This window comes from Ixodes scapularis, unplaced genomic scaffold (genome assembly GCF_016920785.2).
Source record: "Ixodes scapularis isolate PalLabHiFi unplaced genomic scaffold, ASM1692078v2 PGA_scaffold4__175_contigs__length_147842914, whole genome shotgun sequence".
Lineage (NCBI taxonomy): Eukaryota > Metazoa > Arthropoda > Arachnida > Ixodida > Ixodidae > Ixodes > Ixodes scapularis.
Genome location: NW_024609879.1, coordinates 139384544 through 139528722, shown reverse-complemented (window position 1 = coordinate 139528722; position 144179 = coordinate 139384544). Strand labels below are relative to the sequence as shown.

Here is a 144179-nt window from a genome sequence, read left to right as displayed (position 1 = left end):
ATTTCGTCGTAACCTGCGCAAAACTTACGAAAATTTCGTTTCGTGGATACGAATTCGTTCTCAAGTTTTGTCTTACGCATATTTTTGGGGTAAGATCGTTTTGTGAACCCTCTGCACTCCCGAAAGTCGAAGGAAAGGTAATACAGACGCAGACGACCTTGCGAGCAGACGACGTTGCAAAGGAGCAGGCGACGCTCAGATAGGGGGTCGCGATCAGCCAATCAGGGCTCGGCGTACTGACGTCACCGCTACCCCCTGCGCAAGGAGCAGACGAACTTGCCCTCCGCATACGCTGCACTTCGGCTAGGTGGCGCAAGCCGTCCAACCATGGTCTTTCGGCAGCTCCTCCTCACTCTTTTACGGTGGGGACCTCATTCGCCCATCTGCCAGGATTCCCGAAGAAACGAGGATTCTACGTCTGTACCGATGATTAGACAGCGTCGCGCTAAGCAAACATGCGGCAAACATTGTTCCCAGGCGCGTCAAACACACCTTGTTGGCAGCCTGTGTGACCAGTTGGTGGGAGGGGTGTAAATGTTCCCTGGATAGATGGCGTAAGCTACCGCACGGTACAAAGAATGAAGCCAGTACCATCCATCCATCCACCCATCATGGGCTCCACTTTAGCAGAGCGAGCGCTTTAGACGAGGCAGATAATTCTGTAACTCATGTCTGCAGCCATAGCCTTCTACATACTGACAAAGCCTGGCGGATCGCCACGAGAAGCGGCCGCCGAAATGGAAAAGGTGGAGCGGCCGACAACGGATGATAGGAGAGCCACGTGACTGGCACCCCGCTGCGGCGAGATTCCGAAACACTTTTCCCGACCGAAAGGGTGTGTTTCGGGTCCTCGCTGCTGCAAAAGCTGTGCGCTGACGTCCAGAATTCCCGAGAAATGGCTCTTTGATGCTTCGTGCTCCCAGATCCTCGCGCTCCAAATCTGCGACCGGATACTCTATGGCTCCGTCGTCGAACTGCCAGGTTTTGTAAGTATAGAGGAGGCTATGGTCTTTAGTGCAGCTAATGTACCTATTTTCTCCTCACTGTTAGAGTACGGTTCTTTTGCTCGTCTTTTTTTTTTTTTTTCGTTAATGGACGGGGCCATCTAATTAAGGCAACAACAAAAAAAAAAAAAAAAAAAAAAGCGGGGCGTTACGAAGAAAATATGAACATAATGAATGCACATTAATACGTTCACCCGTAAGAAAAAAAAAAGACTGATTTCTGATAAATGCTCCACGTTAACGACACGAAGAAGTCTATTCTGAGAGCTATATTTACCAGCGAAACAAAAATCATTTCATGGGCGGATTCACATTTTCAATGACGTGCTTTCGATACCAGGGACGACCTTAAAAGCAAGACTCGCGTCGCCACATCCGACTTTAGTCAAATTTCCCGAAGCCTTCGCTACACGGACGAGGCCTTCTCTGCGTATTTCTTTTTCCCTCGAGGTCAGTCCAAATTCGGAGCCCGATCATATATGGGATCATATATCCTTTCATCGAACGGGGTCTTCGTGGGTCTCGCGATGGTTCCTAAAAATACGAGCCAAGGTTGTCGCTCGCGTCGTCAAAAAGCCTCGGGCAACGGGGTTTCGGCTTGCGATGGGCTGCAGCGGGCGTTAAAGAGATATTTCAGGCAACCCAACACCGTAAGCATATCACGTGATCGCGGGCCACTGCGTTCTCCGCGGCGAGGTCACGTGACAGATACTCGCCGTTTGATTGGCTGGGATGGCTCGTAGCGCTCTATGCGGTCCATCGCAAAGATAAAATATAATGCAGACATAAAATATAAAAAAAAGGGCCAAAGAAATTTTACGGGGAAGACTAGCAATCGCTCGTTCGTGCTATAACTGTGCCGCGCTCTGTACGTCGAACGACACTGCATGCGGTCGTGCACTTCTAATTAATTATTAATATTATTATTATTAAAACAGCTTCAACTGCCAGTATATAGATATTCCTTCCCTTAAACCGCGAGTCTGCCTGCACGTCATACAAATAAGACGGTGTTCGCGGTAGACGCGATGAATCCAGCACGCTGCGAAATTATCACGTGATTTTGCGCCCCCCACGAGTCGCTGTTATTCCGGAGGTCACGTGATATTCAGAGGCAGTGGCCTAACCAGGGGGAGGCTTAAGCGCGATCCAAACCAACGCTTCTTTTTGCGCCTGTAGGTCGTGCGGCTGCGGATGTGACGTATTTTCGTGACGCCGCGCCACTTCTTCGCTCCTTCCGGGCGCGCACAAAAAAGTTGGATAATTTCAACTTCTTTCTCAACGCGCACAAAAACGCGCGGTGACGTAGTAGGGCGCTCCTGTCTCCCGGCCAATCGGTGGAGGGCAAGCAAGTTCCGGCTCCGCGTTTCTCGCCGTCTGGCTGCCCTCTCCTCCCCCCCTTTTATTCTCTTCCAACATGACAACGCGATCTCTCTCTCTCTTTCTCTCGCCGTCTGGCCGGCCAGTCTGTCGCATTTGCACTTTGCTTGTGCGCTCGCCCGAAGTTTTGCCCGTCCAAACCAAAGCGCACGGTTCTGACTCAGAAAGCGCGCCTGGAAACAGCTAAAACGCCACGAAATGCGTCACATCCGCAGCCGCACGACCTACAGGCGCAAAAAGAAGCGTTGGTTTGGATCGCGCTTTATGGGGCCTCAACCTCCCCCTCCCTCCCTCCCTCCCTCCCTCCCTCCCTACCTCCCCCCCCCCCCAGAGCCGTATATCTGCCCCCCCCCCCCCCCCCCCCCCGAAAAAAATATCCTGGATCAGATGTCATTGGACTAGCTTGGATAGCCGTGGAGCACGTCAACCTGCAGACAAGTTTTAACATTTTCCTTCCTGTGTAGAAAGAAAAAAAGTGAAAGTCGTTTACCACTCCCTGTAACGCCGAATTGGAGCGCAGCTCTTGAGGAGGAGGAGGGGAGGGTACTGAGGGCCACGTGTTCTCGGGGGGGGGGTCACGTGACCCCCCCCCCCCGAGGGCACGTGACCTTGGTGGGGTCACGTGGGGGCAAACACGTGCCCCCTCAGAGGTCACGTGACCTCGGGAGGGGGTCACGTGACTCCCCAGGTCACGTGACCCCCCGGGTCACGTGACCAAAATTTTTCCGCTAGATTTAGCGGGGAAATTTTTTCCGCTAGATTTAGCGGGGAAATTTTTTCCGCTAGATTTAGCGGGGAAATTTTTCCGCTATATTTAGCGGGGAAATTTTTTCCGCTAGATTTAGCGGGGAAATTTTTTCCGCTAGATTTAGCGGGGAATTTTTTCCGCTAGATTTAGCGGGAAAATTTTTCCGCTAGGTTTAGTGGGGAAATTTACCCATAATGCACCGCGCGGTTACGCCGACGGAAATTTACCCATAATGCACCGTGACTTCGGGGGTCACGTGACCTTGGGGAAGAGACCGCATGACCTCGGGGGTCACGTGACCTTAGAGGGGTCACGTGACCCCTCCTCCTTCTCCTTAGGAGGTCACGTGACCTGGGGGTCACCTTGGGGTCATGTGACCTTGAGATGACCTTGCGAGGGGTCGCGTGACCTCAGGGGGTCATGTGACATTGGGGGTCACGTGACCTGGAGGGGTCACGTGACCTTGGGGAGGAGACCACGTGACCTCGGGGGTCACGTGACCTCAGATGGGACACGTGACCTCAGAGGGGTCACGTGACCTTGGGGTTCACGTGACCTTCAAAGGGTCACGTGGGGTCATCTTGGGGTCACGTGACCTTGAGGACCTTGGGAGGGGTCACGTGACCTGGAGGGGTCACGTGACCCCAAGATGACCCCACGTGACCCCCAAGGTCACGTGACCTTCAGGGGGTCACGTGACCTTGGGAGGGGTCACGTCACCTTGGGATGACCTTGGTTACGCCGACGGCGACGCTGACGCCGCTCAAGCCGGAAACGGGCCCCTAAGAGCTGCGCTCAAAAAAAATCTGTATTTTAGAGTCTATAGCTTTTAGGCGCTCGCTTCTGCGTTTCGCGGCGTAACCGCCCCGTTAAATTTAGAGGGAAATTGAATTGGTGCTGAGGTCACGTGACGTCAGTTTTCCCGCTGAAGGTAGTGGGGAAAATGACGTCGCATGGCTTCGTGACACATCCCCCATGAACTAATTCAGCGGGAGGAGGAGAGGAGGGGGAAAGGAGGAGGAGATAAGCAGGGGAGAGGGGGAGCTGGGTAGAGGAGGAGGGTAGGGTGTGGAGAAGGAGAACATACTCTCCCCTTTGTACGACCTCCTTCTCCTCGTGAAGAGCTGCGCTCTAATTTCGCATTACAGAGATTTGTAAACGCCTTACCTTTTTTAGAGGCCCGTTCCCAGCTTGAGCGGCGTCGGCGTCGCCGTCGGCGTCGGCGTAACCAAGGTCATCCCAAGGTCACTTGACCCCCAAGGTCATCCCAAGGTCACGTGACTCCCCAAGGTCACCCCAAGGTCACGTGACCCCTTCCCCAGGGTCACGTGACACCCTAAGTCACGTGGCTCCCCAAGTCACGTGACCCCGATGACGTCATCAGTGACGTCACTGATAATGTCACCGGCATCCGCATCGTCATCATCACTGATGACGTCACCGGCATCCGCATCGTGATTGTCATCATCACTGATGACGCCATCAGTGACGTCACTGATGACGTCATCGGCATCCGCATCGTCATCATCGCTGATGACGTCATCAGTGACGTCACTGATGACGTCAGCGGCATCCGCATCGTCACCATCACTGATGACGTCAAAGGCATCCGCATCGTCATTGTCATCATCACTGATGACGTCATCGGCATCGTCATCGTCACGTGACCCCCACCCAAGGTCACTTGACCCCCCCCCCCCCCCCCCAGTACCCTTCCCTCCTCCTACTCAAGAGCTGCGCTCTAATTCGGCGTTACAGGGAGTTGTAAACGGTTTTCACTTTTTTAAGGTACATTTATAAGATTTGAGTATAGTAAACGCATCTTTTTCAATGCTCCTTTTTGTATTTTCACGCCCGAATAGCGTTCAGGAACACCCCGCGTGTGTATATATGCAGACGGCGTCCAGTAGATATCAATCGATCCCGCAACGAAATAAACATTTCGCGTCCCCGAGTTCCCGTAAAGTTGGAAGTCGGCCGCGGAGGATTTTCGCCTTCAGCGCTGCACTCCCGCTTTCCGCATGGATTGGCCGCCGCCGAAGGCGAAAGCTGCGGGGAATACGAAGCACGCGCCGGTGCACGGGACCGACGATGCACGAATTACCTGCGGAGACACGCCTCACGTATGCTGCAAGCGTGTTTGCTTCACGCGTATACGTGCGTGCTTCCAACACGTGTGCAGACAGTTTTGGCACGACCAATGGGACAGAAAGAAAAACGCGCCTCTGAGACATTGTGAGCAGCGCATACTGTCTTTTGCATAAGCTATTATGTACTAGCGTGCGCGCGGCTTTAAAGGTTCGACGGGAAAACAATAAGACAATATTTACCCTCCTTCGCTCGGCTTATGGCACCAACTAGAGACCTTTCCAGCGGCAGTCTCGAACGAAGCGATTTCCAGCGTGCGTGGGGTTTCTTGTCAGTGGGCTGTGGCTGCCTGCGTCAGCGGAACTCCGGAGGCTGGTAACGGCTAAATTGCCGTGTTTTTTTCTTTGTGCGTGCGCGTGCGTGCGTGCGTGCGTATGTGTGTGTGTGTGTGGGGGGGGGGGGGGGTGTTTGTGTGTGTGTTCTAAGGGGAATAGTTTCTTTCGAGGTTTTTATGAAAGCATTGTCCTATTTTTGGAAACGAAACCGAACAAATGAAAGCTATTTTTGGCGAGTCCGTGCGCGACAAACAAATGCAAATTATTTTTTTTTTCATTTTATGTTGATCTTTTTACGCCACTGTACACACAGCCGCGTCAATCTACAAAGGTCTTAATGGACGAAAATATTTTACCAGATAGGATAGCCGAACTGCTTGGGTATTCCCCGCCCACAACGTAAAATTCAACGAGTCTCATCAATCGAACAACATATACTCCACGTAACCCACGGTGCCGCGTTATCCGAACAGGATTTGAGAAAAGTTTCAAGTAACACAGCATATCCAATATACAGTGTCGGCGATAGTCACTTCGCAACGATCGGACGGGATCAGGCTTATTTTAGGACACGTTTTGAAGACAGCCGCCTTCTTGCACAGCACCAAAGCAAATTAACACTGCAAATTAACATCACATGTCTTTTCTTTTCAATAGAATCAGTTGCTAGCTCAGCGCTTGTCCTGTGTTTCTGTGTTTCTCCTGTCTGTCTGTCCTTGTCCCAGTCGCGCTGTAAGTAATTATGAGCAAATTAACACACACCCCGGACCCTATCAGCCATTTTTCGCGGACCGGGAACATAGCCGGGACGGCTTTTCGGAGATTATCTCAACAACGGAAATAATCATCGAAGAGCGTCGAACGGCCCGCGTCGCGGGCTGCTTGACGTTCGTTTTCTTCGTTCGTTTCCTGCGAAGGCCGAGCAGGCTACGAGCCCGGGTATTCCCTGGTTCTCAAAGTGGAAGATAACACAAATATAGTTAGCACCCTGAGCATGCAGATGATAAAAAAAAAAAGAAACTTTCAACAAAAACCGGCGAACTCCGAATGCAATGCCTGCAGGTGGGGAGTCCACGCTGACCGGGTTTCCACAGCTCAGGCGGGTGGCAGAAATTTCTGGCTGATAGGGGTCGCTCGAGTCGCAAAATGGCGGCGGCCGAGAGCTCTTTTTTGCGAAGGTCAACTTGGTTATCTACACCTTGCTTAGTTCTCTATACATTCGCAAATTAACTTTTTTAACCCATATTTTGTTTTATTAGCCGAATTCTACGAGAAAACAGTCGTGAAGAACCGTCACGAAGGATTGTGACGTCACGACGTGTTGATGTCACACCGTGATGTCACGTGCCACTCTGACATCACACGAAGTCAGAGTTGCGTGGCGTCAACGCGTCGCGTGCGCTAAATCCGTTTCCGTCTTCGGCGACTGCAGCAGGGTGAAGCCCTCTACAATAAAGTGCGCATCGATCGATCCATTCAGGCTGGCAGCTAAGGCCAAGAGTCAAGGCACAGTCCACTATATATATATATATAGGATGACGAAACGAAAATGTTATTGGCGAAATTCTATAGACAGCCCGTGTACGCTGATTTCGATATTTATTTTTTTTCCCCGTTCGATAATGATAAAAAAAAAAAATGCGCGAGCTCGCTCGCTCTGTCGAAATCGGAACTCGCGTGTGTTTCAAATGCGTTCACATTTATTGCCCCGGCGCATGCAGCCGTCTTTCCTTTGAATGGTCGTGGCAGAGCTGGGCACGATACTTGAAGAGAGTATCTTCGATGCCGATTCCCTCAAAAATTGTATTTCCGATAGCGAACCGAAACTGATTTCAGACACAGGTACCAATACCGTATCGTCGATGATATGCTGAGCTACGCTACGAAATTTGTCCCTGGTTTCGGGAATATTCAGTGTGCTCGATATAGGGAACTGTTTTTGAAAGAAATCCGGCCACGCGGATTTCCTTTGGCTCCACTGTCGGCGCAGCTGGTTTCGTCAGAACTTTCGCACTGAACTCAAGCCACGGCGACGCTTAAACGATCACTTCCATCAGCAGCGTAGCAATTTCTTTTTTAAACTAATGTTCTTTCTGCGAACCGACCTCATGTAACTTTTTGATGCTTTTAGTTTGTTACTGCAGTGTTAACTGGGTTCCTTCTGCCTCTGCTGAAAGGTGCAAGCTCCGTGCGTTGATAAGAAAGATGAACTGTCATTTCCCCAGCACTGTGTTTAACAGACGTCTGAAGTTGAACACTCTGCGTTAAAAGCTAGAAGGAAAACAACAAAAATAAAAGGGCTCAAAGTTTTTATTAGGCGAAACATATCTTCATCATTTCTTTTATTTAGATGCTACCTTTACGTAGGATGCTGAACCGAAATTGGGAGCTCACAAAACAAGACGTTGCAAAACCCAAAAGCATCACTCATAACGCGATATCTCTAACGGTTGCCCGTATTTTTTGGAAAAGAAGTGGGCGATTGAACACGGCCGCCGAGACATGTGACGTCATAATTCGCATTCGCTCTGGCCGCTTTCCCTCATTCTGAACTGTTCGGAGAGAATCTTTACGTCACATTCCTCGCTTGATCCCGCCCTTTTCCAAAGATATGGCCATGCGTTTAAGATATCGATGAATGAGTGACGCTTTGGAGTTCGTAGCGTCCCGTTCAACGCTTCTGCGGCCTTATTTGGCGAAATCCAAATTTCTGTTCAGGGGTACTACAACGAAGTTTCAAAGCTTTTTTTTTTTTTTGTCTATATGTGTTCAAAGGAGTAGTATCACATCGGACGCACCAATATCTTGTTAGAAAATACACGAAAAGGAATTTTATGACAAATAATAAAATTAGCAAAGGACACCTAGTGGATGTCGCTAATGCCTCGTTTGTAATGCCCGTCTAGCAACCTTGACAGGTAGTGACGGTCGAATCGTGTCGCCACAGTGCGGCCGAAATTGGAAACATGCGAAAGCGGGGATACCGCCGTGCGTCGTCTGCTACGGGCGCACGTTCAGAAGCACGGATCTCGACGACGCAAGCCCGTTTCCGGCTGAGCTTGACCCTCGTTATTAAATGTTTGCTGTTTTTGTGTCCGTTTCTTCTTACTAAAGGTTGTGTTGTATCGTTTCACAGGCGTAGAAATTCAGCAAAGCGATTATTACTAAGTCGGAAGCTTCAATAATCTTAATCTGTTCGTTTGTATACAATCGCTGGTCCCACGTATTTTTGTTATCTCGCACAAACCATAGCTTCCATAAATCATTAAATGTTGAGTGGATCTGTGGTTTGATATGAAAATTAACCCGTCTAATCGGTTTTTTCTAATAGACTAATCAATAGATAAATCCGTTATTTGATTTTTCGCCGGTCATATTGCCTAAAAGACGCTAAAACTACACATTTTTTTTACTGGATTTACTAGGTCATATATGGCATATTGTATTCCCAATCTAAACTTCAAGTTGTGAGTCCTACAGAAATATGAACACGGGAAGCCTTTTAAAGCGAAGTAATTTTTTAGTTATTATTTAAACAGCATAATCACCCTCGGTGGCATGACAAGCACGTTTAAGTGGTTTACTGTGCAAGCCTGTGTCATGAAACATAGAGTTATTACAATGTACGCTAGAGGTTCAAGTGGCGCTAGTGTGCTGATGTAAATTGAAGCAGACAGCAACTAGTCGAAAATTGACTTCCGGTAATGCATTTCTATAGGCTCCTTGCACTGACGTCACATCGCATACTTTTGAACACCATGTAAAAGGAGGAGAGGGAAGCTGCCTTTGTAAGAATTTTGAGTGACAGGTTAATCTTCTATAATCTTCTGGGGGGGGAGAACAGCGACGCCTGTGCTAATCCGGGAGGCACAAAGGAGGGTCCTGATAAGAGGGGAGCTCCTTCTTCCCCTTTTCTCTGGAGGGCATCGGAAATGACGTCATGTGCAAGCCACGTATGGGAAAAAGTGAGTGCGTTTTCTCCCTTCGCTCGATCATTAGAGCAAATATCCCGAATAATTCGTACGTACTAAGTGGCTTGGAACATTTCTCAGTCAGGCTGACGAAATAAGTGGTCAGTTACGGCGTTTTTCTTTCAAATTCATCGCATTAAAAACGGTGCTGAAACGGCTTCGTACGTGTATTTATGTGCACTGTCGGACACTGTTAGCGCGAACACGATGTAGGAGCTTTTCAGTATGAGGGATGTACGTGCAAAACGAACGAAGAACATCTGGAAATTAAGGGAGACGGCAAGAACTACGCATTAACACTGGATCAGTAACTACATGTGCATGTACGATCAAAATAAATTGAAGGCCACGTAATCTATTCCGATTTTAAATAAGTACTGCTTTATTCTTTCTGCTCTGAGCGAGGATGTTAGTTCTACGTTCAAAAGATCACCCGCAAGCTCGAAATCTTTGAGATTAAGTGCCCGATAAAACCTGCCCGGCCCAGAGAGAACAAACCGAAGAGACACCTTTCATAGCCCACGGACTTTATTCTCTACGTTTTGAATGTTTTTATCCGCTCATGCACGACGGGGTCATTTCCATGTAGTGACAGGACTGGCATATTAGCAATATACAAGCGTCACCCGAATGCTGGCAAGCCTGGAACACACTCTATATTCCTTTCGATTGTAATTTTGCTTGGAATCGTCGCTCGTTTTTACACACCTGCTGCGGAACACTCGTTTGGAACTCAAATGTAGCGAAGTTAAACATCGTTCACTGAGGAAGAAACATGCGCTAACTAAAGCAATTACATTTTTAAGGTGTTGATCAAGGTACATACTATTCGGTACGACCCAAGTGTTCCGTGTGTTATTTTCCGGCGAAGAGACAAAATGCACGCACGTTTTCCCATGGGAATGCACAGGAGCACCGGAAAAGTAGACTGGTTGCTGTCTGCTTCAATTTGCGTCACGGACATAGACACTAGCGCCAGTTGAACCTCTAGCGTACATTATAATAACTATGTCATAAAAGAAATAAAGACGTCAAAAATATTAAAGCAAGCATTTTTTACTCCTTGTTGACTTTCTAAAGCACAAGATTCCAATTAACCGGCAAAAAAAAAAAAAAAAAAACTTAATTAAAGCATCACCGAAATAATCTCCAGGTTAATCGGTGAACTGCCCAGTCCCGATATACGTTAGGTGAGGGCGGACGGGGATCGGAAAGTCTCGTGAAGGTCGGTAGCCTTCATCAGTGGTTGTTGTTGTAGGCGTTGAAGTGAAATTAGGGGGGAGTAAAAGAGTATCACTGCGGCCGATGCTGTCTGTGTCGTGGTGCGCGTCGTTTGTTGGGGTTGCAGAGCCTACTGTGTTTGAGTAGAAGATTATTTAGCCAGAAATTTATAATATTAGCCTCTTGACATCCGCGGCCCTCACCAAGAAAATTGAAGCGGGTGAAACCACACTACCGAGAAAAGAATTTAATAAAAGGATACATCTTTGTACCCTTTTATTTTTTGGCACAAGTTTGCCACATTAAACGTTTATTTCTTCCTGTTTATTTCCTGTTTTCGGTCACCACCCGTGAAATTTTGGTGAAGGTGCGGGGTAGTACAGTAGCCGCAGCCAGGATTCGAACCCTGGCCTTCTGCGTGGAAGGCAAGCGCGATAACCGTTGGGGCACGCGCGCGCTGCCTACTTGGCCAGCTGCGCGCGCGGCAATATAAGGCTCTGGTGCTGTCAACAGGACTGTGTTTCTGGTGTTGAGTGCTTGATGGTGTTTGTGTTTATTTACATTGCTTATTTAAGGGATGTGTATGTACCAAAAAGACACTATTTCCTAACGAAATTCTAAATTATATTAAAAGTTGAGTTTTTTTAAACGTTATTCTGCGGTTCCGTCAAAAGGAATTCAACAAAATTTATGTAAGAAGGAATTCAAAAGAATGTATGTAAGAAGGAATTCTAAAAAAATTAAGTGGCCAATTTTAACTAGGAGTTAAATAAGTTGTCAAAACAAAGTCTAAAAAACATAAAGTTTAAAAAGAAATTCAATACGACTCCAGAAAATTTTCGACAAAAATTCAAAAGAATTTAACTACAGATTTTTGTAAGGGAAGCCGTATTACAAACGATAGAGCTTTCCACTCTCGTCGACGAGTGAACTGTGAACTGCGGCTCGCAATTCTGCTGTCCTTTTTTTTTCGGTTTGTGCTGCATCGGGACGATGCACTTTTAAAGGGGGGGGATAATGCCGCGCGCTGTGCCGGGAAATCAACGCTCGGTCACGGAGCTCTAGAACGTTCTCGTTTATTCTTGTTCCGGACGTAACTTCCATCCTTTATTCCTGCTTTCTTGTTCTAAAAAGTGCGTGTTCATTCTCGCCCCGAGTGCGCTACGCTCGAACCTTCTCCGCCGAATCTTCGAGATAGTGACTCACTCTTGATAAAAGGCCGCCCGCGACCTTGTCGAGTCAGTTTTCGCCCCAGCGTTCGACTCTGCTGCTACGCCGACTTCGACGCCCGCGACGCTCCGTTATTCTTTTGTACCCTTTTATTTTTGGCACAAGTTCGCCACATTAAACGTTTATTCCTGTTTATTCATTGTTCCTTTGGTCACCACCCGTGACAATATTCAACCCATTTTTGAACAGGACGGGTGTATTTCGAATTTCGTTGAAGTATCCCTTTAAAGGTCTTAAGTAACGGCATTTGCTCAAACCGCCGGTTCGAAAGAGTTATGCAGTGCGGCCGTGGTATATAAGCGAAGCAAATGAGAAAAAAAAAGCCTTTCTACAGGAGCAGACGAACACGTCGCCGTGTTGTATTTGATGAAAGGAGCTTTTATCAGCGGATACACGATAAAAAAGGGGTCAACGAATCCTTTTTTTTTTTCCAGTGCGGTTCCGCTTGAACGAGCGCCGCTGGCCCGAAGTATGACTCTTCAAAATCTGCGGCACACCCTTTATTTATTTATTTATTTATTTTTGTAATTAATATTGTGAAGATACACGATATATGAAAAAAGCATGTTCGACACCGATACAACGATACTTTCACTTCTGGCAAGCGATACGTAATACCGATACACAAAATGTAACGAAAGATAGTATCGAAGATACATGTACCTTCGACACTGCCCATGTTGTCTGGGTCTTGGCTGATATACTAAACTGGTTTTGTGATGCCGCGGCGTGGTTCCCGCCGTGTTCCTTGGTTCTGTTCGTTCGCTCGTTACGTTCACTTTCCCTCTTACAAGCGGGAAAGAGTTTTCTGGCACGCTTCCAATTCCCATGACGCGCCGCGAGAGGAGGGGATCGAGCGGCCGTGGCGGTGGCACAACGTAAGGTTAAACCGAGGCGCAGCGACGGTGCCGTTTGCGCGAAACCGCCGAAACCCGGGAAGAAAAACGGGCTCTTGGAAGACAACAGTATGCGGGCCGTATGCGGCCATCGAGGAAAGCTGTATACAGTGGCTACATCGGAAACCGCCGATGCGCACGAGAACAGACTGCAGGTTCTTCGAGCACAACAGAGTGCGGATCATTGCGAGGTTGGAATTCGCATCCTACGCCGAGTGGGAACCCCAGCACTAAGTGCTAACGCATTACGTCGAGAATCAGCGAGCGACAACAGCGACTTCGGTATCATTTCTTTTTGGTTCAGTTGTCCCGCGTAAGTTTCCGAGCGCGCACGCGTAATCGAAGCACGACGGAAGGCAACTAGTACAAGGTGGAGGCGGGGCATCTAAGGTATAGACGCCTCGCCGGTCGCATCTTATCGGCGACTATGGGTGTTGACTCGAACACACTCGGCGGAGTAGATAACAACGGTTAAAAAAGCGCTTATCTAAATCGCCTTTTGCTAAAAAAAAAAAAGAGACCACTGTCATATCTGTGTCTGACATCGTATATAGTTTATGCGAGTGGAACGACGAAAACTTCCAGCCATATCCTGGCTTTCTTTATCGCGGATCCCAGTCTGAGCCCGAATGTTGCATGTGAGAGACAACACACTCTTCCTGAGGGGATAGGAGACGGAAATGTGCGACCAAAATAAACACGGGCTGTATAGGTGCCCTTCCGGAATTCCTGGGCAAGTATACGGCAGGCTGCAACTTATAAGTACCACGCGCAAGAAGGAGCGATGGAGGGTCAACATCTTGACAAATACTCGAGGGTCCGCGGAAACCGCAGGACGCATTAAAAAAAAACCAGAGGAAACGTCAACGACGGAGCGTCGTAAACAGGGGTGTCGCGAACTTTTGTCGAACCGGAATTTTAAGTCGAACTTTCAACCTTTTAACCAGATTCCACCGTTTCGACTTTGTGGACAGTGTGGCCAGACCTTGATACAAGCGCTTCTAGGTTTGGAGAATTCGTTTTTTATGCAAAAGGGTTATTTTAATTTTATAAACAGTCGAAATTAAAAGAAACTAATTCTAATCACTGAAAAAGTTAATAACTTAATTTTTTGTACTGTATTAACTGAAATAACCAATCAGTGCTGCCTTTAATTCATCCCTTAGCCATCACCATCCAATCCGAAGCCAACTGGCCAGCCTGTCGCGCATGCGCATAGCAGTCTAACCCGAGTCGAAACTTTGTCGAACTTTTCACAAGAAGTTCGAAAAAGTCGAAGCTGGTCGAACTCGAACCTCGACCGGTTCGCGACACCCCTAATCGTAAAGAGCGATGCAAAGTCAAGAAGTGTTGCAGGGAGCATGAGGACGTTGCGAGGACAAAAAGTTGCGAGGACAAAAAGAGTACTGCGCCCAACAATAGTGAGGGGTAACCTCCCCTATTGAAAATTCTCATTTGTATGAGAAATTTTTGTGTCCAATAAACACATATGGATCATACAAGATATATAAGAACACATAAGAACCGTATAAGAGCAATATAAGAACTATATAAGAACTATATAAGACATTCGAAACATACAAGCACCATATAAGAAACTAGTGGGAAGTTTCTTATAAGTTTCTTATGGGATTCTTATATATCTTATTTAATTCTTATATAGTTCTCATTTAATTCTTATATGGTACTTATATGTTCTTATATGTTGTTATATATCAAGTATGATTCATATATGTTTATTGGACACAAGAAATTTCTCACACAAATGATTTTTTTTACTAGGGTCGAGAGGGAACCCTTCATCGTGGCTGCTGAATTCGCTGACGATGACCAAGATGGCCTGTACGCTGATCGTGATGAAAATTCGTATCGTGTACGTGCCTATCGTCTTCCACTTTGACAAGTGTTGGATTTTTATCGCCCATGTACCAAAACGAATCCCATTTTGTTCGAACCTGGTTTTGGAAAACCAGGTTCGAACCTGGTTTTCCAAAACGGAAAACGGAAAAACAAACGAACGGAAAAAAACAAAGAAGTATTCTCAGCGTTTCAAAATTTAAAAAACAGTAAAAGCTTTGATATATACGACCTTCATATAAAACCAAAAAAACATGTATGGCGGGCGATTTTACCCTATTTAACGCACATATTCAATTTAGCACTTAAGTATGGTACCTTTTAAAAAAAAATGCAGATAGCAAAGGTGACTGTAATATACGTGTAAACCGGTGATAAGAATGACTTAGGAAAATATCGACCTATTTCGGTTTTACCCATATTTTCCGAGGGATTAGAAAAAAATCATACATCAAACGCTTAATAATCTTTGTGAGAAATTTTCGATCATTACGCCCTGTCAATATGGATTTATGAAAGGTCGCTCGACTGAGATTGCACTTTTAAAACAAAAAGAACTACTTTTAGGCAACATCTAAGCGAAGCTGGTAACACTCGGCATATTCATTGATTTCACAAAAGCCTTCGACCGCATAAATCATAAAACGTTACTTACGAAACTGTTGCTTTATGGTGTTCGTGGGGTCGCTTTACAAGTGATTAGAAGTTACCTTCAAAACCGCCATCAGGGTGTTGACATAAATAAAAAAAAAAACGATCAAATTTCAGACCACTAACCGCCGGTGTACCACAGGGCAGTATTTTGGGGCCACTCCTCTTCAACTTGTATATTAATGACCTAGTAGATATTGATGGTAATGTGAACTGCATTATTTATGCGGACGATACGAGTTTTTTTTTGTTCGATGTTAACATAGATAAAATTATTAGCAATGCAAACCATTACCTTTATCAATTAGATGCTCGGGCATTATCATATTCCCTGCAAGTAAACGTAAGTAAAACGAAAGGCCGTGGTATTTAGTCTTCGAAATACAAATTGCAGTCCTAGGTCTGTACTTTTGCTTGGTACAGGCACTGTTGATATAGTTGAGAGTGCGACAGTCCTGGGGGTAATCTTTAATCAGTACATGACTTGGAACGATATGGTGCAATACGCATGTAAAAAGCTATCGAAGGCTGTGGGTATAATATACAGATATCGCCACATGATTTCTAGTTGGGCCATGATACTCGTTTACAGCTCTATGAAGTGGTGGGACTTACAAGTGGTGATTTCGAGCAGCTCTTGTAGCAGAGAAAAACGGGTTTTGGAGCAGAGATTCCCTTTTTTGGAGGAGACAATTTTGAGCTTTCATTTCGGAAATTTTAGTACAATCTCTTGGAAAGTTAACCTGTAGAGAAGACTGCAGTTGTTGCAGCGTTGGAAGACTAAAGTGTTATGCCCACAGAAGACCTGGCCCTTTACAAATATTTATTTATTTATTGAACAAGCATACGCCGGCAATTTCGGAGATGTCTCAACTAACCTATTAGGAGTACCGATGGCGTCTTCAATCTGTGTTTGATATAAAAAGATGTTTTTGGCTGCACGGTGACGTAATTGTTGCGAGTTCGACATCAGATGAACACTTTTGTGCTGAATGTGTCTCACACTGCCCTCGCTCGTATTCAATCTGCTCCTGTTCATAGAACAGCCAATCGGATCACATAACTACTCTAACCAATCACGAGTAGCACTAGCTATTCATTGCAATCAATGTGAGCACTGTACGCGGGAAAAACCAATAACTCTTCATTAGGCATGTGCAAAAAATGAATTCTGGGGTCGAAGCAAATTCAAAGTAAATAGTGGTCTTGGCCGAATATTTTTGAATAGTATATGTAAGAGTTTTTGCGCCTTTCTCCGCATATTTCACTACTGTTACTCCATGCTTAAACAAAAATTCAGCTGGACTCACGAACGTCCTTCCTAACTGCCCACTCGTGGGCTCTGTTAAATTGAATCTAGCTATGTTTATACACGAACTCATCTCTGTTACGTCACGGCGCGGTGGTGGCGCGTCGGTCGCACTTCCGGTCTGGGGCTGTGGGCAGAAGTCCCCATGCGAGACGTGTATTCCTGCGTTGTTTTGAAAGGAACCTTACAAAAACCTGCCTTCTCGTCAAAACGCCGCGACTGGGGCTGTACTAAAAGAGTCGAGAAAGGTTTGAAGGCCAGTTTTCATGTACTCGGTTCGTCCGAGAAGGTGGATATGTGCCGTGAAAAGGGAAAACCAGACGCCGTCGACCACGATTGCTTGGGCGGGAAGCACTTTGGATTGAATTCACGGATACTTCTGGTCATCAAATGTATTTGTTTTGTTCTAACATGAACGGCGGAAAACCGCGAGGTTGTACGGACCACCCGCGGACTACATTCAATGCGTCTTCAAGTTCAAACGGCCGCTTGACTGTTTAAATTGCCGTCTGCTCTTTCAAACGTTTCTGCTTGTCGTCTGTTCTTTTAGACGACACCGGCCTGTAGACCAAACGTGGGCCCGGTACTTGCGATAAGAAGTAAGTGCAGGCCTCAAAAGACTCAAATTTGAAGGTTTGTAAGCAGGCTCGATGTAAACAGTAGATACAAGGATGCATTGATAATTGTTACCAGTGGCCACCACTGACTTGTTATGCCTGATTCACTTGGTCCGATTCTGCTTGAGATTTTCAGCATCGACGTCGACCATCTCAGCTACGGTTCACGCTTTTGCAGCCCGACCGACGTCCGGACTGAAAACTGTGAGCGAAATCTCATCATGCGACTCAGGCTTTAGCGTGCATTCTGCGGCGTCCACGCGGAATGAATCGCCGCATGTCACATTATTCACGCGAAGTTTTGCGATGTAACGAGCCTCGGTAATTTCGCTGACGCCACTGAAGTAGTCAGACCTTGCCAGGAAGACGTAGAATCAACAATGCGAACGCGAAAAAGGGCAGGGGGACTCACACGGACGCCGACAACATCGCATTTCAATGGTTTGTTTATGGGCGACGGCGAGCTTCTTGCCCACACCCCCATCGCGCATGCGCGGCACCGGTGGCGTCCAGTAGGGGCGCTCCGGTTTGTTTGTAAACATGAGTTGGTGTATAGACTAGCCTCAGAACGTCCAGTACCTACACTGAGATAGCAAGTAAATGACAGATTTGACATAAAATTAAACTCTATAAAAGATCGCGGCCATACCTAATTGAGGAGATTTACGAATCTTCTTTCTATATGAACATATTTTCTTCAACTGTAAAATAAAAAACAAAACAAAAAAACACACAAATCATGAAACAGGTTTTTAGAACATCGCTGCCTAACATATACCCTCGTATAATAGCCACAGTTAAATTTTGAAGATTTTACTGCAACGTAATATCATCAATAACAATTTTTTTTTTTTTTTTTGTATACACCAGGCGCGCGAGTATGCACATTACTAGTTGGAAGATGTGTTTTTCACTCAAGCGCGCGGCTGCGCTGTGGCGAAGCGAGTCGCCAGATCGCTGTGTCCGCTCCGCGGGTATTGCTTCCCCGCAGTGCACCAGTACTTGAGGAGAAGCGCACTCAAGGGGGCTAACCCACCGCGATCAACACTTCGAAACGCATGAATATCGCAGTCCATTTAAAAGCGAATATTAAATAACATATTTGAAACTACTATTAAAAAAATAGAATATTCACGCAGCCCTATTCTTCGCACATAGTACTTAGGATAAAAAAAAACAAAAAAACTACACTTTCTTAATTTTCAGTGGCATCGCCAACAATGTCACGTCACTTTCAGTTTCCTTTTCGGGAACAGCTCCCTTTCGGCGCAGACATGGCGCGAATTTCGCACAAATACAGCCTTTGGAGTAGCATGTAGCAGGTTATTCGTTCTGGTGCAAATTGGCGCTATTGGCGCATCAGTTCCACCACTGTTCTATGTTTTACGCTCAATATAACTATTGCTTTTTGGTATGGAGAAATACGACCTTAACTAATATATATCAAATGCATATTCTTCAGAAGAGAGTGATTCGTATGATATGTCATACTAGCTATGACAGTCCATGTGAAACCATTGTTTAAAAAATTTAATACTGTGCAAATCACCTGTCACTATAGTTACAAATTAGCCCTTGCCTATAAAACGTCGTTTTGTACCAACAGTTTACTTTGATCGATCTCAAATCTTCAGTTCAAGGAGACGCTCTACAACACTCGTTCTGAAGATGCGTGGCCAGTACCGCACTCCAGGAGCAATTACGGCGATCAAATGCTGAGATATTCACTACCGCGCCTTTTAAATTGTTGCAGTGAATTTAATATAAACATTTTAAGTGGAACTCGAAAGGGTGTACTTTCTGTTTTTGTTAATGATTTTCTTAAATACGTTCCGGAACAGTTAAAGCACGAATCGATTGCACGATTTAGCTCACTTATTTTCTTTTTATTGGTATGGAGATTGTGAATTTGTAGGAATGTGTGTACGTGTATATATTGTTTTTTTTCCTCTGCTGCTGTAAAGGGGGGGGGGGGGGGGGGGGGGCAGAGGCTCATCAAGCAACACTGAGTTGCTTTTTTCTCTGCCTCCCCCCTTCAAACGGAAAGAAATAAAGACTTTTGACTTGACTTGACTACCGCGCCTTTTAAATTGTTGCAGTGAATTTAATATAAACATTTTAAGTGGAACTCGAAAGGGTGTACTTTCTGTTTTTGTTAATGATTTTCTTAAATACGTTCCGGAACAGTTAAAGCACGAATCGATTGCACGATTTAGCTCACTTATTTTCTTTTTATTGGTATGGAGATTGTGAATTTGTAGGAATGTGTGTACGTGTATATATTGTTTTTTTTCCTCTGCTGCTGTAAAGGGGGGGGGGGGGGGGGGGCAGAGGCTCATCAAGCAACACTGAGTTGCTTTTTTCTCTGCCTCCCCCCTTCAAACGGAAAGAAATAAAGACTTTTGACTTGACTTGACTTTATTATGTGCTACATTGTCAATAGGCGCGTTAAGTCCGCGCTCCTGTACTCCTACTCCGACGCTCCGAGTTTCATACTCCGAGCGCAGCAACTAAACGACGCAAGGCGTACAGGAGTGCGACACACCGAGGCTGCCTTCCAAACCTACTCGAATGGATCCGAGTTAAGGCCCGTTCACACTCTTGCGACCGAGTACGACTGAGAGAGACGAGATCTCTTACAACTTCTTAAATGTTTCTAGAATGAGGGAACACACTGACATTGTGGCGCCATCTATGCGGTGACCCTAGAACTGCATTTCACAAAAGCGAAGGTTTTGCGGGATTTCCGAGGTCAAATGTGCGTAATACCCATAGAAAGGCTCGCTTATAACATTGACAAAAGTTTTTCGAGCCAAAAAGGAAAGGATATTGCGCGAGAAATAAAAAAAAAAATATGCCGGACCGCCGAGTTTACACTGCTTCCCAATAGATGGCGCCAGTGTGTTCTCTGGTTTAAGAAGTTTTAAGGAACCCAGGTTTAAGAGGTCGCAAGCAGTCGCAAGAGTGTGAACGGGCCTTTACCCTGGCGGATTATGTCACGTGACAACAAAAATAGAGAAACTCTGGACGCGGGTAGGTTTTCGATAACTACCTTCACCCCAGAGTTAGATCGAGTAAGTTTTGGAACACGGCCAGAAACTATCGACGAGCTCCTCAAGCTCTTTCTGACCACATGGTTATGACTGAACCCGGCTTCTCCTGGATGCGGGTGAAAGAGGTCGAAATCATTTCGAAGATAATTAATTAGGACAGTGTGGAGCGGCACAGTCTAAAGCAAAAGAGACGGCGACGTTACGAAGTTTCTACGAGCGTTTTAATATTCCTGAAAGGTTTGACTCATTTCCTGCACATTTGTGGAAAGTTACCTTGGCCGATATATTTATTGACTGTGCATGCCGTTCCGATTTAAATTAAAGACAACATTCTTGAACCCGCTTGTCGACGCAGGAAACCCTCAAATTTGTCAGAGATTCCGTGGTTCCGTCTCGACGGAAGCTACGCCAACACCGGCCCAAACGCCGTTGGATAGCACGTCAAGTTGGGAAATCTATCATGCAGCTGAGGATGCGTATAAACTAGCTATCAAGGACGCTAAACTAACATTTTTTAATGTGACCTTACCCTCCATGTTACTGACCAGTCCTAAACAGTTCTGGCGTATTATGAATAGAAACAAAACGAACGATATATTGCTCACTAATAATGGTGTTGTTATTCCAAATGACCAGTGTGCCTCCATCTTAAATGACATTTTTGTAAAAGCGTTTTGTGTAGATGATGATTGCTCCCACCCTGTGTACCCTAATTATAACTTTTTGCCCATGGATCCTCTTGTGATTGACTATGACGGAATTTTAAATTTGATTGATAACTTAAAAACATCTTCGTCTTTTGGAGTAGACAATGTCACCTCCACACTCCTTAAGAATACTAAAAATTATATCGCAATTTACCTTTTTAAGATTTTTGAGCAATCTCTTGCATCTGGTGTATTGCCTGAAGAGTGGAAAATAGGGAAGGTGATTCCACTCCATAAACAGGGCGATAAACAGAGTCCTCTTAACTATCGCCCCATTTCCTTAATCAGCACACCTTGTAAAAATTTAGAGCACATAATTTTCACTCATTTGGTTAACTACTTGGACTCTAATTCCTTCTTTTCTCCATCCCAACATGGTTTTCGTAAATCCCTTACATGTGAGACCCAACTACTGACCTTCACTAATGATGTACTTCCCATACTTGACCGTGGATCCCAGATTGACTGTGTTTTTTTTAGATTTCTGCAAAGCTTTCGACAAAGTTCCTCATAAACGTTTACTCTTTAAACTCAGTCAACTCAATCTCAATTTTATCGTGCTGTCTTGGATTACATGTTTTTTAGCTAATCGTTCTCAGTTCGTTCATGCTAACAATGTAAATTCTTCTATCAAACCTGTAAAGGCCCGTCCACACTTGCGACGGTCGCTGGAGCGACCAGCGACTAGCGACTGTTTTTTAGTCGCGGAGCGACCAAAACAGGTCGGTAGCGACCGATTTTGGGCAGTCGCTCCCTGACCGATTTCTCAAGTCGCAAAACCGAGTCGGTGGACGGCGGAGCCAACCAGAGAGTCTCGTCGTCTCGTCGGAAGTGATGTGTGCGTTTGGTTACATCCGGCACTGCTACCCGCGGGAAATAGCGACGCGCGCACGGCGACGGTCACTGGCATGAAGTTCTGCGCGGAAGCTCTTAGTAATGCTGTCAAAGACTATTTGTTTCTTTACAATAAGCGGCACCCCGACCACAAGGATCGGGGCAAAACGCTGCAGGCCTAAAACGAGATCGGCGACATTTTCGGCGTGGCAGGTACGTACAATAGGGTGTTTTCGTAGACCGCGTTTCCCCCTCCGCTAAGCCCTCCGCTACGAAGCAGTCGCTACTGCGCCGGCGCGCCGATGGCCTTGACTGTAGAGTTCTGGCTTGCGTAGATGGTTGCGGAAAGCCGTTGGGGGACAGCGGAAACGATCTACGAAAACTCCCTAATATCACGGTTTCCGAAGCACCATTACGTTTTCTTGTTATTTCCTGCCGGCACCTTTGATCAGAAAAACCTTTCAGCCGGCTCGAAAAGGTGTTGATTAGAGTTCCTGTATAGGCTCCCTACGGCTCCCGTAGGTAGCATATACAGGAACTCTAGTGTTGATTAGTTGGCAGCGAGCCTGGCGACTCGTCGGTCGCTTAATCAGGTGTGAACTCTGGTGGTCGCCAGTCGCTTGTCGCTAGTCGCTCCAGCGACTGTCCCAAGTCGCAAGTGTGAACGGGCCTTTACTTCTGGTGTACCGCAAGGGTCTGTTTTGGGGCCCCTGTTGTTTTTAATTTACGTAAATGACTTACCACTGTGTGTATCATCATCGATTAGCCTCTTTGCTGATGATTGTGTAATTTATCGAGAAGTCACTAATACTACTGACATCGAACTTCTTCAAAAAGACTTACAAGCTGTGGCTGATTGGTGTGATTTGTGGCAAATGTCCCTCAATACTAACAAATGTAAAGCGATGACTATCTCCCGTCGAATTACTAAATCTCCTACTTACTCAATCGTTGAAATTCCTCTTGAAACTGTACCATGCTATAAGTACCTTGGGGTGCACATCACTTCTAACATGTCATGGAAAACTCATACTGACCACATTATCGCCAACGCTAACTCCATGCTTGGTTACCTGAAGAGAAACTTTAGGTTAGCCCCAGTGTCCCTAAAACTACTAATGTATAAAACCCTTGTCCGTTCCAAACTAGACTATGCAGCAGCAATTTGGGATCCTGGTCTCTCAACTCTCGTGACTGATCTTGAAGCCCTACAGAATCGCGGTGCCCGTTTTATATTTACTAACTATCATCGCACATCTAGTGTCTCAACTATGAAAACTAATTTATCACTTCCTGCTCTTTCATTACGCCGAAAAATATCTCGTTTGTGTCTTTTTTTATAAAATTTATCATTCCAATACTCCGCTAAAAAACAAACTAATGTTAAATCCTGTTTTCCTCTCGCCGCGCGTAGATCATCAATTTAAAGTCGGAATTCCTCATTGCGTTACCTCAGCCTATTATAACTCTTTTATTCCAAGGACATCTTCAGAGTGGAATCGCCTTCCCGCGCAATTAGTAAACATACCATCCTTTGACTTGTTTAAAAGTGCGTTGACTACTTACCTATGTTAATATCTCTCTTTGTTTGTTTGCCTTGTTTTATACATTTCTTAATTTGTTTACATTTTTTTTTACATTTTTCGTGCTTGGCTTTTAGTGTTTGTATATTGTTTGTGTTCCAAATTTGTCTTGTACCACTCCCTTCTGTAATGCCCCAGGGCCTTGAGGGTACTTAAATAAATAAATAAATAATTTTGTTTTTATGGTATGCAAGAGCAAGCCTTTTCCTGAACACTTAACTGATATGTTTCGGCTTTCTAATCAAAGTATCATGATTCGCTGGGCTAAGCAGCAGCGTTCCGACTGTCTTCTCATCTCAACTTTCTGTCGCTGAGCTGTCGGCACGCTACCGTCCGATAGATGAATTCGTTTTCAGGCGAGATGCGTGACCAAACCTTTCCCGCAACGCTAAGTGATGTTTCGGCTTTCCAATCTAAGTACCTTTATTCGCTGCGGCTGGGCTAAGCATTCTAAGCAGGGCAGCATTCTGTCTTTTCATCACAACTTTTTTGTCGCCAAGCTGTCGGCACGCTCGTTCGATAGATCAGTTCGTTTTCAGGCAAGACGCACGAACAAGCCCTTCCCTCAGCGCTCACTGACGTTTCGGCTTTCAAATCGAAGTACCTTCATTCGCTGGGCTAAGCATTTAAAAGGGGCAGAGCGGTCCGAATGTCTCCTCATCTCGACAACTTTACTGTCGCTGCATGCGCTATCGGCACGCTCGTTCGATAGACGCACGAACAAACCTTTTCCTCAACACTCAGTGATGTTTCGGCTTTCAATTCGAAGTATCTTTATCCGCTGCAGGCTAAGCATTATAAAAGAGGCAGAGCGGTCCAAATGTCTCCTCATCTCGAAAACTTTTCTGTAGCTGTGCTATCGGCACGCTACCGTTTGATAGATAAATTTATTTTTCAGGCAGGATGCACGAACAAACCTTTTTCGAAACGCTAATTGTTGTCTTGGCTTTAAGATCAAATCGGTTTTACCTGCTGGATTAAGCACTAATCAACTGAAAAGGGGCAGCGGTCCGGCTACGTCAAATTTCGTCTCGACGGTCTCAACAGCAACGCAGCCATCTTGTTTGTTTACGTGACGTCACAGAGCACGAAGAAGCCACTCGCGCTCGAATGTCAGTCTCCGGTGGCACTCCTGTCCGCTTAGGGAAAGGTGCGAGCGTATACGTAGCTTAGTGCTAGAACAGGTGGCTTCGTTTTGCGTCTCATTCGCATGTGCAACCATAGCCCGGCAGATCGCCACGAGAAGCGTGGGATCTGCCGGGCTTCTAGGGAGAAGCGTGTTTCGGCGTCTCGCCGCAGCGGGGCGCCAATCACGGGGCTCTGCTCCCATCCGTTGTCTGCCGCTCCACCTTTTCCATTTCGGCGACCGCTTCTTGTGGCGATCTGCAAAGCTTTGTCAGTATATAGGAGGCTATAACTGCACATGCAAGAGCTGTGCGCTGAAGTCCAGGTTTCCCGAAAAACGGCTCTTTGATGCTGTGCTACCAGATCCTCGCGCTCGAAATCTGCGATCGGGCGCTCTATGGCTCCGTCGTCGAACTGCCATGCTTTGTGAGTATAGACGAGGCTATGGTGCAACTACAGCTGTGACAGAGTTTGAGTACCGCAGAAGCTACGCTAGCCTTGACGACAAAGAACGCAATAGTTGACGCGTTGACGTCGCATTGGCGTTCAATCCTGCTGGATTTTGCGAGACAGCTTTGGACTAGTAATATGTCTAGTATCTTGCATTGCTATTAAGTTTCTTGAGCGATACACTTTTCTGACCCAAGAATATATTGACTTCCAACTGGATGGAGCTCAAATCGCACCCTGGACTGGTGCACCGCTGAGAAAATTTGCATAGACTCGGCATTGATCCCTGGACGTCTTCCAAGACGGACGCCCTTCCGAATGAGCTGACCGGGAGCGAGCCGCCAGTAGAGTAAACACTAACAGTCTTAACTGTTTACTAGGGTTGTGCGGGTGGCTCTAGGCGCGAGCGCAACTCGCGTCTAGAGGGCGCGAGTTGTGCTTCATCTCAGGTTGAAGGTAATTTAGCTTGGAACGTTTTGCTATATCAATATAACATCTAACCTTTCGGGCTATGCGTTTTGCCTGGTCAAGGTTGCATGGTCAAAGGTCATGAATAATGTGTTACCACCGTGAGGAAGCGAGGCAGTCTTTTACAGCAAAAACAGGAAGTTGTGTGACCCACGAACAACATGATATTATACTGGTTACATGACTAGAACTGATATGGTCACAAGAGACGACTGTGTCTGTCGACCCCCTCTTGTGACTTTCCTAAACGTGACTTCTCTGTCTGGCCGTTGCAGCACGACTGGTGTTTTTAAAATGCACTAACGCGTATGGTGGTACACGAATCTAATACAACAAACTTGACAGAAGAAGTAGTTTCTCGTATTACATCTCTCGCTGTGAATCTGAGCGAAAGATAAGTGTTATTCCTTGCGAACACACCGAAATCTTACTCGGAATGTTAGCCAATTGCGACCAATCTTATGCCACCAGAGACACAGATAGAAGTCAACAGTATAATTAGTGAAACACATAGTGAAATGGCTGCATCGCTCAACGAACTGAACCGCAATGCAAGACAATCAGCCTTATGGCTCGAAAGATGTCCCAAACGCAGCAGGACACTTACTGTAGGTATGCACACCAGTCTAAAAACCATGTTTCGATCAGAGTGACTCTCAAAATCCAGATTTCCTCACGGCGTGCAAAATGGCGAGTCTCCGACCATCCATCACGTGGACTCTTGCACCCGCTGAGTCTCGACAAGCAATGCAAATAACTTACGTTATACTGAAATAACATCCACTGCAAACCCTGCACTCCTGTCTGGCGCATGACTAGGAGTACACGAGTACACTTCCAATGGAAAACCACGTCATCCGTCACTGTCAGCAAGGAAAAAGCTAGCAGAGATAAAACCGAGATGACGCAGACTGCAAGTCAGTTATTGCCGCATTAACATGATTCTCGACTAACGGAATCAGCTGGCGCACTCGATGGAGAACAACATCGCGGCCAAGGGAACTGCGGGCGCAGATGGGCCAAGTTCGCTCAAGTGCGCGAGAGAAATTGAAGATGTGTTGCCGACAACTGTATCGATTGCAAAGCCGGGGAAATCCAGACATCACGTCTCGAAAATCCATACATGTACAAATAAAGTGCATATGAGGAGGAGGGAGAGAGGAGGTACGACGAAAGGGATGCAGCTGGACAAGAGGCTACTTACGTTTTTCTTTCTTCTTGTCCAAGATCAATGCAGCCTCCAGTGACAGGACATCCCGGCGCAATGTCGCTGGTCGCCGATGCACGACAATGACTTACGCATGTGTGCAGTTGTTCTTTGCACGTCGCTGGGAGCGGAGCACAGCACGGGGGAAAAGGAGAACCGTGATTTGGCAGTCATATTGAATGCTCCAGGCTCCCAAGTGGGCAATACCGGAGGATGAGCGGAAGCTGGCGGGGCATCACTGGTCTCAAATGGATCTCTTTCGGAAGCTGTAGAGCTGTGGCTCGCCCTGGTGGCGACTTTGGCGGAGCTTTCAATAGTGCGCGTTCTAGGTCACAGAGGGCGCCACTATACACACAAACTTTTAGTGGATGGATAAGTTTGACGGAATTGGGCGGCGACTTGCGTCACCCAAGTTCTGAATAATAACTTTTTTTTTTATAATAACCTTTTTTTTTTTTTTTTTTATTGACATGGTTGGACATATCAAGTCAATCTTTTCCTGATGATATTTTAATGCACAGTTCTTTAATTGTTAACTACAAGCAGGACAGAATTTCAACGGACTGCTTTTCAAATTATGATCCTTCCTCGTTAGCCTTGGTAGGGTGAAAATACTTTTTATGGAAAGGGTCTAAACTGTTTCCGATAAATGCCTACAAATTGCTTAAAGGGCCCATGAAATGAATTTTGGGCTGGAGTAAATGAATTTATATTGGGATTTTACTAATTGCACATCGTTTAGTGGGCCAAAGAAATAAAGGTAGAAAGTCAACAGCCTGACTTTCGGTACAAAATTTTTGAAAAGACAGAGGACTATTTCGTACCTCCTTCCCTTCGTAAGCTCTTTTTTTTACTGCGATACATCCGCGGACCCCGAGCGCGTCACCGGGCTCAAACACACGGCACCGGACCTCACTTATTCCTATCACCCCTAAGCTGACATTGTGGTGGAAGCTACGCGCTTCCCGGACCAATCAGCCGCCTCCCTCTCATCACCTGACCTCATTCTCTGCGCGTCAAGAGATCGTGATCACGTGGCAAAAGTGTGGCTGGCCCAACGAGCAAGTAGCTTCCACCGCACTGCCAGCTTCGGGGTGAACGGGGTGGGAAAAGCAATTCTCGTCTGAATTTTGAGCAACGGGATGATCTTCTTGGGGGACAATGGCTGTGTCCGGCTACACAAACGAGATTCCGAGCAAGAGGGACTTGCCCCTTTCCGTCTTCTTGAACTGTTTGGTAGAATGCGCAATTTATAAGTTGAGAAAAGCTAAACTGGAAAAGTTGGAAAAGCGTTTTATGACTCCTTTAACTGCACTTAAAATTCGACAGGGGCAACTCCACCAAGGGCATTCTTCATGATCAAGTGGCACACTAAGAAACACAACTTCACGAGGCTTCTGAAAGCAACCTTTTAATGTGGTAATAGTTCCCCTCCCCTTCCAAGGTGGAATGATGAATGACACAGTTTGTTTCTTTATTAATCAACCAGCTCAAGGGTACCCAGCCTATAGAGACATGTGCATGTATTTACAAGACGGGGAGCAAAAAAAAAAAAAAAAAAGAGTGACCTATGAAACATTCACAAGGTTATGAAATGCGGCGTTCCGAGCGTCGTTGGCAATGAACAACGAACTGCGCCGTTATCCGTGACTGGGAAATGTGTAAAAGAGGAAAAGAAATGTAGGTAAACACTGCGCTTCCGTCGCTGACGCCGGCAATAAATGGCATGGGTCCTTGCAAAACCATTCTCGCTTAGACACAGCCTTGGGGAAACCGTGCTCTGTAAGTCCCCGTCGCTAAAACATGAGCTGCAAATGCAAGAAAGCGAGATAACGATCACTTCAAAACGTGAATATGCACATACACAAAAGCAATCTGTACACAAACAAATGAACAAGCTTTTTAAAGGGACACCAAATGCAATATTCCAATATTGCTTTTCTAAAAGTGGTGTTTTCCTCACACGCACAGTTAGCTAATGCCACGAGTAACCAATAGGTACGACACATTTCAAATCCTCGAAGGCATTGCAGACAATTCCGCTTGCACCTAACAGCGTCTACGATATCTTTGGGAGAGGTTCAATCTCTGGCAAACGGATTTTGATTGTGTCATCACAATGTCATTTGCAGCAGCGACTACACCTCATGCAACCAAATATGCATGATGCAATGCCACAATGAAAGCAGAATCCAAGCACGCTGGAATCGAGAAAGGTATCTTCCTCAAAATCATGAAAACAGATACATGACAACTTGAAATTGATTCCATAGAGCTACTGTTCCGCACATTACACCAAGTGCACCTCAGAATGCAAAAAGGCAGAATCAAATTCATCTTTTGAAACCAATCTGTACAACAAGAGAGAGAGAAAGAGAGAGAGAATAAATGAAGATTGCAGAGTTCGGCAGCCTTAAAGCTGTAAAACTCTAAATCTGGCTTGACAGTATGTAACTTGCTTGCACTTCTTTGAACTCAAAACAAGAACCTATGCAACAGAACCTACACAGAAATGTCAACAAGGCAGGCTGAGTAGTACACATGTTACAAGACTGCATAACCATCATATGGATTTCGACTGACGCTTCTGTTATAATGTTTGCTTGCTATGCTGCCATGAAAGTTCACATGAACACAAGGTTAAGAACAATAGAAGGTAATAAGCGCAGTCACCACCTCAACTCAAAGAATGAACTGAATAGTCGGACGGAATAGAGTAGAGATAATGCTATTACCGTAGTGAACGTGTTGCATTTTTATGGCCTCTCCCATGAGCCCATAAAGAAGCTTGAAGATAGGAACCACAAAACCCAAAGAATATTTCGACTGACTTTTGAGCTGTTAAAGACACCGAGGAACAACCATGGTAAAAAAAATGTTTTGAATAGGTTATAGTTTACAGGTTGTGCATGCAACAGTTTTGTAAGAGCTCCAGTATTTTTTTTCACGTGTTACCAAGTTACTTATAGAAAAGAATAAATATTGATGCTGGTAGTCAACACTCATGTCATGTTCATGTTCATGGTGCCAAGAAAAGGTGTAAAACAAGATGTGTTTAAACACGAGCTTCAGGTTCAATCACAAATAAACATGCTTCCAATATCAATGCGCCAAGAAACTGAGGGAGAAAAGCATACAAGAGTGAGCAGGGACGTCAAAATGCCGAGCTCTGCTTGAAATGATTAATGGGTAGACCTAAAGCTTGCTGCCTTTGTCTCCAATAAACTCGCTGAACACATTAGAATGCGTTCAACGTTCGAACCAGAACTCGACGTCCTCTCGTCTCCTCCTCTTCCTCCATTTTTCGGTGCATTGGGAACACTTCAGGATCAACAAATCATTTTACGATCATAAAAGCCCAAGCACAGAAAAAAAGTCAGCGATCCACAAGAAATCGATAGAAGACACACTCTACCAAGAAATGGGGACAGAAGCGAGATATAAACTGCGACGCGACATTTATGCTTGGAAACACTGTTGCCAGACCCGATACATCTACGGTTTTGTCCCCGTAAGTCTGGTCAGTCTTCTTGTCCAAATGCGATGCAGCCAGAGAGCGTAAAATTTATAGCTGTGCAAAGAGATTCCAGCGTACGTACGCTGAGGGTTTCGGTTTTCACAGCCACGAGTTGTCACTTGTAACTTTCAGTCCAGTCACAGGAGGCCACACAGCTTTGTGGCTCGCCAATTTAGAATAGACCCCTTCTGAAATTCAGTGCGGTCACTTCGGTCGCTAAAACCATCCGAGTAGCAGGCCTACAAACCCTTGGAAGTTGCGGGTTCAGTCATGGAGGGCTTTACTTCGGTGAGCACTCTGTGCAAACCATTAATTTCTTCGTCCCCATCGAAATTGAAATGAGCCAAAAAATAATTGACAGCAGAGAACGCATTCCCATTAACTGCTGTTGTACGAACAGTGACGGCACCTGACTAAATGTTAAATTTCTACCACCATTAGTGTGACAAAAATGGGCCAATATTTGAGCCACCAGATGGCTCCAAAGAATACAAACCAGGGACGAACGGACGACAAGGAAGAGACGTACATCTCTCAACCCGGAGGTCGAGACGAGTGTTTCTCTCTTTCTCGTTGTCCATTCCGTCTCCAGTTTAAATTACACGTATGGTAACCTTAACCAGCTCCCCTGTCTATTAACCTCGCCTTCGACCGCCAGGCGGCACTGAATTTCGAAGAGGGCCCGTCGCGACGAAACGTGTGGCACCCTTTCGCGCCCCTACCCTCGGTTTTTGAGGGGCCCCCTCTCACCGCACCTTTTTCTGCTGGCGCAGGCGGTAGAGGTCGTGGGCGGGCGGCACTAGCCCCCCCTCCTCTCCCTCGCTGTCCTCAGCCGGGGCACCACCCGGAGCCGGTGCGGCGGCGTCCGCCCGGTGCTTCCGCTTGACTCCGCCCCCCTGGTTGGCCCCGCCCTGCTGCGACGCCGCCGTGCCGTGTTCGAACAGCTTCAGGTGGTCCTTAGAGACGCCGTTTTCACTGGGCCGGGGCGCTGCAAGGACGTCTGGTGAATATGTGCCACCCGTGTTGCCGGTAACCATGAAGTAGGTGAGACTAGAGCCACTAAGTGAGCTACACTTTGTGTGTCGGCGCTCTGTTCCCCGATGTTGTTGTGGGCACCGCCATCTTGGTACTCAGAACGGAGCAGATGCAACTGACAAACGTCACAATTTAAAAGTTCAACTTCCTCGGCGTTAGAATCGGTGTTAGGAAGCTCGTGTAACATTGCTTTGCTCCGTCGCGAACTGTTTGAACATTTGTGAAGGACAGAAAAGTGCTTCCCATTATATCAGATAGAGATATATAAAAGCGTCAAAAATGACAGGGACAAAGAAGGGTGGCAACAACACAAGGCACACTCGCACCTGAAGTTTATTTAAAAAAACACATGTAACATAAGCCGGAGTAAAAAGCTTATTCGTCACAACAATCGACGAGACCCCTTGATAACATCAAACTCTTTCCCTGAGATGGCAAGGGAGGGTTCACTGACGCATTCATTTCCTTTTGCCCCAATCTCAAAAGTCTCGTGAACTTCTTGGCACACTTTTTCTTTATATTTCGCTAGAATCTTAACGTCATGCAGAACTGGTGAACATGGGCAATGACTACAATGGATGACGATATTACCAGAAGGGCTTGCTTTCATGGCAGCCGTATTTTCACATGCACAGTCATTGACACACCTACCCATTTGACCAATGAACACGGAACCACAAGTCAGCGGTAACATGCGGCAGCCGTGAAAGCGAGCCCTTCTGGGAATCTCGCCGTCCCTTGTAGTCATTGCACATGTTCACCAGTTCTGCATGACGTTAAGATCCTAGCGAAATATAAAGAGAAAGTGTGCCGTGAAGCTCACGAGGCTTTTGAGATTAGGGCAAAAGGAAATGGGTGCGTCAGCAAACCCTCCCTCGCCTTTTCAAGGAAAGAGTTTGATCTTATCAAGGGGTTTTGTAGACTCTTGTGACAAATAAGCATTTCGACTCTGGCTTATATTATGTGTTTTTCATAAATAAACTTCAGTTGCAAGTGTGCCTTATGTTGTTTCCAGTCTCTGTCGTTTTTGGCACTTCCATGTATCTGAATATGAGCCAACTGCGCCACATAAAGCTTCATATAAGTAGCAACCGTAAATTTAGGCGCCAAGATGGGTAAGAGTTGTCACTCCAAAGCGCAGCTGATTTAGCGGCTCTAGGTGAGACTGAGCGCGGGGAGGCAAGGGGGCACTTGCGAAGAAAGCGGAATGCATCGTTCAGTCTGCATAACGAATCGCGCAACAGTGGAAGATCGCCTCACGACGAACTGCAGCAGACGCCCGAGCCATTGCAGTGATGCGACAACGGATGGAGGACGGACAAATACAGCCAAACCCTTTTAGCTGGGGGGCGGCTCACGCCTCTAAGCCGAGGCTTTCATTTTAAACAATTCACTCCGATTAAATTTAGAATCAATCAAGAACAATAAAAAAAATTATATCACAACGTCGTGGCAATTGTGGTTCTTTGGTGGGCACTGCTCGAGACTCCCACGCGCTGCATTCCTAGAACACCGATAAAGGCAAGTCTTCGAAGCTGTGACGTAGCTCTGCAATAACGCGCCCGCTTCGCGCGTGGCGTGCGCCTGGGACCGAATCTTTGGAGAATCGTGGCAATGGGCGACCTTTTTCGAGCGTTCGATGACGTCGACGACGGAGGCCCTGCTGCAAGGAGGATGGGCATTGTTTCCAGCGGTGGGAGAGCCCATAAAATGCCATTGCCGTAAAAGGTGGTACTTGTTACTGGCAGAGAGTTGGCTCCTGTGGACACCCCTTTCCGACTGAAATTTCCAGAAACTCTCCTCTACAACTATCGCACTCTGTCGCATTGGCGAATTGGGTGCCGACCCATGGCGTTGAATCTGGGCAGGGTCTGGGCATTCCACGACGCATGGTTTACCGCAGTGACAAATTCGGAGGGGCTCGTCTTTGAGTCGCCACCTACGTTTGTCTGGGAGGTTGAGATTCCTGAAGAGGTCCATGAGCTCGTCAACTCCCACGAAGGGGCCCTGCAAAGACCGGGTCGTTTTGTAATGCCGCAGCAGTCGCGAGAGGATTGGGCCCTGCCTAACTGCTAATGTGTCTGGCAGACCAGCCAATGCTGCAACAACATATTTTACAGACTGCTCACGTGTGACCGGTCAAACAAACATAATAGACAGTTTAAAAAATTGTATTAACCATTCATAAAGTAAGTTATTTTATTAAATAAATTTCATTAAAAGAAAAAAAAAAAATATATATATATAGGATTATAATAACTCCAAGTTGCATCTAATTACTTTTTATCTATTGAATTTAGGACATAACCTAAAGCCTTAGAATAAAGTTGATTTAATGCAGAAAAACAACACCACCAAGTTGATAGAATTCACCGCAATTCGCTGGCGAGAATCTTGTCACAATCTTCGTAAAACAATGGCACTTAATAAAAAAAAGAGCTGACAAAGAGCTGCAAAAATGAAAAGTTTTTTAGGCAAGTTAGTGATTTTGAAATTTGGTCCTCACCGACTGAAAGTCTCTACTGGCAACACTGAAAGAGCGACACCAGTGGCAGGCATAAGTATGACGTTTGTTAAGCAGAATTAGTCCCCGAGTGATTGTACAAGAAGACTAATGGACTGAAAAAAAATGCTGTGGGAGCTCACTCAACAGCACAAAAAAAATGTGGGACAAAAACATCCTTTTTTTTTTTTTAGACCGCCTACTTGGCCCGCAAGTCTGCCTACCGGTGGTGTCACTGCACTAGAAAGATAGAGGAAATTTAATTTTAATTTTGGCATAACATACAGGTTGTCCCAAAAAAAAGAAATTTACAAGGTTCTTTTTCACCGCAAATGAGCCACGCATCGCCAAACGCTCATTCTCCACCCAAATGTGTAGCACTGGCAGTTTGATTCAGGTGTCAAAGTTTCAGAACTTACTATTATCTTACTCAAAAGTTATACATGATTTTCCGAAATTTTTAATGGGAATATGGTGGCCGATTGAGCTTTCGAATGCATGGAGCTCAATAGTGCCAGTTACCAAAAACAAGCAAAAACGGACCCCATTTTTCCGTGGAAATTTTCGGAAAATCACTTATAACTTTTGCACGAGATAATGGTTAGTCCTGAAACTTTGGTATCTGGTTCGAACTGCTAGCGCTACGTTTGGGCGGCGAACGAGCGTTTGGCAATGCATAGTGTATTTTGGCGAGTAAAAAAAAAAAAACCTCATTAGACATTTTCGCATTGGCCATTCTGAAGGTATAGATAAAAAATAGCAAGCCAAGAAAAATAAAGTCCGGGTGTTTAGGAAATCTACCGTAAAATACCGGGCAAGCGCCCTCTCAAACTTCGGAGATAATCGCAAAAAAATGGGGGATGGGCGCTTGTCCGGTCATCAATTTTACATATAAATGTGCTGTGCGTATTTTCTCAGATCTTACAAATTTGGGAATAGGCGCTTAATGTGGAATGGGCGGATGCGCGGTATTCTAAGGTAGGTAGCTTGGGTGTCTCAAACAACTGCCGGAGTGCTCCTTTTAGGTGCAGGTCGAAGTGCAAAGCATCCTCACCATGAAGCACATTGGAGGAGGCAGGCGCATCATCAGCTCCGAAGCGGCGGGGGGAGGAGGAAATACTCCTCCGGCAACCAGGTGCGCTCCCGTTGCTGCAACACCGAGCAGAAGAGCTCAGCGTTTGCCCGTCGCCAACGCACTCGCATTTCTTCCCGGCACTCAGTTGCGGATTAATAAAAGCTCTAACGTAAAGATCCTCGCATTGCGTTTACTTCCGGCCCGAGCCCGTGACCTTTCTCGGTGCCCCGACACAAATAGCAAGTGGTGAAATGCGGCGCGTGTCCTTGCCACACTGCTCGTCGTTGAGGGAACTGAAAGCACTGCAAACACTAATGGACAAGTCGCGCATTTTACGAGAGCTGTGTTCTGAAAACGCCAGTCCCTCGACCGACAGCCGAGAGATCCCTTCCAGCGTCCGCTACGTTGCATTAAGGCAGCCGAGTAGTCTACGGACCTTCTAACCAGTAACGCACATACTACGGAGATTTGGGGCTCACAGTTACGCATCGCTGCGCTGGGTAGCTCAGATAGTATAAAGAGCTGCTCAAACTAGAGAACTGTTCTACTTAAATGCAGAGGCAGTCAAGGGTATTTGGGAACTTGGGGGGAACCTACAAGGGTGCTCCATAAGCCTCCGTAGCAGTAGGAACTCGGTTTGAAAACTCCCGACGTCCACATTTGTTTCTCTTTATGTGCGAGCAGAGCCAAAGCTGCAGGCGCAGGCGCGGCGCCCCAAACGACGCTCCTGCCGCCTGGGCGCACACGTTCGGCAACGGATGCTCGAAAACCCGGAGCTTGACCTTGTGGCTTCTGGCATGCTCGCACTTAAAGTGAAACGGAGTGTGGACGTAACCTACTGGAATTTAGGTAAACAGAGACGGCAAGATACTGTTCGCAACTTTAGCCTGCCGCTCACCCTCTCGCAGACGAACGAAGAAGTGGAGGAGCGGGGAAAACGACGGAGACGGTGGCGGGGATAGTAGTCCTTGGTGCCACCGTTAGTGCATGGTTCGGGTGGGCATGTTCGTGCTTCGCACAGTTTCAACCGAAAAAGTGAGTACCGTAAAATCCCGAGAGATGCCCCACCCCCTTAAGGGGGGACACTACCCAAAAATGTAAACTTTTGAACCACTTATCTGTAATAAATTATATTTACAGGGCTTGTTTCTGTTGATGTTGAGAACATTTCTGCCAAATTTTGTTAACCTGGGTGAAGTACAAAAAAAACTGCAAACGTTCAAAGATGAAAGTGGGCGTGCCTGCGTAGGAAAACTATCGTTTTGAAATTACTTATAAATTTGTCGTTTTCATGTGTTATATTGCATTAGGACAGTTCAGAGCAGATAACTATGGAGCTATATTTCTATGTTATACCATCTTTCATGACAAAAAAGCCTTATAAACACAAATACAGTTTTTTAGATTTCCATCCTTTGTCCAAAATTTTTGCTTTTGAGCATAAAAAATGACAAAAATAAAAAATACAAGCTCATAGTTATCTTCCCCTTAAAATTTCACCCCAGAAAAACTTATAAAAATGAATCCAAGTTATGTAATAGCAAAACGATAGTTTTCCTAAAGTGAAATTTACGCCAGAAAGTGGAATGGAGAAAAATGCGTTCAAATTGCTCCAACCTCTACCTTTTCTTTAGCATCGCTGAACAGAAAATAATTTATAAAAAATTAACTATACAGTACAATCCAATGAAACTTTCTGGGAATACCCTCTAGATGTTGGTGAATGTAAATATGACATTTTTCAAAATGAATGTTTTTCAGCAGAAATTGTTTTTTTTTGGGTAGTGTCCCCCCTTAAAGGCCGACGACCAGACCCGAGATTCTGCAATGCAGAAGACCCTCCTCCCCATGGAAGAGGAGGAAAGAGGCAACGGTGGACAGGGTAGAAATGGGGAGAGGAGGAAGCAAGGGAAAAGTGGAAAGCGCGAACTGGTCGTCGGTCTTTAAGATAGCCCACCCCTGTTTTTGGCTTGATTTGCTACATTTTTTTAAGCACCGAAAGATAGCCCACTTTTAGTAATAATAGTGTTGAGATCAATGGTGGCCTCGGCGTAAATGCGGCTAGTTCACTATGGCAGGATATACCTTAAAAACCCGCATATAACACGAGGTCTTTTCTCAAATTTTGTCATGTAAAATTTGCGGCTCGTATTATATGTGGGTCCCAACAATTTTCAGCTTCGATGAGGCGCGATCTAACACTGTTTGGTGTAGTTTCGGTTTCGAAGCAATATGGAGCTCTAAACAGCTATCATCATCATTAAAATCGTACTGTTCGAGGCGCCATCATCCGTCCACAGTGAGCTCGGCAATGGCGTCGGCGCAGAAACGATAATCAACCGCCTTCAAAAGAAAAGTCCTTTTTGTTGCAAAAGACATCGGCAACAGGGCAGCCGGACGACAATTCGCCGTAATTGAGGGCAGTATCCGCGGATGGAGACGACAAAGGAAAGCTCTGTTTGCGTGCAACGGAACGAGAAGAAGCTTTAGGAGCCCGAAGAATGGTGTGTTCGCCGACGTCGAGGCAAGTCTCAGCGACTGGAAAAGAGCAGCGTGAACGGCACCTCGCCGTAAACATCGAGCTGCTGCCTGAAAACTTTGGCAAGCCAACATTGAGTTGCTTGCTTTATGCACCATGCCGGGTTTTCACTGCATCGGCACACGCTGGTCCGCTGGTCCAAAGCCACAGGCGGCTTTGGCTGGTCGCTCGCCCATTGAATAAGTGCGGGATTTCAAATGGGCTCGACGGCACTGGAGGCGTTGGACAAGGAGTCTGATGGACGTGATGACAGTGATTAAGGTTCAATTATGACGCAAATAAACATTCTTAAAACTTCCTGGGTCATACTTTACGCAGAATATTTTCGTTGTCCTTATATTGTTTCGCATTATATGCGGGTTTTTACGGTAAGCGAATGTTGCTGACTGGGAAGTACTAGTCTTCGTTGCCGCTTGCCACCATAAGCTTGTAATGGACACGACCTAAAAATAGCTATTTTTTAAAACTTTTCTTGATTGTACACCGAAAGTTAGCCCACTCCATATTTTCAGCCAATTTGCTCTTGATGTCAGGTGGGCTATGTCTCGGGATTTTACGGTACATTAAAATAGCAATTCTTGCATTCCACTTTGCACCTTCTAAAAGTCGACGTGGTCGTTTTTTTGACGCATGTCGACGTCTCCGTCGCCCGTGATGTGCCCCTGCCCCGACCACTTCCACGTTCGTGGCCAAATAAATTAATTTTTAGTGCACTGATTGGCATAGGCGAGCGGGCAATCCTGGGGAATCTGTCCCTGCCCTTTGCACCGTCTTGGAACTGCCGCCCCGTTGTCTATGGAGCGCTGGAGTTACGAATACAAAGCGCTCTCGTGGACCGCCGCGGCAGACGCGGCCGCTTGCGAGTTGCGCGGGTAGAATCGACACTCACGGCAGATCTGCTTGGGCTTGAACGGTATCATCTGCCCCGTGTCAGGACGCGGGTACACAAACACCTTCTGGTCGGTGGCATTCTCCTGCGTCGTTTCCCGCTTCAAGGTCGGGGCAGATGTCACCTGCTGCCTCGTCAGTTCCTGGGCAAGAGGTAATCGAGCGGTCATTGCAGTCTTGCCCAATCCCGTGCCAACTGCTCAAAAGTGTGCCCATACTTTGTTTTGTTTTTTTAAAAAAAAGATGCCGCAATTGCTGCCGTCGCAACGCCGATTCTCAACAAAATGCGTCGGCATTTAGGTTTCCTCGATTGCCGCCAGCGGTTTGCATGCTGTTGCATTGGTTTCACACAAACGGCGCATCGAGTTTTGTTCGCGGAGAACGGCTGTTACCAGGTATCCAGACTCTCTCAACCTACGATGCAATGTGCACCTCGTTGCGCCGTTTTGTTGCATATTAAATAAATGCGTTACCCAGATCATGTGAAAGGTAAAGTGGAGCACGGTGAGAACCGTGCCGTGGCCTCACAAAACCGGTACGGTACAGTCCAGACCAGAGACAGTTGTATGCACCGGGGCAGTAAATGCTTAAGCATTTAAAGACCAATGCTGGGTGCTTCGTTATATCAAATTAGAAATTATCAGGTTTTCGTACGACTTTATAAACGCTCCTTATCTAACAGAATGTGGAAAGTGTTGCGAATTTAAGTTCAAACCACGTCTACTACGGCACCTTCACGTTTTCATTGCTCGTCAGAGGCGGCTGCGGCAGAGCCAAAAGCGAGACCGAGTCCTAGGGACTCGCACGCACGTCCAAAAAGACTCCTGACCCCAATTCCCCCTCCTCTCCTCCCCCTCCCCTCCCCCCCAACGACTCTCTAACAGTTAAAGACATGCCCAAGTGGATACGTCCACTTGCTTTGTGGTTGCTGCAAAATGTTTTTGGGATCCTATAACAGTACAGGCTGCCCCCAAAAAATATTCACAGTGTTCTTTTATATGCTAAAATAAATTATCCGTTGTCAAACGCTCAGTCTCTGTCCAGATGAAGCGCTAGCAGTCTGGACCAAGCACCAAAGTTTCGCAACCCTTATCTTATTCAAAAGTTACGAGCGATTTTTGGAAATGTCTAATGGGAAAATGGTGGCCGACAAAGCCCTAAAATACATGGGGCTGAATGCCACAAACTACCGACAACAGGTCCCATTTTTTCCATTGAGATTTTCAGAAAATCACTGAGAACTGTGGATAAGTAAGTTCCAGAACTGACAGTTCCAGAACAGTCAGTTCTGGAATTTTAGCAATTGTTGCGGATCATTAGTGCAACATTTGGACGACGCATAGTCTTTTTTTTTTCAGTAAAAAAAAATTCCGTAAATATTTTTCGGGGACACGCCGTACATCTTGCCACCATTCATCCGTCCTAAAACTCGGAAATTCCTACCCAATGAAGAAACTCGCCCTGCTTAACTCTTTCCTGACCGCACCCGTAGGCCATTGACCATCGGTGACCGATGGTTTCCAAGTGTTGTCAAGAAACTAAATTTAGTGTGCGGAGAATTATGTTCCACAATCTCGTGGATAGCCAAAGAACTCTAGTTTCGGTTTCAACGTGGGTTTAAGCTTTATCACGAACTGGTAGGCTGTCAAAAATAGTCGTGGGAACAGTGGTTGCACTTGTCTAACATGGCTAACTGCGTGCACCAGTCTTCGTAACAAAGATGGCATTCTTTACAAAATTCAACTGCATTGTGGCATATTTTTTAGACCGCAAGAGCTCTGGGGACACTTCAAATGATGTTAGAGGCATTGCTTAACAGATGGTTGTCGGTAAGCATCACTGTAATTTCCAAGGTTGTCCACGCGTCTGCTTAACTTTCTGACGGTTCTGGCGGCTTCCTATTACCGTCGCGAAAATGTCCCTCAAGAACTCGACTGGGCAGGGAGTGGGAAGAGTGGTGTGCCGTTACCCGATATCCGAGGGACTTGAGCTCCTGGGAGCTGCAGGGGTAGAGGTCCATGAACCGGTACCGGTCCACCAGTAGTGCCGTCTCCTTGCCCTCGAATTCCTTCAGCTGCGCAAGCGGGTATACCGAGAAAGGTGGAGGAAGGAAGGAGAGGGTGAAGGAGGAGAAAAAGAGAGAGAAGAGGAGGGATCGACATGGGACACGTTGGCTGCAAGCAACTCCAAAGACGAAACACGAGCCGCCGAACCCTCGAAAAAGTTTCAAAGCAATGGTGCCCAGAGTGCGTCGTGTAACCCGTCTGTGTACCGTTTTTGTGCTTTTTTTTATCCCGAACTCACATAGGACTAAGGTTTCATAAGAGAGACACGTAAAACAAAAGTGTGACGTACAATTTCCCCGCTAAATTTAGGGGGGAAACCTGAACCGGTGTTGAATTACACACTGGCTCAATTTCCCCCCTAAACTAGGTGAAATTAACAATAACGTGTTACATCTGAAAACATAACAAGCACAAAATATTTTGCCTCACTGTGCACCTCAGCTAGATCAAAGAAATCAGGCACCCTCAGATATTTTTATTTTCTCGGTGTTGTGCCCTGGGGTGCCGTCCGTCACCGTCCGCAACTGTATGTGACGTTTGACCTTTACATCGAAGTATTAACTGGAACCCACGGATGTTCCCACCCACACTCTTTAATGTAACAACGGGCACCGCATAGACCATTTACGAAATCGCCACACACCAAGGAGCGTGATGGGAATGTAGTTATGTGCACTGCATGCACTTGCCTCGTCTCCATGAGAGATTCAAAGGAAACGAGTGAAACAAGGCAATGACAAGTGCATGTGCAAACTGCCATATCCTTTGAATTTTTACTTTGATAAGTACTGCTGCAGATTCCGGTACGTGCAGCATGTGTAACGACTCTCGCAGCCTGCTCCCCGATGCTTGGAAATTTGGCAAATGATTCACTGCTTCACTCCAATCTATTAGAGATCCCCCCCATGAACAACGCCACCCGTAACCCCTCAGGTAATACCCAAACACATCAAGGTGTCGCGTCCACCCTCGTTAAATTGGAACGTACCGGCAAGGCAGTGTTGAGACTCCTCAACCGTTGTGCAACAGAGGTCGAACAGCTTCAACATTGCAGCATCAACCAGAATGACTAAAATACTGCCAAAATTTAATGCCAGTCTAATTGGACTGATGCAAAGCTTCGTGCCAAATGTTTCATAAGTACAAGTGAGTGACTGACTGATTGCCTGGTTGATTAGCATGTTTTTTTCTAGGGCTGTATGGACATATCTGGTTGCTCTGATGTAGCAATCCATCTTCTTATACTGAATATGACTATAATGCCATTTTATTCTGAAGTTTGCACTTTTCGAGGAAAAAAAACTGCTTGCTGCACTCTGCTTGCTGCGCTTTTTTTCTCGCTCTGCAAAACATGCATGGGTTGTCATGTGCTCTAAACGAAGCTGAGGGGCATTACCTTCCCGGGGTGATCGAGAATCATCTGCAACAAAAAAGAAAAGGAGGGGGAGGGGGAAGAGGGAGAGGGCAGGGATAAAACTAAAGGATAGCCAATCAGGGGGCTTCCATCATGCAACACTGGAACTGCAGCAGCGCTTTACAATGTTTTTCAAACCGGTGTCACTCAACACCGTTAATAAAGCACCTCCTTCCAACCATGCAGAAGGGCAGCAGGTAGGCAAGCAAAGCGTTTGGGGTCAGTTAGGAGAAATCTTGTCACGCTGGGATCTTGTGATTTGTAGCCAAGTCTGTATAACCTCGCACAAAGCACACACTTTGTTACGGTTACACTATTAACCTCTCTCGAAGCTGCCCGATACAATTTATTGCATTATTGGTTTGTCACCCAAAAGCCAATCGAATTCATCTAGCACTGCACCAGTTAGCAACAAACCTAAGTCCGTTGCAACATTACAACTGGTTTAGACATTTTCGTCCCAAGTCTGACCGACTGTGTTACAACTGCTCACAACTGCTTGCAGTGAGGTAATATTATACCTGTTGGGTAGCTCGGGCCCAGTCCTGAACTAGACCCAAGATTTTGTGGTATTTGCAATATGAAATCTACATACTAATCTCGTTTATAAGCTTATCGCATCGACAAAATTAGTTCAAGCACATAGCGAAAAAAATGAAAGATGTTTATAATTTTCTGTAACGCCAAATTAGAGTGCAGCTCTTGAGAAGGAGGAGAGGGTATGCACCTCTTCCTTCCCCGCTAAATTTAGCGGGAAAATGTTTCCCGTAAATTTAGATGGAAGTTTCTACCCCCGTGACGTCGCACGTGAAGTCACGGCGGTAAATTTAGCGTAAATATTTTTTGGACAAATTTAGTGGAAAAATATCCCCACTAAATTTAGCGAGAACATTGGCAATGTTAGATGCGTGTGACGTCACACGTCACGTGACATCACACGTGACATCCTACGTCACGTGTTTCCTATAATGACCGTCACGTGTGACGTCACGAGGGTAACGTCACACGATTACCCTCGTGAGGGTAACGCTTATAACCCTGACGAGGGTAACACTTGCGACGTCATTATGGGAAATGTCCCATAATGCAACGTGTGGTGACGTCACCGACGACGCTCAAGCCCGAAACGGGCGCCCAAAAGCTGCGCTCTAAAAATTATGTGTGAAGAACAAAAATGTCTGAACCAGCTTTAAAAGTTTGCAAGAGATCCCCATCAAGAGCAGGCCCCTGACAGTGCTGCGTCAAAACATGTTAGCAGAGCAAGCAAAAAAGAAAGCGAAGGTCACAGAGCACAGCAAGCAGTATGTCCACGATAGAAAGTGAAGCAGTCAAACTTAGGAGGAGTGCATTAAAATATTTTTTATTTCACACCAAAACCTCAACAGGGTCCTCTCTGAATGTACATCCACTTCAAGTTTAGTTGTTTACAGTTCTTCCTACAATAATTTCGAAAAATCCCTACTACACTCTGTTCTGTCCAGTTAAGACTAGAACAATCTAGAGTCGCAACACTTTCTATCCCTGGCTTGGCACGCAACTGCACTTGTCATGTGCACCTAGTCCAGAACCCTGGCCCCACAGCCACGGCGTCAGAAGTTAACTGCCGTTTCTTCGCTCCACGCACTATGCCTTAGTATTAGAACCAACCAATCATGTGCAAGTTTTAGTACACAGAAATGAAGCCAGATCCGCGCTCAACAAATTACGAGTTCAGAGTTGACCAATGACATCGAAAATTCAATGGTTGTAAACACACCTTGCACTAAGTAACTCAAGGTGTGCTTCCCATGTGATCCCATACCTACTCCTTGCAAGATTGCACATAAATTATACATACCGTTAGATTACATCGTTGCAGTCAAAAACTGTATGATGAATGTGAATGTGAATTACTTGGACAAAATTCCCTACTTTTGTTGTAAGAATTCAGGCCGTGTTACAAAGCAAATGAGCACATGCATAGGGGGGACATGAAGGAAGTTAGTAATCCATACCTGGCGTCTAAAAAGCGTACAGGCACCAACACCACAAACGAAAAAAAATGTATTTATTCAACTTCATCATTTTGATTACAGTGTGTTCGTTATAGAAGCCAGGTACATCCATATTCAATATATTTGCAAGACCGGCTTTGGCAGGTGATTATAAAAATTTGTTTCCTGGAACAGCAGTCATGAATTGGCTCACGGTGCCAAAAATGCTCGCTCTAAAAACAAACGGCTTTCAAGCAAAAAAACTAAAAATTAGCCGAAAAAAAAAAAAAAAATTAAAATGAGAATGAATTTACATTTAGTGTAACTGAAGATTATTAAGCGAGCCTTATAAACTAATAAATAAAAGCAGCAAAGCAAAAACAAAAAATATCTACTAGCTACATAACCAAAAAGGGGTTAAAAGGTAGGGTTAATTTTAAAGAGCTCGCGCCAGAAACTAATCATAGCGTTGAAACTACTACGAGCAAATAAAAAAGGACACACAGAAAAAAAGCGCAAACCACCACCGGCCAATTGGAGCCACCCAACCACCACAGCATTGGAAAACAAATCTCAAGAAACGGAGCAAGCGCAGGACAGCAAGCATGCAAAGCTTCAAACCAATAAAAAAAAACAAAAAAACCCAGCAACATTGATTGCAGCAGCAAAGCAACGAAAAAAAAAAAAACTAGGAAGGACTGTCTAAAGTGCACTCTTCCCACAAGCTACTAGTACAAACTCTATTTTGTTTTTTTGCCGTTTCCTTGACGCAAGCTCACCTTCTCGATGGTGGCCGCCCTCCGCTTCTCGACCTTGAGGATGCTCGAGAGGTCGCCGATGTTGGACTCAAACTCCAGGAACCTGTTCCAGATTTCGCTGCGGCGACAGACGATGGTTGCAACGTTGCACGAAACGGGGAAGACTGGAAGTTTGCAACGCTCTACCGGTCATTTTGCAACACCCACAAACATACTCCACCTCACAAATGTCTGCGGTAAAGACAAAGGCGCAGGAGCTTCTCTTGAACTCTCAACCCTTCACCGACTATAGCTCAGCAGAATGTTCTTATTTGTACAAAAGCTTGTGCGTGGGAGGCACTCTTTGAAGCCGCGTAGTCGTGCCCATGCCTAAGTCTGCAAAGCAGATGTTTGTGAGATGGAGTACAGGCTCCCAAAGTTAAGACCTTTTAGAGGACAAAAGATTGATGACTTGCAGAGGCTCTCAGACCCCAGAAACATTATTTATTGTCTTGAAACAATGAGAAACGCACGATTCTCGTCTTCTCTGCTGGTGCCGACACGGCCGATAACCAATACCGATGTTTGCCGTCAACGTCCTACTTTGGCCGAAAAACCGAAGCGGGTCATTACTTATGGCCAAACGAATGCTATGAAATGCGATACTCTCGGAACATTCAGTGGCTCTAGTTATTATTAGACCGTGTTTTAGCAAAAATTTCGGCAAGCATACATAAGGCGTCGGTGTTTCTTGGCAGGGTCATAACACAAAAATAAGGAAGTCATATACAATGTATCCTTGAAACGTGAAGTTCACAGACAATCAATATACACTGAGTTTTATTATTAATATTATGTTGTTTTGAAAGTTTTACTAATTATGAGATTAACTTTGCAATATTTTACAACTCCCATATCCTAAACAAACAATTGTTAATTCTTTTTTTTCTTCTTCGTCTTGATTTAGGTGGTTTCTTTTTTAAAATGGTTAACGTCCGAAAGAAAACGTAGATCCATCATAATCCAATCCAATCCGGCGGTGAGCGCTCCACACAAGGGTAAAGACGGGAACAGAACACAGCAAATCCCGGGTGCCAACATCGGCAGTTCAGAGAGAAAGAATGAGAAAGAAGGCGATGGAATAGGGGAGAAAGATGAAGCAGACGAAAGGTTAAGTGTGCTCGTATTGCTGCGATGAGCTGAAGTTGTTTGAGCGCTCGTCAACCTTATTTATTTCTATACCATGCACGATTCCGGTGTCTTCCAGCAGAATAAGCTAAAAAAGAACAAGGTACAACAGAGCTTAGAGGCGATGTTTTGCTTCTTTGAGCATATTAAGGCATTGCCAGCGATTTGGGCAGGTCGAGACTACCATCTGGTACTGCCGATGTCCGCACCCACGTCCCACCGTTCCCAAGCAATCCCAATGGAGGGGACCTTTTCATCTAGATTATTATATTAACTCGACGGTGGCCCACCCCCACACTGCACTCTCTACAATCGCTCTCACTTTCTCTTTTTGCTACAGAGCATAGCCAGTCTTCGCTCAATCCGGGCATTCAGTGAAAATTCGCTTTCAGTGAAAATCAAAGCGGGAGAAGAAAGAAAGAAAGCAATGTAACAAATGACATTGCAGATATTTTTTTTTTTCAAACATTGCCACCTTGATGGGTGTTTGTTTGAGTTCAAAACTCGGCTCCTGTTCAAAGAACAAACGCTTCGTTTCACAGCAAAATTCGAGGAAAGCCGTGGCCCTACGCGAGAGTTAAATCTGGCAATCTATCTCGGATTTTGTTTTTCGCGTGGCGCAAACCTTGCCAGGACAGGTCCCCCTTGACCGTCAGCACCGACGGCACCAGATACTGGGCCCCAAAAAAATGTGCTTATAAAAACAAAAGGAGAATGGAAGTAATTAGCTTCCGACAGGAAGACCGAAAGCATTTGGGGTGCCCACACTCACACTGACTTCTCCGGAGGCAGGGAGCCTGAGGTCAGGACTCGCTCAAACAGGACCCTGGTGTTGTTGTCCTCTGCGTGGAACAAGCTCAAGCTTTACATTCCCAAATCTTCAAGGGGGAGTGCAATGATATTATTTAAAATGTCCATCACTTTACGTTAGCTCACCAGCCCTAGCGGGACTTAAGTATACTCGCGCGCAACGCCACAGACCAAGAAACTCCTTTGTTGCGGTGTATTTTCAGGGATAAAAGCGAGCGTTTTCCCTCAATCCCTCCTTCGCAAAACTCGATGACGTGGCAGTCCCCCGAGTGACAATTCTTGAATGCGGCTCATAGATTGGACTCGAGCAATGCGTGAGAGCTCGATTTGGGCGCGCCACAATCGATAGCTCGAAAAGCGTTCGGGTAGTCACCCGTGTTCGATCATTGCAACGACGAGAATGGCCGAACCCTAACAATGCGTGGGACTTGGCGCTCGCAACGCACTTAGAAACCCCGGAGCGCGGCCAGCAATAAACGTTGGGAGGCTCACAATCAGCTCCAGACCACGTGGTCACTCGTTCCGGCTGCAAGTTGAGGGCGAACGCCGTTTGTTTTTCTTTAACTCTATCCGTGACTACCACTGCGCGGAAAAAAAAACTCATGCCCATTTCATGGGTTGTAAACGTTGCGGTTTCGGTATGGTGCCTGGAACGCGTCTCCGACTGGTGTGTTTACCGCGGCCAAAAAAGTGGTCCCTTGATTTCCGCCTGATGACGTCATACAAGTGTCATGCTGTCGCCGGTCGCGACCCTGGTGGCGTCCCAACAGTTATGGTGCATGTAGCAGATGCCTGTTCTGCTGCAGGTCGCTTTCCACTGTGACAGTTCACGGAAGCTCGTGCAGCCGGAAGTTGGGACGCCTAACGGGACGCCGTGACGACAGCGACACTCGCGTTCGCTCGTGCTTTTTGCCAGCATTTCTACGGCCAACCGCCAGGATCGCGACAGGCAACAGCATGACACTCGCGTCATTTGTTGCCACATCGGGACCACTTTTGATGTATGGGCGGGATAGGACGCTAAACACACCAGTCGAAGACGCGCTCCAGGCACCATAGTTTCGGGTATTTGCACGAAATACGTAACTCGTTGCACCGCCTCTTTACAGCTGGTTCGCACACTTGAGACTGCTTATGACTGTCTCCTAAACAACCACGTATCGTAGATGGTACGTACATTTGATCTCGCAAATGCCGCCGAGCCTTCGGTGAAATGCAGTTTCAGGGCCACCGTGTAGACGGACGGCACTGGCGTGCCAGCGCCTTCCCTCATTGTAAAAGATTGCATGGACTTGGTCGTAAGCAGACACAAGTGTGCGAGCGGGCTTCTACAGCAAGAGCTGACCGAGCGTTTTGGCGACGCATAGATATACTGCACGTCGACAAGAGCTTGGAATCCCACCAGTGCGTAATGCAGCCAGCTGAGGTGACAAGACGGCAAGGTTTCGTCACCCAAGTCGGGTCAATAAGCAGTCGAAACTGGCGGCAACAGGTCTGTTTTTGCAGCTTCACAACCCAACGTTTAGTTAGTTACCGAGTTCAAAATGAAAGTCGCTTACAACCCCCTGTAACACCGAATTAGAGCGCAGCTCTTGAGGAGGAGGAGGGATGTGTACTGAGGGGAACGTGTATCCCTCCTCTCTCCTCCTCACCTCCTCATCCTGCCTGCTGCTCCTCCCTCTGAGCGATGTCGGCGTAACTGCGAGGTCACGTGATGTCACCGGGGTCCCGTGACCTCACAGGAGTCACGTGACGTCACCGGGGTCACGTGACCTCACAGGAGTCACGTGATGTCACTGGGGTCACGTGACCTCACGGGGGGTCACGTGACTTCACGGTTACGCCAACGGCGACGCCACTCAAGCCGGAAACAAGCACCCCAGAGTTGCGCTCTAAAACGATTTCTTGACGAAAAAAGACCCCCAAACTCGTGCTCAATCGGCAAGGAGATGAGTTACAGTCAAACACTGACACACTACTCGTGCAAATCCTCCACCACCAGGGTGAGTTTCGGGAAGTGGGTAGGGGCCAGCCATACAACATGCAGTGTTTGCACAAACCAATGCACATTGTACAACGAAATAGATACTAAGTCGGCAGCTACGGCCAATTTCAAGCGGTATAACCGGCTACCGTTGTTCTGAACACATTTTTCACATTAATGAGTTTGTTCGGCAAGGCCGGAGGGAAGGTAAATCAACTCTCACCGTTGAGGTGCGACAGGTAGTCGACGTATGCCAAGATGTAGTCCGAGTTGTCGCCATACTTCTTCAGACCCAGTTCAAAAATCTTGAAGGCCACAGTTTTCTCCTGGAAACGCAGGGAGTCGTCATTGAAACAGTCAATCAATCTGCTTCGGAGCAGTCAACTATGGTTGGCCGACAATTTCAGCCAAGTCTCGGCGATCGGGAAAATCTATGGTCCTGGGCGTCCTTATGCGGTAGCATTACCAGAGCTCTTATTTAGACTCTAACGCTTACTAATGCTTTGGGAAACAACAACTATCCTCAATTACGCGCACGAGCAAATTCGGTCTAATAAGCTCTGGTACAACCCGGAGCTGCCATATATGGTGTTCCTTTGACTGTACAATATTTTCATTTCGGTCGCCTTGCCAATCCAGCAGGAAAAGCAGATGACACAATTGCCGCCCTACGCAAGGAACTTTGTAACATTTCAACCCAAATCCAAGATGTCGCCTAGCATGCTGCCAAAAATGTGAATAAAAAAAATACAAAGGGTGAATTTTTTTGGTTTTTTATTTGCAGTTACAGACAGAGTTGCAGTATCGGAAGGATCTGCGGTAGCAGATGGATTTGAGGCAGCAGAGGGATTTGCAGTAGCAGATGGAGTTGCAGTATCAGACAGATTTGCGTTAGCAAACAGATTTGCAGTAGAAGACGGATTTGGGGTAGCAGACGGATTTGCTTTAGCAAACAGACTGCGGCAGCAGACAAGTTAGGCAGCAGTGGTATGTACTACCTTGCTGCAGTAGTACTCCATGAGCGCCGCTGCCACGTACACCTGGTGGCTGGTGCGGGCGTCCTCCCTGCCCTTCTTGAAGACGATCCGGGCCGCCTTGATACCTTCCGCTCGCCGTGCAAACTTCATGTACTGGATGTAGGCCTGCAACCAAGACGGAGAGATTGCGCGCAATGAGAAGATACCGAAATGCCAGCTACGGCCGGTTTGCCGCCGCAGGCGGCCATCTCGCCCGGCGACAAACTTAACTTCGAGAGTGATTTCGAGGTCACAAGAGATACTATACTTGTTTTCACATCGAGAACCGCAGTAAAGAAAGTCTGGCTCCTCACAGGGCACTACTAATTTCACCCTTTATGTAGAGAATTAAGGTATATGTAGGTGCATTTTAGATTAGATATATATCACTTGATCAAGATGTACATGCTGCCCAGTCTAAAGGGCTCAGCTGTATGTGGGAGCGTGCACATTCCTTATTAGGAGACATCACATCATCGGATAGCCTGCTTCGTGCTTTTGGACCACAAACCGTATTCAAAATGTATAAAGCAGTTACCTCCAACATTCTGTTTTGAAAAATTGCTAATTTCGTCAAGCACATACTTTGTACTGTTGTTGGTATCAAAACATGTTTAAAATCCTCACCTGCTGAAGTTGCAGAATGAAGCGTCACCACACCCGCGACACATTTATGGTAGATTCACCGAGTTACTGACAAAGAAACCCCTACAGTTTAACAGTAGTATTTTGAACCACACTCTCCATTAAACGTCTGTGGGAAAGCCCACGACTGAGGTCATCTAGTACTGTGGCCTGCAATGCCCACAAAAAAATGAAAAAAAAAAAAAAAAAATAATAATTTAAAAATATAAAGCAGGTCCACAAATCAGAAGAAATTTATGTTTATTAGTATATTTTTAAGCAAACATGACAAGTATCTGAATGAATCTGCTACACTGTTTCTGTCTTGTGCTCTATCAACGCATGTTTCCGAGAAAACAAGTTTGCATCTCTGACTGTCAAAAGAGACCAGGAAAGGAGGCCTCAATTAAACTGTTAAAAAAAATTCTCTGCCTTAATTGTTGATTGATACGTGCCTCATTTTTATCTAGAATAGAGACAACTGTGAGAAAAGTTTGCTTAGCAACCATCTTCAGAATACTCTTTAATCCCTTAAATATTTTCGGTTTCTTAGCATTTCTAACCTCAACTGCTTAATTGTTGTCCTCAGAATCAATTTTACCTTCACACCCAAATTTCTAGCAACAAACAGAATGGGAGACAACTCTTAAAAACATCTGTGCAGCCATCTGTTGGCAGAGCCACAAACTAAGTCAAAACGGCTGAATGTGTGAACCAAGGAAAGCGGGCGAGCTATACTCGTCCTGGATGGTTTCGGGACGAACCCCTGTCGACGAGCTAGGCCCATCCAAAACAGCTAAGAAGTTAAGAAAAAGAAAAGAAAGCAAGAAGACTATCTAGAAACTATGATTCCCATTCCAAATACTCACACTGTGATAGAACTCTTTCAAAACTTTGAGCATCAAAGCCTCATGAGCCCAAAAGCAAGCCAGAATTATTGGCAAAGGCACTTTTTTCGAGGACAGCAAGAATACCTCAACGAAAAAAAAAGCTCCAAGATGAATAAGTTGAAATGGATGCAGATTGCAGATATCTTACCCAAGGCATTTATTTTGTTTATTTCTAGCAATTCAGACTCGATGGATAAATTTTGCGATGCACGGCAAGGCAGCGCCTTCTCTAACTCGGCTTACCAAAGTGGGGTCGATGTCGGGGATCTCGATGAACTTGTTGTAGATCTGGTGCACCTTGTCGTGCTTCATCCGGCTCTGAAAGGAAAGAATACATTCAGCCTAAGCTTCTCGTAGTGCCTTCAATGTCTGACAAAGTGCGGCGTGCAATTGCACAATCACTCAAAACAAAAGCACCGAGCAACCCCATGTAAAAGGTTAATGTGGCAGCTGTCATATCATGATCAGAATCTCATTAGTGATCCAACAAGGTGACTCATCAAACCCAAAGTCCTGCTGCCAATCTTATCAGCAATCAATGACCGATCGGAATCTTCATTCCCCATTCCTAGCAATACTTCTCCACCTCCTTCCATAGGCCGTAAACCATCGGCTACAGGCCCAGGTCTACAAGCTCTAGGATCGGATATCTTACCTAGGCTGCCCATTACGGTACAGTCCACACCACACCCAAATAGACCGCAAATGTGAAGCTTAGTGCAGAGAACAAACTGAAGGATAAAAAATGTAGCAGAGATACAATGGAAGGCAAACAACATAAATAAATATGCACTACATAGTCCGTTCGGGAAAGAGGGACAAACTCCTCCCGCAAAGTACTTCGCTCTTTTCACATTAGCGGAGCAAGGAAATGTCGCTGCAGTCAAACAGAATGGCATCGCCCAGAGAGTCCTTAGCGGAACGGTCTGTAGAAGCAAACCCTTCGAGCGTACGAGAGTAAAGCTCCCGACAAAACCCACCTCTTCGAAGTCGGCGTAGGCGAAGTAGAGCAGGGTGTTCTTGCGGAGTAGCGTGGTGGTTGCACGCTCGTAGACCGCCGCGGCCTCGTCCGAGAACAGCTTCCCCGCGTTGAGGTCCCCCTTGTCCGTGAGCAGCTTGCTCGACTGCTCGAGGAACAGCGCTGCCTCGTACCACACGTCCGGGTGGTGCCCCAGGCAGAGCAGGCACTGCTCGTACGCAAACATCACTGCAGCCAAGAGGGGAGTGGCAGTGTCAGCGAGCAGATACGACGGCGGGTGATTGCAAAAATATTTTGATCCCACATATAAGGTCAGAAATGCACAGGATGCATCTCCCACCCAATTTAGCTCACAGCGCACATAAGACGTCAAAGGCAGGTCGTGCGACGTCACGACTTCGCATAACATGACTGTGTCGCGTGACATAAGGGTGTTATGCGACACTACGGTATTACAATGAAACCATGCGAAGCCGTCACTGATATGTACATAAGGTGATAAGGTGACAGGACCACGTACTAACTCTGGTGGGCCACGTGACACCTATAGCAGTCGCACGATTGTGTAACTATAGTTCACATGATCACCTAACTCGTAGTGATTATGTGATCATGTGACCTATAGTGAATACATGATATTGTGACATCGCATAAACCCTGCAAACATTGGGGCAACAATCTTTTTTTTTTTTTTTTTTTGCCGGCAGCGCAGGAATATAGCAGTTGCCTTGTAACAACACTAATGCAGGGCCACTCTGTTGTACAGGGAAACAGCATCGAACTGAGGGGTTCGGGGTTAAATTCTTAAGAAGGTACAAAGAGATTCTTGTAGAGACGCGATGGCCCTGTTATCATGTTTTTGTAACAGCTCTTGGTGATGCTCTCAACTTAGGAAACCGGCCCATTAAAAGCGCTGTTTCAAAACTGGAAGCACTTAGTAACTGAAGATGTTTTATGCAACATCACTATTTTTTAAATGAATCTATGACTGCCGTGAATTTGTGCGAATGAAGACGACGGTCTACATGAGCATGTTGGCACGTAATCACGAGAGACACAGGGAAGAAGAGCTTGTGTGCAGGCTTTTCATTCGCATTGACATTTAGTGGCAGCGCTGTTGGCGCGTCCAATCCACTCACCTCGTTTCGTGATGAGGGCGTGGTCTTCTGTGCGAAGCGGGTTCCCCTTCTCCCAGGAGATGTACTTCTTCCACAGCTCCACCTGCATACAAACAAGAGTTCTGCACTGACACTTTGGAGGAACCAAAATGCAAAAAGGAACGTTTGAGAAAAGACGCAAGGTGATACAAATCCGTCGGCGTAGTTGGCCACAATGCAATTCAATCTTTGATACCCAGATTTCGCACGAGGGAAAGCAAAACGGAATGAAGGCAAACCAAATGACCAATTGCTAATCTTTACGGTCTGTTGTTGTAATAGTATGTGGGCGGTGACAAAGCTATCCACTAGCTTTAAATGCACTTTTCCTCAAGTAGTTGATAGCACCGTCCAACTGATCCCGAAGTATTTAGGGCTCTCGTCCGGAAACAGAACTACAGAAACTACAAAATGCCATTAATTTTTTTTTTTTTTTTACAGCAACAGGGTTTTTTATTATCTCCGCCGATCTACAAAAGGTCTGCGAAACATCAGTGGTTCAGAACCACTGGATTAGAGTAAACCTAGCAAAAGTATTTATGAACACATCTTGTTTGTCAGTAGTTCTTTCTCTTTGCATTTAAAGGGCCAGCTCTCAGCGTGTTCACGTCTTTGGCATGCAGCCTCAATAGCGACGTCAATCAGATGACGACACAATGTCCCCGGGCGTGGTCGGCATTTTAAAAGGTTCACCACTACACCATCGGCACGACGATCCTCACACGACACCGTGACATCACAACAACAGATGTCACCTGATGTAAGGTTACACGACCGCAAGCTTTTCTGATGGTCATGTGACCTCACTCTAAATGCATAGTACCCAATAAGTGGTACGCATTCAGAGTGCCTCAGGGATAACATTTTCTCCTAGAGCTTAAAGTAACTTAAAGTGTGGGATTTCGTTTGGACGTTCCAGTGGTCACGGGGGCACCCACCTGTTTGGCCTCCTCGGGCGTGCCCTGAGGCGGCACCGAGGGCGAGTTCTTGTTGAGGCCGCGCGTTACGGCCTCATACTCCTTTGCCACCCGGCGAGCGTTCATGTACTCCCGGCTCCGGTCCGAGATCATCTTCTCCGCAATCAGCAGGTTGATGCCCTACGAGAACGAAAGGCATCCAGTCTCGGTCTCCTCCTAACCAACAGACAGCGCCACGCAGGCGACCGTACAAAATGTTTTTGTCTTATTTTAATGCAAATTGACTGTTTAAAATAAAATATTGCTATTATGTTCCTCGAAGAAAAAAAGCTCGAGGTACACCTAAGCACTTCTTATGAGTTGTGAATGCGAAAGTATGCAAGCCACTTGTCCGCTACCTTATTTCGTCTGCTGCATACTTCTTGTCGCCGGTCAGCATGCGCACTGACCTTGGACGCTCCATGTTAGAGGCGCGCTGACGGACACGCACCACCATGGGGTGAGCGGTCGTTGAAACTGACACGCAGTGGCCAATGGGATCCTCATTGACACGCACCAGCCAATGGAACCGAAGCTGTTGTCTAGGCTTGGCTTTTCGTGTGGTTTCATAGCCTGGAGCTGGCTTCACTTGGAGAAAATATTTAAGGTGCCGTTAGGCGCAGCTCGCTCCATGAGACAGTTAAAGGGATACTACAACGAAATTTCAGCCCTCATTTTTTGGTCTATATGTGTTCAAAGGAGCAGTATCACATAAGACATACCAATATCTTGTTAAAAAAGTCACGAAAAGGAATTTTAAAATGATTAGCAAAGAGCACCTGGTGGATGTCGCTAACGCCTCGCTTGTAATGCCCGTCTAGCAACATTGACAGCTAGTGACGGAGGTTGTCTCGCCTCCGGCCACGACGAGAGAAGGGGGGAAGGAGCAACTCCCCTCTTCCCGAGAATGCCTTTTGTGTGTCGCAGAAGTCGCTATTGTCTCCCTACAAGATTACAGAAGATTAACCCGTCACTCAAAATTCATACAAAAGCAGCCGCTTCGGTGGCTGAAACGACTAGGCCATCCTCTCGACGTCAGCCTCGCCGTAGCTTTGCTCGTCCCGAGACGACCTACGTCACGATTGCGTCGGATGTCACGTGGTCTCCGCTAAACCTTCTCCGAGCACTTGCCAGAGTGGGCCGTTTTTAACGAAAAATACAGCCACCAGGCTCAAGATACAAACGTGCGATTGTCATTTACGGATATTGTGGATCATATTCAACCTATTTTTGAACACGACGGGAATATCTCAAATTTCGTTGAAGTATCCCTTTAAGGCTTTTGCTTTAAAAATGAGTAGGCAAAGGGTTAATTGCATGGAGATTCCAAACGTTACTATTATTGCTCTTTTCTTGGCATGTTGTGCGTTATAGCTTGACAAAAATGTCAAATCTTTTGATGTAGGAGACGTAATGCAGCAATTGTTACTTGAAAACGCCATCCGACAGCACCCCGATGCCAAGGTGCAGAAAGAGAGGCATGTCACGATCTTTAATTCTATTTTTAATAGGGAAATTGACCCCCGACAAGTGTAGTTTCCGACTTCTCAGGATGCTTAGAGACTGTAGATTGCGTTATCATCACAAATAGACGATCTCGCCCCTGTAAGGAGTACTCCGGCATTTTCTTCATGGTCCCTAATTTCCCTCGAAATCGACAATGGACACAAACAACCACAGATGAACTAGAACCCCCCAAAATTAGGCCTGCTCGATTTGCAAGCCCGCATGCCAGTGACGTCACAGCACTGGACAGTGCGGGTACTATAGGCAACAATACGGAAAGGAATAGACTTGCTCGTCTTTTTTTTACGCACCGTGTTATGGTCCCGACGAGGGCTAGAACGTAAAGTTTAGGTCCCAAACTACATACTGTTTGACAGGTTGAGGTTTAACGAAAGGTCTGGGAGCCGTGAAACTGGAGCGAAGAAAGCTGTTCCCTTTCATTTTGTTGCCGATAGCATATTTGAACGCCGGTTTTGGCATCACCTGCATTCGCCGACTGAACAACTATCCCGAATTTCCCAATAATGAACGGCGCACCGGAAAAGGCCAAGGTGGGGGTTCAAGAAATATAGTGACTTAGCTTAGTAGAATAGCCAGAGTCCTGCGCAGCTGTTTTAAAGGCTCCAGACTCGCCTGTTCGTAGTTGATGTACTCCTTCCAGAGCTGCTCGATGTTCATCATGGGGTTGACAATGCCACGCTGGTACACCTTGCGGACCGCCGTGATGCGCTGGTTCTCCGCGTACGAACCCACCGCCTCCCTGTTTGTTCCGCAAACATGGCACAAGATCACTGCTTGTAGGGTTACTGGACATACTGCTACTACAAGTAATGGCAAACTGCAACGACTGGAATTCAACATTACTAGATCCATTCGGCTATGAAACTGTCCAATGGAGAACACTCACACGCTCTTGAGGAAGTTGATGTAGTCGTTCCAGACAGGAAACGAGAGGATGTCCATGCCCATCTTGTCCAGGGCAAAGTCGTACGCCTGGGCCATCTTTTCCCTGAAACGGAACGAAGAGCCAGTGAGACAGATTGGAGCACGTAGTTGAAACAAGGTAGAACTCAATTCCCTTCTACCACTATGCATGCAATATCTCGTTTTTCAAAGTAGTCACTGCATTGGTACCCAAAGCACATCTTGAGAACATGTAGAGAAAAGTGGCACCAAACCTATGAAGCAACCAAGTTGTCTGTTTCTTGCGCAGAAGTTGTGGTGACGTCAGAAAGATGCCTAGCTCTGATCGGCTCTGATTGAAGAATAGTGGGTAGACCTCATAGCAAGCTGCCTTGAGGTCTACCCACCATCCTTCATCCAGAACCTATCAAAGCTCGGCATTCTGACTTCACCACAACTCTTGCTGCTCCTGCGCTCCACATATACTCAAACACATTTAAATGACCCGTACGTCCCTACAAGTACACCTGACCTGAATTAAAATAGACTTCAAAATGGCACTATGAAGTACAGATTGTACCGTCAAGTATGTAACAATCTTCATTGTCTAAACAAACTTAAAAGTTGCTGCCTCCTCGATTTGACCTTGTCCGGTCAAAATGGGCGCTTGACATACGATTGGCAGAGTTCCCAGGTGTGGAACACGTTAGGAGGGTGCAGTTGAACGAAGCAGGCATTTCTGCGGCATTTTATGGCAAGTTAATAAAGCTTTTAAGGTGATTAGCTAAGTAATTAGCTCATTTTTCCTCTTTTCTAGTGGACATCGTGGCTACCAACTTGGGCCCAGGGCTAGAAACATCCCAATGCACGTTTCCTTCTTATGAAAATTCTGGACCGACAGGTTGAGAGCTTGGGGGAAGCCCCTGCTCCCACCTCTTTCCACTTCAGTACAGCAAACGCTAAAGAGGAGGCAACCTCCTCTCCAGCATTCACTCTGCTAAAGTGGAAAGAGGCTAGAGCAACTTCCCCTGTACTCCTGACCTGTCACCGACTATAGTAGCACGATTAAGAATGAAGAAGCCCAGCCTCCAGCATGAGCTTTGCGTTTTCGCTAAACGCTTCGGCATGCATGCAGCCACATCCCGGAAAAAGCGTGTGTCAGAGGCGGAGCTTCTCAACCTGGCCGTGTTCCAAAACTTAATCTACCTCACTCTAGGGTGACGGTTCTGTAACTTGACAATCAAGAGCCTTCCCACGTCCAGCGTCGCTCCATCCGTCTTGTCACGCAAGATGATCCGCCGGAGTAACTCGGATCCATTCGAGCGAGATTTGGAGCACAGCCCCCATCACCGACTACAGTCGCAATTACACCTTAGTATGCAGCAAAACTTAGTCCTAGTAGACTTGGAATGCAGTACCACTATAACTTAGGGTCTAGTACACTTTTGCTGTTCTAATTACAACTAGGCACAAAGCGCAACTTATTTGTATACAAGCCTTAGTTGGTGGCGCAACTTAGCTGTGCTTTCAGCCTAGCGCACAGCCCGAGTTAGGGCAACTCGTGGCCAGTATACCAGACTTGCCTGAAGGTGGGGAGGGCACCCTTGGTCTCCTTCACGTATGTCAGGTAGCAGCGCCAGAGGTCGATGTTGAGCACCTTCATCAGGCATCTCTGGAACAGCTGACGAAGCAAGCGGGCACGGCCCGTCAGCCACGCTCCGCCAAAACTTGCTCGCAGCAAGCAATAGCTACGGGCTATCCGAACGGAAGTTTTCGACAGTCACGCCATCTGCTGTGCCGGAAGTGGAGGTTTTCCTCCGGTCCGCTTTTGCACATTTTCTTTTTTTATTGGCAGGGGGTAAAACTTTGCTCTGCTTGCATCCTTGGACAGAGGCTCGGAGGGTGCGTCCAGATGGCCAATTGCGCACTCCGCCGGCCAACATTGAGACCTTTGCCGTTGTCAGTCCCCGATCCAGGGGTGGATCCAATGGGGGGGCGACGGGGGCTTCCGCTCCTCCCCCCAAACAAGTCGACCCCCCCCTTCTCGGAGGGCAATTTGACATGGGCGGACCCCCAGTGCACACGGAAGAATGGGAGAATAGTATCCTTACAAATTTTCCGCACCCCCCCCCCCCCCCAAAACGGAGTTCTCAATCCGCCCCTGCCCCGACCCCCCAAAAAGGGCAAGGGAAAAAGATGACGGCTAGAAAATAGAAGGAAATCCGTGCCGTTTGCGTTCTTGATGTCCAAATCAAGGATGGAGGCGCATGCTCCAACTTTCAGACTTTTTTAGAAGTGCACGCTTTCCTTGCGGCGACGACGTTCGCTGTATCCCGTTTGAACGACCCTTTGGAGATTGCAGACAGAAAAAGCTGCCCGTGCATTTTAAAGAAATTCCCGTATTTTCGAGGTTTGTATTTTTTTCAAACTCAAAAACGGTTTGAAGGACTTTTTTTTTATCGATTTGGTGATTTTGGAAATTACTATTTGATATTGCCGCGCGCCAAGTAGGCACGCGGCCGTGGCCCAACGGTTATCGCGCTTGCCTCCCCTGCGAAGGGCCAGGGTTCGATTCCGGCCGCGGCTTCACATTTTTGTTGACACTGTAATGTTATGTTCTGGTGAATTCGAGAATCGCCTTGCTGATTCGAGGTTAGAATGTTCTACGCGCCGAACCTTCTACGCCGAATGCACCAGAAGCCCACGCGTGTACACAAGCGGCTCCGCGTGGCAAGCCGGAGTCAGTTTTTCCCCAGCGTTCGACTCAGCTCCTTCGCCGACTTCGACGCCCGCGACGCTCTGCTGTTATCTTTCTTTCTCCTTTTATTTTTGGGCACAAGTTCGCCCCCATTAAACGTTCAGATTACTCAGTCATTCGCTGCCTCATCACTTGTCATTCGTGGCAATATCAAACGAGAAAAAAAAAATAGCATTTCAGTGAGTGCCGCATACCGGATGAGCACAAAATAAAGCTGTAGATAGAAATTTATTGCGAAGCTCGGGTTTTTGTTTTAATAAAGACATGTTTAATAATGATCTTATTTGAGGACAGCTCCGATTTGGGGGTTTTCTGTTTACCCCGATTCTGACAAACCAGACTTGGGGGCTACTTTTCGGGATTCATCGCTATGTACAGAGAAAGAGGGACCCTAGCTGTGAAACATTACAGATTGTGCAGCTTTAACAGTCAGAATTGAGAGGGAGACCCCTTCAGAATATGCTAAGGGCAAAACTGGCATGATCTCAATGGGAAACCAACCGTTCTTAATGGAAAACCGTTACAAGCTGATTGCCTGCTGCTTTGCTGCACAGTTGAGCAGCGATCATAATAGTAAAGCAAATCTGTCATAAGATTATCTCCATGTAACACTCTCCCTTTCCCAGCTATTCAAAGAAATTACCTCTTTACCGGACGTGATCAAACAAAATGTATCAGCTGAGAAAAATCTTGTGCCATTCTTATATTTCCGTCAGACGTGAACCCTAAATATGGGCATAAACAGGCACTAAAGTGGACTTTGAGATAAAATTTTTATAAGGGTGACCACCTTCCTGCTAGCGAAATGTGGGACATTTTAACGAAGAAAGAGGAGGAGGGGGGGGGGGGGGTAAGAGAAGGGCAATATTATCACAAATGCAACTAAAAAAAATAAGAGACACACATTTAAAGGAAATTCCTCGACACGCACACCACGAAACGTTGATCTGCTAACATATTTAGAATCCTCTGCTGTTCACATATTATACACCTGCATATTGTATTGCAGCGGTTAAGCTTAAACAATTTTCACTCCCAGCGTTAGATTTCTTTTTAATTTTAATGAAAAATATGTTATTAAATATCTAAGTTTAAAACATTAAAACTGACTGCAGCAGAACTCAGTTGCATCAAAAGGAAATATATCTTTTTTGGCTTATTGTTTCCTGTCAACACTTACTTTTACCAACATGCTCCTACACAAATTCTGAGCCTTAGATTGCTTCTCTTTTTTTTTTTCCCCCACTGAGTTGCAGGCTTTTTGTCTTGTGTGGCTGTCTTCACTAAAAAAAAAAAAAAAAAAAAAAAAAAACACTTCACAGCAACTTTTTCACATTGACACAGCACAATTTGAAAATAATTACAATAATTTATATTTCAACTTTTGGTGAGCAATTTTTTTTGCAACTTTTTTACACCAAAGGAAGAGGCACAAACGGCGCATGCGTGTCGGATTTTCTGCAAGAACAATTGCTCCCCACATTGCAATTCCCATGATCAGCCACCGTGCTTTCCCGTGCCCGGTTGTTTGACAGCGCCATGAGTAGCATAGTGAATTTTACGACTGTGAAATGTGGGATATTTTAAAGGTTTTGGTATCTCTTACAGGACACAGCTCACGAGCCCTCAATGCGGGACTGTCCCGAGTCGCGGGACAGGTGGTCACCCTACTTTTTATGGCGCAAACTCGACCTGCCTAAAACAAAAATTGCTATCATGCGTGACACCATTTCCTATAATGACAAAACATAGCGGTGTGCCAGCTTTTCTCAAATAGAGCAGGGAAAGGAGGCGTGTTGCAATGATTGGATGAGTTTTTTACAATGGAGAAGGCCATGCATGATTGCAATTTCTGGTTTTCTGGGATGTTTAGAGCAAAGAGGCGTGTTGCAACATTTAGTCACATTGACAACGTGGAAATCCAACAGCACTCAAGGGCAAAGTCTAAGAAACATGAAAAGTAATTCAGCGCGGCCTGTGATGTCTTGTGCGATTCCTTTTCTTAGTCTGTATTCTTGAGCACCGCTAGATTATCATCATCGTTAGGGTACCAATCTGCTTTTCTGCCGCTTGAGCCACATAACCAAACTAATCAATACATAAATATTAACCCCTTAGCTGGGGAGTGCATCTATAGACACACTGCAATTTTGACAGTTGTTGGCCTTGGGGAGTGCGTCTTTAAACGCTCTCACTTTTTATCGCATGGGAGGAAGCACCATCTATCCCCAAACATAGAAAATAATTTTGCTTTAGAAACCAACGCGTGTCGCATACAAAAAAGTTTGATGAGATACGTGTTGTACCAAAAGATATTAGCAAAACGGGGATCGAAAAAAGTGCCAGTTTTGCCAATATTTTTTGGTCATCGAAATTTCCAGTTGAGCGTTAAACTCGGGGAAAAAAATTCCTGTCCTACTGAACAGGGAAAAGAGCAAGTCGCTTCACCGATCCAGTGTCACAGTTCAACTCGTTTACGGAGAGGTGCTAGTTGCAACACCAAAACCATATAAGTAAACGGGGTAAAAGAGAATGAAGATGCTATGAATGGCATGGCCAGCCACATGTATTACTGACATTTCGGAGAGTGCCAATCACACCTAAAGATCTTAAGAACGGATTAGCAGCATATGACTGTTCTGTCTAAACGTAACACAGACAGACGTACACTCTGCTGGCAGATATTGTGGGTTAAAATCGGAAAGCCCCGAAGGATCAGACTATTACTCTGGTTATTGGATTTGTTAAAACTGCAAGTTGGGTTAGTTGGTTTTGATTCGTACTGAGGTTTTACGCCCAGAAACACTGGAATGCTTAGTCCTCTGTTGCTCCAAATGTAAAAAAACACCTTCTCATCTGGGAATGATTGTTGCCATTCAGGGCAGCAACATTTTGCAGTTTCGCATTAAAGATGCTGATTTTTCTCGAGCATCTGGTAGCAACCTGACCCCTTAATCAAATGCCACAAAAATTCTGCACTTGAGCTAAAGCTCTGGTCCACAAGTTTTTCAAGGCAAAAGTGTAACCTCCAGCAATAGCAGACATTAACCTCCCCTAGAGCACTGCAGCGAGTTTGCACAGCTGAATGTCATTTCCCACCATCGATGGTAATTGGTTTTCGATTATTAGTAAGGTGGCAACACCAAGAGGACATGGACCAGAAACACGGACAAGAGGTCAAAAACTGCTATTTCCAGAAGCATGTATGTGCCTCAAACTGAAGCACCGTAAGCACATCTGCAAAACATTGATAAATTTCTTTCATGTTTGTAGGATAAGCATGCGGCAGAGGGGTAGTGTTAAAAACACGTCATCTCGAGACCAAATGTGCTGAAACTCGAATGTTGAAGAGTTCGATAACTGCCTTATCCTCCATCCCATAGAAGACAAAGAAACAAGCACCTACCTTTTCAACTCTCTCGAAGTTCCTCGATTTCATCTGCAGTTAAATGGGGAACAAGGGATTTGGAAGTTACACGCCAGAAAGAAAAAAAAAAAAGCATTTCAGGCAGCGCGAGAGTTGGCATTGGAATATTGGGACGTGAAAGAAGCACGACTTCCTTCCAGCTTTCAGCTGAGAGGCATCAAATGCCACCGCTACCTTACGGACCATGGAGGAACCTCATTTAGGTCACGATAAGCGAAGCCAAGAGTCGTCATCCTGTTGCCCCTTCAAGACACGCTGCACAAAGTGGCCATCAAGTGGACATGTTCACGCACATAATGGAGCTTCGCCAAACCCGTGAAATGTCAATACGAACGGCGCAGAGGAATGAGAAGTAGCCTCAATTGCGAAACTGATGTGACAACCAATTTGGCTATAACACCCTAAGGGAGTCAGTTACCCAGAGTCGAGCTATGGTTAGGCCTGGAACGGGAACGAGTTAAGTTCTAAAGCGGAGCGCAAGTTTGTCTGCTTTTTTTGCAGGTGTTGTGGTGACGTCAGAATGCAGAGCTCTGATTGGCTCTGATGGAAGGATAGTGGGTAGACCTCAAAGCAAGCTGCCTCTAGGTCTACCCACTATCCCTCATTCAGAGCCAATCAGAGCTAGGCGTTCTGACATCACCACGAAACCTGCAAAACAGACGAACTTGCACTCCGCAGTGGAGTGCTAGAATCCGGCCCGATTGAGGTTTGAATCAGATTTCAATTCTGCCATTGAGACAGAATTTCCCAGTCAAATCTGGATCTGACATTCCAGTTCAGGTTCTAGACAAAATAGATTGAGCTCCCATGCACTGAATGCGTATTGCTTTTACAGTAAATTAGCACCAGCATCCAATAACTTGACTTTTTGTTCTTTGGAATCTTACCCTGCAGCAAAAGCTGAACTACTACAAAGTAAAGCTTTCCTTCGTTTACTTGCCTACCTTGTTATTCCAAGCTTTGATTGAACCAATGACAATAACAATCTCCAGAAAAAGCATTTATATATATGGCACATTTTAATGCTCTGATTGTCTCTACATCTGATTATAGACTCATTCTGTATATGGAGCCAACTTTGAGATTATTGCCAATTTGCTTTAATATATTTCAGGTGCAACTCACACAACTCATTATAGTAGAGAAACTTGTTAAAGAACAAGGAAGACTCGGATCGCAGAGTGTTTGTAGCCAAGCCTAGCACGAATCCCAGGAATCAATCTAATTCCGAGCTACATCAAAAACACAGCTAGCAAGACTATGGCTCGGCCCATCAAGACAGTCTTTAGCAGACTTGCAACATCATTACTTTTGAAACAAGTACAAGATGTTTCGATTGCGAGGAAATGTTTAGCAGACAGAAATTTGCCACCTGCCCATAAAATGGTCACTAGAATATGCAACAATTTTTTTTTTCTGCCAAAAGTTTGCATAAAAAATGTGTGCTCGATTCGTCATTGCCTGAAGACACAGATGGTACCGAGGATAAGCAACATGTCCACCATTTAAAATGGGGCAAAGCTTCAACTGGAAGCTTGCATACTACAGCAGAAAGCTCTATTGGGGTCCCCATCCCAGGAAAGCTTGATGCATGTGCATTAGTTTTTTGTGTTGCCAAGAGAAGTGCAACTTGAAAGTGCTCAAAGGTTTCGACTTCAAGATGAGCATGTCTCCAGCCCATGACCTTGACTGCCCCAACAGAAATGCAGCACACCTTCTACGTGCCACCAGTTTGCGCTCCACTTAGGCCAACAAATGCCGAGAAGAGCCGACACTGTGCCAACAAGGTGCAAGTAGCAAGCGGGAGACTCTGACCATGGGTATAGGGTGTTACCAACTGAAGGGACATTGCCAATGTGAAACCAAAAATGCGGGACTTTCAAATATGCTTTAACAAAGATGCACCAAACTCGAAGCTCCCCACCAACGTAACTAGAACCACTCAGTTGGGAAAGTGCAGAGCAGCCATAGAGACTGCTCTGAAAAAGTGGCCCCGATCTGTCCTCAAGCACCAAGCTAATGGGGAACACAACGCCGCACTTTCTCCCGCAGCGGCCACTCGAGGAACTGCACGTTACTTCTATTTTGGCTTTAATTTGGCATTTTCGCGCCGAAACAGATACAGCGGAAGAGGTTACAGGGGTGCCACCCCCATCTCCCCAGCAGACGCGCCGCGACCTACTACCGCAGTTAAAATGCACCTAGATCGGGACGCGCTACCTGAAAGCCCCGCTGAGGCATGGTTGTATAAAAACAATATTAATTGTTCCGCAAAACCCTGCAAACTAAAGATTATAAAAACATCACGCGCCCCTCTTTTTGTACTAAACGCCAATAAATTTCATACAAAGAGTTTTTTCCGTTTGTTTTGACACAAAAATATGCTATGTAAAAGCTCAAGGTGACCACAGTACAGACAAATGATAAAGAGTGGCGCTGTTGTCGTATTTAGCTCGGTCTTGGTGGACGCCAGCGGCCCAGGTTTCGACGGCGAGTTTCCCAACCGAGTGTTTTAGTAACGTTGCTCCCCGCCAACGATAGACCTAGAGGTGAATCATGGTTATCAGAAAGTTTCCAACTGAAAACGCACCCTCATTTTAGACAAGCATAAAAATAATAATTGGAGATCAATCACATCTCAATTACCATAATTGGCAGGTGCACCTCCACCTAGGAGGCTCGCAAGAACAGGCGATGTATAAACCCTGCTTCAACGCAATGTGCTTTTCCCCAGAAGCCTTTTGTTGGCAAACCCAGAAGTAGCATTAGTAGGCAACCCCCCTCTCGCCCCCAACACCTGTACTATACTCCACTTCACCTTACGCTCAGCCACAGCGGATGCTCCCAAACTAAAACAGCCAATACCAAGAGAAAAAAAAAAAAAGTTTTTTGGGGTTTACACGGCGCAAGGTCGGTCTGCCTTTGTGATGCGGCGACACCGGTTTAGGCTGTGGACAAGAAATTGAGCCAGTGCGGTACCACCACCAGCCTGGAGGTCCTAACGTGCGTAGCGCAGTAGTGAGGCACGACCGCATGCTGGTACGACGCTCGTACAAATCGAAATGGGCAGGTGTTAGACGGATCGAGCCCAGGATCCCCGGGTTTTGCAGCGCAAGCTTTCGCTCCACGTGCTCAGAGCTACGGTGCACCAACACGCTCGGCCACCGATCCCCTCCACGACCGATCCAGCTCGCTGAACTAGCTTGCAACCAACCATTCGGCACATCGAGCACCTCCTCTCAAAGGTCACGGGAAACCGACGCGGCCTCAGATCGGCTCAGACGGTTCTTGGCATCCGCCGGACGCAAGGTGAAGCGTAGTGTACACGTTTGCAAGTCTGGTCTCTGGGCGCTGCCGTATCGCTCAGTTGGAACATGCTTGGACACGGCCATAATCCAATTAGCCTTAGCAAGGCTTCGTAATCGGATTATGACGCGTCCAAGCGCACCCCAACCGATCAAGATGGCGGTGCCCTGAAGCCGGACTTGCAAAGGTGTATAGTTTGATCGAGTTTGTTGGACAAGTTGTGCTCACCAGGTGCGTGACATGCAGCAATAAAGACCAGTGAAAACCAGCTAAGCCTATCCTGCCAAACTTACCTCCGTGCGACACTAGACCGGATAGCTAGGGCCGCAGCGATCCTAAACAAACCTCGCGGCGTTAACGATGGCATCGGGTTTTGCCCCCGCCTAGCTCCATGGACCGTAAAGAAGCGGGGCTCGCAGGTTTAATAGAACTCTAGAAAAAAACATGGCAGACTGATGATCCGGAGCGACGACGGAGAAGGCACGGCATCCATTTGTGAAAGTGCTACACCAAGTTTTACCTCACGATGGCCTGCAGAGGGCGCTACGAGTTATCAGAGCCAGTCCAATGCAGTGCGAGTATCCAGTGACCCAAGGACAGGTGCAGTATCGAAAGGACTGGATGGCTCATGGCACCCTCCGTGGTATATCGTAGTGTGAAACAGCGCATAGACATGAAACATTGGAACATTTTATTGTTTCCCCACTAAAAGGCTCCTTGAACCAGACCAGTTGTTGAGTTCTTAGATTGAGATTAAATTGACAATTGTGTTCACTTGATCACAATTTGTTCTTAATACCATCATATTGCCGTACGTCATGCACATTGCCCAACGTTAAAGCCTGGCCAAGCCGTCCCCACGAAAAGCCAAATTAGTTCTTGAAGCACTGTTGCTTGCAAGTATATGTGCAGCGAAACATAGTGAGCACTAATGAACACAGTTTATTAATGAGGCCACGCAAAAGCTAGTAAGGATGTTTTGCCCTCCTCTAGCAATCTTTGCAAGTGGTTGTGGGAGACAGATAAACCGCTCATTGATGCAAGTTTATACTTGCCATCTTGTAAAACTACAAATGGCCTACCTTTAAAGTAGTGTTTAAAAACAATGGATGCCGCACCTTCCCGCATTGGCCGAAACCACCTCCTCAAACACCCAAGCAATGCCAACTCCAACGCAAAAGCACTAAAAGTGGACACAGAGAAGACACAGTAGCCGTTTGGTCAACAAAATCTTACGCAAAAACCGTTTTCAAAGGTGGACTTTGTTTATTGCACTACAGCAAAGGGCTCTTTTACGAAGCAACTTAAAACTTGAGCATGCACAACATTTAAGATGAGACGTCTTTGAGGGCTAATTTTATTTCGGCTCCGTGTCTTAACTCATGCAGAGGAAAGAAAGAAGACAGGACAAGGTGTTTCACATGTAGTGTGTAGTGTTAAATGTCATTGTGCTGTAATATATTGTGTACTTATTTCAATGTAATGTGTAATCCATGATTACAGTAGTGTACAAAAAGGCAAACTAGGTGATCTCAGTGCAATGCTTAGACATGTGTCTAATGTTATGTGGAGAAGTCAGAAGCCTTTCCACTTAGTGAAGAGAACAAAAGCAGAAAAGAGTATATGTTGTGTATTGACTGCATGTATGAACCTTAATCTGTATGTTCAATAATACTTGCAAAGTTATAGATTAATGTTTTGTAAACTACTTCCTGTTCACAAGCACACTTTTCAATTGGAGGGTCAGGCATGATTACCCAGAAAGTGACTGCAACTTCTGGGAAGCTGTTAAAAAAAAAAAAAAATGGAAGAGCCATCTGCGCATGGCTTCTCAAACTTTGAAAGACAGAGTACTATTTTTTGTTTGGACTTCCTCTCCAACAAGTTAAGCGATAATCTTACGCCAGGACCCTCCAACCGACCCGTCACGATGGCAGGATATCATTTCATTTGTTCAGCATTCCAAAGCACGCACACACATACATTCAGCATGGCACGCGGCCCACTCGCACACACTTAACCATAACCAGTGAAATAGTGCCCAATATTTAATTGCAGCCACTGACAAGGTGAGGATGGCGGGGAGGAACTTGTGAAGTCCCACCTCCAACGCAAGCTACCTCCTCCAATGCTCCGGCATCTCGCGCACCTTGAGCGTCTGCACGTAGCCAAAGCATGGTGGAAGGCATGGAGCAGACGCTAAAGGCCAGGCGTTTGAAGCACACGCCCTGCCGTTCTCATTGTCCCAGTTACCATGGCTTGTTTCCAACTGGAAGGTTTCTTATAATTTGCCAAAATCTTAACTAAAAAAAAAAAAAAATGCACTAGTCGGTTTTGAAAGAAACCCTACAAGCTTGAAAAATAAAAAATCTAGTCTTGGCAGAATTCATTTTTTACTGCACAAGACAAAAAAAAACGCTATTTGCCCTGTAACCTCATTGCTGCAATAGAAACACGCTCGACTGTCAAAACAGTCACTTTTTCTCAATTGACACCACACTTCTCCAGTCACTCCAAGTGTACAGACAGTTCCTCACAACAGTCACTCTCATTCAGCCCCACAATTGGTGCCCCTCGCTAAACGTAACAAATTGTCACATTCAACAATTTCTGCACACGATAGAAGGCTACCAAGCACGTAGAGTGTGCACCTTGGTATGTCACCGATGTGACTTAGAGGGCCACTGAAAAGAAAAAAAGAAATTTTATTTTAAACAGACTGGTTGGGACACGTGTAAAAAAATTTATTTTAAGCGAACTTTTTAAAGCAATAATGACAGCGCGAGACGCAGTTTAGTCGGTGGTAGCCTCCTTTCAACTTGTTTTCTCTCTCGGCATTTCTGGCGCATGGAGGAGAGGTGGATCGGCTTGGATATCACGTTGAGGTGGAGAGAGTGCATGACCGTGTCGTTGAGGAAGAAGGAGTGTATGACCGTTCCGTGACATCACGGACGTGTCCCAACCCGACTGTTTAGAAAAAGCTTCTTTTTTTTCTTTTTTGTGTCCCTTTAAGACACCCAGATCTAACAGGTATCCTCAAATAGTGATATCAATGGACCAGCTAAACCTTAAACAAAGTTTAAGACACCACAATGCCAAAAAAAGAAAAGGAAAGCATTATGAAAAATTATAAATCAAATTTATGGAACCAATGAATCAAGACTCATTAAATCAGCACTACAAAAAAATTCTGAAAAACTTGTTCTATCCAGAATGGCAGCTTTAGAATTCTCTGCCGAGAATCTTCTCGACTCTGGAAGCCAGCAAACTGACACCAGTGTGAAAAACATTAACCTAGCAATCCCCTGAACACAGAAGGTACTGCCGCCTCTTCTAAACGTGCGACCACAGCGAGGTTATAAAAGATAGGGTCCATGGCGATTAACCATAATTTATGCCACGAGGAAAGAGTGCAACGGGGCACGCACATTCACCAACCGATCATATTCACTCGCAACATCCTCCCAGCCTCCATTAGTCACTATCCCAGTGCAGTAAAAATTAAATCCTGCAACAGTCGATAGAGGCTCAAACAGAATGCGCCACTCCCAGAGCTAGCGTGCACAGAATATTAGGACCTTTCCCGCATGAGGTACGCAGGCACGGTTCATTTTAGCTCAAAAGAGATGGAACAAGTAACCAATCGAGAAAAAAAAAATCAGCAGTAGTGCTGCCCCAAAAGACTAGGGCAAGCAATGCAAAGTAAAGTTACCATGCACTGCTCTTTAATGCGTCGGCACACCAATAAGCGTCGTGGACGTTCCGCACATTTAACTGCTCTCAGGGTACAAGGGGTTCGACGATTGTCCTGGTGGTGGCACACCAATATTGCTTTGCATCTCCACCGACCGTCACGCATCGTTCCAAGGATGATTCCGCACGAAACTTGGCAAATCAACTAAGGCTATGTCAACTCTGGAACTAATGTCAACCCGTAGTGGGGAGAAAAGGGCAAGCTTAGCATGCAAACCTTTCCAAAACATTTCTGGTGCTGTCACTAAGAGGCATTGATTCCATCATATGGTTGTTTCCTTCGTTGCTCTTTTTCGGTAAACGCTTTCAATGCTCATCCTGAGCACTTCTTTTCGCTTGTCCTAAAGATATTTTGCACGACGTGGTCCTTTTCTTCAGGCATGAACCTACAGGCCCACATTGCACCTCTAACACTATAATGGTTTACTGCTCCGAAAACAAATCACCCTGGCAGTACTAGAAACGCTGCACTTCAGCTTTCATGACGGCAGTATTTCTATTATTACGGTTAGCTGCTCCAAATCGAAAGGGACCGCTACCAGTTTGGAATAGTTACCTGCTACAGGGGAGTGGTCTGTCTGCATTGCACTCCACCCCGATCAAAGCTGACCATTCTTTTTAACACATTTCTGATTCCCCAAAACAATTTCCATTTCTCGCACACTTCCAACCTCCCTTTCGCTCACACTCGCACACACAGGCAAACACCAGTCGTCCATTTCACACACACGCACAAAAAAAAAAGTGCTTGGAAAGTTTGTGTGGTGTGGTTGATGTGTTATGTGTGTGTCTTGGAACGCGATTCATTCAGACGCCACTCAGTAAATGAGACCACAAAGGAATCAAAGACACCGTGCACATGGCTTCCAGGCAAAAAAAAAAACAGTCTCCCACCCCACGGCCTTCAAGGAGAGGGCACGACCGAAAGGGGCAGGTAAATAAGGGGCTCAGAGGAATTTATTTGTCTTCGATGAAGACAGGAAAAAAGCCTAACCGGGGGAAAACTTTGAAACTACCCTGTCTAGACGGGGGCACACGATCAACCACAAGCTTTCAGTTCGCATGCCAGTGCCACGCATCGACGTTGAGGAGGCCGCTACAGCATTGTTTGAATTAAGCTCCGTTTTAGCCCCAAAAAGAATAAAAAAAACAAAAAAATTTACTTTTACATATTGTTTTGCAGTTGAGTGATTTTTCCAGTTTGAGTAATACACACCAGCCCTACCCTGATGTGTATTCCAGTTAACAGAGCTTGAGCAAGTTTCTGGGTTGCTCCCTCACAAAGGTTGCTCAGAGACGAAAGGGCTCTTCGCCTGCCATTCAAAGTAGCCTTAAGTTCCAATCGACCGAATTGCTAGAAGACAACGAAGCAATCAAATTTTTCCTCCGTTGATGAAAAAAAATTACCCCGAATAGTACACTTGACGACTAGCTCGTAGAGAGATGAACTCACAAACTTCCCAAGCTAGCTTCAACATCACGTCACAATCGACGCAAGGAAACCGTAATCACACTTGCAACTATGCACATCCGCAGCTCCAGCGGACGCAAACAGAAAGCTTGCAGTCGGTCGCGGCCAAGGAAACGCAAGTCATGCCTCTGGTTGTGGAGAGGAGATAAGGGTAAAAAGAGAGAAAGAGAGAAATGTGACTGATACAAAACCTCGTGCTCAATGTATATCTTCCAGTAGCGGCCTGCGTTGGGAAACTGGGTGACAATCTTCTCGTACAGGGGTCGGGCGTCCTCCATCTTTTTGTTCTGCAGGCGACCGGGAGAAAAAAACGGGGGGGGAAAAAAGAGACGTCAGAGTTTGGTCGCCGTTTGCGGAAACAGTCAGAGGGTCAGAGGGACCATGTCACAGCACCGACTTCAACTGCACATTGCGTAGTCGAGAAAAATGTATCGTGGTCCGTTTCATGCTTTCAGAGGAACACCAAACACAAGCTTGTCCCCGTCTGCAGATTGTTGCGACTCTACCACTAGCACGGCGGCGAAGGCAAAGACGTCCAGTCGACAAGAACTCGTGTCCACAGGTTGAAACACCGTAATGTCAGTGGCCCCTTTTAATATAAAAGACGACACGAAGCAGCGAAAGCCTGAAGTGCAACTCGAGTCTGGAAGGGGAGTTGCACTACCTCTCTCGCCTCCTCAACTAGACAAATTCGAACCTGCCCCAGGTGGCGGTTCCGAGGCACTCGGAGCCGCCGAGTTGGAGGATGCAGAAGAGGTAGCACAACTCCCTTTCAGAATGCCAGCCATAGTTTGAGCTTTCACCGGTTCATGACGAGGACCTGCACGTGCATAGAAGTCTCAGTAAAAAAGGTCCATTTGTCTGCTGTGCTGCCAAATCTACGACCAGCTACCATAATGGACTCTCTTCAAAAGACTGTGCCATCGTCTGTATGCCATTGCTTGATCGTGTACTCCGAACATGTATTGGACACGAGAGCTGCGTCGGTGCTCGGCGATCCAGTCACGCGTTTTGTGCCGAAGAAATGGCGACAATCAATGCTGCTCAATGGACTTTTGAAACGGGTCTATTGGGGCAATCTGCAGTTCCCCGTGTGTCTTACGCGACAAATCTTGCTGCTTCGAGACACTCCCAATGCATTACTCTGGCACCAAAAAAGTTGCCACCGGGGTCCGCAAGCCACGCAAGCACGTTCCATTAAAAATTGCGTCGAGCACTACGCTTCAACTGTGCTCGAATTGTGTCGAGCACAGTACGGCGAAGGAAGAGTGCTTCGTCAGCTCTGGAGCATTGGTGTGAGGAAGGGGGGGGGGGGGGGGTGCGGACCGCCTTCCGACATTATGAATACACACATTCTGTTCACAGGATGCTCGCACGAATGTGCATGTGCAACAGCATCTGCCAATCACCACTCCGAGGCTCGAGTTTGCTTCTGTAAAAAAGGTAGCATTCCTTTGCCCCCATGATTAAACCGACTTTCTAGTAGACAAGACTAAAGCATGAACATGCCTAGCCAATTAAACTCCTAAACAAAACTGACTCTAAACTTTTTTCTTTTTTTTTTTTCAGTTGATTTGGTAGTTTTTAGCTCAATACAACCGTCTTTCTGTGTGCACAAAAAATCAGCTGTCAGTTTTCTCGTGGAATCGAAAGCGTGCTGTAAAAAGATATGTGTTCGGTGAAAGGTGCTCGCTCGGGACACTAACCGAAGCAGTGAAATTTGCCCTACGTTGATACCCTTTCCAAGTGGAATGTTAAATAATGCGGATGTAGAGTTTGACACTAACACAGTCACACGGCGTGCTGTTGAGTACGAATGAAATGTGAAAAGAGGAGCGTGTGGGCTTCGATTCATGCTGTGCTACCTACAGGCATCTAGGCTGATATCACTTGGCCAGACATAATGGGGAAAAAAGCACGCGAGACGGTAGCTTCCACTGAGTTAGCGAGACGCTTCTCGTCACCAGAAAAATAGGCGGACTGACGTCACGTGCGAGGTACGTACGCAGTGGAGATGGGGGGCTGCAAGGGTGTGCACCTTCTCCAATGTGCACACCTTCATAGTTTCTCTCTCCATTCCGCAGTTTTATCAGTTCCTGCTTGCCTCTAGGTTACGCAGCGGGTATTGAAGGCCCCATCGCTCGCATTTCATTAGCACCCGGTGGTACCTCTTCCGCACAATGACAGCAACCAGCGGAAAAATGTGTAAACCTCCGGTGGAGGCTAGAATGCAACATTTTTTGGAACAGACTCGCAGGACACACAGGATTATTTGGCATGCAAGTTTGCCTCCCCCTTGAGCATGTGTTTGTTTTCCTGCCAAATGCGTCCCCATGCTTCTGTTACCCCCTCCCTCCCTCCTCAACCAATGACAGTGTATGCTAAGCTGCCTAGTGATTACGCATCCCCTGCGCATTCTCTATGTTTACTTTAATTGGCATGCCTTTCCATGCATTCTGATGCAAGGAGAGTCGTTCTGGGGCACTTGCTCTCGCCGTATACGGATCATGCAAGGCCATCAGACAATAAAGGATGACTCGGCACAACCTAAAAAATGAGCCTTACAAAAAAAAAAAAAATTGTGCATTACGGTTACACCAGAGGTTGGGCAGGAGAAAAGGCAAACCACGGTGGTTCCTCTTGCCACCAATTAACGCGCGGCAATCAGTCACCAGGGGGCAAACCCCACGCGAGCTCAAAACGTTTCATAGCAAAAAAAGTAGGTTTGAATTTAATCACCTGGGCATCGCGAAGCAGAATACTCCACGCCTCGATGTCGTAGACGTTCTGCTCCAGTCGCTTCTCCGCATTTTTCACCCTGTCTGGTATGTACCCCTGTGGCAAACATGAGAGAGACAAACACGCTCTTCAGAGGAAATTCGGGTCCAAGCACAATGGAAGCTGTCGAAATGCCGGTAAAGCGCGTCGCTTTACCGGCATTTTGAGAGCACTTTAAAGGACTGAAGCTTGTAACACAACTTTAGGATAGACAATAAACCCACGCTACAAGTATGCCGCCTTGAAACAGTTATGAGGCAGCTAGAAAAAAGTATTTTAATATACGCCAAATACAAAGGACGAAAACACGATTAGGCTTAGTACTTCCTCGACACGACGCAATTTCAAATGCGATTTCCGTAGGCTGCGTTAGATTTACTACGGTAACGTCGCCACGGGAAAGCTTCGGAAGACGGCAGATTTAAAGTTTCGATGGTCATCTTACCTCCATTAAAGCCATGTTTGCTGTGGCTTCGCGTTTACCACCGCCAGCAAACATCGCGCTGGCAAGCCAAGCGGCCCAAACACCCGAGAACACACACGGAAGTGGCGGAACATTTCGTGGTTGACGTAAGTTCCGGCTTTCTTTTGTTGGATTGGATTGGATTTAGTGGTGAGGTAGCAGCACTGATCTCTATGACAATCATAGAGACAATAGAGATCAGTGGGTAGCAGTTTCGTTTTCAAAAATGTATTTGATCTGGAAGTTTGGAGTCCTCAAGAGGTAAAGCCCTCGAGATCTGTTTCCTTTTTGCTTACAAGTAGCGTCAAATGCGCCAGTGTACGAGGCCCATGTCTAGAACGGCCCTTGGAACGCAAATGGCGCCGCCGCACTGCGCACTGGAACGAGCGGCCCGGGCGACTTGTAGCTCAGCTGCAGATGAGCATAACGTGTACCACGCAGTAGCGATACACGACCGCACTGCGGTATGATGCTCATCCAAATACAAACGGGCATGGGTGGGGATTGAGCCCAGGATCCCTGGGTTCTACAGCTCCGTGCTCCGAGTTGGTGTGCGCTAGTCCACTCGGCCACCGATACCCCCGCCCTTGGAAGTGATTGGCGGCGAAGCACCTGCTCGTGGATGGAGCATGTCTTGCGCGTTTCCACAACAGTGGATGGTGATACTAGTAAAAAACGCCTTTATCGGGGGGCTTTACTTCAGAGCGGTCTCAGGGCGACACATACGAATCGTGATATGGTACTTCCAGTTTTAAGTAGCACAAGAATGCGTCACAACAAACTGACTTACGATGGCTTTCAAAGGAAGAGCAGTTGAAATACAAAACAAAATTATATTTGTCTTTCTGGCTCTGAGCTTGTCCATTTTATTTGCGTTCACGGCGGCACAACGCAGTCCACGCTCGGGGACAGTGACCTGGCAGCGTGCGTCGTGGAATAAAGTATTGATCATGGTCATTTTGTCGACTACGTGGTCGCAACGTGGTCCGTTGTAACAAATCACAGAAGCTAAAATCAACCAATTTGAGGGGAAAAAATGTGCGAATCAAACTGGAACCTGGTATAGCATTTTGGTCTGCCTGGTGGCGACGTCCGTTGCGTCATCGTCCCCCCTTGCCTGTTGCCTGGCGGTCGCCAGTCGCGCTCGCCGATTCCGCCGTTGTCTCCCTCGAGACAGTGCCTGCGTTTGAGGCGCAAGATCAACCAGATGCCCCGAGTGAAATAATTTCCTGGCACTCGTTGAAAATAACGCGTCACAAGTAGAGGTATATTACTGATAATTTATATCTCCCTACCCCCCCGCCAATTGAAAATCTTGACAAGCCGGTACGTACAGGCTAGAATTTTCTGTGTAGGACTAACGACTGACGAGTAGGCCATTTTCGTTACTATCCTACGATGTCGCCTATCAAATTACTGATAGTTACTGTTGGTTAACGTTTGTCACCTTTTTTGCTGGTAAGCAAATTACTCGTATTGTGTGATCTATGCGGAAATTGGGGGGTGGGGGGGATTATTTTTACGCGGAATCATTCCGAAATTTTATGGTTAAAAAAAAAATAATGTGTTGACTTTTTAATTAAGCTTGGGTTCCAAGAAAGGGCTGTCCATTCAGCGGAGGTCATTTGCCGGACGGAAGCAGTACTCGGCTAAAGCAATCGCGCAAAACAAAAAAGCGCAGGATAGCGGCGCATTCACTGCGCGTGATTGATTTAGTCCGTGATGACAGGACGCACAAAGACGATAACGCCGTGACGACGCACATTTCGTCTGCTCTTGCACAGGAGTTCCGGATTACGTCAGAACGACGCCGGGCATTGATTGGCTTGGATCGAAAGCAGAGTGGGTAGACCTGAATGTTCGATGGCCTTAAGATGCACCCCCTATGCTGTTCAATCAGCCAATCAGAGCTCGGCGTTCTGACGGCATCGCAACTTCTGTGCAACGAGACGAACTTGCGCTCCGCCTAGCGTCAGCTGCGGTTCCTTGGCGCCATGTTTGAGTTGACTGCTCGCAGCGCATGATCGAGACGTGCTTCTTATTTATAGGTCACCCAAAGAAGAGAATCTTAATGATGGTGTGCAATGTGCGTGTTGGTTAAGCGTTGTGGAAGCTTGCCGTCAACACGCGCTCAGCAGCAACAAGCTCAGCTATCTTAGAATCCCAGTCTCGGAGTAAAAAAGTTCAACTCCGCTCGGAACGTTACCAAGTTTCCACTTCATGATTTGAATTAGGATATCAATAGATGCATCTTATACAAGTTTTGTGTTATTTTATTAAAACCTACACATTTCCAACGCCAAAAGCACCGTTTTTTCCTTTGACAGCCAGATCCTGTAAAAGCTCATTGCGCAAGGCATAAATAAAGCGAGAAAAAAACAAGTGACAAGGGACATAATAGAGTATGCCGTGTTCACCCCACACCATTATAGAGAAGTTTCGGCACCTTCCATACGGCCATACCGCCATAATTTCATCGCTTGCACCGCGTCTGCATTCCGAGCAGGTGGCCAGACGGATGGGAAGGAAGTGACCTTGAAACCTAGTCCCTCCCAGCGTCGCCACCACGCGGGAGCCGTTAATGAGGACGCGGCACAACGGTCCACTCGCTTCGCGCAAAGTAGTCCGTGCTTTGTAGTACGTGAAATGATCGCGCAACGAAGTGCCCAAGCCTCCTCCTCGCCATCTGAGCAGCGATGCGTGCGGGGCAACAGGTCAACCGCGTCACCTTTTGACGGTCTCCCGGTCTTCGTGATCCCCCTGGCGGTGAGGCGAGGCAACGAAGAAAGGGGTGAGGCTCGATGCGAACACGTACAGTCCTTGGACGATAATGAGCTCTTACTCATGTCTGTAATTTTTCTCCCCCCCCCCCCCCCCCCCCCCCCTCCGCCTTTTTCTTTTTCGGTTACAAGTGTTTTAGCGTGGGAAAGTTTCAAGCTTCGTTGGTCAACAGAACTTTTTGCTCGTTCGTTTTTGGTTCCTGATCCGTGTTCTTTATTCGGTCATGCTGGTCGTTTGTCTGACAATGGGGATATTTCTTGTGTATTTCAATAATCACCGGCCCACAAGCTTCAATCATCATCACATATATATATATATATATATATATATATATATATATATATATATAGAGAGAGAGAGAGAGAGAGAGAGAGGGGAGAGAGATCAGAAAGGAATTGCCTAAGATGTACTCATATGTTTATTCGACGACGTTCCGAGCGGGGACCGCTCTTCATCAGGACATGGCAGACTGCGGGCGGTCAACACACACACACACACACACACACACACACACACACACACACACACACACACACACACACACAATAAGAAAATGGGGGGAGAGGGAAGGGAAGGAGAAAACGAAGAAGGTCTAACGGTTTGCTCTCATAGGCGGTCGTTCCTATGCACGGGTCTCAAACCGCCGCGTTCGACGGGCCATTGGGAGCCACCCGCGTCTATATATATATACTACACTAAACGACTTAATTTTCGTGAATTTCGCCTACAATTCGCGAAAAATAGGTCCCGCAAAGAATTTGAGTAAAATGTTGACATATTGAAATCTATATTCAGATCCCACCGGGTCGCGAATGTTAGAACCCGCGAATTATTCCAAAACTTCAGCTTTGACCTAAAGCGCCAAACACATGTACGACAAAACCTTCCGACCCGACGTGCGGACTACCGGAATGACCTTGGGGGGTGAGGGTTTTCGTAGCACCGGAGAGCGTTGAAGACCCTCGCCTTCGACCGTCGTATTGCGCGATCGGACGTCGAAAAATAAGTCGTTATAGTTTATAATGTTTTTTTTGTTTTTTTTTTGCGTAAGTAAGGACATTTAAGCAGTGGCGTCACAAGGGGGGGGTTGGGAGGGGGGAGGGGGGGCGGACCGCCCCGGGTGCAGCGCTCAGGGGGGAGTCGCGGCGGGCCACGAGAGCCGGGAGGGGGGGAGGGGGGGGGGGGGGGGTCGCGGCGGGCTACCGCCTCGGGTGCCGCTGACCCCCGTGAGGTTACTGCATTTAGGTTTTTATACCAACCATCGGTCCGTGTATGTTTACTGGTCATATTAATATTTTTGGTTTACTTTAATAAGAATCATGGCACGGAAACGAATACGAAAGAATCATACTTCACCTCAAACCAATAAAAAAAAAAAGTGTGCGTGCGTGCCGTTTTTTTTTTTTTTTTTTTTTAATTATTCATCTTAGCCAGTTGGTAGCCTACCCGAACGTGAAGCTACTGGGGGGGATAAAAGGGCAACGTTTTCAAGGCCCACTTCACGTTGTCCGAATGAATACTTTGAAAGCGCACTGCCCATTAGTGGCGTCACTAGGGCCAGCGGCACGGTGCCCCCCCCCCCCCCCCCCCCCATCCCCCCCCTCTTCCCTCCTCTTTAACTGCACGGCTGCATCCCCCTGAGCGGAATCATCTACGGACACACATGTATGCAGACAGTTTCTCGTTTGACCCATGTGGCAGAGGAGCGTCACACAAGGGAGAAGAAACAAAGATGGTGTCGCACGGCGTACTGCGCCGGAGTCCCACTAGAGCGACGAGCAGAAACACTGCACGCCTGCCAAATGCGCCACCGCGTGCACGCTGAACGACGCTTGTCGGTGTCGGCTGTTTCTGTTTGTCCCTCTATAGTCTAGTGGAACGCGGAGTGCCCTCAGCGTTAGACTTTTTTTTTTTAACTTTTCTTTTTGTGATCAAATGGCGTCTGTTGCTGAGTTCAGATCCCGTATGATATCGAGCTTCTCCTTTAACGCTGATGCAACGGTTCCCTCCAATTTTACGCAGTTCAGACTCTTAAATAAGAGCACTATACCCATGTGAGGGACCGACACATGTGAATGACTACAAGTGTTTCCATTTAATGAGGAAGCCCTCCTCTTTGTATCAGGACCGTTAGGATCCAGAGCTCACTCGGTAACAGCAGTTTGGTTCGTCGAAACAATAAGTTCAACGAGCCCAAGACCGTAAAAGCCGTTCGCTCGCAGCACGCCTCTCTCAATTGCACTATTGCGGGACGCCCTAGCGTCCCCCGAGCTGACAGTGCGCCGGAAGGTACGCGCTTGTCGGACCAATCAGCAGCATGATTGGTCGAACGAGAACCTATGCGGAGCGCAAGTTCGTCTGCTTCTCTTTGCAGGGATTGTGGTGACGTCAGAAAGACGCCGAGCTCTGATTGGCTCCGAACGCCGAGCTCAGCGTTCTGACGTCACCACAACCCCTGCAAAGAGAAGCTACGTACAGCTTCCACCCCGCGAGCGGAGTGTAGCATCTGACGTCGTGCGGGGTTCGGGCCGCGTACGTTCCGGAGAAAACAAAAACGATGGAATACGAAACAAAGCCCAGAACCACCTGTGGCCTTGTCGCCTCCTACTTGCTTCTTGCAAGCGGGGAAGGGGGGGGGGGGGGGGGGGGGGTGTAAAAAACGCTGAGTCACTGGGCTGTGATCGCATACACGGCGTATGAGAGCAACTGCGCACGCCTAGAACGCCCGCGGCAGGCAAAAATGGCAGCGCGTAGAGGATGGCTTTAATTTATAAAACACCCTAACATGCGAAACAATTCTTTAAAAAAAACAAAAAAAAACATTGTAATGCAAAAAAAAAGAAAGAAGAAACACGGGTGGGTATTTATTGTAATGAAATCGCAAATGTGCTCCTAACAAGACCATATTTGCGATGTACGTGTTCCCTGAATATGGTCATGCAGTCGTTACAAAAGACGGTGTTCCCTCCGGACCTGGTGAAAGAATGCGGAGAGCAAGTTCGTCTGCTTCTTTTGCGGGGTCTGTGATGACGTCACAAAGACGCCGATCTCTGATTGGCACCGATTGAAGTACAGTAGGTAGACCTCAAAGCAAGCTACCTTCAGGTCTACCCACTATCCTTCATTTAGAACCAATCAGAGCTTGGCGTCGTTCTGACGTCACCACAACCCATGCAAAGGAAGCAGACGAACTTGGGCTATGGTGCCTCCATCGCGTCTTCGACTGGTGTGTTTAGCGTCCTATCCCGCCCATACATCAAAAGTGGTCCCAATGTGGCAACAAATGACGCGAGTGTCATGCTGTTGCCTGTCGCGATCCTGGCGGTTGGCCGTAGAAATGCTGGCGAAAAGCACGAGCGAACAAGAGTGTCGCTGTCGTCATGTTCTCCCTTTAGGCGTCCCAACTTCCGGCTGCTCTAACTTCCGTGAACTGTCACAGTGGACAGCGACCTGCAGCAGAACAGGCGTCTGCCACCTAGACCACAACTGTTCAAACGCCGCCAGGGTCGCGACCGGCGACAGCATGACACTTTTATGACGTCATCAGGCGGAAATCGAAGGACCACTTTTTTGGCCGCGGTAAACACACCAGTCGGAGACGCGTTCCAGGCACCATACTTGGGCTCCGCAGAGACCTTTCCGGAGACATGTGGCGCCCCCACCGTACGCTTGCTTGATGCATTGTAACAATACTTAAAAAACAAGCGACCTTGTGGTGATCATAGAGTTATTACAACAAACGCTAGAGGCTCAGCTAGCGCTAGTGTCTACGGGACTTCCGGTTGCAAATTGAAGCAGACAGCATGCAGTCTACTTTTCCTGTCTTCCTGTATATTCCTATGGGAAAACGTACGTGATATTTTTCTCTTCGCCAGGGAATAATAGAAATCAGCGTAGTTTCTTTACTCGTAAGGGGTGCTATGTAGCTTTATTCACATTATAAAAGTGCAATTTATTTAGTTAATGAGTTATTTTTTTTTTTTTGTTACTGAGCGACGTAAAAATTAGCAACGATTCAGTCCGGGATCTATATGTTGTACAGCATGATATGTCGATACAAGCTATCAAATGTCAATACAAGCTATCAATCAACGAACACAAGCTATCAATTATTATTTATGCACAGTTCGTTATTAATCCAGCAAGTGTTCTTCGTTCCATAACTCTACGCTTCGTTCTTGTCGTCTGTTTTGATTATTTGATTTCGCATATATTAGCATCCCTTTGGTGTTCTGTGAAGCTGATTCAATCTGTGTGCTTCTTAGCATTGACTATATGCGTCACTGCGTGCCCTATGATAGCAGTCTGCAACGTCAACATGTATGTGAATAGACCCTTTCCGAAATTCAGTCTGGCCACTTTGATCACTATCATCACCATCTGAAAAATGGCATATGTGCCATACCAATGGCGGCTTTCTATTTACTGATGAAGGAACATGTTGAAGATACTCCTAAGCTGAGGATTCGAGGCCTATACGTTCTAGACGTTAGCACGTTGCGAAACCGGAATTGAATGCAAGCGTTGCGTAAGTGTTCATTTCTCTAATTTGAGCCCAGTGAACCTGTTAGTGGAACAAAATCGACTTCGAAAGCCCTTGACTTATAGAACTTTATCAAGGCGTCTGTCTGGGTTGGCGCTTCGTTCTGACTGGTTGCATCGTTGTGCGATTCGACACTGGAAGAGATGACTAAAAAAAACCTGTATAGCGAAAAGTTTATTCTCGTCTGCCGTTGACATGCAAAAGTGACAGTGCCCGATAAAATACTGCAGGCTACGGGTTCATTGCCGCCATTCGTATGGCAAAAGTTAAACCGCCATTTCAGCCACCAGATGGCACTGAATTTCGGAAAGGATTTTAGCGCAGTGTTCGGCGCCATCAATTCTAAAGAAAAACGCTCTATCTGTCACATACTTTCGTACATCCGATTGTAAAACGGTCCCAACTTTTTATACTCTCACAACACTAAGCAATATTTGCTCTCATAATCGTGCGCGAAGAGAAAACGCAATTGCGTTTTCGCACAGAAATACATTACCGGAAGTCAAATTTAGACTGCTTGCAGTGTGCTTCAAAACGCAACAGCACACTAGCGCCAGCTGAGCCTCTATCGTTTATTGTAATAACTCTATGGTGGTGATTCATGGTAATAAGGGAAGTTGTGTTGTGTTCGTCCCCTTTTGTGTTCCTGTGTCTCGGGTTTTTATTACCTTGAGGCATTGTGACGTTCCAATGTACGGCTCGTGAGATTTACCAGGAGGCGAGGACGAAGTTAACGTTGGTTTAACATTTTGTGGTTTGAGAACACCGATCTCAATGACAATTGCTGGATCGCGCTTGCCGCTCCCGCAAGTGAAGCCACCGGACTTCACTCGCTTGGGATACGATTTGCCGTTTTTGCTAGCCTTTGCTGCGGTTTTTCAGCGTGCTGTGGACAAGTTTTCTACTCGTTCGTCGTCATTCGCCGAAGAAGTTTTTTTTGAAGAGTCTGTGTATTGTTGAGACTTGCCGTTGTGAACACGCGGAAAATTTTACGAAAGTGCAGTGTCGCAGGAAAAAGGCACAACGCGTCGAAAGGAAGGGCTGGCGGCGTGTTCAAAGCTTCCTTGGCACGCCGAAGTGCCGTGTCTCTGTGCCTTCGCACGCTTGGATACCGACCAAGAATCGACGCCGTGTGAATGTGTTTTGCGAGTGCAATGTGCGTGAAGCCGTATCAAAAGGTACAACTCGTCGAAAACAAGTGTCGCCGGTGTCGCGGCGTGATCAAAGCTTCCTTGGCACGCCGAGTGATGCATCTTTGTGCCTTCGCACGCTTGGATACCGGTCAAGAATTGACGCCGCGCCAAAGTTCTGAACGTGTGTCGCGCGTAGAAGCCTTTAGATCATTTATATATATCGGCCACGGAGTTCTGGATCGTCCAGCTGTTCCGGTGAGTTGCTATCAATAAAAGGGAGAGATCTGTACGTGTTCTTATGTACTATATTAACCATGGCTATGTCCCAAATCTACTCTAATAGATATCGTGGGAGCACGAATAGGGCAACGTTGTGGAGCCAGGGGGGTTTTCGAAAGCAAAAGTACAAGACGGCGAGAATGAAAATCTTTGAAGCGCGGCCGATATGGTTGTGTGCAATCTGCTGACCAATTACAATTAGGCGAGCCGCGCTCAAACGTAAAGTGCAATTAAGTAGGTTGATAATAAGCCAGCACTGATCAGTGATGAGGAGCTGTTGTGCACGGTATTGTGTAAATCGTCTAAGGACGAAAAAAAGACGCACCTTCCCCCCATCTTCCGTCGCTAGTGGACGCTGGATTAAGCTCGTTCCTAAACCGCGAGGGGAAAAGACGCTGATCCAGAGGCACGAACAGCTTCACGCACATTGCACTCGCTAGACACATACACACGGCGTCGGTTCTTGGTCGGTATCCAAGCGTGCGAAGGCACAGAGACACGGCACTTCGGCGTGCCAAGGAAGCTTTGAACACGCCGCCAGCCCTTCCTTTCGACGCGTTGTGCCTTTTTCCTGCGACACTGCACTTTCGTAAAATTTTCCACGTGTTCACAACGGCAAGTCTCAACAATACACAGAGTCTTAAGAAAACTTCTTCGGCGAATGACGACGAACGAGTAGAAAACGTGTCCACAGCGCGCTGGAAAACCGCAGCAAAGGCTAGCAAAAACGGCAAATCGTATCCCAAGCGAGTGAAGTCCGGTGGCTTCACTTGCGCTGCAGCGAACAAGCGGGGAAGCGCGATCCAGCAATTGTCATAGAGATCAGTGTTTGAGAACACGGAGAAGGCAGAGGGAAAGCGAAGCGGAGTATGTAACGAGCTCCTTTTGTATTCGCTTTATTTTTATTAAAATTCTTATTTTATTTTATTTTTTGTTATTTTATTTATTTATTATTATTATTTTTATTTATTTTTATTTATTTTATTTTTTTGCGTCGTGAGCTTTTAATGGTAAGAGAGAATGAACCGCGTCGCTATTCGAATGCATGAAGCGTTCGAGCCGGCACGAGCGTACATCGAAGCAGCCCCACAATTCCCCTCGCCGTGGGGTGTCCTGGGATTTTCCGGAAGGGTCGTTTATTCATATAGTTATACACTCTCAGAAAGAACAAGAAAAAAAGGTATATTTTTGCACTTCTTGGTCTCATATAAGACACCCAAAAACTTTAGTGAGCGCACTGACATTGAACCGACGGTACCAACTTTCACGAGCGGCTTGATAGCCGAGTATAGTATACGACTTATTAAAATAACTAATGTACGTGTTCCTTACAAAAAAAACAAGCAAAACCAATATATTTTATTGCAAAACCTTTTTTTTTTTAATGTAGTTTTTGATACGTACTTTAGCTGTTTAATCCCCCCTCGTCAAAGCTGGGGCCGTCTGTTCGATATCAGTGCGTTGTGCGTCGAACCAAAGCTTTGGGGTGTACTATATGGGACAAAAGGGTATAAAGACGACACCCTTTCTGATGACATTGGCCTTCTTGCAGGTCTGGTTGTCGGGAATTTAGAGTTTAAGCTGTTGTGGGGAAGGCAAGGTGCTTGCAAGTGAGGCATTTGGGAGCATTCCAGGTGCCGGGTATGGACGGAGGTTTGAAGAGCCATCGGCAGGCAGTCTAGGAGAGACGCTGATCCTACAGCGAGCAGGCCCGGGTTTGCTCTTTGTGCGTATGCATGTTTGCAACATGTTTGTATATAGAGAGTGTTTTTGTATGGCCAATGTGACTTTGATTCTAGGAGAGAACAAGCCTCGTGCTGTGGAGCAGGGTGCTGCACTGGCTAAATTCCTCGAGACAGTAGACGCCCATTGAGGCTCACTAACTTCCGTCTGTCTAAACATACACACAACGCAATTATTATTGCCTGCCGACTGTCGTTTGCATTAGCAGTTGAACCGCGGCTTTAAACAACCCTTTGCGTGTTTTTTTTTTTTTTTTTAGCATTTCAATGAGAAAATGGCGTCTCTCATGTAGCTTAAATCCAGCGCAAATATCGAGCTTCTGCTTTAATGCAAATGTAACGGTTCCCCAATTTGCGCGTGCAGCTCAGACTTTTTAAGTAAGAAAGAATGATTAGTACCTATATACAGCAGCAGTGGGAGGCAAATGTGAGGGATCGATACGTGTGAGTGACTACAAGTGTTGCCATTTAATGAACAAGGTCCCGTTCTTTGTTTCGGGGACCATTAGGGTCCCGCGTGCACTCGATGGCCGCAGTTGGGCTCGTCGGAACAATACAAGTTCGACGAGCCCAACACCGTAAAAGCCGCTCGGCACGCCTCGATCGCGTGGACTGTTGCGCGAGACGCTCCACCGATTCGCGCGCTGTTCACATCGGACGCGTCATGCGGAGTTCGGGCCACATGTTCCGACGAAAACAGAAACGAGGGAATGTGAAACAAAGCCCGTAGGACCACCTTTGCCATCCCGTCCCTTTAATTGCTCGTATCGACAATAGAAGCGCCAGCAAGAAGGGAGGGGGCGAGGGTACGCGAAAGAGAGCTACTGCGCATGCCCAGAACGCGTTCCACAGCATGCAAGTAGACGAAGGTGGCAGCGCGCAATGGGCGACTAATATATCTTTCAAAAACCGCAAAAAAAGAAAGTCTGGTTTTTTGAGGAAGATTACTAATTTTCCTTTTTATGTAGAGGATTGAGACATGTCTACTAGGTGCATTTTAAATTATACTCGTTTTCACCTCAAGGGAATTTTGCGTAATGTTCACACGCCGCGAGAAGTAGTTCTTACAAGATTTGGTTTTTGGAGGAAGAAGATATGCTTTCGGCGTTTGAAACGTTTACGTCTTAATTAGATAGCATATATACAGTAATCTAAACTGCCCCTACATATTAATTAATTCTCCAGATAAATGGGGAAATTAGTAACGCTCCGCGAGTAATCGAACTTTCTTTTTACTACGGTTCTTTAGGTGAAAACGAGTATATATATATATATATATATATATATATATATATATATATATATATATATATATATATATATATATATATATATATATATATATATATATATATATATATATATATATATATATATATATATATATATATATATATATATACCGGGTGTTTCAGAGAACGCAGGCAAAATCGCTCCTGCAAAAACTATTCATCGCAACGAAAAAAGGCTTGTGGCGTTTTGTTCCTGGGCCAAGAGCCCATATAGGAAAATTATTAAAGTCTAGGATAATTAAGTTGTTAATTATTTTTGCGTAATTAACTTTTGCAATATTGTGTTTCAAGGGACACTGACAGGGTATTTATGCTCGCCGAGGTTTTTAGTTGTACCTGTCATATGAGAGCTCAACTACCCAGAACAGAATTTGCGGCTCGAAATTCGGTTTCTTTCCGCCCGAAAACCGCCGATCAAGAACTGGCCGGTTCGAGTCTCGCTCACTCTCTTTTTCGAGGTCACGGGCCGTATTCTAAGGTATCGATGCGACCACCAAATTTAATCAAAGTCGTGGGTCACTGAAGGCACACACTCAATATTAAAAATAGAAAAAAATATGAAACCCATTTTTGTGGCTTCTAAAAAGCTGTAAATACGTTGATCGAAAAAAAAAAAGTTCCACAGACAACCGGAAGCATTCTGTGCGTTCGTCGTTTCGCGTATCGTGGGACTCGCGGGGACGGCGATGGCAGCGGACGACTGGTGTGGGACTGTCGTCCGCGGTACCGGCGAATTCTGTCTACCTTTAAAAGAGAAATTTGGGACTGATTAAAAGAATTGGTATTCATCCCGTACGAAACGCCCGGCCACCAAGCCGATTTGCACGAAGACGTCGCCGAGCCGTCGCTCCCTTCTCGTGGCTGAAGACATCGCTCGCGCAAACGTCAAGCGCGACGTGTCTACTTCGAGTTGAATATGCACGCGTACGATTTATTTACTAGGTGAGAATGTCCCCAAAGCGTGGTGCTTCCCGACTTCGACTCGGGAGTGCTTTTGCTAGAGAAAAATCAACAGTAAACTTTCCAACTTACAGTTTACCGGCTGAACTATTACAAAGGAAAGAGATCCACCAGAAAAGATCTCCCAGTATCGCAGTGGGAAAGACGTCCGGTTCACACGCGGTAGGACCGGGTTCGATCCCTTGTGAAACTTTATTTATTTTTTTTTTTTCAAACATTTCCCGATGTTTACATATCTTTTTTTCTTTTTTTTACAATCATCACTGAAGAAACAAACAAAAAATAACAAACAAGTGTTGCGGACGATACTTCGCTGAATTAAATGGTATGTGATTTCCTTTTTGACACCTGCGAACTCAATGTAATCACTTTCCACAAAATGCAAGGAGCATATAAATCAGGTAGCGTCCGCTTTCCGAGGTGCCCGCATATGTTCTACAGGAATTGCAGCCAGCCATTGGTCCCGATCCCGTTGATCTTTCGGAAACTCTGTCGCATAATGCCACTTTTTTTCGGACGCAGGACACGTGAGCCAGCTCTTCACGCAACATCTTGGGTGTATTCTTTTCGAAGCCGATCATGAAAATTCACCACGGGCACTCGCTACTCATCTCCGACTCCTCAATGTACAAAACAACTCATCTTGGAGTACAGAACAACGAGCGGAACAAACATAACTGCAAAAGAATCGCCCGGCGAGCAGTTTCCGCACGCCGCATCGCACGCCGCATGTCGTGTCGTCTGCTACGGAGAGAAAAAAAAATAAAAAATAAAAAAAACAATAAAAAACGCACGGTCGGGTGTAGCCACGTGACTTCCGCCACTCACTCTCTTCTCTCCACTTCTCCGACCTCCGTCGGGTTTCGGTTTCGGTTTCGAGCAGTTGCGTCTTTCGGCTTTATTAAAAAATACGCTACACTGTTGCAAAATATTAATTGGGTAGTCCTCTGACACCATAATGAAGCCCCTGCAAAAAATGAAAAAACATTTTTGGGGGGTGTCAGTGTCCCTTTAAGATCATGGTTTAAATTTGAAAATTGCTCAGCATCATCGAAAAACACTAAGTCAGCAAATTGCAGAATGATAGAAGGCACGCCAAGCATTTTACGGCTTTCTGAAAAACCGCACAAAATCGACAGGTTTTTAAGTTTCGGTTTGCTATCGGAGCGCATCTCAGCCCCGGCGGCACCGCGCCCCGTGGAGAGATAGTGCAACCAGCCTCTGCTGCGTCGCGCGATGACTGCGCAGCAGAGGTTAGTGGCACATGATGGTTGGTCACAACCATCAATCTAGTACGTTCTTGAAAATCTGACAACCAGTCCATATGTGAAGAGCGCACGCTTATTCCTCCTGTGCTCCTGAGAGTAAAAATAAGTTCTGAGTTGGATCTCTTTAGAAATGAACACAAAATAGTTTTGTTAGTTGAATCTTAAATGTTTATTGTTGCAGTTCAGAAGCAAACCCCGTCGCATCCTCCGAGTGCTCTAAGGCATCGGGTATTGCTTAGCGATGATATCGAGGAATCGGAGGAATGGATCGTTGCAGCGGATAGGGCCGTCCATCGACTTCCACCACAGCCAGTTCAGGTGTGTCTGCAGCGCTGCAGCAGTCCTTATTTTGCTAGCTGGCGTCCTCGCGTTCCTCCCGCTGTAGCCCCTCGTCTTTCGGAGCAAGAAGAGCTTCGACTTTTCCCACGATTGCTCGATGAGCTGCGTGTGGGCCTTCGTTACGGGGTCGAAGAAGTGCTGCGAGTGGTTTACTGTCAGGCGATTGAGCCCCATTGACCCGTTGCCGTCTTGCAGGCTGTCCAGGCACACGGATAGCCCCGCCACTCATCGCTGAAAACAGTGGTCCCTGGGGCGACGTACTGGCGGTCGCCCAGGGTGCGCCCAAGCATCGCGTCCTTGAACGTAGAACATCTTTAAGGCCCGTTCACACTCTTGCGACCGAGTACGACTGAGAGAGACGAGATCTCTTAAAACTTCTTAAATGTTTTTAGAATGAGGGAACACACCGGCATTGTGGCGCCATCTACGCGGTGACCCTGGAACTGCATTTCACAAGAGCGAAAGTTTTGCGGGATTTCCGAGGTCAAATGTGCGTAATACCCATAGAGAGGCTCGTTTATAACATTGACAAAAGTTTTTCGAGCCAAGAAAGAAAGGATAATGCGCGGGAAATAAAAAAAAAATATGCCGGACCGCCGAGTTTACACTGCTTCCTAATAGATGGCGCCAGTGTGTTTTCTGGTTTAAGAAGTTTTAAGGAACCCAGGTTTAAGAGGTCGCAAGAGTGTGAACGGGCCTTTAGTTCCTTGGTTCTCTCACAGATCATTCCAAGCACCAATGGCCCATATATGCGGTTGCCGTAATTATTGTTGCGACACCCGGGCGTGCTGTTGCCGTCCAGCAGACATCCCTTGTTGGCCTTGAGCCGGCCACGAAACAACGCCTCGTCTTCCTGGACCATCTGGTTTAGGTCCCCCCATTCGTTAGCTCTGCTCAAGCTCCTTGCCGGTGACCTCACGGATGCTGAGGAACCAGTCCGCTCGCATCTAGGAGCCCAAGCTGAAGCTTGACCTAACGAGGGGTCTGACGCACGCTAAATTCGGACACCTTGGCGTAGATAATTCAGAGTTCCCTGGACGCCCTCGTATTGGGGCGCCCAAGCGCGTCCTTAAGCGCAGAAGAAGCTGTAGCCTTCGTAGAGCTCGGAGGACTGAAATGAGATGTAAAACGCAGCACCTATTTAGTCTCCGATTCAACGAAATTGCTCGCTGGAAAATCACCATGCATGACCAGCGGGACATCCCATATATGCTGTGGCACTAAACCACCAGAATTGCGGCGTGCTAATTACGTTCTTAGAAATATTTTTTTTTTTTATATATGTATAAATACTTGGTGTGTCAGTAGAGACTACACGATCTCGAACGTTTTAAAAATATTTTGGTGTAGGTAAAGCTTAAATAGAAGGCAACGTTTGTTTGCCTTATATATAAATACTAACTACTTGTCGAATTGTGTACCTCTGATGATTTTTTGCAAAGTTCGGCAAGTTCTTTCATGTGACATATATATTATAATATAGCGACCATGATATCACAAGAAGGTTTAAACTTAGCTCTTTTATTGAGTCGATTCCGTAATTTCTGTGGTTTCAATTTTGGGAAATTTTATTTTTATCTGCTTAGGTTTTTTATTAGTAAGAATATATGACAGCGGTATATCAGAAAATATCAGCCGAAAACATTGTATTTCGTTTAAATGAATGGAAATAAGAATTCCTTCCATGGGTACTATTCCGACCAGTATTAAGGCGTGTGGTTAATTATCTAATATTAATACTTACTATAACATGTATGTTAGCAAATGAGTGGAATTTAGTGTAATGCGGAGCAAACAATTTTTTTACTCCGCAACAAAGTTTGCCATTTTGGAAGGCACATCCGACAAGATTCAAGCTTCATTTCCGGTCGTATAAACAAAATAAAACTTTTATTTATATTTTCTGATAAACCACCGTTATGCCTTACCACGAATAAAATAAAATTAAGCAAATAGAAAAAGGGGCCTTGAGAAAATCGATCCCAAATCTGCTAGATTTTCAAAACATTCGTTTACTCACATATAATATTGAATTTGTTCTACACGAAAGACCTAAGTTTAAAATTTCTGATGATATCCAGGTCGTTGTATATCTTAAATCGGTCACACGTAACTTGCCGAACATTGAAAAGAAAGTATCAAAAATACAAGGTTTGGCCATTTTTTTTAAGAATTATATTGAATATATATGGGTGATTTCATCTCAACTCAGGCACAAATTTAGGGTCAAATTTTTTAATTTGTTTTTAAGAATACATGTTATCGGGAAATTCCTACAATAAAAGAAGACGCAAACGGCAAGTTCGTCGGATTTTTCGTTCTCAAGTTATGGACCCTTGAAGCGGCCAAGACGGAAACTGTCGTTTTTCCAGCTTATCGGGGGTGCCATATGTGACTCGATCCCTTTTCCTTCCTATACCAATATAACTTCTTTGAAATATTCTCGACATATGATTTTTTATGCTAAATATGCGTCTAAGTCATAACATTCTTAATGTATTTTTTTTATTTGTCAAACCGCCTCTCAGCGACGATATTTGACGAAGTTCAGCAAGCTTTGCTGTCTGACCTAATCAGCATATTTTTATGATCTTTACATCACCGTAAAGCTCCAAATAATCTATTTCTTTTGAATATAATTTCGATCTTGTGCAATAAATATATATTGCGCTACAAGTGCCTGAAAACGGATATTTCGAAAAACTAGAAAGTTTCGTCATTCTTGTGCAGTTCGCTTGCACCTTTGCATTTCATTGCATTATAATCACAAGTTTGCAGTCGATTTTCTAAAAAAACACACTTTTCATTTCTTTCATTTTTAATTCACAGTTAGGTAATGTAGTAGTCTCTCAGGAGCTACCAACAGAAATTGTAATATATTGTTTATATGGCCGCTATTATGACTCGAATCTCGTGCTATGAGCGTTTTGAACGGGACTTATTGGCCCAGGCGCTCTGCTGAGCAGAATTTTGGATTATGTAAGGTTTTCTAGTTATCGTTAGCAGTTACCTCAATATCCAACCATAAACATTAATAAAATTTGGAGTAGTGTACTTAAAAAATTTACTTCTAAGTCCGTATCCACAAGTGCGGGCACCCAGCGCTTACTTCCTCCCAAGACTGGGGAATGCAGATCGTCAGAAAATTCCTTTGGGGTCTTTTGCTTTCGGCTTTGTGTTTGAAATACTGAACTTGTCAAACAGATATGCAGTGAAGATATATATATATATATGTACGATTTAGTATCTGACGCTTAGGAAGTACGGTTTATTTTGTGCGCGTACGGACTCTTTCGTAAAATAACGAGCATTTCGTGGTGCGTAAGGCCTCAAACGTGTTAGCCATGTGTTTAGGTTTCATTTCTCTTTTCAGTGATTCATGCCGGGTTACTTAGACTTTTCCCTATTGACTTAAGTTTGCCCGGGAGTCTAGATGGTATACGTATCTTCTCCGTCAATACATATGGCCAAGCTCACACACCTTGCAAATCACGCCAGTGTCAAGTAAATAAATATTGTTAGGATAAATATTGTTGTTTCACTGGCATTTAGGCTTAGATATTGAGGTAAGTACTAACGTTAAATAGAAAACCTTACAGATATGCCAAAATTATGCTCAGCTAAATTATGCGAAGTCCCGTTCAAAACTCTCATATCACGAGATTCGAGTCCTAATAGCGGCCATAGAAACAATATATCACAATTTCTGTTGATAGTTCCTGACAGACTACTATATTACCTAACTGTAAAAAAAAAAAAAAAAAAAAAATGAAAAAAAGTGTTTTCTTGTTTTTTGTTTAGAAAATCGACTTTAAGCTTGCAAGTCTTTTTAAATTTTTGTTTTTCGGGCAAATGTTCCGCGCTATATATTTAGCGCAAAATATTCAAATTATATTTAAAATAAAGAGCTTGATTGGAGATTTACGGTGATGTAAAGATCATAAAAATATACTGATTAAGTCACACAGCACAGCTTGTGAACTTCATCCAATATTGACGCGTGAGCACGCGCGAGCGTGTAGTTCTATGAATACCTCCTGAACCGGCGATTCCTGAAAATAATGCGGCAACACGATATCGCCTGACGTCTCTAATAAAAACTTGCAATCTATTATTCAACATTTCGTTGTTGTGCCTACAAACTAGAATCCCAGCCACGCTTGCCCCTTATCATTCAAGTCCAAAGAAAAGCAGCATCGACTTGGGATGTTTCGGAACACTCGGCGGATCCGGACACGTTCGAAATTGTTCGACTGCTATCGAATTCCTCTGCGGTCGACGATTTTTGTCGCCAACACCGACTCGCTCCTTGCCTCCCGCAACGTGTCACCACGGACAGCAACCGTCCGTGGCGACAGTTGGCTAGGTGGCGTAAGCTACCGCCCGATCCAAAGGGCTCAGCCGTATTCATCCATCCATCCGTCTGTCCGACAACGTCGCGGTTGGGGTCGTGTGCTCTGCAGTCCAAGTCGGGGGCTTTAATTCTCTGCTATCTGGATGCTTCGGGACGGTGGCGGTGGGCGACCGAACCTCGCCCCTTCTATCGCTGCGGAAAGTGCAAGAAGTAGCTAAGTCTCGTCATTTCAATCCGGTTTTTAGGCTTCGTATAACGATTTCAACTGGTTGCGTTGTTTCACCAAGTTCCTACACTATCAACTTCAAAATCTTCATATGCCAGCGGTATGGAAATGGGTCTGTTTAGACCTGGCTGCACTTTCTATCGGCAAGTAATTTTCAGTGATGATGTGAAGTTGAAATACCAGCATTTCTTCACGAGAATCTCGAAATTACGTAAAACTATAGGACACACAACAACGATGAAAACGTATATTATCCAACTTGCATCATGCCAGCCCAGTTTCTTTCTTAATTCGCCAGTGGTTTTTATAAATACGGCATGCATTTCAACAAGTGCGCCTACTTAATCGTCTCGACATGTACATGCTTGAATCTTGTCGGATGTGCCTTCCAAAATGGCAAGCTTTGTTGCGGAGTAAAAAAATTTTTTTTACTCCGTATTACACCAAATTTCACTCATTTGTAAACATACATGGTATGGTAAGTATTCATGTTAGATAAGTACCTATGAAAGGAAGTCTTATTTCCAGTCATTTAAAACTAAATACTATGTTTTCGGTTGATATCTTTTTGATAAACCACTGTCGCATCTTCCTAACAAACAAAGAACTAAGCAAATAAGAAATACGTTTAATAAGAAATACATAGGTCAAACGTGTGAACTTGCCCAAATTTGCAAAAAAATCATCCAAGGTACACAGTTCGACAAGTAATTAAAAAGGATTCTAAAATATGTATCTTTCTCAATTTATCACGTACGAGGAAGTCTATCTCAAAATTGTCACAGAAAAGCCCTAATACAGTAGTCTGCATGAGAAGTGACAAAATAGTATGCGGTCCAACATGCAATCTCGGACAGGTATAAGAGAAACGCCCGGTTTCGCCTCGCTCGATTCAAGGGTTCAATAACTTTAAAACAAAACAAAAATCTGCCAAGCTGGCCGTTTTTGTTGTTGTTCATTTCAAGAATGCTCCCAAAACATACAATGTTTTGAAAGCGTACAATGTTTTGGAGGTCAAAATTACAGAATTCGACCACAAAACCGTGCCTGATTTGAGATGAAAACCCCGACTGTATTTATAAATAAGGCAGAAAAACGTTGCTTTATATTTAAACCCTGCCTACATCAAAATATTTTTAAAAGGTTCGAGACCGCGCAGTTTCTACTGACACGCCAATTGACTATTTATAAGAGAACAAAACTTTTTTTTTTTAAGAACGTAATTAGCACACCGCAATTCTGGTGGTTTAGTGTTATGTCCCGTTGGTCATGCATGATGACTCTCCAGTGTCGACTACGCACCAGGCGCGAAACATCTAAGAAAAAAAAAAAGAGACCGGGTCGGCGTACATGTAACAGTCGAGGTAGCAGCCGTATATATTTTCAAAAAGTAAAACTTGATCCACAAATGTTTACACGGCTTAGTGAAAGAAAAAAACCGAAAAAAAAAAAAGTGATTCTACATCGTTTGATCATGATCTGCGGTTGGGAGAGCCGGCTCGTTACGTCGGGTTATCGTGTGCTCGGGAGTCAACTGACAACGCCACGTTGAAAAGTCCACCTCTTTGCGGTCCTGCAGTCTGGACTGGCCACAAACGCGACAATCTGAAACCTCATACTCCATTATCGTTTAACAATGGGTCGTGTTTCTCCGACCAGGCTTTGAAACAAAAATGGACACTGTGTATCGTTGAATGCCGCGTCTCAGGACAGTGACGAGCGTCTGGTCAAAATAGTGCGTGCGTGCGTGTGTGTCTGTATTTAAAAAAAAAATTAAAAATATAAACGCCGAAAAATATGCGTTAATTTCGCTAATAAATAAACACCAGGAAATCTACGACAGCTGTAACGAACCGTCGTTCACAGGCAGTTGAGAAGGCGACGTATGCAGTCCGCGGACACTGTCTGAGAATGGACTTCTTCCAAAACCGATGCGCCCCATCGCGGCGAAATACCACGCAGTGCACTCTGGGAACTAGTTGGCCGCTCAGTTTCGGTTTCGATTGAGCAGCTTCATCTCATGCTATCACGCCGCGACCGAACGCGCTGCTTGCGTTTTTGATTATCTGAATTTTCACGAACGTACAATACACTCATTCTCGAGCGATACAAAACGAAGACCGGGGCACTTTTCTTGGTTCCCGAAACACCGGATATTATGAGTACGTATGCAAACGTAGTAAGACGTGGCTTAGTCACCTCACCCAACGAGTGCATCTTTGAGTTCAATTTCAATAATCCCGCCTAGTACCAGTGAACTAGAACTGAAATTTGTTCACCTGGAGCCTTTCACCTATTTTGTTTGCCAAACGTCCGCTTCTTGTTACTTCATTGGGCAAAAAGCAAGCCGCATTCTCACAGGAGTATCAAAGTTGAGCCCAGCGTTGACGCATGAACTTTTAAGGAAACGCAATAAATTCGACCTCGCTACTGCACAAACGTTACTATGATGCCTTCCTCGTGTCATCATATATCTCCCACGCAAATTTTATGCTGATAGAAGATTAAGTTTTTGCAAACGCTGAGATCGGCTAGCTACGACGGAGGCCCTAGCAAGCGTCCCCCACTCCTCGCTAAGCCTTTTTGGATGAGCTTTTACTGACGCCCAAGATCTGTGCCTGAACGGTGTGTCTGAAATTATCTCGACATACTCAGGCAGGAAGAAAGCAAACACATAACAAATATTATGGCCATTAGCAACTGTCAAACGCGCTTTGAATAATTTCGTTCGTTTGGCGCACCGCATAGGGGTTCTTGCCCGTCCGGCGCACTCCCGGCGAACGGTGCGACATTCTTCACACAAGTGCTCGACCTTTGCTTTCTAAAAATGGTTTGTATGTGCGAATGTGCCTAATGACTGCAGGATAACTTTATGCGCATACGCCATGTTGAATATTAGTGGAATGCAAGCTGGTGGGGACCTCACTTCGTGCAGTGCTGCGAGTCAGTACAGATAAGAGATTAGAAGTTTGTTAAAATTGAGCTTTTCAATGGCGCCTCCGAGTTTTACCTCGCGTACTCAGGCGTATTAAGAAAAACAGTAATTGCAAAAAGTGATTTTTCGTCTATGGACGCACGAAACAAACAAACTTTCTGATGAACAACACTAATGTAAAGGCGCGAGCTCGATGTATGCATACTTATTGGTTGCTACAGCTTGTTGGTTCGTACATAGGCAAGATCCCCGAGCTTCGCAGCGTCGAGATTCCCAGCACTGGCTCGTCCACATACCTCGATTGGAACGCTAACAGAAAGGCTCAAGCACAAAAATACAACAAGCATGAGTTAAGACAAACTATACGTCGCGGGCTTGTCTAAAGCTTCAAGGTCTGGCCATTTAGGTTAGTTTAGAAACCACAAATGACGCTCTCGGGACCAGAAAACATGAAATAACGGCCGTTAATAGTCCACGCTCTGTGTATAATCTTTTGCCGACGTGTCAATCGAAACCGAAACCATGCCACCCTCCTCCCTGGCTGGCCAACTAGTTCCCAGAGTGCAACGCGCGCCGTGTTGCATGTAGGGCTTTATGGAAGTAGTCTATTGCGTCATCGTGTCTGGAGGAAACAGTGTGTCTTTTGCGCCATGCTCTGTTCAGCGTGACGGCGGCTAACCTTCGTCGATCTCCGCCGCGTCAACGCTTGACTGTCGTCGAGAGGCAAGGCCGCGGACACGGCCACACTCATCTGCATGACTCACGTTCTGGAGGTCGCATAGCTTTGGTCCTTACGCAAAGGACCCCGCGTATCACGTGCGCAGCAAGGAGACGATAAGGCGGAGCGCGACATGACGTTCCTCGCAGTATCTATACTGCGGTTTTATCCAGCACACACACACACACACACACACTTGGGCAGCAAAAATGCGGGGGTCGGCATCTATATCTATCTGGAATATACATATACTCTTCGGGGCCAGGCTCTCTTCTCGAACGCGGCCTTGTGTCCTGAGTCAGCTGATGTGCTGACTCCGTGAAAAACCTTGTCAACCTCTCATCAGTCATAGCCGGGATGGTGACGAGCCTCGGAGACGATGGGCCCGACGGGGCATTTGCCGATAAGAGGAAGCGTTTCTGGCCAAGATGCGTGTCGCATATAGTGCCCCAGGAACGAAACCGTGTCTGAGCTAACAACTAGACTAATATATCCGTCAAAAAAAAAAAAAAAAAAAAAAAAAAAGAAAAGTTACGCGCAGTCATATTACTGATATGCTCTTTCCTCGACGCAACGAATAGAGCACTCGATTAATCGTATCACTGTACCGCTTTTAGTTTTCCTACGTTATTTGCGTACACGAGCTTACTCCTTGGGTATATGTATAGTGCACACTATATCTCCCTGGGTGTAGTGCGCACGGACGTGTTCCCGGCGTAGTATACAAACAATTCAATAATGATAAAGAACAAAACCAAAAGAAACATTCGGAAACAACAACAACCTGTTACACTGCGGCTGTTTACAAACGTGAACAACCGCACGCGTCCCAAGCGATTTCCGGTCGCATCGTCTTTGCAAGCCTCTTGAGCTTGCTTATGTCACCAGTGCTGGAAAGCATAGATGCTACCCGTACACCCAAGTTAGAGATTTAACGCGGGCCTTCGGCTGTACAATATTGCATCTTGGAGGTGGCAAGTTGGTTTACAAGAATACTCGAGACATTTTAACAGATCTCGCACTCCTTTGCTCTTTTGGAGTTCACTTGGAGAATTGGTGGTTAGACGTTTCATCAACATTTGAAGTAGCGGTGTGAAGGTGGCCTTTGTGAAGGTGGCGGAAGTTCTTTGGGACGTCAAAGACTAGAGCACCATCTGGTGGCGTTTGCCAAAATCGGTGAGGGATGAATGCCGTAATCACGCTACAAAAAGAAAAAAAAATATACAAAAGACTGTAACCAAAGCTCATCCTGGTGATATCCCACACCGCCTCGTGATAGTTAATGGGGTAGAAAATTGGCTTAAAAGGGCAAGCATATGTTTGTTATTTTAGACAAAGTGCCGTTCCATCCATCCATCCAGTGTGCAGGCACTGTCTGAGGCATGTTTCGTCCTTGTATGGACATTCCTGTCACGCTGGTCGTACAAGAGCTGTCAGTAGGCATGTTCAAACATGATTGGAGGCCTGTTCGCTGATAATTCTATCATTCCGTCTGCTGCGGCCAAGCGGTCACACAGCGGCGCGACTGTTCGGGGGAAACTCGTCATATCCCGACTCTTTCCACTTCTTTAGCAGAGTGAACGCTGGAGAGGGGGCCACGCATCCTCTCCAGCGTTCGCGATCTGCATAAAAGGTAGGGGGAGCTTCGCCCGAACTCTTTACTAACAACTAGCTTTCATCGACAAAAGTGGATAGACGTTTTCGTTCCGTAATCTCCGAATCATTCAAAAATAGTAAGGGCTAAGCGCCCTTAAAAATATAAATAAAAAAAAGTTTTAATTCGAGTAATTTCTACCCTTCGATCAATTAATGAATAAAGTAAACGGCTGTGTCGACATTCAGGCATAATATCTAACTAGAGTGCCTAAACTACACGTTTTCTTTGCTAATACTTTTTTTTCACCGTGGTTATTAATGACTGAGTGTATATACCACACTTGAAACTTGACGCTGTCCCGCCACCAAAAGAAATCACGGGAAAGCAGTTTTCATTTCTCAAATTAAATATATTACGTGGTTATTTTCACCTTATAATAGATCCGAATGAGTCATGGGGAATGCGAAAGTGCTTTACTGGGGAAACCAACAATGCTCTGTCTCCAATTCTGTGTGCGGTGTCCCCTTTTTTTGTTTTCCTCAGCCTCGGGCAGCAGCTCGCCTGTTGCTCAAGCACTTTGTGAAACAGGCATTTTTCTTTCTACAAGTTTCACACCACCGAACCCACTCGATTAACCGGTAAAATTTTTTATCACGATTCAAAAATTGATTAATTAATGGCAAAGTTCATCGATCAATTGCCCAGCCCTAATGACAATAATAAACTTACATTACTGTACCCTTCGGGTGAGCGCCAATTAAATAACATCGCAGAAAGAAACACCCCTCAATGAAGAATACGACACACATTTACACCCCTAATAAATAAACCTACTGGGAAAGGACCAATTTGAAATGCCCTGTCTGCGCGCGCACCCGCGTTAATTCAGCACAACGGAAATAATCACCTTCCTTTTGTAGGAGAAGCGCTAAGTAGATTCACTCACCCTCAAACTCACACTCACACCAGAAAAACGGTCATTCACGTCGCGACGTGAATGACCGTTTTTCTGGTGTGAGTGTGAGTTTGAGGGTGAGTGAATCTACTTAGCGCTTCTCCTACAATATGAATACTCAACTCGCCCAAGCATCCATTCTAAGAATCACCTTCCTTCTTTCGAGATTGTGCTGATTAGCTTTGAACATCACGGAGCAATACCACACACAAACGCACAGAAAGAGGACAATGTCCTGCAGGCTGAATCTTTGAGGATTAATGCATTCTTTTATGTTCTCAAGAATCAGACGATTACAACGCAGCCAAGACAGAGTCGTTGCACTAAGTCGTTCGTCTGGCTGACGCCACTGGCGGGGCATTTCTTCCGAGCCGGTTTGGGCAAGTATTCGCCCTTTTTACCTTTATTATTTTTATCTGGCGATACGTCACGGGATTCCCCTGTTGACCCGCGGCCGCATGAATCATCCACGTTGTTCGTGACGTCATCAGGAGCAGACGTCCTGATTTCGTCTGCTACACGATTGCGATATGCGTTTACGTTAGAGCAGTTTCAAAATCACATCGAAAATAGCGATTGTGGGAAGACGCGTGGTGTGCGACCAGCCGACGCACAGAATGACTAGATCGTCAAGATACTTGTTTTCTTTTTCCCCCCTACATCTAGTTGACGTTATAGGAATTCCATCGCGGTTCAAATAAATAAATGAAATAAATGACCGCCACTTTTTGTTGTCAGATTGTCGCTCTGGCAACTCAGTTAAAAGAAGAAAAAAAGGATAGATCGCAAAGGTCTGTGGTTCGTTCGTCGCGCTTTTGCTGATGAATAAAATTGTCAAAAGAAATCAAAGTGAAGACAACGACTATCAGAAATTTCAAATTAACCGCAGATTCAAAAAAAAAAAAAAAGGGGGGGGGAGTTACGAATAACAGTTTTAAAAGCAATGCTGAGTTTCCTTGAAGAGACGGAAACGAGCTAAGACGCGCATCACTGTCAGCGTCAACGGAAATTATTCATTTCCCTTCTCCAAAACAAATCGAAGGCCCCGCCAGCCACGCCGCAGACATGACGCGTGGGCCGTCGTCTGCTCGTGGAGCGAGAGAACGGCCGTTAGGCGCGCCGCCATTACTATACCGTCCCCCGAGCGCAAACTCCCCGACTCGGAAGTGACGTACGCGGTAGCACGCAATCCCATTGGCGGAGCCAAATCAACCCACGTGACAATAATAACGTGGAAGTGACGTTTGCGGCAGCGCGCGCTCTCATTGGCCGACCCGGACCAGCTCACGTGACACCAGGAAAGTGGCGGGAGAACGTCACGCAGTTTTTTCTCCGGGCTTCCATGCCGACGAGAAGTCGAATTCGAATCGGATCGTCCCCGTGCATGTCGCGGCTTCGAGCCATGGATACCAGCTACCGTCTCTCGCCCAAGTCCCTCTTCAGAGACGACGACGACGCGAGGGGTTCGGACTCGCCTCCGACGAGCGACTTGAACAGCTCCACGGACTCTGGCGTCGTGCGATCGGCCGACCGATCCCCGTCCGTACCCGTGCTCAAAGTGCGGCCGGTCCCGCGGCAAGAAACGCCTCCGTACAAGAGGATCAGGGCGCTTCGGTTGTTCGGGTCGCCGCAGACTCCCAAGACCCTACTTCAGCGGTCCGAGGCGCCCAGCACGCGGGACGTCGTCGGGAGTCGCCAACGGACGCATCTCGTCGAGGTCGGCGCCAACGTGAACCCCTTTTCGCCGGCTCCTACGACGCCGCCGCCTCCGCTGCGTTCCAAGCGACCCCGCCAGAGCTTCAGCTTGCTCAGGTCAGTTTTTTGTGCGGCCCAACAAGCGTTTATTGCATTCGACGCTCCGCGGCTGATTCTGCATCGACGCGATGCTCCTGTCCTCGACGCTGATGAGTTGTTGTCGTCAAGGTTTTCGTCTCAGCGGTCCGCGCTACTCGCACTTCGCTTAATCGGGACCACTTGAAGCATCTCTTCTTACGCATTGTCTCGGAGGCGACTCTAGCTGGTGCTTCTGATACGCTTTTGAAGCGCATAGAACACACTACACGTCGATAAAAGCACTTAAGTTTATCTTTCGTTTCACATTGTTCTAGCGACATGTTCGCGAATGCGCGAACGCTAGTATCATGCAGGTATCCAAGTTTAGCCTGATTCCCCTGACTGCAACGGCCCGTGGCCTTGACACAAGGATATTTGCTAACCCCCTCGCATAAAAAAAGAGACGACGGCAGCGATAAAGCGTTTTCAGTGTTTTTATTTTATGGTCCGTACCCTTTCTTTTTTTTCTTTACTGCTGCCAAGATTTCCAACACCATTATTGTTCACAACGGCTTTTGTCCAACCCCCATTTTTTTGCTTGTGTTGATCTTGATCCGTTGCATTTCTAAAGCAACCCGTTCTCACGCTAGCGTCTCGGCATTCATTAGTGTAAAAAGATCGGTTAGTAGCAGCAGTAAAACAAAAAAAAAAAAAAAAGAACCAGCCGAAACGTCACCTACACGATCTTAGTCGTTCGAGGGCGTGCACTACAATATACTAGTTGGAAAACCGGTACTAATGTAGCGCAACGTTCTTTTTTATCTTTGAACACGCAAAAACTTGCAAAAACCTTGGAAAAGAAAAAGAAAAAAAAAAAAAAAAGATGAGCAGACAGCGCTTGCACATCGTCGCATTCAAATGCCGCCGTCTTTCTCTCTTTTTCTTTTTGAACTTTTCGTAAAGTGTGTCACTTGGATTAGCGCTGTCCCAAAGACGGCCACAAAACTTCCGGCTCGTCCCAGTGCACCTGTTTTTGGGGAGGGCGCGCCCATGCTTGACCGGCCGCCACCACTACACGCGGAGCAAGTTGTGCGGGGAAGTCAGGTGTAGCCGCAGGGACGCCGGGTTGGTCAGGCTTTCCGGATTCCGGTTGGAGACAATCCGATCCTTTCGCGAACAATCGCATCGGACTGTCTCTGCACTCTTCCCTCCTTATCTCGGAATAAAAAAGCGTGGACCAAGAAACCTGTGCTCTATTTTTTTCTTTTCAATGTTTTTATTTATTTATGTCATTTATTTTGCTACACACCTTCTATTTGGTTTTTGTTAGAGAGGCCACGTTTATAAAGGATGTTTCTCTTGTCCCTCGAAGATCGTACAAAGGATACTTCCCTCCTCTTTGGATCAGTGAAAAGATGACCAGATACGGTGCAACCTCGCTGTGAACAGGTGGCAGCACTTGCCATTCTTCTTTCAGCACGAATCGGCGAAAACGTTGGGCAGAACGCCGTTGCTAACGTTCCCAGAAACCAACTAGAGCCGAAGGAAAAAAACAAATCCTTTTTGTGGAAGGTTACGACCGATCTGACTGCACAGTGGTTGGAACCACTTCGAATTTTTGTCTCCAGGATTCGAGATTCTGTTCAAGGATTGCATGGTTGGAAATTTGAGGAAACAAAGACCCCCATTAGGAAAGGGGTTGAGTGGAGGCGCTTCTTTGTAACGAACTTGGGAGCGGAAGATAAGCCACAATGGGAACAAGTGCGATGTTTCTGGAGCTCACTGTAGTAATTATAGAGTTGCTTTACAACATAAGCCCCATAAACACCGATTCCTCTCCGGCATTCAATTTAGACACCGATTCAAAGAGGGAGAAGAGAACGATTTTGAAGAAAAGCAAATACCGAAAACACGGACCCTTAATTATTATGTCTTCTATTTTTCTTTTTTTCCGAATTAACGCAGCAGTAAACAACACTTGTCCTAAGATAATGAATCGTAGTGTTAACATTCGCTTTTATAAATATCGTTGTTTACGGTCGAATAAACTTCGAACTGTACGGAATGCTGCCAGAAAAGTCATACCCTCCTAATAAAATTGCACCGGCTCCATCGGGTTTTTTCGGCGCATGCCGGGGAAGGCACGACGCCGAAATTCCGTTAGCGGCGTCCCATTATTTCGGTGGGGCGCCCAGACTAAAGGAGAGGGGGATGCCTCCATTATTCCCTGCCGCTATTCATCGGGTAGATGGGTGCTCTAGGAAATAGTGGGAATATATATATATATATTTTTTTTTATTGGGAGGAAAAAAAAGGGGGGGGGGGGGGTTGTTTTCAAGACAACGGTTGGTGGGTGTCCGTTGCCCCGCTATTAAGCTTACCGAGGAGACGTGAGATTTCTTTATCTACTCTTGATGCCCGCGTGATGAGATTCGCTTGGGCGAAGAATATCCGAACAGCAGCGAAAGAACGGACGATAATAATAGATTTCCTCTATAGTACACTGTTTGAAGTCGCCATCTGAGATGCTGGAATTATTTCGAGCAGAAAATTGTTGAAAGTCGGCAACCTCGGCGGATTGTTGTATTTATTCTGTCGCCAATCTGAAACCCTCAAATTTTGAAACCTCCGAGTATGACAGCGAGTGCTGAGTAAATGAACAATAAAGACCTCGGAATGTCTCTTCAATAAGTGCCGTGCCACGTTTTCTGTAGTTGCACCGTTAGAAGTATTAAGAATCCGATAAATGGAAAGCTGCAAGCGAGCTGGACAACAATGATGAAAATAATCCCTGGAGAAGGGGAACAGGAGGACAAACACAAATCTCCAAACACAGCTAGATCACTGGTGCGCGGCCGAAAAAATCCGCCTGGTCCTGGTATCGAACCAGGGACCTCTCCATTCCCAGGGGAGCGCTCTACCAACTGAGCTAACCAAGGGTTAGACGTTAGTACAGCAAACGGATTTTATCAGCTGCCACCAGTCTAGCACCAACAAGGGTTATGATGATGCAGGTAATGCAAAGGTGCAAGCGAGCTGTACAGCTAGAAGACTCGTGTTGTCCTTTGTTCCCCTTCTCCGCGGATTATTTTTGTCGTAGAATGAACCCTTGAATGATATCGTAAAGAACAAGCGACCACGTGATCTGGTGCACTGGGGTTGCAAAAGCGCTCTGGCACGTGCTGGGCTTCAGACACTGCAAGCAATCGGCTATACTCCATTTCACCTTATGTTGTACCGAATGAGAAGGCTAGAAGCTCGAGCTCATAGCGTTGGGAGCTGCTCTTAACGCACGAGAGCTTGTGCCGCCGAGATGTTCCCTAGAGCAAGGAGCTCGCGCTCGTAGCCTTCCCTGCGGTACAACGTAAGGCGAAACAGTGTATAGTGCCGGCCGTTACCCAAAGGCTTTGATTGTCACGCTCTCAAGTCAAGGGCTCACGCAGCGCGCATAACCAATCTATGAGGCGCCAGGGACTAACGTTACGGCAGTGGCCATATAATCGAATGTAACTACGTCAAACATCACACCGACTAGGCGGCATCACACCGCATCGTTGTTTTTTTGTGTTTTTTTTTTTTTTTTACATTTGCGAAGGAATTTTTATAAGCTGGCAAGGAATAGCCAGGTCGGGCCAAAACTTGGACTAGGTTTTCCCGAGAAGTACGTCGATGTAAAGCGACAACCCGCTCCCTGCGTCCTCACCGTTCCAATGAACACAGTGCGTAGACTGAAGTGTACAGGACTCTCGGGCCGAACGCAGCGTGCAGCTGTAAAACGAACTTGGAGACTCCGCGTTTATGTGCACCCTGGGTCGTCCGCGCGAACCGTCCCTACTTGCGCGAGACGCTGCAGTACTATAGTCATTGGCAGGGTTAGAACGGCAGAGGTGTCCTGCATCCAGCGCTAAGTTCGCGCTTGCCGTTCTTACCCATTCCGTGACTTATTATAGGGGACTTTGAGGTAAAACTCACCTGTGGCTGGGGCATTCCGTCGGTACTAGGTCCAGTCCGTGCGACGGGCTGGCTGGTTGCGTCCATCTTTTCGTCTGCTTTCGTGGTGGTGGCCTGTCGTCTGCTTTCGCCTTCCAGACGGAAAGCAGACGGTGTCTGGTCATGCGCGCACGTCTAGGTGGTGAACAGGGCGAAACTGATTCACTGCCATCTTGATTCTTCCAACTGGGGTCATTTTTTTCTCCCCTTTTGTTTAAATTTCTTTCTTTTTTTTTTTTGTTGTCGTTTTGGTGGGGAAGGGTCTTACGTCGCGGTCGCCTGCTTCCCGGATACGAGGGTCGAGGCGAGGCCACTGTGGAGGCTGCGCTATTCAGTCCTCGGTCTGTGTCGAACTATAATCTCCGTTTCACCCTAAGTCGGGACGCAGCGGATGGTACGAGCTATCCCAGCCAATCCCGCTGTGTGTACGTAGTCCGTGATACGCCTTCCGCGCGTCGCTGTGCCACCTCTCCAAGGTCACGTGACCCACACGCGGCCTGGGATTGGCTTCGATGAGTCCGTAGCATCCGCTGCGCTCGGACGTAAGGTGAAACAGAGATGATATTTCTTCACCTGAGGTTTTTTTTTTTTTTTTTTTTTTTTTTATACATGTATATTTTTGGTGTTTAGATTTTTAGTTACTTTTAGCCAGAAAGAAACCTTTGCACCTACGGTGGCGCTTTTTCTTTTTTGTTTTAATACTTTTTGCATTTTGGGCGAGCTTGGCGCTTGCTGTCGCTGGTTTGGGGCGAGCCGCGGATTTCGCTGACTCATTTTTAGCCTCATTAAAAAGACGCAGGAAAAAAAAAAAAAAGATGAGAAGGAACACGTTAATCTTTATCGCGATAACTAGGTCCGGATATTTCATCGAACGCCGTTTCATCGTTTTCATCGAAGTAATTTCATCGAATGTCGTTTTATCGAAAGCCGTTTGATCGAAGCCCTCTTATCGATCACTGGTAGATTCCAGCGGTCTTTTTGCTTTGACATGAAAGGCGATAACTTCGAATCCCGACCAACTCGCGGTTCTGCGCTTTTTGCTACCCGAGGGTGTCTCTCCCTGCGGGGGTTTCGGCGTATCTTTTTCGTTCGATTACCCTTTCTCGCTCGCTGCTTGGGATCTGTGGAATGCCATTGTGCGTTCGCAGAGTTCGAACCATCGAATAGGAAATGCCGGTGGCGATTATAGTCTTGTCCGAATCACAATGGGCGTCCGTCCTTGCTTCTGGTCGGGTAGAGGCCTGGATTTACCTTACAGGATGCGATATGGCACGCGAAGATGATGTTACGGTGGTGTGCCGGTGTCCTGACGTAGGGCGGGAACCTTCTCTCTTGGAAAGTAGCGTCGTGTTGCCCGCGTGTTGGTGTCTTCAGTGTCGCCGCCGGGTATGAGAGGTACTCTGGAATGCGTCCCCCCCCCCCCCCCCCCCCTTTCCCTAACACCGCTATACTTTACAGAGGCAGCAAGCTCTTGTCGTTCGTTATTATTGTTTGATCTACTTCGACTAACTGTAGCTCAGACACGATTTGCACAACTTAATTAAAAAAAAAAAAAAAACAGCGCGACAAGACGAAAGGTAAGTTGAAGCTCCTTGAACGTATTTTTAGTCTTGTTGCCCTGTTTTTTTTTTTTTTTTTTTTTTTTTTTACAAATCATGCCTGAGCTACACAGAAAGCGCTGACTGGCAGTTAAAAATTTTGCTCCTGCACGAAACAGCAAGTAAACAAGAGACGAGAAAAGATTGAAACAGAAATCAACCCGATAAAACACCCCCATCGCGCCAACAAACGATAAAAAATAAAATAAAATAACGGTTTTGGAAAAAAAAAACTTGCTGGTTGAAGAAAAAAAAAACATAAAAAAAAACGGATTCCCACGGAACTCGTTTTGAAACGGGAGATAACCTCGCAAGCTTCCCCATCACACTAAGTGCATTCTGGTTTGATGTGCTGTCATTTTTGTTTATTTTGTAATTGAAACAACAACAGGGAGATGCACTTCATTTCCACACACTTGCGCGACATTCTCGGTACATGCAGAAACTTTATAATTGGGCGGCATCACAACAAACGTGATGCTTCTGGCGGCGTTTGATACGAGTGTCTCTGAACGTGCAACTGTCCAACCAGGTGAATCCCCGTTCTCGCGGGGCACCGATTTGCGCCGCTGGACTCGCGAGTTTTTTTTTTTTTTTGTTTTGTTTAGAGTGCAAAACCTTTTCAGCGAGCGCCGGACCAGGCGTACAAAAATAAAGTTTACTCTCTCTCTCTCAAGAACGCGGTTTGAGCAACACAGATATTTCGAAGGGCGCCGATGAATGGTAGGATAGATGCATCCTACTGAGCCCTTGGGATCGGGCGGTAGCTTGCGCCACCTGGCCATTTTGTTTTACCATTTAAGCTTAGTTGCTCTGGAGGAGCTCCGACTCGATCCTGGGACATCTTTGTGGTCACGGTCGGTTTCACTGAGGCCTCGATGGCCTCTTGGTTGTGTCTGGCAATGCTTACAAATTTATTCCACGGTGACTGCAGCGTGTAAAAGTACATCCCCGTGTTTTTTTTTTAATATAGTAAAACAAAACAAAAAAAGAAAGTTATTACAGCAATCTATACCAGAATGCGATTGCTGTGTCGGCGGACATTTGTTATGTTACTCTTCATTTAAAAAATGGGGTTCACGGGAAAAGTAATTTTTCTTGTCCCTGGACCATTTTTTATTTTTTTTTACTTGACACTGGGGACCATTTTTTGCCGGAGTCATATATATATATATATTAATATAAATTCAACAGGCGATCATAGTCTAAAATTTCGGATTGATGAACGTTCAACGGCGGCTCATAAGGGATTTTTGTTTTTCTTTCGTATCTTTTTGATCCAGGTAACGTCACGTGCTCGCACTTTCGTATTTTCTCACCACCGCTAGCGTCCCGTTCTCACGGAGTTTCAGCTTCCTGCGATGGGTAGTTTTCATATGCGTGCCGAAAAATCGGCCGGGTTTTCATTTTCTCGATCAATCCCAACCGTTCTTTTTGTTTTTTTAACTGTTTCGTGTCAGAGCTGCTGTCATCGACCTCGACATATCTCGCATAAGCAAACTCGGCTTAAAGGAAAAAAAAAAAAAAAAAAAAAAAAAAAAGAGAACATAATTTTGACTTGCGTAAACCATTGATTGTCCCTTTGTTTGCACAACATTCGTTGAAGAGTCGGCGCGAGCCTGGATGGATAGAAGCATGCGTGACTGCTGTCTCCTTTGAAATCGGGCGGTGACATGCGCCACCTAGCCAAATACTATTCCTTTCTCCAGCGTTCTGCTAGCGTTTCGTCATCGCGGCGCTCGTCATTAGGGACTCATAAGATAACTTACGGAATTTTAGCGCTCGCTACCGCTACATTTAGCGCTCGCGTTAACGCAGTTTGCTCGACGGAAAAGCCCCGGCATCTCCCGCTTGCGACGCCACAAACATACAGTAACACTTTTTATTTTACACACGAAAGGCTGTAAATTGAGAAACAAACAAACAAGTTTATTGCTTCACAGATTTCTTTAAATGTGAAAATGCGACCATGGAGAGCGACCTGGAGCAGAACAGGCGTCTGCCATTTCCACCACAGCTGCTGAGACACCACCAGGGTCGCGACCGGCGACCAGTCTTGGCCAGTAACTAGTTACTAGTAACGCGTTACTGGTAATTAGTTACATTTTCCGGTAACGTTTAACTGTAACGTGTTACTCTTTAATATTGGTAACTTGTAACTGTAGCACTGTTACTTTTTTATTGGGTAACTGTAACTGTTTAGGCTGCTACAGTTACCCTTTTTTTTTTTTACTGTATAAATCAAAACCCATCGGATGCGGACATGGAGAAATTGCCATATTGAAGTATTTTTTCTCCAAACACCTTGCCAGCAAAAGAAAGTAAGGAGAGGAAGAAGCGTGGCCACGCATTGAACAAACGAAAAATTGCCTGGTTTAGCCCACGTCTGGCCTGTGTCTGGGATATGTCCGTGCTGTCGTTTTTACACCCAGCCGTTCGCCGTTTCCTCATCCCTCGTAGTTTTCAAGGAAGCCGTCCCCATATTGTGCAGAAAGCCGGAGCTTGTTTAACTTATTCATTCTCTTCGGAGCCGCTTGAGCGAACACTCACCAGTCACCTAGCTGTGTTTGGAGATTTTTGTTTGTCCTTTGTCCCTCTGGTTCCCCTTCTCCAGGGATTACTTTCGTCATTGTTGTCCAGCTCGCTCGCCCCTTTGCATTTAATTGCATTATAAGTACGACTTCCACAGTTGGCCTTTCGGACATAGACGCCACGGTGGTCGTTGTACACTCGCAAAGCACCGGAAGCTAATTGTCTCCTTTCCCCCTTTAATCTTTGGAAGCATGTTTAACCTGCTATGTTTAGGCCTGCTTCTGAGTATATCCCATATAGTAATTATGTGACCATCTCTGTCCTCCTTCGTTGCGGAGTGAAAAATAAATCAAGAAATGTTCACTGAGGCGGGCCGATGACAATTTTGAAAAATGGTTGATTCTAAGTGATAACAATTATTGCAGATATATTATGGACATCAGTATGCTCAAACGGCGAATGACGCCAAAAAGAAACAGACCCTTCGGGTGTAAATTCTTCAAATTTCCCAGTTTACCTTTTTTCTCTTTATAGTGTAACAAATAAAATAATATTGTTTTGGTCTGTGATTCCTTGTGTCAAATTTCGGTACTGTAGCGAGAAGTTAACTGCGTTATTACTGTTTTTGCAGTAACTAACTGTAACACTGTTACTTTTTACTAGTAACGTGCCCATGACTGCCGGCGACAGCACGACACTTTTATGACGTCATCAGGCGGAAATCGAGGGAGCACTTTTTTGGCCGCGGTGAACACACTAGTCGGAGACGCGTTCCAGGCACCATAGCCGCGATCCTGGGAGCCGCCATTTTTTGACTGTGCTCGTCTTGGCTTTGACATTGGCAAAAGGGAGTTTTCGTAGATCGTTTCCGCTGTCCCGCAACGGCTCTCCGCAACCCGCTACGCTAGCCGGAACTCTACAGTCAAGGCCATCGGCGCGCAGGCGCAGTAGCGGCTACTTCGTTGCGGAGGGCTTAGCGGAAGCGGAAACGCGGTCTACGAAAACTCCCTAAAGACACTTTGCGTACGCACGCAATTTCCGAAAAATAGCGTACGCTAAACTGGCGCACGCAAAGCGCTAAACGTGGTTAGCGTTCGGCGCATGCGTAGTGGCGACGACGCTATTCTTTGCGTACGTGCGCTATTCTGGAACTGCCTATTGTCATCGAAGTCCCTGCTTGTTCTCGTGGCTTTCCGATTTCGCTTGACTACCTGACACGCCATCGGTCTTCGTGATGATGGGCTCGCCCGCACATATAGCGAAGTAACCAAAATAAAGTGCGCTACTCGCTGCAGGTTGCTGTGGAACTTGTGGTACCACGGCACACCTGCCGCGTTCGCTGCACTATCTCTCCTCCCGCTTCTATCTCTCGCAGTAGGTACACGGGCGCAGCTGTGCTTGCGCAACCATTATTTGTCAGACCACCACTTGCTCGTCGTCTCGTATGACGCGACAGGTTGCTTTTTTTTCACAAAACGAAACTCGGAACTCGCTCGCGAACTGACAGCCGGGTCGGCAGGTGCATCCGCACACGTCTGCTTTTGTGCGCGCGCTGTCGTCTGCTACATCTGCTATCTTCCTTTCGTCTACAGCGGGAAAAAATGAACGCGTTCTTCTCTCTTTTAAAGCAGTTTTTTTATATATATATTTTGTCTTCCAAAGCTGTATCTCTCACGTCTCCGCAGTGTGTATCTTTCCTAGAAGTCTTTTTATGTGCTCGGTTTCACTCGTCAGTCGCGCAGCGAGCGTCTGCAACGTTGAGGCTTTGGGATGGTTGTCTGCTAACGGTTTTTGTCGGCTGATTCCTTCTCAAGACCGATTTGCCTGTCTCCATTCCCAAAGCAACTGCTGGTGGTGGATCGCACGCGTCAAAAGGGGGGTGGCGTGGCTCGCCAACAATACGGCCGTATAACCATGGCAACATAGCGCACGAAACTCGGCGGCGATCCTATCATTTGTGCCTTTTCTGCACAGTGACGGTTCCACCTGGCGGAGATCGTAAAGAGTGCACGATACCGCGTCGATTTGGCCCATCGCGCTTCCGTCTCTGCTTTCTCGCTCTAGCTTGTAAATTCGTTCAGACGTTGAAAGGAGAGAGTCACGAACGTTTTCTTTTTGTCTTTGTTTCGTTTTATATATACCGCGGCGAAATGTATGAAAATCGTGACTGCGGTGGATGTAAAAAAAAAAGAAAACAAAATTTGCAGTCGGAGCCCGTATGTGGAAAGGATACGCTGAAATCGTATATCAAGCGAACTCCAGAGAGAGCCGTGATGTACGCGTCTTGGCGCTAAAGTTGGCCGTTCGACAACAGGCGCGTCAGAGTTTGTTGTCGATGAAAAGGGACGATACCGAAGCACGCTTAGCGCGTGGCGGCGGCGGCTTTTCGGTTGCAATCTGCCACGTGCCCACACGTGTTCTAGTTGCAACATAAAAAAAGAAAGAGAGAGAGAGGAGATACTTGATTCGGTAGGGAGTTTTTGGGGAACCGCTCACTTGAGAAGGCGTCGCTGCCGAACCAGGTGGATCATTTTGGACTTGGGAGGCGGCCGCGAGAGATGAGGGTGCAGGCCACTCAGTGCTACCAAATGTGAAGAAAAGCCGTCAATATTTTTTTTTTCTCTCGTTTTGTAGCGTTGTGGCTCTGTTTGAAACACGCGGGGCTTGGCGGGAACAGTTTTGAACGTTGAAAACTGTTTTCAAATAGCATCCTCCGTTTGGTGTGTTTTTTCTGGTGGGTGTTTGCTATGGTTCTGTCTTTAAAAAAAAAAAAAAAAAAGAAAAAAAAAGTGATGTACGCAAATATAATTTAATATACGAAGAAAAAACGAAAATTGAGCTGACAATTCGCAATTTGCTCGTTTAGATTTTGTGTAATATTTGTGCCATGTATACAGTGCGCGACACAGTTAGCGCGAACACGGCACCGGCGTTTCTTTACATTTTATCCCATTTTACCGCTTAGGTTGGTGTCCCCAGCGAACACTTTCCTCAACACCAGCCACCCAATTTTAAGAAAAAAAGAAAATAGAAAGCCGGCAATAGCTTTTTTGGGGGGGCTGACTTTATCACATCATGTTACTTTATGTCAGATTACTACACCTCGAAAGATACAGCGATAAAATAAGGAAAAACAAAGGTTTATTGGGGAACGACAATGGTGTCGACAAAAAGTCGGCGAGAAATCTGGCGGCCGTTATTGGCCATCGGAATTCCTTTGTCTTAAAGTTCTGGATAGAGACTACTCAAGAAAAAGCTGCTCCTGCGGGGGGCCTGCCATTGAAGCGAGTGTTGAAAATGGGCACTTGGGAGTTGACAGGTCTGGAACGCCGATAGACTAGTGGTTATCGATCCACGTGTGTGTCGCTATTCCGTACTCTATCAGCATTGGCTCTCTACCGACCAGGTGAGAGGGGGAGGGGGCGCCGTATCGGTCGGTATGTTTTCGAGTGTAAACGTTGGAGGTCGGTGTCGCGCGCCATCTGTATCCGGTGGACCGTAGTTTGCTCTCCGACACCGTCCGTTGGCCGTTCTAGACCGCTATTCGGGTTCCAGCTTGAACCAACGAACGTGCGTCGTCTGCTCCTCGGCGTGTCGTCTGCTAGCTCCGCGCTGCGGAGCCGAAGAAACGGCTGGAGAGAGGGGTGCCGCTGGCCGGCTGGGTTTTCGTTGTTTGCCAGGTGGCGCTCTCGCCGGCGGTCGCCGCCATTGTTGTACGCCCTCCAGGAAGTGTGTACAATGGACGCACAGCTGAGTTGCGCTTCGGTTGTGTCTGCCCGCTGTCAACAACCCCCGGCGTTTTGTCAACAGTCTGGAGAAGCTGTCGGGTTTTTGTACGAGGCGTTGACGAGACTTTAGTTCTTCTCGGTGGGAGGTTGTAAGAAACGGCTGTTTCTCGAACTGAATACGTTGTTCTTTGTCGCGTTTCAGTGCTCCGTCTTGGTCACAGTATTTTTCCTGCTTCTAATGTAATCTTGAACTTGAGATGCTGCCGAGGCAGAGAGTGTGGGGGAAGGGAGGGGGGTTGGGGTTACGATAGCGCTTTGTCCTGGCGTATTTTCCGCCTCAGCTTTAATCTGGATTTGTCGGATGCGGTCTTCGGGTTTGTGATATCAAAAGGCACGGCGCCTGGAGTTTGAGAGCGTATCAGCCGAGCGTTTTTTATTCGCATATCCAGATTTCCGTGCCCCTTCATTTAGCCAACGAGACCGATCCACTTACGATATTCTTAATTTTAGATAAATATTCACTAAATACATGAAAAGAGATAACACTGGATTATTTATTTATTTTAAAATACTATCAGTGCCTCATAGAACTATGATGGGAGAGGGCATATGCACGCTCTGCAAGTATACACAAAAGCCAAAAGCAACACACCCTTGAACAAGAAAAACAATAAAGTTTGGTAACATAATTTTCTCAGATGAATTGGCCAAACTGCTGGATACAAGCAAAAGGCTACAATATTGCGCAAGCGCCGGAGCAAACCCATACGACACGCCAACGTTTTCTTGTCAGTTAAAAGAAATTGAGAGAAATCACGTAATTATAATGCATTGGTTGTTGGGTAGTCGTCGTTCGAACCAATGAGGTCTGCGCACTTCAGTTATGAAATCGGCTTACCCAGTGAGAACATTTAGGGGATTAAGTTTTTAAAATTTTACTTAACTTTGCATGTTTTTAAAGTACAAGACCCCCCCCCCCCCCCCCCCCTCCCCTCCTTTTCCGTTATTTTTTGTCGCCGCGAGAATAAACGGCGCGTAGCCGAACTCTTCTCAGTCTGCGCCAAAGTGATTTTCGGAAATTTTAAATGAGATAAAAAAAAAAAAAGGGGGTACAGTAGCAGTATAGCAGACGCCATTGTGTAATTAAACATTTTCAAAAATCTGTTTTTTTTTTTTTTTTCTGTTAGTGAGATGACGGTTAGTTCTAAAACTTCGTACACTCTGAGCGCCCGGCGATGCGTCGTTTATTATTGCGGCGAGAACAACACGTGTCCCTTTTCTCCCAAGCACTCGCTAAACACTCGGTATATGGATTATGAACCGTATCAGCTAGCAAACAAACCGAAAGATTAATTTACTACGCCTACCTAGAAAAAGAAATTTCTGTTTTCCCTGATTCGTTGTAGTCGGGGGCTACAGACCGTTGTGTTTATATTTGGATTCAGACACGAAACCGGAATCCTGCATGAGGCCGCAATCCTAACGGCGCAGGTTTTGAGTTTAGCGAACGGTTCTGCCGCCTGGCGTTCCGTTAGCGTCGACTTCCGATGAGCGAGTCAAGTCGTGGCCATGTCTACCAAATGTCGTCGCCGCATGAGCGCGTCCGTTACAGTCGTTTACGCTTGGCGTCTGTCGTCTGCTCTTTTCCCCCTTTTGGCTTCTTACATTGGTTGCAGACGACCTTTCCGTATTTCTACGAACACTTTTTTTGTACACCATGATTTGTTTAGGGTTGTTTTGGATAAACATACTTTTGCTAGCTTTCTTTTTGAATTCGTAGTATGTATTTATTTAATTTCCGAATTACGGGCATCCCGCTTCATTAAATTTGCCGTAAAACGCGGAAGAAAAAATAACTCACATTTTTTTGGCGTTCCATAAGCAAACCCGTATCTCCTCTTTTGAACTTGCCCGCTTTATGACCGTCTGCGCGTGCCGAATGTACATAGTTCAGTTGCTTCAGTGCGCACTTCTCAGTCGTACATATTTCGATAATAGCCAACCGCTTACCTGCGTCCATCTTAATCAGCGGATTAGACCGTTACAGTTGCTTACACCGGCCGTCCCCCTGATACAAGCATCAGTCGCGCACGACTTCGTCCGTTAGAATGGCTTGCGTTAGGCGGCCGGCTGTCGTCTGCTATTTTTTTTTTTTTTCTTTTACTCGCCGCCGACTTTACGAAGCAGACGATATACCTTTTCGCGCACGCTCTATCTGCGGTTTGAGAAAGGAGGCCTTCTAAGAGGGAAAGGGCAAGTGTTTAGACCGTTAGGCATGGTACAATAAAGGAGAGCCCGGGTTCTTAACTCGCCCGACCTTTTTTTCTTTTCTTTTTTGGTTGTTTGACAATGCGTAACGGTCTTCAAGTTCTGTCCTCTGCCCCCTCCCCCTTCTCCCATTCGCCCTTCTCGCCGAGGCCCTTCTCTAACGAGGAAGTGGGAATATATAAATACATAGATATAAAAGCCGAGTGTGCCGGCACGCGCCGTCTGAGGGCAGATGTGTCGTCTGCTATATGGTCCGGCGGGTTTTGCTTTCGCCAGAGTCATCTAGCGGAACCGTTTGCAACTAGCGCGGCAGCTGCTCACCTTTGCTTACCTGCGAGGGGGAAAAGGGGGGGGGGGGGGGATGAAAGAACGAAATGTAAAAAATAAAAAAAGTTGCGATAACAACATATTGCGCGAAGGCTAACCGCTGCCTGTTGCGCGGAGCCGTGATGGAATGTATTGACCTTGGTTGGTCCCCCCCCCCCCCCCCCCCCCCTTTTTTTTTATATCCGAATTTTGATTTGGACGTTGGACGAGGTTTATTTTAACTGCTGTTTACGAGATGTTTGAGGTTTTTCCTGTGTTCTGATAATCGAGCCAGTAGACAATCTGAAGATTACGAAAAAAAAAAAAAATGGGTTCCAATCAAGGTTATTGATGTTTATGGGGGGGGGGGGGGGGGTGAAGAAGATAATGATCGATAATAATACAGAGAAAATGTCAAAATGCTTGTGAAGATTCAGGAATAATCTATGGGTATTCATGTAATTAATATGCTATGCTTTGTGAAAAAAATAATTTGAAGGCATTACTCGAGTACCTCGCCTTTTTAGAATTTGGTGGCTTTATTTGTTTTCTTAATAATTTGTATGATAGTGGCTTTCACTGGGAGAAAAACAGAGCACGAAAGGTATGCTGCACATTCTATGGTAATGGATAAGCAAGATGTGCATAAAAAAAAAACAATTTACAATTAGTACTAGCAGAGCCCTTCAACACACTGGTTGATATTAGGTTTTCAGGATTTGCTCGTATTTGCAACATTTTATTTTTGGCAGTTGGTAACTGTGAGTGCTTCTCCATGTTGCAGGACTCCCCAAAATGGATCGTCGCTGGACGTTTCCGACATCTGTGAGGATCAAGAGGACTGGGAGGAGGAAAGGTTTTCGAAGGTCAGTATCTCGGAAAGCTTTGAATTTGCTTAGAATGGAATGAAGGGGAGAACCATGCGCTCTGTTGTGTTTCTGACATTTTTTAAAGGTACATTATCATTAAGAGGCACCAAACTGCCCCCCCCCCCCCTTTTTTTTTAAACGTGCTTGAATAGAACCTATATGCCAGTGAAATAGAAGCACATTTCGAATTCTTTCCTCACTCAGAATAGGCGTCGCAATGTAAAAATTGTGCCAGACGTAATTTTTTTTTCTTAGCAGAGGAAAGTTTAGTTTTTGATGTGTGTCAAACACCTGGGCACTTAAAAAGTATTTTTGAGGAATTCGTGTGTTTCAATAAGGATTCCGAAAAACAATTCTATTTTGGGACGACGTGTCGAAATATCAAAATCGCCTCTAACTCCGAATGTCTCGCAACATCAATATTGCGATAAATGTATATTTTTTCGTGGAATGCTTATTTTGTGACAAACCTGTCGTATCTAAACACTTCCCAGAAAAAAAAAAAAAAAAAAAAAAAAAGGAGAACATTTATTTACAGGGACAGTAAAGTTTTGCAAACAAAAGACTGAAAAAAAAAAGTTTACTTTTATCCTTGAAATTGTGTGGCAACGAAGAAAGTTGTTGGTCGATAGCGTTGCATAGCATGCTCCGGTTCACCAGTGTCAGTAAACTTGTCTAAAGTGAGAAACACTTCCTCCCAATAGAAAAGGAAAGAGCGTTCCCACGGGTCTAACATTCCTTTCCTTTCTCTTGTTTGAAATCTCCGCAGCTGCAGCGTATCACGCCGGCGGCCGAGCCCGGTTCTTCGCGCTACGAGGCGGAGTTTTTGGAGCTGTGTCAGGTGGGGTCCGGGGAGTTTGGCAGTGTGTACAAGTGCATCAACAGGCTCGACGGCTGCGTCTATGCCATCAAGAAGTCCCGAAAGCCCATACGCGGCACCCAGGACGAGTAAGTTGCCGGCTTGCAACCCCTTCTTCAATATGCTGAATGCTGAGCTAGTTGGTATTGGTCTTGGGTTGCCAAAGGAATGGTAGCGCTATTTAGACGAGGACCAAAGAAAGACAAGACAGACACAAGCCCTTCTTCAGTTAACAAAAACACAAAAAACCTACGCCTAGTTTTTTTTCTTTTTGCAACATTTGGGTTTGCTTTAATTTAGCCTCTGAACTTGACGCTTGAGTCTCGAACTTGAGACTTGGTCTGAGTGCGTTTGTGTGGCAGTGTCGAACGTGGCGGCACTGGGGACTTCGCGAGCCCCCGGGGTTAGTGCTGTACCAGGTTCGACTTTTTCAGACATCCGACGCAAAGTTTCACAAAAGCCTGAATGAAGTTAGATTTATGTGCGCTTGCGCGGAAATTTGAGAACAAGCCGAAGCCGCCTGGTGGAAAAGGGGTGCACTATTTGTTGGGTATATTGTCCGTTGTTCCATATTAGAAAGCTAACTAAAGGATTAAAGGTGCCATACATTTGCTTTTGTACCGCGTCTGCGGCGAAATGCCCCGTCTTTTGTACGACGTACGAACGGTGCGACCGCAGCTGTATGGGGCGACAAGAGGGCGGGACCAGGGCGACCGTTGTTGAGCGAGCGTTCTCCTCCCGGCGTGCAGGAAGACGGCGCTGAACGAAGTGTACGCGCATGCGGTCCTTGGCCAGCATCCCCACGTCGTCCGCTACTACTCGGCGTGGGCGGAGGAAGACCACATGATCATACAGAACGAGTTCTGCAACGGTGAGTGCTTTTTGTGGCTCGCTCGCCCACGTCTGCTCGCCACACTGTATGTCTCAAAAAGCTACTGCTCGCTCAAACCCTCCGGCGAAATTTCGGTAAATGCTGACTTGCCTCAGCATTGGTTCAGCTCATTAATAAACAAACTAAAACTATATATATATATAAAAAAAAAGAAATGTAAAAAAACAACTTAAACAAAATTTCACAAATTAAAAAAAAAAAATTTCCTCAAAACTTTTTTTTTTTTGTTAAATTATTTACAGCGCTAGACTTGTTTTAGTTTGTAGCTCTCGAATGCACGCGCCAGAGATGGGTACATAACATCCCCATCACACACCTCATGTACACTCCAAGGCCAGCGTTCTCATTGGTCACCCTCCTTCAGTGCACCTCTGTGCTGCTCCTTTCCACTTTGGTGTGTACATGTGGTGACGTGATGGTGACGTTATGTACCCATTTCTGGTGCGTGCGTTTGAAAGCTATAAACTAAAACGAATTACCGCTGGAAATAACTTTAAAAATATTTTTTTTTTGTGGAAAGTTTATTTTGTAATAATTGTAATTTTTTCAGGTTGTTAAAAAATTTTGTTTTCCTTTTCAGTGTTTTTTTTTAACACAAATTGAATCACAAGAATATTTTTTCTTCAGTGTTCTTGGAGTTCTTTAAATTTAGTTTGGAGAGGCTGGGACACTGTACTGGCAACACTGAATTGCAGAATCGCTTCGGTTTCCCTTTAAGGGAAGACACTGCCTTGAATTGCACCTTTTTTAAAAAAAAAATTCATATTCAGAACTGCAGAGTTTTGGCATGTATGGATAACAAGGAACACTCTCACAAAGTCTTGTCAATGTGCACTGACAAACAATATCAAAAATAATTATTCTTTATATGTTGGTGAGGTGTGCTGCACTGCATAGCACTCGTCATCCATAAGTGAAAATAGCTGAAAGCAATGTCAGTATTTCAGAAGACGTCTGAGGAAGACATCACCTACACTGCTGGAAAGAATTTCTGACATTTAAGATGCAAAAATAAATTTTTAAAACACCATCTTGAAACTTCAACTGCTTTGATCCCAGCTTCACTTTTGGGAGCAAATCCCACCTTAATAAAACTATTGTTTCAGTATGAAACTACCGAGAGACTTAATATTTGCAGATTATATGCCGAAAATTTATCGAACTGGTTACTATGAACTTAGATTTTGCGTTTTCATGTTCCTTTATTATTATGAAAAATTGTAATCTACAAAAACTTGGCAAACGTAAAAAGAAACAAAAACACTCATAATTTTTTTTTTATTTGAAAAATGCATGTTTTTTAAAAATTTATTTTCATAGTAACCGGCTACCAGTTTTCCAGTATGTATTCCACCAGAAAAATATGTAGTGATCAACACCATTTCTCAACGATAGATTCATTGTGCAGATTCCATACAAAGCTACGTTCTGGGGGTATAGTACCTCATAAAATTAGTTCACAGGGCTGAAACTTTGCATGCCCTCCTTCTCCAAATTTCATGCCGATTGAGTGAGCAGTTCAAAAGTAGAGATGCCCTGGTAGTGTCCCTGCTTAAAGGGGCCCACCACCAATTTTTTGACCGGTTTGAAGTTCGCGCTGAAACGGAGCTCCATGAAAGCGGAAACACCGAGGGGAAAAAATATTACAGAAATTCGCAATATTTTGCGAGTTATTAGCAAATTAAATATTGCAGAAAACAACTTTTAATAAGCAAAACATTGTGCTTCATGACGTAAAATGAAACAGTTTAGCGATTGGAGCAAAGCGGTTGGCCAATTGGACGCGAGTGTGGTTGATAGCCCGTCGGCCCGGTCGGCTCGTCGGCCATTAGGCCTAGTTGCAACCATCGTAGCATTGGGACCGGGTTGCCATCATCGATGAATTTACCGGGCTTATCGGATTTTGAGGGCGGATCTGGGCGTCGCGCCGCACGAAGACACTCTACGCAAGCGCCGCGTCTCTGCCTCAGTCCGCTTCAACAGCCGCTGAAGACTCGTCTCCCGCAACTCCGCCACCGGAGCCACCTCGGCGAGTAGGAGGTACAAACTGGGGAGCGTCGCCGCACTTCACTCGAACAGTGAAAAGTCTGTCACAGCACTAAACGAAAATAAGGGTTCCCCTGGCTCCTCTTACTGCTTTTAGTTGACCGGGACCGGGGGCGCACAAGTGAAAATACGATGCGCGTTGTCCGCACGAATCACTTGTCGTCTGCTCGCGATGGTACGTCGCGGACGCCGCTGGGAGGTGCGCATGAGCGGTGAGGCGTTGTTTTCGCCCTTTTTGAAATTTATTTTGTAACTTTATTAGCTCTGCAAAAATGACTTGTTTGAAAAATAATGACGGATAACGTGTGATATACTTTATTTCGCTTCAAAATTCCTGGGACGGCTCTCGCCAATCACGAAACCCAGAGAATGTGACGTATAGTGAAAGGGACGCCGTTTTGCGCGCGCATTCGGCACCTCCGTTGGAGGAAGTGTTTCCGGGTAGTCAAATTAAAATATGATGCGCTGATATTTTTAAACTCTTTCGTTGTCCACTGGGTTTCCGGGACCACTAGCTTGTAGAAACCGCAAAAAAAAGTTGACGATCAAATACTGTTGGAGGGCCCCTTTAACAAAGTCGGTGAGCTTGTGAGTTGTCCTGTGCTACGAGAATGCCAAAGTGGTTTGGGGTTTCTTGGGACCACACCCCTGTCGTAGGGTGTGTGTGTGTGAGTGAGAGTGTGATGCGCTTTGCTGTGATGCGACTGTCCGTGCAGAGGGTAGCTTGGCCGACGCCATCCAGCGCCACGAGCTTGCGGGTGAGCGCTTCCCGGAGCCGGAGCTCAAGCGCATCCTCCTACATGTCGCAGAGGGGCTCATGTACTTCCACTCACAGAACCTCGTCCACATGGACATCAAGCCAGGTAGGCAACATTTCGTCTGCTGCGCTCTCTCCGGTAGCACTCCAAATCAGGGATGTTGCAAACCCGCAGAATTATGAGTTCAACAGGTTCAGGTTTTGCAGGTTCGAGTTCAACCAGGTTAGACCTTTTCTAACTTTTAACGCCAAACTCGAAGAAAGTTGGACAATACGGAGCGCAAGTTCGTCTGCTTCTTTTGCAGGGGTTGTGGTGACGTCAGAAAAACGCCGAGCTCTGATTGGCTCTGATTGAAGGGTAGTGGCTAGACCTTAACGCAGCTTTCTTTAAGGTCAGTCGGAACCAATCGAAGCTCGGCATTGGTGTGGAAGAAGTCAATCTCCGTTGAACTCTGTCAAAGCTTAGAAAGTTTGCCAAACCAGTAGAATCGCAAGTTTGACGAGAGTTTGTGACATGCCTATTCTCGATCGTTCACTTTGAGCGTTTCTTTGTGTGCCACTCTTTTACGGTTTGTTCATGCGAGTCGGCGTTGATTACCAAGTTCTACACTCTCCAAGTTTCTACTTTGTGTGCGCACATTCTGCAATGCCGGTAGAATTGATGGCAACCTTTGAGCGATGTAGAACAGTGAAAACTGGTTGTAGCGTGCGTCGACTCAGTTCTAAACTTCTATGTTCTGTTAATGCAATTAATGCGAAGGTGCAGGCGAGCTGGACAGAATAAACAACAATGGTCCCTGGAAAAGGGGAACAAGGGGGCAAACGACAAACACCAAAACTCAAACACAGCTAGGTGACTGGTAGAGCGCTTTACTGGATATGAAGAGGTCCCTGGTTCGACACCAGGACCAGGCAGATTTCTTTCAGCACGCACCAGCCTAGCTGTGTTTAAAGATTAGCATTTGTCCTTTATCCCCCTTGTTCCCCTTCTTCAGAGATTATTATTGCTTCTTTTATGTGGGAAGGCTTTGTGAGTAGAGGGTTTTGAGATGAGATCCTCATTTCCGCTGAACATTTGATTCGGTGTTTGAGAATTCGAACGCCGACTCAAATACAGCGCGATTGCCTTATAACGATGATGAGAAAACAAGAAAATTCAATCGTTATTACCGATCATCATTGTATCTTAACTAGAAACTAATCGTTTCTAGTCTAGAAAGTCTAGAAACTGATCTTTATAAGCAGTACTTTGTTATATCTGGTATCGTTGTAAGTGGATTGCACTGTAGACAAATATTAGAAAGTTCCGAACATTTTGCACCTACTTGCGGTGTGCACACTATTTCGGGGTCGGCGCTTGCGGCCCGATTGCATGGTTCCGATTAGAACGCAGACGGTTTCTATGCGCTTAGATTATATTTCGGAGGGATTGGAATGTGCAGTGTGAAATGCAACGAACGGGGACTAAGCGTCACCGATTTACGTTGCAGGCAACATTTTCATGTCGAGGGTGGCCAATCCCGTAATTCCGGAAGGCTCTGACGACGGCTTCGACGAGTGGCTCGACAAACCGCCAGATGAAGAGATAATCTACAAGATTGGTACGTTTGGTAGTTTCTTCTTCTTCTCTTTTTGGGGACGAATGTAGTGAACGTCACTGACCACGCCGAACCGACTTTGCTTCGGGACTTGTTTCACACTGGCACGGCGTTGCGCGCTGAGTAACGGTGTGGGAGGGGGTCGAATTGGGAAAACTCGCTTTCTGGGTTTGTGACATCGTCGCATTCTGTCTTAATTGAGCTGGGTTACCGTGGTGCTCTGTTTTCAATCTGGGATGCACCATTTTAAGTCGCCGGTGCATTCTGTCATTGACTGACGGCGGGTTGCGGTTGCAGGGGACAACGTAATCCGATGCAAATTGTGTTGAATCTGAACTTGTGCATTTCCTTAAAATTTCCGTGGCTCAAAACAAGCGAAAGCCGCCTCTCAATCGCAAGCTGCCTCTCCGAGAGACGCGGCTCGTGATTGGCTGGCGAACGCCATCGTGACCGCGCCGACATCGCAGCTGGGGTATGCCCCGCCTTTTCTGAGCGTAAAAATCGGCTCAGAAAGCGGTGTGTCCCGACCTTTCATCACGTTTCTAACAGAAATGGGCTTCGCTTGATTGTGATTTTTGAATTTTTAGGATGCTTAGGGCCCGTAGAATCAGTTATGACCAAGAACAGACGATTGCAGAATCCTCTTTAGTGCCCCTTTAAGCAGTGCCAGCCTGTGTACAATGCCATTTGCCTTGTCAGTGTCCTCAGAGATTTGGCACTGCCACCAACAAACTGACGGTGGCTTCTGTCCGTCCTCGCAGGTGACCTGGGTCACGTGACCTCCAGCAAGAACCCCCAGGTGGAAGAGGGCGACTGTCGCTACCTTGCCAAGGAGGTGCTTCGCGAGAATTACTCCAACTTGCCCAAGGCCGACATTTTTGCCCTGGGTCTCACTGTCTTTGAAGCGGTAAGCCTGCAAACCCTGTACCTGTCGAGAGTTTGGATGAGCTATAGATGAGATGGAGGAGTTTGGATTATAGTCAGTGACAGGTTAAGGGCTCAGAGGAAGCCTCCCACCCCTTTCCACTTTAGCTGTGCGAATGCTGTAGAGGAGGCTGCCTCCTCTCCAGTGTTTACTCTGCTGAAGTGGAAAGAGGTGGGAGGAGTTTTTCCTAAATTCTTAACCTGTCACTGACAATGCTTAACGGGTGTTTGAACACGTTTGAACACGTTTAGGTGAATTTGGACATGTTTGGACGCATCTAGACAAGTCTGGACGCGTCTAGACGAATTTGGACGTGTTAAGACGAGTCTGGATGTGTTTGGACGAATTTGAACGCGTTTAGACGGGTCTGAACGAGATCAGACAAATTTGGATGTCGTATGCCAGTTTGTCTGATATGCTGCTACCTCTACGAGCCACCTCTTGAGCCGCACTGAAAGGAATCGCTGATGAAATTTGATTTTTGCCCATCTGCAGACTGTCCAACACATGGCATGTTTCCGCTGGAAGCAGTTTTTAAAGTAATTGTTTTGTGTTGATTTTCCTTGATAAATTCCATTTTTTAAATATCTGCTAACAAGAAAAAAAAAATGTGGCAGTCTGCACAAAATCATTATTAAAACTAAAAAGCAAAATAAAAAAAAAAAAAAAAAAAAAAAAAAATGACAAAAAAAAAATTGCAACATTTGCATACTGTAAAATTCGGAAAGGGCTCCCCCCCTTTTGCCAGAGATAATTTAGCAAAAAAGTAGGGTGGGCGCTGTTTGGGTAGTCAACTCCAAAAAACACAAAAAATACAAGAAATGGCAGATTTTTTTGTGCCTTTATTCTCGCTAATCCTCGTCACTAAATCCGTTGAAGGAAACATCACTGCCGCTGTCAGAAATCAAGCCCAAGGCCTCGTCCACCAAGCTCTTGCGTTCCCTGGGTCCTGCCTCTGCCGCATCGTCCACCGACGCCAAACGGTCACTGAGTTCACCGTCCTCCATTCCATCGAGGCTCGTTGGAATGCCGCACCTCTTGAAGGACCGCCGCACAGTGTCCTCGAAGAAAGAGGTCCACACCTCCGCCACAAAGTCTCCGATCTTTTGCCTAGATGGCCTCTTTGAATTTTTCTTGGGGGTCAGCTGGCCCGCCCGGAAGAACACGGCCCAACGCTCACGCAACGCATTGTTGAACGGTTTCATCCACGACACGTCGGCGGGTTGCAGTATTGATGTGCCGCCGCCTTGTATCTGTGCCTCTGGCGTAGAAAACTTCTCAGGCAGCTTCAGTTTTATGAATCGGCGCCTAATCCAGCACGAGGAGCCTTCTCACATCGTCGACGTTCGGTCCCCAGACCCTGCGTATCCACTCTTGTAAGACGGGAAAGGTCATCCACCCGTTTCCAGATGATGTGACCCGCACATTTACTGGAAAGAATACCAGCGCAAAATTAATTGACAACTTCGAACTGATTGACTCACGAGAGTGCATGCCGTAAGAAAGCACAAAGGCAACAGGCCTCAAACATGATTGGTGGATAAATGCGGCCTACCCACTGGGCGTACTTAACTGCCTCGCCATTGAAATTGGGCGGTGACTGCGCCATCTTTTGCTGCTATGGCGGAGCAAGACGAAATTGGTGCGACTCCAGACTAACTAACCGCGCCACAATCAGATTTTTTTTTTTTTTTTCAAGTTTGAAGGGGCAGTTTACGGTGGGGCGGTCTTATAGTTTTTGTCTTGCGTAGTTATAAGCGTGTAGCTGCCTATATCTATGGCAGAAGAAGTTTAAACACAACATACCTGGAATCTTGAGTGCAAATAGTGTGCTCGGGGGTATACGACCTGTTGGCTCTTTAAGCACGATCATCGCTGGAAGCTCGACTCCCGCTGCCGTTGCACGCAAAGCCACGGTCATTCTTCGCCAGGCACAGCAGGTGTTGGTGATTCGGATTGTTGAGGTGTCGGTGGCGTTGTTTCTTTCTTGTTGCTGGGCAGACCATTCACACCATATTCTGTTCCATATTGGCAGCGTTGTAATCCGTATAATCATGCTTCCGGCAATGAGTCGAAACAGCCTTTCGGAAGAGCGCAATCGCTTCAGCGTAGTCAGCAGGCAGCTTTTGACATTCGTTTGTCCCAACCCGCATGGACACTTCGTAGCGCTTTTACCAGCAAGCGATGTACTGGCACGATGCTTGAAAGTTGTCCAGACCCACCTTGCGTTGCTAGCTGTCGCGCATGCTCTCGGGGTTGCTGACGGCTCGACCGGCTGATCTCTTAGTCTCCAGGAAGTCCATCAATGCGTCGTCAGTTTCTTCACTGAAAACGGGTCTTCTAGTACCATTGTTCTTCTCATCTTGGTCTTTCCATGGCACTGCTGCACAAGCACTTGGTATTTCATGTTCCATTCCCGTACACGCTTTCTGTCAACTTCGAAGTGGCGTGCAGTCTTGCTCACATTGGTTCCGTTCTTGCGGTGCCACTCCACAATGTCCACCTTGTTCTGGATGGTGTAGTTGGACCTCACCCTGGAACCGCAGAAGAAACGTCTTTACAATTCACTGGCTAATCGAGGAATGATGGCCAGGTCACTCCAACCTAGTTTTCCTTTAGGGTTACCAATTCGGATAATCGAAAGCGGGGGCACCAAAAGAGTAACCTTGAACCTTAGTCAGGTTCCTTACAGCTCTAGTCCACAAAAATGTGACCTCTTCCCTTTGTCAAAAAAATGGGGCTTTCAAGAGAAAAAAAAAGGAAATCTACTTGTGCGTTGTTTACTTGTGGGAATCGCTATTTCTGGAGGATGGACGATGTATCGGCAAAGTTACTGAAATAGATATTTGCGCAACAAAGGGGGGTGGGCCATCAATCGGGTGTGGGTGCCCTTTTGGGATTTTACGGTATGCTCGTTTACATGTAGCACGTGCGTTCGGCCCTACTTATTGTCTCAGCTTGTCGCGAATTATAGTATTCAGTATAAATGGTGAAAATCTGCATGACGGATGTCTGCTTTTCTAGCACCGGCGAGGGCTCTTTTCGTGATTAGGGCACATGCTGGAGTTTGTTTGTTTCAACAGTTGTCGTAGACTGCACTGTGCGTATCTCGTGTACAGCTTAAACTGATGTGTCTCTTTCTTTCTCTCCCTCCCTCCAGGCTGGAGGGGGTCCTCTGCCCAAGAACGGGCAAGAGTGGACCAACATACGCAAGGGACGACTTCCCTACCTCGACCACTGCTCGCCCGAGTTCAACAACCTGCTGCTCGTGAGTTTTTACGAGCCTTTACCGGGAACACGTTTTGACATAAAAAATGCTGGAACTTTGCGACTCAACAACTGTTTGCAATGTTTACCTGGCTGCTCGTTTTGTAGCAGCTTTCTTTGTGGAGTTCAGCAGTGACTGTTACTGTTAAGTGACACAATGTTGATTTTATGTCTACAACCTTCTAACAATGGTGTCTTAATATTTTCTTGCGCAGAACGAAACTGCGTGAAGGAGTTTCGGAACAAGTGTCCAGGAAACGAGCGCAAGAAAATATTAAGACACCATTGTTAGAAGGTTGTAGACATAAAATCAACATTGTGTCACTTAACAGTAACAGTCACTGCTGAACTCCACAAAGGACACTTGTTCCGAAACTCCTTCATGCAGTTTCGTTCTTGTCGCGTTAACTTGCCACAGTCTCGGGTTTCTGAGTATGCCTTAGGTTGTGGTTGAAACAAACTGGAAAGCGCACTGCTGCAGCGGATGGATGGGTACGACTGAACCCTTTCAGTCGGGTAGCACCTTCTGCCACCTAGCCAGTGCTTCTAGTTTCGACGGCTAACCTATGTCTATAAATTACAATTCATGCGGTGGAAGTGCCTCCTTCTGACCGGGCACCTGCACGCCTTGCATTCTACGAATAGCTAGGACGAGAATAAGAAAAGTCACCTTTTTCTGACTTAGACCACCAGTCTCGTCTCGCTCGTTGCTTCCACCCGGTGGCTTTAAAAGGAAGGTTCTTCAGTCCGAGGGATTCTGCATGTGCTTCGTTCACGCTTGGGGTGTTCGGTGGTCCAGCGGGCTATCTCATTGCAGCTACGGGCACGTGGAGCTAAAGCTTGCGCCATAGAACCCAGGTATCTCGGGTTCTATCCCTGCCCTTTTACGTTTAGACCTGGACTAGCTTTGCTGCACCGGTGTCCATACGTGTAATCACTACTTTGTGCTGCTCATTAAAGGTCCCAGGTTAGCGGTCATTCATACTTCAATGGCAAACTTCCTAATTTATGGCAGGAACCAGCGTAGCCACATTTTGGAGCGGACCAAACTCCAGCTGTCGAGACCCCCGTGTCTATTTTGCTTTTGTCTCCTTAGCACTGCTTGTAGACGTTTGCAAGCAGCCACACTCCGTAAACTTTGTTTGGCCAAAGTGGGTGGAATAGTTGGGGTGCCGCCCTTAGCGAGGCTAGACTATCGGACGGTCTACTCGCATCAGCAGCAAGGTGGCGGTGGCCAGACTCCTCGCCTGCAGACGTGTACACATGCACTACATACCGTCACTTAGTCGAGCCGACACGAAAACATGAGGAACCAAACGAGTCCCCTGTGTTCTAGCTTACTCTGTCCACGACTGTAGGGCGTCTGCATAGAGAGATCTAGTTGAGTGATGCGCACACTGGGAGTCGCGGGGGCCTCAGAAAGTGGAGTTATTGTTAAAGGCCGACCTGCAAAATATTTTTTAACCAGGGTGAAAATCCTTCTAGCCATCCTTCCCATTTCCCCCTCTCACTGCTATCTTGACAGCAAGGGGGGACACTCCTTTTGTTGCTGCATTTTGGGGCTTATCCGGGCTCATCTAGCCCCAAGATACAGCAACCAAAGGAATCTTCCTCCCTCCGCCCGCCGTCAAGTTTTTAGAGTGGGAGAGGGGGAAACACGGGAAGGGTGGCAAAGAGAATTCTTACCGTGGTTGAAAAATATTTGGAGGTCCGCCTTTAAAACGGGGGGGGGGGGGGGGGGGGGGGGGCACTGAACCCGTTCACACCATTGCGATTAGAACTGCTGCTTTGAGTGTTTCCATAACACGTCTGGTGACAGTCTCACGTGAGCTGCCTTTTCTGTCCTCTGTGTGCATGCAGGATTCATTGATTGGTTGATTGATTGAGTGAGTATGTGTGTGTGCAGGAGATGACCCAAAAGGCAGCGGAGAAGCGTCCGTCGGCGTGCTCCCTGCTGCATCACCCGGCGTTGGTCCCCCACGGCCGCAAGTCACGTGCCCAGCTCCGCAAGGAGCTCAATGCGGAGCGCTTCAAGAACGAACTGCTCTCAAGGTACGAACTGAGCCTCTCAACTTCGTCTTGAGCTTGCATCTTCGCAGAATGTACTGTTGTACGGAAGGAGTAGTGTTTGACTCATCCCTTGCTACTCTGCTGCTCTCTGTGCTTGGTTGGCAACTGCTGTAATATAGTGAGAGATGGTTCGTGCCAAGAGATAGCCTCTGTCCAATTTCATCTTTTTCAGAAAGCGCTGAAAGATAACCCACCCTAGAAATTGTGTGGCCTCGGTTCGGGTGATTTCTCCAACAGGGTAGATTGTACGACTTTAGACAGCAATAGCACCCGTCCCTTTTACAGCTTAAAAGGCAGCCGAATACAACCCAGGTCCTTCCTTCACCTTTCAACTATTATGATGTTTGTGGCGTGGTCTAGGGTAGGGGTGTGCAAACTTTTCAGTCTCGAGATCCCTAAAATACCCCAACACCATCTTGCGACCCCCTTCCCTATCCCAATCCACTCGTATTGTACTTAACAGTGACTCAGCTTCCTGAAAGTCTCCCCCTTGCGAGTCCTCACACATAGTGTCAAGACCTCCCTTTTGCACATCCCTGGTCTAGGGCAGCTAATATTGGCCCGAATGGATGAGGAACCAAGTTGGGCACTCCTTCTTGGCTCTTTTAACGCAGAATGTGTTTTATCAGCCTATTTTTCTGGAGCTCTGTAACGTTTGGCTGTAACGGCCGGCTTTAGCGACCGACTGTAACAGCCAGCTGTAACGAAAAACCGACACCGAAAAGCGTTACGTCCATAGGGAACCATATAAAAAGACTTCAGACCCCCGGCAGTATTTTAACTCGCCACCTCAAGATCGTGAGCCAAGTGCTTTTCCGACCGAGCAGTCCAGGACTGGTGGTCGGATCGGGCAAGAGCGAAGTCTTTGGCGCTGGGCACGAGGGAGCGGCTGCGCGCTACGCCCTTCTCCTCTTCTTCGAAAGGCCCGTCACACATTCTGTGCTTACCAGCCTTTGTCAGCATGATCGAGCTTGTATAATTTTATTGGGGGTTACACGCCAGAGGTTAGCCCAGTCCCATTTGGCTTCCGATTTGAGGAGGGGTGGGCCATCTTTCGGGACATTATGTGAATTTGAACGAGGTTTGCCCGAATACTTAGTTTTTGCAACAACATTTGACTTCGTGCACATGTGGTGGACTTCTGAGCATTCAGTCTTGGGGAGGTTGCGGCCTTACAAACGAGTCCTGCACGAGAAGTTTGTCTAGAGCCACTAAATACGCTACGCTTAGGGTACCGCCACTCTACTCCCAGATTTTCCTGTGGGTGCCCTGTGTAGACCGGGCGCAATATGCGATTGGTACAGTTAGAAAATGTGACTTCCTGAACTTTAAATACGACATCAGGAAGCTCAGGCGATAACGTTTTGCTCTGTCGCGGACTGCTCTTAGTGGACTGAAAACATTTTCTTGCGATTTCAGATAGGGTTTCAGACAGCTGGCAACAATGATTTTGAGCCCCAAGATGGCTAGTGTCGCTAATCTGAAGCGTAGTTTGTATACTGTCTAAGCTCATTACAACAGACCGTGTGGCAACAGACATTTGGATACAACATACTGATTTGTGAAGTTCAGTTGGTTTTCCTCTACTTACCACTGACTCAACTTCATATCTGCATACAACATACTCCTCTCACAACAGACTGAAATCTTGCTCAAAATCGAGGTCTGTTATAACGAGCTTAGACTGTAGTGGTTCTACGTTCTGCTATTATGCAGATATCTTTTTGAGTTTGACCTTTCTGACTTGGGAGGTCTTTGTGCAAATTGCTTCTTCGCCAGCTCAGTATGACTTAGTACCGTAATTTGGCAGTGGGGTCGGAAGGAGACAACAGTAACTTTGGACACAACACGATGACGGTGTTTCTTTTTTTGGATTCATAGGAAGCTGGAAGAGGCATCGATGTGCCTTCAAGGACTGCCGAGCATCGTCAAGGCAACGACGACGACGTTACGCGACGAACGGCTCCATCGACTCATCGGCAAGAAAGCCAACCGGAGTCACAGCGTCACAAACTTCTGAACTGGAGGGTGGGGGGAGGGGGGGAGGCATATTTTCTGACCCACACACGATCATCGTTTTCATTCCCATTTGTTCCTTGTTTTCTTTTTTTTTTTTCCTCTTTCCTTTTTCATTGTTTCACATCATCTTGGAGTACCTGCGGTTGCTGGCAGCTCTGTAGCTGCCTTCTTCCTTTTTTAAATTTGTGTTGTCTCTTCTGCGCGTAACTTAACAGCGTTGCGGGGGCAAGTCGAAAAAATCGAGGCGCCGGATTCGAATTTTCGCCGCGAGAGGGTCCTTTCCTCGCTTCCGACGGTTTCTTGCATTCCAAGTTGGTTTTATACCCTAGCCTATTGTATTATTTTTTCTTTTTTGAGAAAGAGAAACTATTGAAAGAACCACTGGAGGGAGCCACGAAACAACAAAAAGAACTGCAGCAAACGAATGCAACGTTGAAAAACCTTCTCTCACCATCTATTGTGGGCTTGGGCCTGCCCATTTCTCGTTTCACCCTACACTGGGCCGCAGCAGGCTCTACGAGCCATCAAAGTCGGGCCAGTGCTTTGGACGTACCATGCACCCCGCAGATTGCTGCGTTCGTACCGAAGGCTATGCGACACTCGCATGGCAGTTGGTCAGCTGGAAGGCTCGTAGCGTCCTCCGTGCTGCATCGTAAGGGGAAACGAAGAGTATATTCCCGAGCGGGTGCAGGATTGAAGTGCATTTTTGTTTGTGCGTTTCAGCGGGATCGAGGAGCCAAATTTTCAGGGCGCTCGGAAAGGAAGTGTCAAGAAGAGGCGCGCACATAAAACCCCATAGTCTTGCTTCTCGGTGCCCTTTCTTGATCTCTGCTTTTGAGCGCCGTGGCCAAATGCATACCACATCGTACGTCGTGCTGAACAATACCAATTCTGGCTTAATTCTATACGACCCCTTACTAGACTATTTCTGGACTCTGCACGCTTCTAAAACTCGTCGCCGACAGCTCGGGAAACGCGGGGCGCGGCTGTTTGTGCGTGTCTTGCTTTGCGATTCGTTTTTCGGCTTGTTTATCGGCCAATTCTGCACTCCCGTTGGCCGAGGCACCGTTAAAAGACGCACGGGACTTGCCGCACCCTGCGTTTCGCTGCGGCGACCGTGGCCCGCATTGTCTCCTCACCCCTTCCAGTGGCTTCTCGATAGCAGAGATGAAGTACCTTTTGGGAATAGAGTATAGCTGTCGTGCCATAAGTTATTGCAGCTGTTTTATCGTGCGAGTGTATGAAAGTGTACATAGGCCATCACCACCCTGTTTTTGTACCATAAGAATTGCACACCCCAGTCATTCGAGAGAAGTAAAGTTTATGCAGTCATTTCATCCTGCGTCCGTGTCAGTTTGTCTTCGTTGGAGCTACGGGCCCTTCGACCTCGTCGTCCGGTGAGGTGTCGGCATGATGCGCCTTTGCAAGGTGTATACGCCAACTCATGTTTACAAACAAACCGGACTGCCCCCAGTGGCGTGCCACGCGTGCGCGATGGGGTTTGGGCAACAAGCAACGCGTCCCACATGAACAAACCATTGGAATCTGATGTTGTCGGCGTCAATTTGAGTCTGTGTTCTTTTTCACGTTGGAGTTGTGGAATCTATGTCTTCCTACCAATGTCTTACTACTTTATAGTATGTTGCGGGTTAAGAAGGTAGGGCAAGGAAAAGGAAGGTGGGACAGGAGGAAGTGGATGCAATGCTGGTGAGGGGAGGGGGTTTCCTCCTCTCACCTTTCTTTCCCTCGCTTTACCTTCTTGAGTTGTCATCAGCTATAGTGGCCCGAGCAAAATTAACGAGGCTTGTTACATCGCAAAACTTTGTGCAAATAATGTGAAATAAGGCAATTCATTTCGCTCGAAAGCCGCACAATGGATGCTGCAGCCTGATTCACACGATGAGATTCTGCTCGCTATTTTCAGTTGCAACGTAGCTTGCGATGTAGAAGCGTGGATGGTAGCTGCGGTGCTTGACGTCGGTATTGAAAATTGCAAGAAGGATAGGACCGAGTGAATCGGGCATGACAAGTCGGTGATGGCTACTGCTAACAATGGTCAACATCTCTTTGTATCTACTGTTTTCACTGAGCCTACTTGCATCGCACAATCCGGAAACTTAAAAAAAGTCGAGTCGTGCACTTCTTATCGCAATTACTGGGTTAAAGACAAGTTTTAACAGGTAGAAAAATTTGAAAGAGCAGCCGACAGCGTAGCTGATTTATTGGCTCTACGAGGACCTTATCTACCTATCTACCATAGGCAAACACTGCAGCAAATCAGCCTGCATGGTGGCTCACATGCAGCAGTGATACAATAAATCATAGCCAATATTGTAAGCTTAAAAGGCAGTCCCCTGTTCGAGACTTCAAACCGAACAAAATCATTAGCCCCTGCATAGGCCTGGTTTCGCTGCTTCACACAACACTCTTCAATAAGTTCTAACACGAAAAAGCCTGGAGGTCCATGGGCACGAACAGTTAAGGCCCGTTCACACTATTGCGACCGAGTACGACTGAGAGAGACGAGATCTCTTACAACTCTTAAGTGTTTCTAAAATGAGGGAACACACTGACATTGTGGCGCCATCTATGCGGTGACCCTAGAACTGCATTTCACAAAAGCGAAGGTTTTGCGGGATTTCCGAGGTCAAATGTGCGTAATACCCATAGAAAGTCTCGTTTATAACATTGACAAAAGTTTTTCGAGCCAAAAAAAAAAAAAAAAGGATATTGCGCGAGAAATAAAAAAAAAAATATGCCGGACCGCCGAGTTTACACTGCTTCCCAATAGATGGCGCCAGTGTGTTCTCTGGTCCAGGTTTAAGAGGTCGCAAGCAGTCGCAAGAGTGTGAACGGGCCTTTATCCTGTGTTAGGAAGTTGCTTACACAACTTCATTGGCAGAATATGGCCCAAGCTTTTGTTGCACCCTTAAACCCCAATGATCATCCTACACAACTTCCTAGCACAGAACATTTCTCTATTCGCCACCCCGAATGCGCTCCCTAGCGCATTCTCGGGTGGCCGAGAACCTAGCCGAGAGACCTAAATTAAATAAAAAAGATTAAAAGCATTACACATCAACAGTGAAAAGTTAACACTATTAGAACAAAGGGCCATGTCTTGTTCAATAATTGAGTAGTTGTAGAGCTAGTAATTAAAAAGTTAATTGACAAATTTTAGCTAATTAGCCAACTGACTGTGATGGATATTTCACCATTCAATGTCTGCACAGCTCAAGAAATGGATCAATTAACACAGTATCAATACAAAGGTCATTTCAATTAAAAAAAAATTAAAACATCTAGTCAACATCACAAGGCCATGGTGGACTTGTGATGTTGGCTAGAAAAAAGGCGAAATTAGGTAATTACTTAGCTAAGAAACTAAATTTATTTATATAACTTTTTAATTTTTTACTCGACACATATTGCTTTTGGGAAATGGACCTTTTTCAAGTAACAACCGCTGTCTGGGGAGTTGGCTGCGAAGTACAGTAGAAGAGCAGCCCAACATGCTTTCGCCCATCAAAACGCATTAGCATTGTGCCGTTGTATCGGTTTTCAGTGCTTTTTATACCCCATACTACCGATACTAAAAAACAAAGCGTCAAAATCGCCTAAATACGCACGAAGATTGATGCCGACGATGTTGCTGTCAATTTTGCAGGGCACCGCGTACCTGTGTCCTATGAAAATGGCGACAGCGGGAGTGTTCGCATGCGCAGAAGCTTACTGAAAAAAGGTCCATTGAAGCTTAACCTCAATATGTTCTAGCAGTTCAGTCAAATTTTGATAAAGAAATTTCTAGTAGGTGCTACTAGGTCCAGAAATGGCGCCCTGATACACGGCATCAAACTGAACCTGAAACACTGTGCAAGAGCGCCGGTGAAGTCATTAGACAGTAGGGAGTTTTAGAATAGCACACGCTAAAGCTTTGCGCACGCAAAGAATAGCGTCGTCGCCACTGCGCATGCTCCGAACGCAAACCAGGTTTTGCGCTTTGCGTGCGCAATTTTTGCGCTCGCTATTTCTCGGAAATAGCGCGCGCTATTTCCGACGACGCAAAGGGTCTTTGCGTCGTTCTCGTGCTGCGCGATAAGTTGCGAGAGGGCTAAAGCCAAGACCACAGGCCAAGACGATCCGTGTTCTAATCCGGCGGGAATAGGCAAATGGCGGCTCAGAAGGCAGCAGCAGCGGCAGGAGCCTCCTCGCGATTGCGCTTTTCTGCGCAAGATGACATTTCGCTGTTACAAGAAGTTCACGCCCTCAACCCGTTTGAGGACCCATCGCGATGGGCCCAAATCGCAAGCAACCTTCTTTCAGCCACCGGCAAAGGTTTTAGCACGCGAGCGGTACGTGACCGCCTCGACCTGCTGCTCGCACAGTTTGCTGCAGAGGATCGCGCCAACTTAAGAAGGTGAGTGTGCTGCTTCATTTACTGCTAAAGATTATTTAAAGCAATGCGGCGTTAAAGTGTGTGCTTTAATCTGAGCAGCAGGTCGAGCTCAGTTGCTACTCTGTCGCAGGTCAGGCACCGAGGAGCAATATAGCGAAAAGGAACACCTCCTCCAGGAGATCGCCTGACCGACGATGCTCGACATTGCCGACGAATGACGGCCGAAGATCGGCTCCAAATCCCACCAGCGGTTTGGGTAGGCAAGTCGGCGCAGGCACATAAGGAGGGCCTCCTCCCCGCTAACAACAACCCCTTGGCTGCTGTACACCACCTTTGGCATCAGCAGGACGTCATTTAAGAGTCCAAAATCGTCCTTCTCAAAGCGAAACATGCGCCGAAAAGTCAGGTCGTCGAGCTTGGCGACATCCAGGAGCCCCCCACTTGACTTGTATCTACGCGGTTCTGGCTCCCGGTATTGGAGGAACATGTCCTCCAAATCGCTCCATGACATGTTCATATGAAGATGGTCAACCAGCACACTGGATCGCGATCGGCGTATTGGAGGCATGATTAGAAAGAAGAAGAAAAAAAGAAACCACTTCACAGAGCTCAAAGCGTGCGCAACCTAGGTTCGTAATTTGGCGCGAAATTGTGCACGTGTGGATTGTCTTGGCTCTGTTAGTTGTGACCTACTAAACTAAAAATTAGGTTGGCTGTGACCAAAAGTATACGTTAAAACACGTTTAAAGATGTTTGTTGTGGCAAAAAAATGTTTATTTTATTTTTAATTTACAGCATTTCGCGTGCCTTTTGAAGTGCGAGAATTGCATTACTAGCTGCAACTACATCTTGGCGGCGCTGCAAGCGCGCGATGTTGCGTTTTGCGTCGCCGCGGGGAAACTCTATTCTAAAACTCTCCTGCCTAGCGAGCGCTAACGCAAGCGCTAAATTTAGCGCGAGCGTGCGCTAAGATTGCGTACGTTATTCTAAAACTCCCTAGTTTTAGTGGACCGTACGCTATACACTCCGTGCGGGAACTATAGGGGGCGCTTTGAAAAACGCGCGCAGCGCCGCTAGCGGAGGAGCTGGCGTTCGACTGTGAGGCGCGTTCAGCAGCCTGCGGCGCCTTTTCGCATGCCAAGCTGTGGCGGCGGCAGCGCGCACGGACGAAACTTTTGCTTTTTGAGCCGATAAGTTGAGGGTGACGTTGCATGAGTACTGGGGTAGACCTAAGAAGGGCATCTAGCTGTTCTCCACTTCTTATATATGGAGTTTGAGTCGTTATTAGGGTAATTTCTCTAGTTGCGGCCGAATTCCGAAAAACAAGACGGCCGCCACCTTGATTGCTCTGGGTGGGAAATTTATTTCGCTCGTCGCTGTAAACCTAGGACTGCTGGAACGATGATATTTGGAGGCGAGTGAGATGTTCACTAAGTTTGTGCACGAAGAGTGCCAAGTTTCTTTAGATAGCAGGTGTGAAAGTTAGGTTTCTAATGAATAAAGAAACAAAGCTGTACGGGATATCCAATATTCGACCCGAAATGTTGTGTTATAGCGGGCTGTGTAAAGCGCAGATTTGGGCACGCAGGTGCTTGGTCTTGACAGTAACATGACACAGCACTTATTATACAAAAAGAAAAGGTGGCTTAGGGAAACCAGGTGAAAATTTGGTTTGGGCGGCGTAACTCAATGGGAACCGGTTTTGACCATGAAAAGGCTGTCAAGAGGATATCAATGGCCCGGGGGAGGTGGAGACTTTAGAGGTAGGAAGGGACTAGGGTGGACTGTACTTCCAATTGAAACAACTTTACGAAAGGTGGTTCCAAAGCCGAGAAAACAAAGTTGTCGGCCAAAACACGGTTTGGCCGCCAAGGGCTTTTGCGGTCTGCTGTTGTGTAATAACCTGTTGTGCGAGGTGCTGATTTTCGGCGCACATGTACTTTGACATGACCGTCACTTGGCACAACACTTATTATAACAAAAAGAGTTGGCATAGCGAAACCAGGTGGAAATTTAGCTTGGGCGGCGTAACTAAATGGGAACTGGCTTTGACCGTCAAAGGCTGTCAGATAATACCACTCATCGTGGGAGGTGCACACTTTACAGGTAGGAAGGGACCAGTGGATGGTAATTCCAGTTCGAACCACTTTGCAATAGGTTGCTCTAAAGCCGAGAAAAAAAAATGTCTACAGAACTCGGGGTGTCAGCGTTTCCACATCCAAAAGGAGGCTGATCAAGAAAGAAAGCACACCACATAAACTTCCATACTCAAACGCCGATTCTCCAGTGATTCCGAGTTTCATGGTTGTTTTCTTTAGATTTATATTTGTCACTTTTTTTACCGTTCAAATCTTACTTCATGAAGTACAGATTGCGTGCCATATTTGTCCGGAAATATCATCGACACGTACGATGGGGACGAAACTTCTTTGGAGGGCATTCCTCCAACGAAATTGGCACTGCATACCCGCGAGTGTGGGATGGCATTTCAGTTCGTCCCATCGGCGCTGACACATGTGGGCGTTACTGGTACGAAAACAAACGCAGAGCGCAAAGCGGCAGTGTAGAATATGTCAGCCGTGCCGACACAGTGGCAGACATGATAGGGACACCAAATTTCTCGCGTCGTACGGCACGGCTCCATCGTTGTCGCTGTCCCACAAAACATCGGCGAGCTGAAAAACTGTGAAACTTTGTCTCCACGAGATACGACGCATAACTATTGAAGCACTTAATGACGCAGCACAGGCAGCACTTCATGCTGTGAACCCAGCGCAACAGCACCACTCGGACTTCAACGCGTACCAACGTACGCCCGGCGTGGTTTCGGTTTCGTTTTCTCTGGGGTGCTCACTCCCTACCTTCGGTACCGGCCGCGCGGCGGCGCGCCAGTCGCGTCGCACGGAGTGTTATATAGACGCTTTCAGGCAGCTGTGCATGGGCGCCGCCATAACCGACCTTCAGTTTTTCTTCCCTCTTATTCTGTTCGCTCCACTTCATCATCACCACAGCAGGACAGGTTATTGCCATGTGAAGTGTTACTGTGTCCTTCTCCCCAGCATAGGCCCTTGTGGAGACTCGTCAACGCCCGCTTCAGTGGCTCGGCATCTCGGTAAGACAAGAGAAGGTCGGCTATGGCGGCTCGATTTGGCGCGCGCTGAAAGCGTCTATACAGGAACTCTAGTGCGTCCTACTCGTATGCGTTTGACCCTCGAACAGCACAGCCCAGCCCAAGTAGATGATGTAGCCAATGACATTCTTGAACTTTTCTAGATCTACACATGTAGACATGTGAACATCAAGAAGACTGTTTGTGCATATCGTGTCATGAAAATGTGATAGCTGATGATTTATTTGCTTCGAAACCAGTGGGTGTGTGCTATTCTATTCAATGTAACCTCGTTATGAAAATAACAACAAGCTTTTTTCACCACATTTAATATCTAGCTTTTTTTACTCCAAATCTAGCCGTTTTCGGGCATATGTCTAGCGGGAAAATCATAAAGGAGTTGGCAACACTGAGCATTTCTGTATCGTCGTTTACCTGCAAGTGAACGGCCCAGCGTGCTTCGTTTTTGTTGTTGTGCACGACTTGTTTCGTGGTTGGGTGCCACAACCACCGGGCAGCACATGCGAGCCAAGACATGACGTTCCGCACTTTTCCGCGAGACGTGCAGTGACCAGCAAAATGAATCGTCGCCGTGTGTAGGGACTGGGTTCCCGTTAAGATCGAGATCCCGCTTATGCGCCAATCATCTCACAGGAGAGAGCTACAAGCTGAGTTCAGCGGACAGAAGGCTCGTAAGCTGAGGTGTGATGCTGTGCCAACGATATTAAACTACGTCCCTCGCCCAGATCGGATCAATCAATTTGTTTATGCAGCAAACCCGAAATCAACAGCTGGACCACCTGGAAACAATACCAGAAGTTGTATTTAGCACGCGTGCAGCCAAATTTTGTTTGACTCGCATGCGAAAATAGAGCGTGGCTACGATTCACCAAGCTCGTCCAAGTCAAGTGACGACATGCATTCGAACGATTCGCCGGTTGCCTTCGACCCGCGGTCATCGCCTCTGAGGGAAAGACCCGCAGCCTCATCACCGATCCAGTGGAACCGCCGATATGTGTACCCAGATACTGCTTCGTGTACCTAGTTGCCGCTTGAGAGGCGAAATCTGCATACCTTGCTTTGCAAGCTCCCCTGATTCGATCGGCGGCCGTCGCAATTGTGTTTGCGCGAAACGGCATACGTTTGCTGGAAGCTTAATGCTGTTTTCGAGTAATATCCCGCTAAAAGGCGTGTCTTGTTTTGCACACGCTTGGGAACTGCAATAAAAGAACCTTATTTCAGTAGGGTACAGCCTAGGACAGTGGTTCTCAACCATCGATGTTTCGCGGACCTCTTGTGGATCGGCGGAGATGATGGAGGACCCCGTTCGTGGTGAGAGTTATATCCATTTAATATGTGGATATAACTAAGGGCTAAGTAGACCTCTCTTATTGACGTTCACACGAAAAAACTCGCCCGGAAACTAAAACATTTCATTCCAACCTGGAAAAGAAAAAAAAAAAAAAAAACTTTTATTGTTGGGCTTGATTGATGAGGCAGCGCTTCGCTGACCCCCATGTGAGAACCACTGGCCTAGGAGACTATATAATTTAAAAAAAATACAAGACATCCATCGACCAACGCTTGTTATCCCGACCATCCGACAAACCTTTGCGTTTTGTGACGTCACGCAGCAGCTACAGATGTCAGCCATTGACACTGGCGAAATTCGGGGTGCAGTTTCGTACATACGCTCATGAAAGGTTTAGTTAATAAAGGGAGATCATATATCAAAATAAAAATGACATTTGTGTACATGAAGGTTCCCTTGACGTAACGAGCGCAAAAACTTGGTTTCGACCGGACAATCCCTTTAAAGGACCCATGAAACGAATTTTGGGCTGGAGTAAATCAATTTATATTGGGATCTTACTAATAGCACATCGTTCAGTGGGCCAAAAGAACAAAGGTAGAAAGTCAGAAGCCTGACTTTCGCTACGAAACTTTGCAAAACATAGCGGACTATTTCGTACCTCCTTCCCTTCGTAAACTCTCCGCCTTTTCACTGTGATACATCCGCGGACCCCGCAGCGCGTCACCAGGGCCCAAGCGCACGTCACACGACACCGGACCTCACTTAATCCCTTTACCTCTAAGCTGACATGGCGGTGGAAGTTACGCGCTTGCCGGACCAATCAGCCGTCTCCCTTTCATCACCTGACCTCATTCTCTGCGGGTCGGTATGCGCGAGAGAGCATGATCACGTGGAAAATGTGTGGCTGGCCCAACGAGTGCGTAGCTTCCACAGCACTGTCAGCTTCGGGGTGAACGGGGTGGGGAAAGGCTTCCGTCCGAGCGCAACCAAAGCTACGTGTGGCCGGAGCCAATCACACGCCGGCAGTAGGTCACGCGATCTCGCGGGCACTTTCGTATCACTCCGCTGCGCCGCCGGTCGGTCGCGCCGCCGCGTTCGCCGAGTATTTCGTCTGCTACGGGTGTATCAACTGTATCGCCTGCTACAGGTTGAAAAAGTGCCCTTTCACGTTCTGAAACTTAGTCACAGGGGATGTCAGTACGTAGGCTGGCCGCTGGCACCTGTGTCCGAGCTTTCCACCTGTTCGGCATAGTTTCGAATTGTAAGTACACGTTGCAAGGTCCCCAGTGACCCGGCCGTTGATGTTTCCTTGTATTGTTTGGATATACCAGGACTCAAGGCACAGTCCTTTCCACCAGCTTCTCGGCGTTCAATGTGATCGGCAGGTAAAGGGGTGCCCTGATTTCGCCGTGTATCTGAATTGTTGTGGCCCGGACGCTTTGCTTGTTTACAACGCATTTGCGGTAGGACGCGGCCGGAGTCTCCTGCCGAATTTGAAAGTGGACATTCATCACGACTTCTCCCGCCTGACGCCCAAACGTGCCTTACCGAAAGGACGTTTTGAAGCGACTCGGTGAGGAAGGCAGCGAAGCACATGATTCGGCGATTACGGGAACGCAATCACGCAGAAAAACCGAGCTCTGCAGCCGTGTTGCCAGCAGATATACATGTTTTCACCAAACCACATGCATTTACATATATTAATAGAAACATAAACTTCAGAGATTTGATTCCTTTTGTTGCAAATCATTCTCAGCAGCACACATCTGGAACATTGTGCAGTTTTTACGCACAAAACAGTTATTTTAAAAGAAATTACTTTTGTGAACTACTTTGTGGTGCGTAGGAATGCCCTTCTCGAAGTTGCGAACTGTCCCTCAGCCTTTGGCTGCGCTCGGACGGAAGCTGAAACGAAGTATAGACGCTTTCAGCGAGTCAGTTACTCGAGCTGCCACCAGTCGGCGCGCCCTTCGCGAGCTATCTGGGCCGCCATAGCCGACCTTCAGTTTCTCGCCGTTGCTCCGCGTTGTGTGCTGCACAGGCCACTACCGGAGCTTCGTTTTCGTGTTCATTTACGTTCCGCGCTTAAATCTTGTATTTTATTTAGGTCTTTTCGATATTTAGGACTTTCATTTAATCATTCGATATTTATATTTCGACATAACTCTTGTATTTTCTTATTTATGGAATGGAATGAGACAGCGAATGGGTCGACGATACAAGATTATGAGGCTTCAATGACCATGTAAGCTCATCCCATTCTTACGCTTTTGTTGCTAATAAAGGACAGTCAACACTATTGCGACATATGTAAATTTCAACTGACGCAGTAAGGCTATCACAGTCGTGTTTCTCGCTGCATGTACGCGCTCGTTTCCGTAAAGCCGACCCGCATGTAAGCGATTTAGCGTGCTACGAGACGAGCGACGGAGATTTCTCACTGTCGCCCATCGCATCGCTCGGTTTTGGGATTTCTAGAAAACGTCGCTCACCGTCTTGGTCGCTTGCTCCGTCGCTTCCATGCGGTTTGCCTCGTCGCGCGACTGACTGAGCGACAGCGAAGCGGGTCGCCGTCGCTTATCTGGTCGCTCGCCAAATCGCTTACATGCGGTTTATACTCAATTAATTTCCATGCACACAACATTGAACCATCGGCGCCTCGATATTAAGTACAAACCGCATGCAAGCGATTCGGCGAGCAACGAGACAAGCGACGGTGACCCGCTTCGCAGTCGCTCGGGCAGTCGCGCGACGAGGCAAACCGCATGGAAGCGACGGGAGCAAGCGACCAAGACGGTGAGCGACGTTTTCTAAAAACCTCAAAAACCGAGCGATGCAACAGGCGACAGTGAGAAATCTCCGTCGCTGACTCTCGTCGTTGTGGCCGTCGCTCGTCTCGTCGCACGCTAAATCGCTTACATGCGGGTCAGCTTTACGGAAACAAGCGCGCACATGCAGCGAGAAGCACGACTGGATAGCCTTACTGCGTCAGTTAAAATTTGCATATGTCGCAATGGTGTTGGCTGCCCTTTATTAGCGAGAAAAACGTTAGAATAGGATGAACTTGCATGGTCTCTGAAGCCATAATCTTGTATTGTCGATCCATTCGCTGTCCGATTCCATTTCATAAATAAGGAAATACAAGAGATACGTTGAAATATATATATCAAATGATTAAATAAAAGCCAAAGATACCGAAAAGACCTAAAGAAAACACACGATTTCAACGCGGAACGAAAAATAACGCGAAAACAAAGCTCCGGTACTGGCCGGTGCAGCACACAACGCGGAGGAACGGCGAGAAACTGAAGGGCGGCTATGGCGGCAGGGTCACGTGACGTCAAGATGGCGGCGCCCATGAAATGTTGCCTGAAAGGGTCTATATAGACGCTTTCAGCGAGTCAGTTACTCGAGCTGCCACCAGTCGGCGCGCCCTTCGCGAGCTATCTGGGCCGCCATAGCCGACCTTCAGTTTCTCGCCGTTGCTCCGCGTTGTGTGCTGCACAGGCCACTACCGGAGCTTCGTTTTCGTGTTCATTTACGTTCCGCGCTTAAATCTTGTATTTTATTTAGGTCTTTTCGATATTTAGGACTTTCATTTAATCATTCGATATTTATATTTCGACATAACTCTTGTATTTTCTTATTTATGGAATGGAATGAGACAGCGAATGGGTCGACGATACAAGATTATGAGGCTTCAATGACCATGTAAGCTCATCCCATTCTTACGCTTTTGTTGCTAATAAAGGACAGTCAACACTATTGCGACATATGTAAATTTCAACTGACGCAGTAAGGCTATCACAGTCGTGTTTCTCGCTGCATGTACGCGCTCGTTTCCGTAAAGCCGACCCGCATGTAAGCGATTTAGCGTGCTACGAGACGAGCGACGGAGATTTCTCACTGTCGCCCATCGCATCGCTCGGTTTTGGGATTTCTAGAAAACGTCGCTCACCGTCTTGGTCGCTTGCTCCGTCGCTTCCATGCGGTTTGCCTCGTCGCGCGACTGACTGAGCGACAGCGAAGCGGGTCGCCGTCGCTTATCTGGTCGCTCGCCAAATCGCTTACATGCGGTTTATACTCAATTAATTTCCATGCACACAACATTGAACCATCGGCGCCTCGATATTAAGTACAAACCGCATGCAAGCGATTCGGCGAGCAACGAGACAAGCGACGGTGACCCGCTTCGCAGTCGCTCGGGCAGTCGCGCGACGAGGCAAACCGCATGGAAGCGACGGGAGCAAGCGACCAAGACGGTGAGCGACGTTTTCTAAAAACCTCAAA

General features: G+C 46.4%; 2 protein-coding genes and 1 non-coding gene across 6 annotated transcripts; 1 reads left to right on the top strand and 2 right to left on the bottom strand.

The window, feature by feature from the left end:
• Positions 1-28129: 28129 nt before the first annotated feature.
• LOC115308176 (cleavage stimulation factor subunit 3) lies at positions 28130-115265 on the bottom strand. Of its 4 annotated transcripts, none has more exons than XM_042293457.1 (24): positions 115204-115265; positions 115055-115119; positions 75508-75630; positions 73949-74044; positions 71401-71496; positions 62659-62691; positions 58078-58175; positions 56499-56600; positions 56225-56351; positions 54068-54226; positions 53112-53193; positions 51974-52200; positions 51237-51311; positions 49462-49605; positions 48687-48789; positions 46442-46511; positions 44524-44620; positions 41754-41777; positions 40261-40365; positions 38293-38434; positions 34844-34938; positions 33230-33293; positions 31007-31239; positions 28130-28542 (listed from the first exon to the last, which is right to left on the bottom strand). In XM_042293457.1, the coding sequence occupies exons 1-24, from the start codon at positions 115211-115213 to the stop codon at positions 28531-28533; spliced, it is 2382 nt and encodes a 793-aa protein (XP_042149391.1). In that variant the 5' UTR covers positions 115214-115265; the 3' UTR covers positions 28130-28530. The 4 variants fall into 4 exon arrangements, with proteins under 4 accessions (XP_042149391.1, XP_029836838.3, XP_029836836.1 ...); XM_029980978.3 differs by lacking the exon at positions 115055-115119 and adding an exon at positions 105318-105427 and having other exon boundaries at positions 115204-115228; XM_029980976.4 differs by lacking the exons at positions 75508-75630; positions 115055-115119; positions 115204-115265 and adding an exon at positions 74433-74544.
• LOC115333056 (wee1-like protein kinase) lies at positions 100829-132406 on the top strand. Its single transcript, XM_029995600.4, has 10 exons — positions 100829-101384; positions 116552-116633; positions 117406-117584; positions 118245-118366; positions 121150-121296; positions 122681-122791; positions 123550-123695; positions 126874-126981; positions 128887-129032; positions 130932-132406. The coding sequence occupies exons 1-10, from the start codon at positions 100915-100917 to the stop codon at positions 131068-131070; spliced, it is 1650 nt and encodes a 549-aa protein (XP_029851460.2). The 5' UTR covers positions 100829-100914; the 3' UTR covers positions 131071-132406.
• On the bottom strand, positions 104212-104284 carry Trnap-ggg. The gene has a single exon. It is a non-coding gene; the product is annotated as a tRNA-Pro (tRNA).
• Positions 132407-144179: the final 11773 nt, after the last annotated feature.

What these genes read in the sequence shown, in the direction of transcription:
- LOC115333056 (XM_029995600.4), top strand. Translation starts at nt 100,915, where the DNA reads ATGCCGACGAGAAGTCGAATTCGAATCGGATCGTCCCCGTGCATGTCG. An exon ending in CAGAGCTTCAGCTTGCTCAG is followed by an intron (nt 101,385 to 116,551) that starts GTCAGTTTTTTG and finishes TCCATGTTGCAG; the next exon opens with GACTCCCCAAAATGGATCGT. An exon ending in AGAGATAATCTACAAGATTG is followed by an intron (nt 122,792 to 123,549) that starts GTACGTTTGGTA and finishes CCGTCCTCGCAG; the next exon opens with GTGACCTGGGTCACGTGACC.
- LOC115308176 (XM_029980978.3), bottom strand. An exon ending in TGGAGTACTACTGCAGCAAG is followed by an intron (nt 48,790 to 49,461) that starts GTAGTACATACC and finishes CTGCGTTTCCAG; the next exon opens with GAGAAAACTGTGGCCTTCAA. An exon ending in CTACCTGTCGCACCTCAACG is followed by an intron (nt 46,512 to 48,686) that starts GTGAGAGTTGAT and finishes TGTTCCACGCAG; the next exon opens with AGGACAACAACACCAGGGTC.